General features: G+C 41.0%; 4 protein-coding genes across 7 annotated transcripts; 3 read left to right on the top strand and 1 right to left on the bottom strand.

The window, feature by feature from the left end:
• The first annotated feature begins 14821 nt into the window (after positions 1-14821).
• On the top strand, positions 14822-19615 carry LOC147152673 (keratin, type II cytoskeletal cochleal-like). The gene is made up of 9 exons (XM_086050596.1): positions 14822-15416; positions 16451-16659; positions 16744-16804; positions 16904-16999; positions 17165-17329; positions 17756-17881; positions 17980-18200; positions 18301-18353; positions 18774-19615. Exons 1-9 carry the CDS (start codon positions 14907-14909, stop codon positions 18995-18997), a joined length of 1665 nt encoding a protein of 554 aa, XP_085906722.1. The 5' UTR covers positions 14822-14906; the 3' UTR covers positions 18998-19615.
• A 5730-nt stretch (positions 19616-25345) lies between these two features.
• LOC147152674 (mitogen-activated protein kinase 12) lies at positions 25346-34801 on the bottom strand. Of its 3 annotated transcripts, none has more exons than XM_086050608.1 (12): positions 34640-34801; positions 33061-33190; positions 31305-31363; positions 30986-31097; positions 29498-29527; positions 29104-29151; positions 28877-28991; positions 28720-28795; positions 27106-27181; positions 26918-26996; positions 25943-26116; positions 25346-25848 (listed from the first exon to the last, which is right to left on the bottom strand). In XM_086050608.1, the coding sequence occupies exons 1-12, from the start codon at positions 34771-34773 to the stop codon at positions 25787-25789; spliced, it is 1095 nt and encodes a 364-aa protein (XP_085906734.1). In that variant the 5' UTR covers positions 34774-34801; the 3' UTR covers positions 25346-25786. The 3 variants fall into 3 exon arrangements, with proteins under 3 accessions (XP_085906734.1, XP_085906749.1, XP_085906742.1); XM_086050623.1 differs by lacking the exon at positions 25346-25848 and adding an exon at positions 26783-26820 and having other exon boundaries at positions 25950-26116; XM_086050616.1 differs by lacking the exon at positions 25346-25848 and having other exon boundaries at positions 25965-26820.
• Positions 34802-37385: 2584 nt separating this feature from the next.
• On the top strand, positions 37386-107144 carry LOC147152675 (plexin-B1-like). Its single transcript, XM_086050633.1, has 39 exons — positions 37386-37695; positions 71442-71507; positions 71646-72522; positions 72665-72907; positions 73877-74059; positions 77708-77836; positions 79359-79459; positions 79566-79698; positions 80503-80659; positions 81125-81233; positions 85108-85216; positions 86189-86944; positions 87808-87906; positions 88050-88172; positions 88614-88707; positions 88832-89001; positions 90287-90438; positions 90506-90611; positions 91020-91156; positions 91267-91440; positions 92028-92247; positions 92336-92578; positions 93306-93482; positions 94491-94639; positions 94731-94831; positions 94898-95115; positions 98012-98190; positions 98295-98361; positions 98588-98734; positions 98996-99170; positions 99380-99483; positions 99655-99739; positions 100172-100344; positions 100668-100828; positions 101039-101186; positions 101588-101652; positions 102700-102775; positions 102957-103031; positions 105421-107144. Exons 3-39 carry the CDS (start codon positions 71656-71658, stop codon positions 105523-105525), a joined length of 6510 nt encoding a protein of 2169 aa, XP_085906759.1. The 5' UTR covers positions 37386-37695; positions 71442-71507; positions 71646-71655; the 3' UTR covers positions 105526-107144.
• A 4859-nt stretch (positions 107145-112003) lies between these two features.
• LOC147152676 (SRSF protein kinase 3) lies at positions 112004-121296 on the top strand. 2 transcript variants are annotated; one of them, XM_086043498.1, is made up of 12 exons: positions 112004-112239; positions 113074-113168; positions 114648-114756; positions 115721-115808; positions 115906-115993; positions 116526-116632; positions 117089-117200; positions 117588-117664; positions 118257-118364; positions 119473-119542; positions 119647-119739; positions 120897-121296. In XM_086043498.1, exons 1-12 carry the CDS (start codon positions 112094-112096, stop codon positions 121079-121081), a joined length of 1278 nt encoding a protein of 425 aa, XP_085899624.1. In that variant the 5' UTR covers positions 112004-112093; the 3' UTR covers positions 121082-121296. The 2 variants fall into 2 exon arrangements, with proteins under 2 accessions (XP_085899624.1, XP_085899633.1); XM_086043507.1 differs by having other exon boundaries at positions 113098-113168.
• Positions 121297-121896: the final 600 nt, after the last annotated feature.

The raw sequence follows: 121896 nt of genomic DNA on the forward strand, positions 1-121896 counted from the left end.
GTTTTTTGGTCATGATAGGTGAAGGTGGGAACATACTGTAAATCGACAGCTTAGCCTTTCTCCTCAGTTTCTTCTTCACCACACCCGATACAGACTTCTGCACCACTGCAGACGTTGCACTGACCCGCCTGTTGATCTCTACCTCCATTCTTCCTTCAGTTGTGAACAAGACCCTGAGATACTTGAACTCCTCCATTTGGAGCAAGACACCAAAATCACATATACAATCAAACTCCCACCTTTCTGTCACACCTTTGTTCACTGGTCAGTACTTCATTCTCTCTAAGGTGCTTTCTGATTCGTCATAGACATCTCTCACTTGGCGCGTCCGCCTGTGTACACTAAGATTTATGCTAGCATTGACTCAATATATCCAGCGTTAGCCAAACTTGGGAGCTGTTGTGTCTGTGGATTGTGCTTTTCCTGTCCCTTTGACCCTCCGTCACTCTACTGCACTTATGAGCATTAATATCAGAGCTGGGCATCATCTATCCGTCTATAACTTCTGGGCGGTATTTCCGGCCGACCCACATGGTCGCGCTCTGTCCCTCATCAGCGACAGCCAATCGGCGTCGAGACATAATTTTCCTGTTAAATGCAGGCGTCGCACAAGCAGACACACGGTCAAATAAAGAAAAAAGTAAAAACAACAGACACACGCCCCGCGTGGTGATTGGTGAAATGAAAACAAAAAGGGGCACATGTCATTGCCATGCCATCTGTGGGACCGAAAGGTATGCAAAACAGTTTTATTTTTTTTATTTGTTTGGCTGCGTGTCAGGAGTGGGGCACTTGAGTGTGACGTGATACCAGTAAAGTCCATTCTCAAAGTCGTTTGGCTGACTAGGACCAACCGGCAGAGCTGGGCATTTTACTAAAAATTGACCGTCCGTTATTCGTCATCCGCCTGCACGGGTACCCTTCCGTCATCCATCATTCGCCTTTTGGGGGGAGGGGGGGGGGGGGGGGGGGCTGGGGGATATTACCTGCCTCCTATAGGCCGGTCCACTTCTGATTTTAAATGGGCTTCTGTCACCGATTCTGACTGCAAACTTCAATTGCCCAACCCAAACCCCCTCTGTGACTCTGCGGCATGGAAGCCTGTTCACAGACTGGTCCCTCACTCAAATCTGTCGCCCGAGCAACATCAACTCACTTGAGCTCTCGCCGCGCTCGCCACTGCCATCAAAGTCTCGCAACGAAAAATAGGCTAAAGACGGACTACAGACGAAAGACGGATGAAATCCATTTGCTTTCGACTATGCTTAGTCCATCTGTTCTTTTATTTTTCCGGTCATTCTTCAACCGTCAGCAAAACGGGCGCCCATCATAGGCGGATAGACGGACCGGTCTGTCACATAGAAGGAATGCACAGCTCTACCGACCGGGTGGGTCTGAGATATTGACAGGAACTCATAGATAGACTAAAGCACAGATGAATGACCACCTCTGATGAATATTATCATGAACATGTACTCATTGTATTCATTGTTATTCGTTGTGTTTTTGTAAAACTCAAACAGTGTTTCTGTAGCTTTAATTACAGCTCACAGGCTTAAAAGAGCATGTCAAATGAGGTAAGATTAAAAGAATGCGAATGAAGGAGATTTTCATTGTGTTCATTTCTGCTATGCTTGGAGGTGTGGTTTTACCTTGAGGTGGTTTGCATTCTTTAATGACAGTTCTGGCCCATTAATGGCCCCCAAAACCAAGCCCTACCTAAGGTCTTGAGGTAGAGTAAGTGGAAATCTGTAAATCAGTAACGCAAGAGAATTCTAAAGCATTCATAAGTAAAAAGTTAAGTATAAGTCTTCATGTTGAGGCAAGATCATATGTATTTAGGTGGGAACGAGTACCTTCTTTTTGGCTTCTGAATCACGTTTAGAAATCAGGCTCACAAGAGATTGTTTAACCAGGTGCTGTCCATTCCCTTGATATTACATGACAACTGAACCATATGATATTTACTATTGAGTTGGCATTTGGAGGCCGCTACCAAAATGAAGCCATCGATGAAAGCCAGCAATGGACCAAAAGGAAAAAAACTTCATTTCTAAGAGATAAGTAAAAACCAAGTTGTAGCCAAACAGCAGGTTTCCTCCATTCTTACAAAGAGGACAACTGAAGTGAATAATGGCAGCATCGCTTTCAAAATCTACAATCTGGAGTCACCTTTATGGATGTAATTACAGAGGGTTGACAACAACACACAAATGACAGGGAACATGCACAGGAAAATCAGAATCGGTATTGTGAAAATGCACTCACACACACACGCACACATACACACACATATAAAAGCTTGCAATGTTCTGGAATCACATTATTTGGACAGATTAAAAAGATGATGAAAAAAGAAATCTACAGAGAGGGAAAGGAACAGCTCACGATCCAACGCATACTACATCCCAGGCAAAGTAAGGCAGAAAGTGTTTTGGCATGGACATGTACGGCTCCAAATGGATTCTGTTCACTATTTATTTTCTGTTGCTGGTTTGGCTGTTGACAGAGGTATGAACAATTTCGAACTTCTAGGATAATACCCTAGTCACCCATCCATTAATTTTCTATCTTGAATCGCTGTTAACTTCGCAAGAGGTGTACAGCCTGGACTGGTCACCAGTCAATCAAAGGGTATGTACAAACAAACCATTCGCAATTATATTCACACCTATGGACAATTTAGATTGACTTGAGTCAAGAGAGTTGTCAATTAAGCCACCACACATATTTTTGGGATGAGGAAGTAAACCAGAGTGCCTGGAGAAAGCCCACAAATACAGGAGGAACATGGATATTCCACACAGGAATATTTATACGAAAATTCAAACGCAGATCTGCTGACCGTGAGGCAGACATTCTTACCTGACTTCACCATGCTGCTGTCTCTGCTCAAATTCATAGACGAAATAAATAAATAATATACATTTAAAAAAAGAGAGCTGAAGCAACTGCACTTCACACTGCAGATGAATAATGACCCAAACAAATGGTGAAGGCAACTCAAAACCTTTTGAGGGAAAGAAATGGAATATTGAGCCATGGCCCAATCAGTTGCTTTATCTCCATGCTCTTCACTCACCGAAGACTCAAGTAAAGGCAGTAAGATTCGCAAACAAGCAGCAACAGAATGTGGCTGCAGAATTTGAAGCCTTTAAACAGTGTCATTTGCAGATCAGCCACATAATAATTAAATGCACCCACTAGCCATTAAAGTTGTATTTTTGCCCTATATAAAAGGTGGTGACACAGTTTGAAGTATAACAAACCACTAATTTCAATGTAAAAACTCCCATCCTGAGCAGTACAATTCACAAGTAAAGAAATGAGCATGTAGTTTGTCTCCAGGGAAAGTAGCGGGCCGCAGTCAGCTTGCAGCTGCAATGAGTGTTATATAACAGCTGAGCTTGAAGCAAGTTGTCTCATGCAGCGGCACTAAGCAGGTAGAGGCACAGCACGACTGAACCAATAGCTTAATAAATAATCTCCCCTTCTAGTTTAAATTCACAAAGTTAGCGTGATTTATGTGTTGGCACAGCCTACTTGTCAGATTGCCTGAAGGTGCTGATATGCTATCTGCTACTCATTTTTACCGATTGTGCAACTTTGCTTGCAACGTGTTAAACCTCCATTACATACGCTGCATGCAATGAAAACTGCACTCTTGTCTGGTACACTTTTGTAGTTTCCAGCACCCTTTAAATATCACACAGATTATTCTTCAAATTCCCAACCAAAATAACAGGCGCAGCAATGAAGATAATCTGAATTTGCTATTATTTTATTGCATCGTGCCAACTTGCTGCTTGGCAAATTTGTGAGGCACAATCATGTTTGTTGCAAAGATCAGTATTTTAACCAGAAAATGGCATATTCTATTCATTCTGCTGCACCACATAGCAGTGGAAAAAAACACATAAAATTTGGGGTGTTCATTTTGCAAGATTTTCATTCAGTGCTTAGTGCATTAACCATGAAACCGTAAACTACTTTGACAACCAGTACTGCTGTCGCGGGTACAAGTGATGAGTTCTAACGGCCCATGACTGACAGGGGCCATAGAAAATAACATTTTCAGTCTGTAGCATTTCGGGGCTCAGTGTGATATTTTTTTCACTTCATGTCCATAAAATGAATTCTGAATGTCTTAGCCACCCATTCACGTTAGCGTATCTTTCTTTTTTTTTTCTTTTTTTCTATGTTGAAATAAAAGGAGCAAAGAAATAACTGAGCTAGGCTCATATTCTGCTCTGCATGTTCAGCTTTGCCACTTTGCTCTTGGCTACTGTGGTGAAGGGTGTGGTTGACAATGTTTGAGATGTCAAGAAAGGCTTTCTCATTGGCAATAGACTCACATTTGTACGTCACAGGCTGCAGTGCTACTGTTATTTGCGTTATCTCTGTATGTTTACCACTGCATTACAGTAAATAACCTTTGCTTTTGGCAACACTCAGGCTAGGTTCACACCGCAGGGAAATGCGACCCAGATCCGATTTTTTTTTGCCCTTATGTGACCTGTATCAGATTTTTTTCTGACAGTCTGAACGGCTCAATTCCGATTTTTTCAAATCCGACCTAGGTCGCTTTCAAGTGGTCCTAAATCAGATACATATCCGATTTTTTGCAATGCGGCAGCAGTCTGAATGGCCAGGTCGCATATATCCGACATTGACGTCATCTGGAGCCCAAAATGCGCCCCACACAGGGAAAGTGCTGGCAGCAGGGAGATTGAATCTTCAAAGTTGTTTTGAGTAACAGTATTGATTTACATTTAATCCCACTTGAAACATGAAGCATAAGGTGGACTTTTATAGTGATAGTAGTAATTTAGCCATGGTTCAGATCGATTCATTTTTTTCTGCACGGTTATGACGTGACGTCATCGTAAGTGATGTCTCATAATATCCCCCAAATACCGTATTTATTTCTACCTCCGACCTAATCGCTGCACTGTAGAAATGAACCGACACGCCGGACCACATTTACTTCAAAATATGTCATGAGTGATGTCTTTTCTTCTGCGCAAGCGGGTTACTTTGGCGACGCATGTGTTCATGCAGCAAACAAGACCGAGGTTGCATTTACAATGTATTATGAACACTTACACAAAAAAAATCTGATTTAAAAAAAAATCGGAATTGAGCAGAAGAACCCAAAGATCACTGTGGCTGAGCTCCAGAGAGAAAGTTCCACGGTCAAATATCAGTGCTTTATGGCAGAGTGGCCTGACGGAAGCCTCGCCCTCATACAGTTTGCTGAAAAACACATGACAGACTCCCAGACTATAAGAAATAATATTCTCTGGTCTAATGGGACCAAGATTGAACTTTTTGGTGTTGATTCTAAGTGGTATGTGTGGAGAAACCCAGGCACTGCTCATCACCTGCCCAATACAATCCCTACAGTGAAATGTTGTGGTGGGGGTATCATGTTGTGGGGGTGTTTTTCAGCTGCAGGAACAGGACGATTGTTGCAAGTGAAGGAAAGATGAATGCGGCCAAGTACAGAGATATCCTGGAGGAAAACCTCTTCCAGAGAGCTCAGGACTTCAGACTGGGCCGAAGGTTCACCTTTCAACGGGACAATGACGCAAAGCACACAGCTAAAATAACAAAGGAGTGGCTTCAGGACAACTCTGTGAACGTTCTTGACCGGCCCAGCCAGAGCACTGACCTAAACCCAATTGAGAAGCTCTGGAGAACACTTTTAAACCCTTTTCAACACCTTGTTGTGTAAAGCAAAAGTGTCATTACTTCTTCTGTTGTTACTGCCGCTTCTTCTTCGCTGCCTCCTTCTTCCCTCTTTCCTCTTCGTCTTAAAAGAAGAAGAAGCACAGTCGCCGGAAGTAATCATGGCTGAACTTTCTCTTTGCACAATAACATCGATATTCAGGTCCTTTGGATAAAATCCTTGATGTGCTGAGCATGTCGTGCTTATCGGGTGGCTCAGCACACTCCGCTCACGGCTTCTAAACACAGTCGTTTACTATCCACTTATCCGGCTTGACTCAGACTAAATCAATGGCACATTTGAATAACGGTATGAGTTTCCGAACAGAATACTGTTCCAAAGTGCTGATCGTTTGTTAGCGTTAACGGGACGAGTGTGAGGCTGCGATGATGTGCAGCCAATCAGCTCACGGGATGAATCCACTTATGGTCGATATCGCGCCGGGAGCCAATCAGGCACCTTGTGTGAATGCCCGCGAGTATGTTCTGCAATATGGCTGCCGATATTGCTGTTTTTTTCATATTGTTTTTATTTCTGTTTTTGAATCTGTTAACCCTTAAACATTTCAGGGATAGCAGACTCTTTTCACTAAATCTGCTTTGTGAAACGAACCCCCGGTTGATGAGCAGGTGGAACCCAAAAGCCTAAAGATCAATACATCCACCACAAGAAGACAATACATAAGACGAAACAAAACTAAATATATGACCCTGCATGAGGGACATTTCAGGGATAACATATTCTGAGTTTTCACTAAACCTGCTTTGTGAAACAGACACCTGGTCCTTTGTGTCTACTAATCAGTGTGCGTGTGCTCCTCATTGTCTCATCAGTTTGCTTGTATTTAGATCCCTGTTTTTTTTTTTTCAGTTCTTTTTGGTTCATTGTGTTAGTTGTCATGTACTCTTGTCACATTCTCAGTCCCTTTGTTTGTTATTTTGAATCTCAGATTTGTTTTGGACTTAGTGCCTTCTTTTTGTTGTTTTGAGAATAAATATTTTGGCATTCTCCTGGGTTCCCTGCATTTCGGTCTTAGCTGTCCAAACAAACCTTGGAGCATCACAGAATGAACCGACCAAAGTTGGATCCTGCAGAACCAGAGGTGTTGTACTGTGCTATTTAGCCCAGAGGCAAACAGCTTGACCAACAAAATCGATCCCTGAGCGCATTGACGGACACTCTCCACAGTCTGACTTCAAGCATGGAAATCCTGGCAACATGGGTGGACAATTTAGTTCCTGGTCTCTTTCCCACCTGGCAACGGCAACACACGTCCTGTGGCCTGTGCATTCCCTGCTCCTGTGGCCGCCACCGGCCCCTGTTACGGCGGCACACATCCTGCAGCCACCTCCCGTTCTGGCTCCGCGGTGAATCAGACCTCCATACATCTGTACATGGAGCTCAGGACAGACACCAGGCAGGTCAGTAAAATAGATTCAAAAGAGCGACGTCCCAAGGATGAATCCTGGTGGAACTGCAACTGGCTTCTCAAGATAACGGGACTTAACAGTGTTGACTATTACTCCCTGGTCTGTTTGATAACTGTGATCTACACCATTGTCTGGTATCTGTAGAAAAATTAAACTATGTCATCTTTGTTAAGAGAACCTGATGGTCACTGGTGTCAAATGACTTTTTCAGGTAAATGATTGTCAAAATTTCCAAAATAATCACATATGGCAGTTATACTCTCCTGGTGAAATCTTTCTAATTCAAGGTGTGGTTGCTGTTGAAATGTTCTTGTTTATAATGCAGTACTTACCAAAATGTAAGTCCTTTTTATGGATGGATGCCTGTTTTGGGCTTGTGCCACAAACACACCCAAAAGTCTTTGTTGAACATGATGATTTAGCTCATGTGTATGTGAAAGAGATTAATCTTCTTTGGGAACTAGTGCAGCTCTCATGATGACCACACCTTGATCATAGAGCCTGACTGTATTGACTGTTGCACCAAATAAGAGATACAACAGTGAAACTGTCATGATCTGTGTTTGTGTACTTTTGCATTGTTTTGAATAGATTGTTTACTGTCATGTTGTCCCTATGTGCCTTGTTCATCCATCCATCCATTATCTATACCGCTTCATGTCTCGTCTATTTGTTTGGTTTGGTCGCCAGCCGTTCTCTCAGCCCTGTTCCTTGTGTCTACCAATCAGCTTCCTCACCACTCACTCATCACAGAGGTTTTCCTTGTTGTGTTGTCAATTTGTTTGTCAGTTCCCTGTCTTCTTTCAGCTTATCAACTCATTGTTGCTGGCATGCCAAGTAAACCTAGTGTTATTATTTTTTGTGGTGGTGAGATCCCTGTGTTTTTTTGTTACTTTGACCTTTGACTTTAGGGACTTTGTTAATTTTCAAAGTGGTAATTTGTTAATTCCATGTGCTTTGTTTGATTTTTTTGTATGCCTTTACTTTGGAATACCACACCTTCCCTCTACCTGGGTCCGCCTTTTGCCTCAACTGTCTCCACACCACAAACTCGTGACAGACACCAATGATTAGGAATGAGGACACACATTTGGGCAACAATACATCAATAGAGTCACTGAAAACTTACATGAGGTAGATTGGGAACAACAACATGCTTTTTGAAAATGAAGATATCATGTCAACAAATCTGTATAAGACCTCACGAGTACTTCGAGTACTAGTTCAGCAAACACCAAAGCATTCACACTGCACATGATTTTTGCTTTGTTTTGTGTTTTTTTTGCAACACTTGAATGCCATTCAATGATGTAAGTTTATATTGTCAGTCTTATCATAGGACCTGAGCTTCAAATCTTAGCTCAGGTTTTCCTGTGTGTAATTTGCATGCTTTACCCATGCTGGCGCGGTGTTTTCCCTAGTACTGTGGCTTCCTTACATATTCTAAAAACAATGCATATTAGGTTCACTGATGACTATGTTTTCCAAATGTGCTAATGTGAGTGTGAGTGGTTGTTTGCAGAGCAGGCCATTCAGTCTACGTGAGGGACCAGTCCGTCTACGAGCCTATGACGGAAGTCAGAAGTCTATTTTTTCCGTCCATGTAATCAATTATTGTCTATTTTCGCGGTGAGGCTTCAATGGCCGTAGCAAGGCTCCCGTTTCCCGTTTGCCCTGGCCAAGGTCCTCAAAAGTACATAAAGGTCCCCTTTTAGGACCTTTGAGGACCTTGGCTGCGGCCTACGAGAAACAGAAGCCTCACCCCCGGGGAGGGTTGGCGCGGGGTGGCTATTTGGTAGGCTTTCATTTTGAAGTTGGTCTTTGTTGGCGGCCACAGTATGTGAGGACACAGGACTGTGTGTCTGACGTGCTCCTCTGTAGCATGGGGGCCCCGCAGGGAACTGCCTTGGCTCCCTTCCTGTTCACCCTCTACACCTTGGACTTCAACTATAGCACCCCTACCTGTCACCTGCAGAAGTTCTCTGTCGACTCTGCGATTGTCGCCCTCATCACAGGCGTAGATGATCGGGAGCACAGAGAACTTACTCAGGGTTTTGTGGACTGGTGCCAGCAGAACCGCCTCCTGATCAATGCGGGGAAATCCAAAGGAATGGTGGTGGATTTCGGTAGGCGCCAGCACTCTTCACCTGCACCAGTGAATATCCGGGGAACAGATGTTGAGAGAGTCTCAATTTACAAGTACCTGGGTGTTCATCTGAACAATAAACTGGACTGGAGCGACAACACAGACGCCCTCTATAGGAAGAGTGAGAGCAGACCCTTCCTACTCAGGAGACTGAGATCTTTTGGGGTTCAGGGGACACTTCTCAGGAACTTTTATGACTCGGTGGTTGCATCGGTCATTTTCCAGGGAGTGGTCACCTGGGCAGGCGGCGTTTCGGTCCGGGACAAGAAGCGGCTGGAAATACTGGTCAGGAGGGCCGGCTCTGTCATGGGCTGCTCCCTGGACTCTGTGGACTCGGTGGGGGACAGGGGGATGTTGGCCAAGCTGTCATCAATGCTGGACAACCCGGACCACCCCCTCCAGGGCACCCTAACAGCACTCCACAGCTCCTTCAGTGACAGACTGTTAAACCCTCACTGTGCAAAGGAGAGATTCCGCCGCTCCTTCTTGCCTGCTGCTGTCAGACTCTTTAACAAGAACATTGTGTAGTCTCTACAAACTGGCGGGCATGAGTGCAATTGTGCAGTCCTGCACTTGAGCTCATATCGTGCAATACCCAACATTCCCCACTACTGTAATACCGTGCAATACTCAACATTCCCCACTACTGTTAGTCTAGTTTTATTTTTATCCAATGCTGTTCCTTACATTTCACTACAGCACTGCAGAACTATCACTTAGCGTATTTTTTCCTCTGTACTATGTACAGGCTAAAATGAGTGTTCCTCATACTTTTTATGTAGATGTATGTTGGTGTGTATATACACATGTTACTGCGTATATTTACATAGGTTTGATCCTGAATGTTTGCCGTTAATGTTATACATTAATGGCTACATTATGCCGCCGTCCCTGTGTGACCTATATTTTTGCTGCTGTAACACTGAACATTTCCCCACTGTGGGATCAGTAAAGGCCTTCTTATCTTATCTTATCTTAAATTGACTGGCCTGACCACAGTCAATATGAGAATAAGATACCAACTTAAAGGATAAGAGAACCGCTGTTTCGAGTCGCGTGTCCATATTAGTTGGAAATATAAGTGTTCTGATGTGTAACGTGTCATTGATGAATATTTACTAACTTCCATCCATCCATTATCTGTACCGCTTCTCCTCACAAGGGTCGCGGGGCGTGCTGGAGCCTATCCCAGTTGTCTTTGGGCAGTAGGCGGGCGACACCCTGAATTGGTTGCCAGCCAATCGCAGGGCACACAAAGACAAACATCCGCACTCACAATCACACCTAGGGGCAATTTAGAGTATCCAATCAACTTACCATGCATGTTTTTGGAAATGTGGGAGGAAACCGGAGTGCCCGGAGAAGACCCACGCAGGCACGGGGAGAACATGCAAACTCCACACAGGGAGGCCGAACCCACGACCTCTGAACTGTGAGGCGGACGTGCTAACCAGTCGACCACCGTGCCGCCTATTTACTAACTTTTTTAGTAAATACAGTGAGTGGGAAGGGCCGACATACATCACATTCTCATAAATTTGCACTCTTGTGAGAATAAAAAGACCTAAAAATGGCTGTGAGTATGTTGTGATGTCTTAAATTTATTTTACTGAAGAACTTAGAACATAGATTTAAGTAAAACACATCAGATAAAGAAGACATGCACATTTAGAATATAACAGAAAGCTTGGACACATTGGGTATAGTTCTTTTAATATGTCCTTCTTTCATTCATCTGTGCCTGTTTCAAATCCACCACAACACAGTTGTGATGAAGTGCTTTGAAAAAGTAGTCATGACGCATATAAAGAAGGCAGTCTGCTTGTCATGATTGTCATTGACAGTGCAACAACATTCATCCATACAGCCCTCACACATCTTAAAAAAAAAAGAAAAAGACACTTGTATTCAAATGCCGTTAATGACCACAGCTGAGCATCCAACACCGTCATCGCAAGCAGACTGGCTGAGAAGCTGCTTGTGCTGGACCACCTCAATGACAGACCCCAGAAAGTCACAGAAAGCAGCGGGATACCAGGCACAAGGACAGCGAAGCGAGTACAATCCTCAGGCTATTCTTGTACACCTTCTTCACCCGTGACTCACCTCCCAGGATGCCACCGCCATCACCAAGTTTTCTGACAGCACATGTTTCACATGTCCATCCGAGGGAAAGGAAGAGAGAAACTAGTAAAATAAGAATTTAATTGCTCAGCGTTACCACCATTTTTTGTTTTGTTTTGTTTACTGAATACATGACAATAACCATCTTAACTCTTGAGTCAGTTATCAATGCAACTCATAGTAAAGCAGGAAAATATACAATTACACGAGGGAATCAGTTGACACTAAAATACTGAATCGGTTTGCGAACTTTATCAGCGCAAACTCCCGTCTACATGACAGTTCTCACAAAGAACATTAGCCAGCAAGCATTCCACCACATGTGCAGACAGGACTGACAGGACATGTCACTTATCATTGCAGCTATATGGAATCCACATTGTAAAAAAGTCAATATTGTCAATAGACATTGTGTCATTATCAAAGAAAAACAGAAGATATTCTTCATAGATGGTTTTTAAATGTATTTAACAATGAAATGTGCATGCCTGCTCTGTCATTGCACTGCTTTTGTATGTAAATGCATACCAAATCAACTTGGAACTGACAACTTTGAACAGGCCTTCTAAATATTGGAATGACATCCTAGCATGACTTTTATCAAAGCTGTGCATCTAAGAAACATATTAATTAGCTCATGTTGCAGGTGAGTGTAAAAGTGCAAATCTTTCAGATTCAGACAACTCTGTTGATCCCAATGCAGTGGATTTGCAGCTTTAACTGCACATTCAGCCTCAACAAAAACTTAATAAGACAAGTTCAATAAAACCACTGCCACACAAAAAATCAAAGTCATATGAAAGATTGAAATAACAGCAAAAATCTGAAAACACCATAACGATGATTTTGTTTAATTGTTTTTATTTTACTCCAGGGTTGGGTTCCCATTTCGGTCAGGGTTTTTTCAGTTTAGGGTACATAGCGCAAACTCTTGTTAAGTTGAAACACATAAGTTAAAACACGTCAAATATCCTGCATTTAAAATTGTTTTCAATTGTAGGACCAGTTAAAAGCGTACAAGACCTCAGCATACTATTATATCATATTATGAGAGCTGAGTTGAGCAAGGGTCAATGGATCTAGGCCAGAGTTCGGCAACCTTTAACACTCAAAGAGCTATTTCGACCCGGTTTCTACGGAAAAGAAAACACCGGGAGCCGCAAAGACTTTTTGACATCTGAAAAGAAGATATTAGTATATTCATCGCTAACTGCGTCTACAAAGTCCATATTAGAATTAAACGGACTTAACTCGTGACACACATTTGAGTGGGGTATTTTTGCAACAAAGCATCTAATCGATCCATATTAAACAAATAAACCTACGTAATCCAGCGAACCTTACTATTTTCATTTGTTATTGTCTAAAAAAAAGAAAAAAAAGAAAACAAAACACTACTAGACGGTAGCGGGGCAGCTATTACAACACACACGGCTTCCACATTCCGCATTGAGTCGCACACACCTCCGGCAGTGAAATCGTTTCATTTGCTATTTTCACTGCTTTAAATTGGCTAGAATTGCACAAAAATTACAGACAACGTTGGGACGGACCATTAGAATCTATTTGTGAAAAAATGAGTTTGACAATATTTGGACTTCCGAGGCTGGTTGGCACGTCCGCCTCACGGTGCAGGGGTCGTGGGTTCGGTCCCTCTAAATTGCCCCTTGGTGTGGTCGTGAGTGCAGATGTTTGTTTGTCTGTGTGTGCCCTGCGATTGGCTGGCAACCAATTCAGGGTGTACCCCGCCTACTGCCAAATGACAGCTGGGATAGGCTCCAGCACATCCGTGACCCTTGTATAGATAATGGATGGATGGATGGACTTGCGAGGTGATCGGCCGACAGCAACGATACACAGTTTTATTTTAAATTTCGAGATCACAATAATCGTACAATTTACAACTACAATCAAACAAATGAACAAACACAAATAAAATACTTTGTTCACATATTGTGCAGTTTTGGTGTCGCTGGCACGCAGCAGGTGTGTCACCTGGCAGCGTGTATGCCAGCTGCCTCTTGACGCATCAATTGCTATCAAACGTCTCTGGAGAAGTTAATGTTAATCACCGAAATTGCACAAGGTCTGAAGAAAGAAGTTAAAAACGTTGAAATGATACACGTTTTTGAGACAAATAACATACACTTGAATCGTTCACTTATAATTTATTTTCCCAAGCCACGCAGAGCTGAAACATAAGGATGAAAGAGACGCATGCGGCTCCGGAGCCGCGGGTTGCCTACCCCTGGTCCAAGCTTTGTGCATTGTGTTTTTTTTTCCTTTGACTTTTTATATATTTTCAAGTAACAGTGCAATGGAGGCAGAAAAGTTGCTAGTAACCATTGCATATGAGCATGTTACCATATCTATTTACACAATTACATCGTGTAAAAACTTTCAATGAGAGCATTTGGGATTTAAAAAGAGAAGCCATGGAAAGTCTTGTGGGGTGTGGTGTGGCTTGCCCTCCAGCAAATTTAAAGAGGCTCATTTGCAGAAGAGAGACTATGAAGACAACACCTCAGCCAGAGTGCATGTGATGAGTTTCAACAAGTAGAAACAGAACAGGAAATCTTCATTTTACCACTGGTGTTATGTTATGCGTAAAATTACATAATTTACAAACTACAAAAAAAATATTTGTAGTGACATGCTATTGAAATATATCTACTGGATTGCTAAAATTGAATAAAGTCAGGCTAGTAAATCCATCTATTTATTTATTTACTTATTTATTTATTCATTTATTTGAAAACAACGGCAACTGCTCTGCTTCCTGACTATACTGCTGAGGTGCCCTTAAGCAAGGCACGCTGTGCGGTATTGTCTACACACCCTTTTAGCAAATGGTTCTGTGTTGTTTGCAACACAAGAGTGAAGTGAAATATTCCCATATATACACACACACACACACACACACCCACGCACCCCCACCCCCTACTCACATACACAGTCATTAGAGTCTAAAATTAAATTATACAACCATCCATCCATCCATCCATCCATCCATCCATCCATCCATCCATCCATCCATCCATCCATCCATTTTCTATACCACTTACTCATTCAGGGTGGCTGGGAATGTGTATGATGACAATATACACATGCATGATTTTTAATTTTTGTAGGTACTGTACAATTGCAGGTTTCTTCATCCAGCTAGGTGTGGCAAGCCATCTCGTTTTACAGGGGTGGCACAGTTGTTTTATTGACAGACCAAATAATTCCATGGAAGCCCGCCTTCCTGCAGGTGCGCCCTCCATGTTCCATGTGATTGGAGCACAGTTAGGAGGTGCAGAGAAGGCGGAGCTCGGTTGGTACCTCCCTCACTGCCAAAGGCCCATAAAAACCCATCAGGGACAGCGGGCAGGTACTTAGAGGGACTTGACTCTCCTCTTAGTGGACTCCTCTGCGCTGCCAAACCTCTTTCTCTCTCTGCTCCCCTTTTTCTCTGTGACTCTTTTTCTTCAAAATGACCATGTCCATGCGTAGCACCAAAACTGTGAGGAGCAGCTACGGGGCTGGCGGAGGCGGTAGCAGCTACGGCGGTGGCAGCTACGGCGGTGGCAGCTTCGGCGGTGACTTTGGCATGTATGGTGGTGGTCTTGGTGGTGGCAAAGGTGGATTCACCTCAAGATCTGCAATTAGTTTTAGGTCAGTTCCAGTGGCATCATCAAGTTCCACTATTCTTAGGTCAAGCATGCGTGGCGGTGGTGGTGGCGGCGGCGGGGGAAGTTATGCCATTGGTGCTGGAGGCAGTGGAGGTTATGGCTTTGGTGCTGGGTTCGGTTTGGGGTCTGGCTTAGGTTACGGTGGTAGTGCTGGAACTTTGATGGTGCCGCCCATTACAAATGTCCAAGTCAACCAGAGCCTGCTGACGCCGGTGGACATTAGGATTGATCCCGACATCCAGCTGGTCCGTAACCAAGAGAAAGACCAGATCAAGGGTCTGAACAACCGCTTTGCCTGCTTCATTGAGAAGGTACGTGGCACTCTAATTTTTGAAGTTCATTTGGAGACAAAATCTCATAACTTAACATTGCTGAACAAAACTGAGCAATCATTTTCTGTTCCTCTGAAGTGTTGCCTCTTTGAATAATGACCAGAATGTGGATACTGCGTATAGTACGTATGATGTCTAAACATATGAACTAGCCCTAATTCCAAACTGTTTTCCTCAATGTACGAAGACGGCCACTTCCCATTTAATGTATCTCTGACAATAGCTGGCCCTCTGCCATCTGTCTCAACAGTGAGAGGCAGAAACACTATAGTGGTCATATCAAGTGTCCAATGCTTCTGAACTCAAGGGAGATCAGGTTATCAACGATTGGACTGAAGGCCCTCAGAGTGAAGGCGAACACCTGATCTATAACTACTAGAACATGTAAAAGTGAAGGTTCAAAATAATGTGCGTTGAACTTGTTGGATTTGTATAATGTAAATAATAATGCACCCATCTGCAAGAAATTGATACAGTATTATTTCAGGGTTCACTGTGGCTGAGGCCTAATCCAGCTAGTTTAGACTAGCGCAGGTGGCAGAAAATACCCGGACTGATCACTAATCAGAGGGAATTGATCAGTGATGTGAACCACTTCACCACCACAGTGCTCGAGATTTTTCAGGAATTCTCAAGGTTGACCACTCGATAATAGTGCGCTCCCTGCGGCCCAAAAAGCAGAAATGCAAGCTGTCTTGGAGGAGGGGCTAAATGGGGTGCGGAAGCCGAAATGGTGGGATGGGCTTCAACTTCCTCCAGGCACTTTACTTCAGCTTTCATTTTATGTTCTTGGTGGTCTGTGTGAGAGTGCCCCAAGGGGAATTTAAAATTCCAGCGACGACAATGTAATTACGTAAAAAGGCCCTGTTTGGAGTGGTGGTGGTGGTGGTGAGGAGATCTTCAAGGACGCACCTCAGACACCAGACAAGGAACTATCTGTACAACACCGTTTGCATGCCATAAAGAAATGCCAGCCCCTACCCTACTAAGAGTGGCCTTGAACTTTCTTTTAGGTGCGCTTCCTGGAGCAGCAGAACAAAATGCTGGAAACCAAGTGGAATCTTCTGCAAGAGCAGACCACTACCCGCTCCAATATCGACGCCATGTTCGAGGCCTACATTGGCAACCTGCGCAGACAGCTGGATGGACTTGGCAATGAGAAGATTAAACTGGAGTCAGAGCTGAAGAACATGCAGGGCCTGGTGGAGGACTTCAAGAACAAGTGTGTCTCCTTTATTCATGTCTTAACACGATTTGATTCCGCATCTTTTTTTTATATAACCTGTCCATGCTTCGACTGTTACAGATATGAGGATGAAATCAACAAGCGTGCTACAGTAGAGAATGAGTTTGTTCTCCTTAAGAAGGTGGATGAATCTTAACAATACATATGCAAATGGAAAATGTATATGTCAAAAACTTTTAAATGAAGTATCTCTATGTCTCTATCGTCGCCTCTTCTGCAGGATGTTGATGGTGCCTACATGAATAAGCTTGATCTTGAGGCAAAGGTTGATCTTCTTCAGGATGAGATTAACTTCCTCAGAGCTGTCTATGACGCAGTACGTAAAACAAACCCACTTCAGTTGTCTTAATGAGTCCTGGAAATACAAACTCATTTCCATTTGGTATGACAACAAGGAGAGATTCTGTCCTGGCTTGACATTTGACTTAATAGCAACTGACCTTCACCATCATAAATGTCAAATACATTTTGTATGTATCAGGAGCTGCGTGAACTCCAGAGCCAGATCAAGGACACTTCTGTTGTCGTGGAGATGGACAACAGCCGCAATCTGGACATGGATGCAATCATAGCAGAAGTGAAGAGTCAATACGAGGACATCGCCAACCAAAGCCGTCTAAGCACGGAGGCGTGGTATCAACAGAAGGTAGGCGGGGAACGCAAAGTCAAATGTAGACCTCTGCCAAGGCCAAGCAACAATGCTCAACGGTGGGCGACTCCTCCCTCCTAGTTGATGGATGTTATACTGTATGAAACGTTGCTTGGAATTGGAAGAGTAGATAGCATATGTGAACATGCTCTGTTCACAAGTACAAAAAATGTGCCAACCCAACCCAGCAGTAAATTTAAAGTTTTGGTTGATAACGTTCCACCCAATCCTGTAACAGGCAATAAGGAACATTATACAAAGTGGTTAACTGCCAAACAAATGCAGGAAATCCTGCATCCATATTTCATCTTTTAGTCCATGCCGCACCCATCTGTTTATATGCTGGTAAAACATTCAAATAATAACTCTGTGTCCAAAAACACCGTGTCAGTGACTGTGGGATTTCCACTCTTGTCCTTCCAGTATAAGGACATGGAGGCTTCTGCTGGCCAGTATGGAGACGACCTTCGAAGCACCAAGAACGAGATCGCAGAACTCAATCGTATGATTAGCCGCCTCCAGAATGAGATTGACGCAGTCAAGGCACAGGTATATCATTCAATTGAAGTTTACTTCTGCATGTAGTTACATTTGTATGTTTTCAAAACATCTTCTTGAACACATGGTGGCTATCTTTCCATTTGCAGCGGGCTGCCATAGAGAATCAGATCGCTGAGGCCGAGGAGCGTGGTGAACTGGCTGTAAAGGATGCCAAGGCCCGAATCAAGGATTTGGAGGACGCCCTACAAAGAGCCAAGCAGGACATGGCCCGCCAGATTCGAGAGTACCAGGAACTCATGAATCTCAAACTGACTCTTGACATTGAGATCGCCACCTACAGGAAACTGCTGGAGGGCGAGGAGGAGAGGTACTTGGACTAGCAGCTTTTCCCTCTTAAAATGCATGTACGGTACTGTAATCCATCATTGGTGAGCAGTTCCGGAGTTCACTCTTGAACTTCTTTGCAGGCTGGGCAATACAGATGCAACCATCCACATACAGACATCCAGCAGCGGCTCTGGTAAGTATTGACATTCAATTCCTTCATTTTCAAGAATCGCGCTGAAGCCAGAATTTTATACATGAGCTCTTACAAATAAAAATGAACATGCAGGTCATAATAGTTTTTGATAATGATAATGTCAACGATAATGCCCTGCCATATCCAGGAGTTTCATATATTTCCTAGTGCAGATTTTCCCCCCAATTTGCTTACTGTATATTTGATACAGATGATTGATACAATTGCTAAATTAAAAAAATATTAGAAAATTTGTTTTGTTCCCATTATCATTTTCTTCTCAATTTTCTTCTTTTGTGATTCATAATTTGATGTTGGAAGACAAGTTGGAATTTAAAAAGAAAGCGTTAAGTAGTTTTTCTTGTGTGTCATGCTACATGTACATTATTTCTGTCTCATTTGTCCCATTGCCATCACCAGGTGCCGGCTTAGGAGGTGGAATGGGAATGGGTGGAAGCATGGGCATGGGTTTAGGAATGGGTGGAGGCATGGCCGTTGGTTTAGGAATGGGTGGAGGCATGGGAGGAGGCTTTGGTGTGAGTGGAGGCTACGGCGGTATGACCCGCATGAGCGGCGGCGGCAGCGGCGGCAGCACCACCAGCACCATGGTGACATCAAGAACCAGCCTCAGCTCTCGCCGTTGACAGCAGTCCTCCTGAGCCCATTTTGTCTCCGCCTTCATCTCCTCCTTCATCAGGCCACTACTCAGAAAAAAAAAGTCCTTAGCTTCCACATATCAATGCTTTTATTGCTCTCTATGCTTCTATACTTCTTTGGTTTGAGCAGCACACAAACTCCATCAAAATTCCATCAAAATGTAAGCAGAGGCAGAGCCATTATTAATGAACCAACAAAAGTCAGAGAATACAAAGTCATTGTCCTTAATTGTGCTCGTGGCTGTCATTTAGTTGCTATGCATCCTCTCCTGTAGACAAGCACGTATTTGTAGTTGCATGACAGAGAATCCTTGCAAAGCAACTAATCAGTGCACGCTAACATGATAGGCACAAGAGGAAGTCCAGGTGTCTCATATTTTCAACGTGGTCCTATTTTCTGTAATCTTACATCACTTAGTGTGTATGAAGCAGCCACACACCAAACATCCCTTTGACACAATTTCTGGCCTCTAGCTGTCTGAGAGAGTAAGCCAGCAGACACATTTTGCATCACTTCCGCTTGACTCTGAATAAAAAACTTAAGAGTCTGCCTGGGACAACCAAGTTGTTCTCTACTAAGCCTGGAATAAAGATGAGTTAACCTAGTTTACAATGTCCCTTGTGTATTTTTGGATGAAGTTCCATGCCTGCTTTGTTACTGTTACGTAGTATTTTGAAATATAAAGCATAGAATAGCAGGAACTTTATAACTTTTAAACTTGAAGTGTGTTAATCAATAAACTACATTCCCCAAATACCTTGTAAATATGACCATGTGCTGAAAGAAGTATTTGGGCACTTTGTCCTTCATATAGATTGCTAATTGATATATGTAAACCGTAACTGGAAATAACATTTTCTTCCCCCTCTTTGGCTCGTCAGCAGCCTGAAAAGGTACCTGGAATCAACTTGCACTAGAAATTTTAGTTGCACTCAGTTTTTCACAATGAACATGAACAAACTTGCACACATGTCAAATACACTCATATACCGTATGCACAGATGAATAGATTACAGAGTGAAAGGGCTACGCATACAGTACTGACACACCTCAAAATGGCTCAAAGTTAAAACAGGCATACATGCATGTTTTAATCTTCTAAGTCTTATGAACTTTTTCGTGTGAAAAAAGGACTTCACCTCACCTCAATGCTCTTTTGTACAAAAAGTAGCATTTTGCATTTGCTAGCCATTGTGTCTAGGTTGTTACACCTGATGCAAGTCCGTGATGTGCAAGTCAATACCCCATGCTACATTTATAGCATTTAGCCTGCTTGCGAGTACATAGTATTTTGAATGTACTCGCAAATACGTTTGGACTTATTTGTAGGCTAAATGCTACAAACGTGGCGGCACGGTAGTCGACTGGTTAGCACGTCCGTCTCGCAGTTCAGAGGTCGTGGGGTCGATCCCAGCTCCGGCCTCCCTGTGTGGAGTTTGCATGTTCTACCCGTGCCTGCGTGGGTTTTCTCCGGGAGCTACGGTTTTCTCCCACATTCCAAAAACATGCATGGTAAGTTGATAAAACACTCTAAATTGCCCCTAGGTGTGGTTGTGAGTGCAGATGTTTGTTTGTCTGTGTGTGCCCTGCGATTGGCTGGCAACCAATTCGGGGTGTCCCCCGCTGACTGCCCGAAGACTGCTGGGATAGGCTCCAGCATGCCCGCGACCCTTGTGTGGATACGCGGTATAGATAATGTATGGATGGATGCTTACAAACGTAGCATTTTTTGACTTGCATGTGCGAGTAAAAAAAAAAGTGTTAACACTGACAAGTCAGATCATGTAAATCGCAATACAGGTTCATAAAAGATCAGTGTCGATGGAAATTTGCCATGCATGTTGACAGACTATATCCTCTTTGACGTACAAATGAGTATTTGTCACACATCACTTCAGGTCATTTGAGGTGAAAGAACCAGGTTTTTACTCCGGAATTTCTCATGCACAGATCCTTGTAATATAAGATACTGTTGTCAAGTCAAGTCAAATTTATTTATATAGCCATCAATCACAGAAACGTCTCAAAGGGCTTCACATACGCACAGTTGACAGATATTAATGACATCCCCTGATCTTAACCCCAACAAGGGCAAGGAAAAACTAAAAAAAAAAAACAACTGAACTCAGTCAAATCCTTTCAGATTGCACTATATCTGGCATCAATTGATAGAAATAAAATAAACAGTGCAAATGCAACCATGCAAAAGCCCTGTGGCAACAAACCATGCTTGTGGCAAAGAAAACCGTTCCACATCCAGTCCATGAAATAAAAGTCACGGTCTTAATCACTCCGAAAGAAATGACAAAATCCAGAACCAGCGGCATAGTTAGCACTTTCCGATTTTATTATTAATAGCAGACATTAAAAAAAGTCATTACGTTTACTTTTGTGACTGAAGTCCAATATACATGTGATTTTCATTCTTTTGTATTTTGTCTATTCACATGCAAGCAAAGTTTGGATTATTGGCTCTGTGAGTGACTCAGAATTTTATAAATACGTTTGATTTGGCACAACACAATATAACTCCATTTGTCCAAAACATACATGACACAACGCTGGTTTGTATTGTTTTCACAGTTTAAGTTTGTTTGAGTTGATCTAATGCTGCTCCCTAGTGGTTAAGTATAACTCCACCACTACTTCTCCCTTGGCCCAACTTGGTTTGCACAACAAAAAATATCGTTCATCTAATGGCCTTAGAATCGCATTTGTGTCATTTTCCACACCACTTATCCTGTACAGGGTCACGGGGAGGTGCTGGATCCTATCCGAGCTGACTATGGGCGAAAGGCGGACTACACCCTGAACTGGTCGCCAGCCAGTCGCAGGGCACACGCACAGACACAGTCACTGAGTGGGAACCGATCCCACGCTGCCCGCACACAACTCAGTACCACTACACCACCGGCTACCCTCAAATATATTAATCACAAAAACAAAAGTGCGACTGTGATCTCAAAAACAGATTATTATTATTATTATTATTATTATTATTATTATCATCCATCCATTCATTATCTATACCGCTTATCCTCACAAGGGTCGTTATTATTATTATTATTTTTATTATTATTAAATCAACTTTCAATCGTATGTGAATGTCTCTTGGTGTAGTGATACATTTTCCTCAAATTTGTATGTGGGTAGCGTGGGCCCAGTTCCCATTCACTGACGGTGTGAAGAGTGAATGGTTGTCTGTCTCTACTCTCTACAATATGTACTCTTGCGACTGACCGGCAACCAGTCCAGGGTGAAGTCCGCCTTTCCCCCTAGTAGGGATAGGCTCCAGCTCACCCGTGACCCTGAAAAGAATAAGCAGTATAGAAAATGGTGGATGGATATCTTTTGTTATCATTACAGTCAAAAAGCCTATAAATAATTACTTAGATAATGTATCTTAACACAATAATTGTATAAATAATGTATGGCCTTTTCAGATATATGGATAAATTCTGCATTACAATGTCTTAAAACCTATACTAAATATGTACAAGTATATACAGCTTATATACTAAAGAGGGCAGTGGTACCATTGTTTTTGATCAAAAGAAAAAAAAACATTTGACTACCGGTAATTAAGTCATTTGGAATTCTGACATTTGGTTGCAGTTTAGTAATTTCACTCAGTCAGGCAGCAAATGATTAGGACAATGGATTGCTGACTTTTATTCAACATCAACAACAAAGTCTGGCAATAAAGAGGAGCGGAAGATTGCAGCTGCTGCAGAATAATGCCAGGGGAGTCTGGAGTGGCCTGAAGACCATCTCAGGCCACAGATAACCCAACACCCGGACTGGGAGGGACCTGCAGTGGGCAAATGAGCTGAACCTCTTTTTCAATAGGTTCGATCAGATGCCTGCCCCCACTCAGTCTCTCCTGCTGCAGCCTCCACCTACTCCTCCTGCTGGGTGTGTCACCCCCTCCCCCCTTTTCTCCACAGTCTCCAGCTCCCAGCTACACCAGAGAGCCACCACTCCCTCCTGCCCAGCCTTGGCCTTCACAACATCTCAGGTGAAGAACCAGCTGAAGAAGATGAAGGCGAGGAAGGCAGCGGGTCCAAAAAAAATGCTGCGCGGACCAGCTGTGTGGAATTGTCCAGCACATGTTCAACCTGAGCCTGAAGCTGGGCAGAGTCCCGCAGCTGTGGAAAACATCCTGCCTGGTCCCGGTGCCAAAGACCCCCCACCCGAAGGAGCTCAACAGCTTCAGACCAGTGGCGCTGACGTCTCACCTGATGAAGACCCTGGAGAGACTGGTCCTCGTCCACCTGCGCCCCCTGGTGAGCTCCTCAATGGACCCACTCCAGTTCACATACCAGCCTGGCATCAGCGTGGATGATGCCATCATCTACCTCCTCCACACTTCACTCTCCCACCTGGAGAAGGCGGGGAGCACTGTGAGGATCATGTTCTTTGATTTCTCCAGTGCTTTCAACACCATCCAGCCCACCCTATTGGGAGACAAGCTGGAGCGGGCGGGGGTGGCCCACCACCTCACCACATGGATCCAGGACTACCTCACAAACCGGCCACAGTATGTGAGGACACAGGACTGTGTGTCTGACGTGCTCCTCTGTAGCATGGGGGCCCCGCAGGGAACTGCCTTGGCTCCCTTCCTGTTCACCCTCTACACCTCGGACTTCAACTATAGCACCCGTACCTGTCACCTGCAGAAGTTCTCTGACGACTCTGCGATTGTCGCCCTCATCACAGGCGTAGATGATCCGGAGTACAGAGATCTTACTCAGGGTTTTGTGGACTGGTGCCAGCAGAACCGCGTCCTGAACAATGCGGCGAAATCCAAAGAAATGGTGGTGGATTTCTGTAGGCGCCATCACTCTGCACCTGCACCAGTGAATATCCGGGGAACAGATGTTGAGAGAGTCTCAACTTAAAAGTACCTGGGTGTTCATCTGAACAATAAACTGGACTGGAGCGACAACACAGACGCCCTCTATAGGAGTCATAGCAGACTCTTCCTACTCAAGAGACTGAGGTCCTTTGGGGTTCAGGGGACACTCCTCAGGAACTTTTATGACTCTGTGGTTGCATCGGTCATTCCGCCGTTCCTTCTTGCCTGCTGCTGTCAGACTCTTTAACAACAACATTGTGTAGTCTCTACAAACTGGCGGACATGAGTGCAATTGTGCAGTCCTGCACCTGAGCTTATATCGTGCAATAATCAACATTCCCCACTACTGTTAGTCTAGTTTTATTTTTATCCAATGCTGTTCCTTACATTTCACTGCAGCACTGCAGCACTGTCACTTACTTAGAGTATTTTTCCTCTGTACTATGTACAGGAGGTCCGCTGATAGTGTAGTGGTACACACGCCTGAGTTGTGTGCGGGCAGCGTGGGATCGATTCCCGCTCAGTGACAGTGTCTATGTGTGCCCTGCGACTGGCTGGCGACCAGTTCGGGGTGTAGTCTGCCTTCGCCCATTGACGGCTGGGATAGGCTCCAGCAACTCCCCGCGACCCTATATAGGATAAGCGGTTTGGAAGATGACATGACATGACTATGTACAGGCTAAAATGAGTGTTCCTCATACTTTTTATGTAGATGTATGTTCGTGTGTATATACATGTGTATATACACAGGTTACTGAGTATATTTACATAGGTTTGATCCTGAATGTTTGCCGTTAATGTTATACATTAATGGCTACATTATGCTGCCGTCTCTGTGTGACCTATATCTTTGCTACTGTAACAATGAAAATTTCCCCACTGTGGGATCAATAAAGGCCTTCTTATCTTCTTATCTTATCTTAACATTGAAAGATAGATTTTTAAATACTAATATGCTCACATTTGTTTGATTCTTTATTTGTACGGTATTTATTTTAACAGCAAAAACAACATCATGTTCTTGTTTGGCCTATGCCACAGTGCTACCTAGACCATCGCATCTAAAAATACCTTACAGCAAAGGTAATACATTTAACAGTTCAACATCATATTTGTCAGAGCTGGACATTTTACTAAAAATTGAGCGTCCATTATTCGTCATCCGTCTGCAGCGTGGGTACCCTTCTGTCCGTCATTTGATTTTTTTCAGGAGAGAAAAAAATAGTACCTGTCTATAGGTCGGTCCGGCTCTAATTTTAAACTGCCGTCCATCGGCAAGTCCGACTAAAATTTTACTAGCGGGACGTCATTTGTCAGCAGCCTGTACACCCAGCTGTCATTTGTCAGTGCGTCATTTTTTCAAGCCCGACCGAACTGTAATTGTCCGTCCCATCAATCGGTCTGTCAGTTAGTCCTGCAGCAGTCCATCAGTCAGTCCATCAGCCCCCCCCCCCCCCCCCCCCAAAAAAAAACCACATAAAAATAACAGGCATCCATCAGTGACGAACTGAGAGGTGATGATTACTCTGACCGAAGAAAATCTACTTCCGTCAGTGCTTAGCCCATAATTTTTTAAAAGTGTCCCGTCATTCATCAATCGTCAGCAAAACGGGCGTCCGTCAGTGAGGGACTAACGGACTGGACCGTCAGTCTGACGGAATGCCCACCTCTGACTATACGGAGCAAGGTATGGCAGAATACATAATTTACAAATGCAATACACCACAACTTCCAAAGAGGAATTTTCTGGAGTGTCAACTCCTCCAACCTTCTACTGGTTTCTTGTGTCTAAAATTTGCTTACAACTCATAGAATAACAATCACACAGGCATAGTTAGTTCATCAACATTTAGCTTCTGGCAAGAATGTTCAAGGGATTATTCAAAATGAAACGCAAGGTTGGTGCTGATGCGTCTCCCTATATGGCTGTCTGACTGGGGTTGCCCGGGTCAAAAGTCATGATCTCCATGTGAATGAGACCTGAGAAGATGAAGAAAAAAAATAGCAAAACAAATAAGCCTCAGTACTGAAGAAGTCTCGTGCACCGTTAAAAGACTTCTTAAACAGTACTTACTCTTCCACTCCCCAATGGCGAGCTCCAGGCTCTCAAAGGAGTCGTCATAAGGCTGCGAGTCGGGCTCGCACTCCGGGTCATGGTATTCCACTAAGAAGGGATGCGAGAGTCCCTGTGTGGCTGTCAGCCTTGTCTCCGGATCCAGCATCAACATGCCTTCCAGTAGCAACACAGCTGCAGGCAGCAAGATGTAAGAAAGCTCTAAAATGATCGACTATTTACTATGTCAACATTAGTGATTTATTCATTCACAGTTGACTGAGTGCACCAATATGTATGATACTTATGATGTAATACCGCCTAATAACTGAAACTATATGAAATGTTAAACTAAAGGTTGGATCTTCAAAAAGTCTCGTATTTAGTAATAAAATACTTTTTTCCTCTGCAAAACTCTCACTCAAAAGTAGTGGATTAAACTAAAAAAGTATGTCCGCATGAAAACTTGGGTTGCCAAACTGTAAGACATTTTGAGCCAAAGACAATCATTTCCAGGTTCGAGCACAATATTAACACTACAATGGAGGAAATTTAAAAAATCTAAATAATAATCATTAGACCAGACTGATAGGGACTTAGTCACACTTGAATATAAAGTTAACAGAATAAAATTCCATCGATCCATCCATCCATCCATCCATGCATCCATCGCTTGTCCTCATTAGAGTCACTGGTGAGCTGGATCCTATCCTAGCTTTAGTGGGGTACACACACGACTTAATTCGGTTGAATAACGCAACTACCATCAAGAAGAAACAGAAACTAAATATCCAATTGTCTCACAGAGGGAGATAATACTGAAGTTTTCCTATCCACACACATTGGGGGAAAAAAAGTCACCTTGTCAGAGTTTTTCCAAAAAGCTGCTTTCCATTGACCTGATAAAGTTTGCATGTGAACAGAAAGTCAAACTTCATAAAATATATTATTTTTCCATATTTGTCCATAGTTTGGAGTTAAAGGAGATCAACCCACCATTTTCCTCCATGGACGGAAACACCTCTTTGAAGTTTTTCTTCTTTTGGGCAGGGAGACCTTGAACGTATGACTGAGCCTGGAAAAAAATTGCTCACATCTCATTATTTCAAGTTCTTGGTATATAAAATGTCCACTAACATGTGCCAGATATGAACTCCGGCATGCAGACCATATATAAAACCCACATCTTTACTCTGCATCTTCTGCACCAAGGTGGAGTCAGGTGTTCCAGTCAGGCGGAGGATCTTTTTCAGTTGATCAATACCCGAGCAAGCTGGTCAAAGAAATCTCAACTTGCTGTAAGCATAAATACATATACCGAAAGGTACATAGCAGCAGAATTAAATTAAAATGCATTTAAGACTCATTTTCACAGCATAACTGTATTGTATTTGAAATCTATAGCAACTGCTTGTAATAGCTGCACCACCATGCTTAGTCGAGGCCGTTGTTCTAAAGTAGATATGAAAAGTTTACACATCAATGTTCGGATGCCAGTTTCTGTCATATAGAACATGATGCCAAGATAAATAAATCCCACGCCTTTTTCACAATTAATGTGACCTAGAACCAGTATAAGCCCATGAAAAAATATTTTCAAATGCGTTGCTGTGTCTAACTTGGCATGTGGCTGTGTTCAGAATGAACCAATCAGCACAGCTGGGCATTCCGTTTATGTGACGGATCGGTCTGTCTATCCATCAATGACGGACGCCTGTTTTGCTGACGAATGTCGGGAAATGCTTTAAAATAGACGGACTAAGTATTGTTGGAAGACCATGTATTTAATCTGTCTTTCGTCTGTACTGTAGTCTGTCGTTAGTCTAGTCTTTTCGTGGTGAAGCTTCGATGGCCGCAGCGAGCGCGTCGAGGAACAACAGTGAGTGAGTTTTTGTTTCTAGGGGGACAGATTTGAGTGAAGGACCAGGCTGTGAACAGGCTTCCATGGAGCAATGAGTCACTTTTTCTGTTCCAATATCGGCCAGTGGTGGAATGGAAGCCCGTATATCGCGCATTTCACAACAGCTAGAGCTGTAACAAACCACTTTACGTATTACGATTCGATGAAACTAAGGTTGAACTTTTTGGCCATGATCGCAAAAGAAATGTTTGGTGCAAGCAGCATCATGCTTTGGGTTTGTTTTTTTCAGAAGGAACTCGGGCCTTAGTCCAAGTGGAGGGAGTTAAAAACAGTGCATCCCCAAATTTGTGAACTGATCTGAGAAAGCTGCGCTCAGGAGATATCTTCGCAGTCTGATAGACTTGGAGAGATATTGCAAAGTGCAAAGAATCTTGGGAAAATATAGACTCAACAAGAAGTGCCACATTAACATACCGAACAAGACTGAGTTTTATAATTTAAACCAAAGGTGCTTCAACAAAATATTAAATTGTGGATGTGCATATTTACGCAACCCGGTTAAGGTACTTTTTTGTCCCCTTAAAATATATTTTTTATTAGATTATCTTTTTATTATATTATACGTCGTATTGACAGTGAAAACAATTTTGACGTACCGTAATGTATCTTTTGCTGCCAATACTGGCGCCCTCCTGCGGCCATTCTAATATCGGAAAGTACTGTAAATTGAATACAAGGCTGACATGCTTACAATACTTTGAAAAAAAGTGGCATCAAACATCCCTACTTTTTATATCCACTGTATATCAAATCCATTTACTCTTTTACTGTATGTCACAAGAGACCCAAGGTGTTTAGGGTAAAATTACAAATTGGCACAAGAGTGTATGTTAATTTATGGTTTTGAAATAGATAATCAGAGCCTCCATGTTTAAGGATACTGTCGTGTCCAGGAAAGAGAACCTGGCCAGTGATCATCTCGGCCAGGATGCAGGCAGCTGACCAGACATCCACTGTGACAAGTGGAGACAAATATTTTTCTCCACTGAAATTGAAAGTGATCTATTTGAGAAATATTTGTTTCAAAAGCCTACCTGTCTGACTGTAGTGCATCCAGTTGAATATGATCTCTGGAGCTCGGTACCAGCGGGTCACCACATATCCAGTCATCTCAGTCTCTGTCTGCCTCGCAAGGCCAAAGTCCAATATCTGGTGAGATGAAAGAAAACATTTACCATGAAGGGCTTTAAAAAAACTGAACAAAAACATTGTGAATCATGTTGTAGGCTGTTCAGTTTTTATTCGTTTTACTCAAGTGTACCTTTAGCTCACAGTTCTCGTTCACAGCCAGGTTACCGGGCTTTAGGTCCTAGAAACAGAATCACAGTAACAAAAACAATAGCAAAGCACACAATATATGTTAAAGAAAAATCTTTTGCTGACATTTGAAGTCACTCTCTGGTCCACAAAGTTCAAACTAGTATAGTAAACTAGTATATCAGTATAGCCTCATGGCCCTCATCACTGAGTAAATATATCTACCACTAAACGTTATATAAACAGCTTCATCTTGTTTTATTTATCCCTAAGAAATATACATGATGTTTTAGCCTTATAGGGAAGACACACTGATTAGAGTTCTAGATTTTAGCGGTATACAGCATTAACCAGCAAATGTGCCACACAATGTATATGAGCATATTTTCCATACTAACCCGGTGGATGATGCCTGCAGAATGAATGTACTGAGAGAGGGAAACACAAAGGAAAGAAAATGATATTAAACCATTGTTTTTTTTTCCCTTTATATCCATTTTAACCCAAGGATGAGCATGTGTGTCAAATGTCCATCTTTGTAAGGCATATTTCTTTTATACTTCAAAATCATTCATGTTTTCATGATATTATTTTAAAAATATGTAGCCATTTTGTGTAGTTTAGTTAAGTTCAGGAAATACTATTACTAGAAAAATACTACTGGTAAAATTGGTAATTTTCCAGCCACTTTTGATCACAACAAGATAAGCACAAGGTACTAAATAAAAATACAATCACATTGGTGCAATCGAATAGGTTTGAGAATAGGCAGCTTTTCTGGAAAGGAGAGGAAATTCTGGCTTTGATATACTGTATATGACCCATTATTTCACAAGGGGGTGACCTGACTTGATCCTGAGATGGTGGTACAACACAGCGCTGATGCTTTTACTTGAGCATAATTTTTCTACTTCCTATTTTTTGTATTAAATGCTCAAAGTCAAGTTTAGTCTATTTGGAACTTATTGGTGGCGGCACAGTTGTCGACCGGTTAGCATGTCCGTCTCACAGTGCAGGGGTCGTGGGTTTGAATCCTGTGTGCAGTTTGCATATTCTCCCCATACCTGAGTGGGTTTTCTCCGGGTACTCCCATTTCCCCCCACATTTCCGGTTGATTGAACACTCTAAATTGTCCCTAGGTGTGATTGTGAGTGTGAATGTTTGTTTGTCTGTGTGTGCCCTGCGATTGGACGGCAACCAATTCAGGGTGTACCCCGCCTATTGCCCAAAGTCAGCTGGGATAGGCTCCAGCACCCCCGCGACCCTTGTGAGGAAAAACAGTATAGATAATGGATGGATGCATGGACGTTCCATGCACCTTTACTAGTTTAAAGACGGTATTCTGATTAATATTGCATTTGTGGAATATGAGTTAAGCAGCAAAACCCACCCCTTTTTAGCCATCTCAGGGGGCTGCCATTTTGTCACTTCTGTCGACTGAAAATGACATCACAGTTGCTCAGGGCTCAGGTAATGACCAATCACGGCTCACCTGTTTTCTGAAGCTAAGCCATGATTGATTGTTACCTGAACCGTGAGCCACGGTAATGTTATTTTCTGTTGAAAACAAGTGGCAAAATGGCCGCCCACTGAGATGGATGAAAATGGGTGGATTTTATTGCTTAACTCACATTTCACAAACACAATATCAATCAGAATGTGGCGTTTCGACTACTGGGGCTGCATAGAACAAATGAACATAAAGAAAAATGTCGACTGACTTCTACTTTAAAATGAATATAATAGCTGAAATTAGCATATTTACTATTCAAATACATGGACAAGAAAAGATGAGAGGCATTGAGTGCTGTAGAAAAAAGTACTGTAGTACTGCAGAAAAAAAACACACCTTAAACCTATTTTGTGCCTGAGAAGCACACACTTACCTTAAGTCCTCTTAGAAGCTGGTAGAACAGGTATGTGATAATGCGATCAGTTAATCTTCGCTTCTTCATGATGTGGCCCAGATCCTGTGCTACAAAGGGCATCACCATATAACTAGATGTTTGTAAAAAGAAAAGAAAAATCAGCGATGAAAACAACTATAGTTGATAAGCAACAGAACTTTAGGCGGCCAAAACAAACATGCATACACTTGCTCCTAACAATCATGCTTGAACCTCCCATACATCTATGCACACACTCTCAAAGGGTCTCGACAAGCTGCAACAACTATCAGAAGAATGTGGTTGCTCACTCACTCACAAGGTTTGGAATTTCTCCACAGAGGAATCAGGTGTGAATACGTCGAGGAGGCATATCACCTTTGGCGGCAAGCGTGGCGAAAGAAGGACAGCTGCTTAGATATTAAGCACATCTTCATACACACATTCATTAAACACTAATATAAATCACAGCATACACACACAACAAAACCATCTTAATTTGCTTTACACTTTCAGTTCTTATTCAAATCCAACTATCCATCCATTTTCTACACCAACTTATCCTGTTCAAGGATGTGGGGAGCTGATGTTAGGCGGGCTACACCATGGGACTGGTTGCCCGTCAACCACAGGACACTTGTAGGGACAGATGACCATTCACATCCGCATTGGCACTGTCACTAAGACGAAACTGAACCTACACCGTTTGCACCAAAATCCGGCGAGTGTACCACTACGTCATGAGTGACTTATATACAATATATATATATATACATTATACTGTAACACGCATGTCCAATTTTGTAATTTTATTTTAACGTAAATGGGATGTCTGTAATGCAGAAAATTTTCAAAATAAAAAAAATGGACATATGTGTTTTTGACATGGCAGCGACAATATATTTAATGCAATATAAGAAACCGCAATAAATGATTAAAAATGAAATAACATTTTAGATGAATTGTACTGCTTTCACACTGAGTTGGAATCAGTATCTACTGTTTCAGAAGGAAGCCTGCTATTTTGTCTGCGGTTGGGGGCAGTGGTCTGCTGCAGCAATCACAGGTTCCTGGCATGAACATTCAGCTGCAGAAAGTGTAAACTCTAGATGCAGTCAGTGTTGTATGGACGTTATATATTGGTGGGGTCACGACAAAGCACAGGCTTGGTGGTGGTTGGTGTTGAAACAAACCGAGCAATACATAAGTGCAGTCTCACTGTGCACATGGATGGAATTTTCTTTCTTTTGGTATTTTCCTAGAGCGCAGTCTGAAATGGGCGCCTCTGCTGTTGTGGGAGTGAACACAGCAAACTTGATTCCTGGCCAAACGAAGCGGCTCCCCTCATCCCTTTCAACTGAAACGCAGGTGAGACGCATAGTCTACATGGCGGAAGCATAATAGACAGGAGATAGTCAAAGTATGTTTATAAGGAACTGCAAGAAGATCTCCTCTTGCGGATGGCTTAATGTAAAGTTGGCCGCTGTGAAGTGGATACTTGGAGAACGCCTTCCGCCCTTGATCGTGTGTCTATGTGTGACCGATAGAGCTCTATGTGTTGTTCAAACGGTTCCTGTTTCATGCTCAACGAGCACGCAGAGTTCTTTTTTTTTTTTTTCATTTTTTGGGATATTCGCTCAATGACGATTGAAGTCATGCTCAAATCACGTTTTTGTTTTTCATTTGAAAACAATGACGCCCAAGGACAATTCCGAAGCAATCTCCTCTCGTTTTTAGCCTCCTTCCCGGATTAGCCGGAAAACTGTATACAGGAGAGCCTGTCGTCATAAGCAGAAATACCGCATGGAACGTGCGGGTTCTAACAACAAACAGCACTCCCATCTTGGCCTCAAGCTCGGATGAGATTATAGGCTTTTGTTGAATGGTCAACAAAGTTTGTTTGTCATCAAAATTGAATTTGCTTGAATGAAACAGATGAGGAAAATTGCAGTTTTTATGGATGCATCGAAACCTCAATCTCATCATTCAGCCTTGAGGGCTGTTCTTGTACTCAGGAATACACAGTTAATTCAATAAATGACTGAACTAAAAAAAACTAATAAGGGTAAACATACATTTTCATGCTCAATGTGGCGAAGCAGCCTGAGTTCCCGATAAGCCCGTTTGGCGTGGATGAGGGACTGAAAAGGACGATACAGCTTTTTAATGGCCACCTTCTCCTTGGTCCTCTGGTCGATGGCAGAGCTACCACAAACACATTACAGACAAGAGACTCTCACAACCATTACACTTTTCTCAACTTCATCTGATGAGAACTGTCATTGGCAAGATATGTCACATCAGTTACGCAGGATGCAGTTATATCCACGAGCAATCATATCCACTCACTCTCACACCAATGGACAATTTGTGTGTTCAATTAAAAGCAATTTTTAGAACAGTGTGGCTCACGTATTGACCACTTGACCGCTGGACAGTCACCACAAAATCACATACATTTGGTGTAAAAAAGAGTTATATCTAACATATATCCAAGATTTCTAGGTTTTGCAACACAATGAAATCTCGAGATACAAATGATTAGTTAATGAAATTATGTTTTAGGCAGGCACAACATGGGAATGATAAAAGTATATGGAGAATTAAAACTGAAGATTGAATGGTTGATAAACTTATCAGTGCAGTTGCACTGACAAACTGTTTTGTGTCCATTTCTGCTATTTGAGAAAGCGAGAAAAGAAGAAGTGTTATATGTTTCCGTCCGCAAAGTTGCATAGAATTTGCTGAACTGAAGTGTGTAATTCAGCACTTGATATAAAAATCTTGAATGGTTATATTTTTGATTATACAGTATATTTTTGAATGATCCAAAATGGCATAAATGAGTAACGTCTCCTTCTGCACAATACTCAGGACACTTCATTAGGTACACTTGCATTGTGGCTACTTTATTGAGCTGCATGAAAGGGGCAAAATATTAGAAATCAGGCAAAGAATCAAGCAGTGCAGTTGTACTATGGAGTAAACATATTGTTAAATGAATATGAATAAAGTACATTACTGTATATTGTGCAGGTGTGCCTAGTGTAGTAGCTGATAAGTGCAGTATTGAGGGAATAATGCAAGTTTGTAGGCCAGTGGTTTATCATTAGATATATGGTATCCCTGTGGGCTAAGTGCTTCAGTGCTGGTGGAAGAGATTCTTGCATATCAGTGGACCTGCACTGACTTGCTGGCTTGCCTGAGGCGCACAATAGCGCATCTGTTTGTAGAAGGCTGATAGCTGCGGGTGCAACAGTCCAGTGAGTGGAATGCACACTTCAAGCATATGCAGACTCTGCATTGACAAGACTCTGGGTTAAAGAGGCTTTAATAATGTCCGTTGTCCATTAATAAACTGGATGATCAATTGACATGTCTTTTTTGAGGCGGGAGGTGTTTGTGATGCTAGAGGACGAAAAATGTCATGTTGAATCTACTTGAATGATATGAGTACATCCCTCTCATAGTCTGCATCCATTAAAGTTTATTCTTCCTTCTTAAAGTCAGCAACATGATAAGCCTTGTCAGGTGCTAATTTACATGAATCATTGGTATATGCGTTTAAATTGAATAAAGTAGATAATGCCAAAGTAAATGTAGAAACTACTGAGATATGGATGATGTGCACTCACGTCTCCTGGTTCAACTCACCAAACTGTCCCGTAGGCACCAGAGCCAACTGCCCGCAGGGCCGTGTATCTTTTTGGGACTTCCCACGTCGTCCTCTGGATCTCCACTCTCTGGAAGCCTGGTCGAACTGGAGAGTCACTCAGTGGAGAGTCCATGGCTCAAATGTCCACTCCCAATAGTCAGGTTAGTACACAGTGTGTGAAAGTAACCAGACAGGTGAGAGAGTAGTAAAGGTTGGAGGGGCGAGGCCACGCCTCTCTGCTCAAACTAATCATGCCCTCTAGTGACACATAAAGCTTCTCTTTCTTGTTCTTCTGAAAATTTGATTGTAAAAAATAAACGTGTGCTGCATATTCAGAGGGAAAACAAAGAATAACAACAGCAGTATTGACAATTCTGAACTCATCTCATCCATCCATCAGACTCAATCAACTGTACAAAAGTGTCAGAAGTTACAAAAAAGTACATGGCCCTGAAACATAGGAAGACCAATCTTTGTCAATGTGTTTGAAATGGCAGAATGTCCTCCAAAAATGGATGTTATTTTTGAATTAATAGCCACCGCTTAGGAAATGCTGATTCCGAGAGTGATCAGGACTTACATGAAAGCAACAAGATCCAATGAACAAGATGTTCCAGGAGACCTGCCCCACCAGTGCCATCCCCTTACAAGTCATTTCCAGAGTCATGACCATCGCTTCCACCACCACTTGTGTCCTCTAGTCGGGCACATGTATCCAAGGTAAAATAATAATTTTTAAAAAAGAAGACTATTCTGTCACAAAAGAAGAGAAATACAGATTTGCATTTTTTTCCTTGGATTTTTTTTTCCTAGTCAATCTCGTCCGCCATCGTCACGCCCGCTGTCACCTCCAGTGCCAGCTCATGACCAATTTCCAGAGTCTATCTGGGATAGACAATCACACACACTCCCATTCACATCTGCTGACAGTTTTGCTTCATTGAACATACAATTGATGTCTCTGGAATGTGTGAAGAAGCCGGAGGACCTGGATAAAACCCACAAAAGCACAAGGAGACCATGTGAACTCCACATAGAAGCCGAGATGAGAGACAGGCATGCCATTCTCCCATCCCCATGCTGTTCTTATATTAAAGCGTGAGCACTATTTATAAGTGAGACTTTGTGGAAAAACCACAAGCCAACCTTAGACCACTTGAAAAAACAAATATGCATCCTATTGTGTGGCAGTTTTGTAATCTATCAAATTGCTAAAAATGAGTATTGACTTTTTAATCAATAGGGCACACCTACTGAGTTGTACACACAAGGAAGCAAACACGACATAAAATGTTTTTGAGGAAGCATTAGAGAAAGTATCTTCACAATGCCAATACTAACTGACAACTATTGATTTTCAGTGCCAAGGAAAAAAAAAGAATGAACTAGCATTTCACTTTCACTAAACGAAAATGACAATTTTTGGCCAGCAGAGGGGGATGTCAAGCAATTTTTAAAATGACAGCATACAAGAGGCTCTTTTTAGCAATCAGTTTAGAATTTATGTTAATTGGGAATTTACTGTTCGGGCTCCCACTTAATGCTAATTACCTTCAATAAGCAAAGCCTTTTTACTTTAACGATATATTAGTCACCAAACAATACAAGTGTTTGCTATCCTATCTTGGAGGAAAGTTATGACTTCTTTTTTTTTCCCAAAATGTCTTACTCTTTTCTATATGTATATGAATGACCACAGAAGCCCATGATGAGGATAAACTAGTCTTAACACAGAAAACTGAAACACTTGGTACGGGCAAGTCAATTGCACAAACAGATCCGGCCGAAACTGTCAAACCTAGTATATTTGCATTTATCATAAATTCAAATATGTTAAAATAAAATAATGATTATGTTTTTACGGAGCCAAACTCACATTAAATATAAGGCAATATTCACAACTGTACATACATATATATATATATATATATATATATATATATATATATATATATATAGAGAGAGAGAGAGAGAGAGAGAGAGAGAGAGAGAGAGAGAGAGAGAGAGAGAGAAATAGAGAGAGAGAGAGAGAGAGGGATAGATATAGATGACATACATATATATATGTATATCATGTATGATTGCCTTACAAAACAGATTGATGGAAAACTAGTTTTGAAATCAGAAGACGGTAAATAGTTTGTTCAACTGTTTTTGTAGATATATTGAAGTATTTGTTGATGTATTTTAACGGGGGGATTGGTAACAAATGCTTGCAATATCTCACATGTTGTGTTAACAGTGAAGACAATTTCAAAGAAACATAATGTCAAGTCAACATACCTGATTTGTCTTCGCGGGCAACATGAAATTATGTCGCAGGCTGGATCTGGCCCCTGGGCCTTGAGTTGATGCCCTTGCGTTAACCCAATCAGTGACAACACAAAGTACAATATGGCAAGCGATAGTTTTTGTACAGAGTATGATTTTAACCTACCGTAAGCTTTCTCATTACTGTGTAAGTGGTATACAGGTATAAAAGATTAACACTATAGATTATTTTAATCTTCAATGTAAAGTTTTTCTTCAACATGATTCAACAAGAGAAACACATCAAAATTAATAACCCATTTTTGAAAGTTCCCTGTTGTGTTGAATTATGTGTTTGCGTTTGATACGAATGTATATATTTTTTTAATGCAGCGTCACATTGTTTGGGCGACTTTATTTTGACAGCACGATATGTAGTTTCCTGTCCCGTCCCATCATATTGCGTGTGCCTTCACTCCACTTCATTCACCTCACTGAGGCTGGACAGTGGACACTCACACTACAGCAACCTGCCCGACGCAAACATTTGGCTTTCGTTTCTGAGTAAACGCACGCAATCTTACACACTTTTCGGACACTGGAGTTGTTTTCCTATAATTTAGCACTTCATACTCCCTCAAATAAATAAAAAACTGAGGCGACGATTGAAGCGTACCTAACCGAGAGAGCCACAACGTGTGTTGAGGTGGATCTACTTTACTGGTTGTGTCTCGAGGTGAGAAGTGAGCCGCTGCTTGTCTCTACATCCCGGACAGCCGAGTGACCTTCTTGGCCCAAACTACAGGTAAGTTCACCGCCTACCCTCCTTTTAAACAATATGGAGGGAGTTCAATAAGAAAGCAGTAACTTTAACATCGGTTTAATTTTCCAACTTTTGAATCGGGACTGCGTTTTTGTGTGGTTCTGTAGTGTTGTCTGCTACACTTGTTTGACACTTTTAATTTGATTCATTTGAGTATGCGTTTTCCGACAGGCCCCTCAAAACAAACGTCATTGTTATTGCATCTTTCGCATCGTGAGCTTGGCCATCTTGCGCACACCCAGCTACATATCCCAGGACTGACTCACTCTTTTGTCAGCTGACAAAGGAATGCATCAGGCGCGTGCACCAAATGCCAAATGCCTTATGCCTTATTCACCTGCTAACAGTGTCCGCTGCACACGTGCACAGCTGCGCCACCGACGACTCAGATGCAAACCCAGAAATCATAGTGGACTTGCTGGTCATTACAGTACCTGAAGTTTGAGTCTTTTTACCTTACAATCTGGAGAGTGTGTCTCTTGGATGAGTCATGTGACCGCCTGTTTAATTTGGCCCCTTCCAACAGGGGTGTGAATCACAATCATTGGAAAAGGCCATTAATGTTAGTTCCAATCAAAATACTTTAAATATTGTAAAACCAACTCCATCATTATCCATGCAGCCGCGGACAGAAACACTTGTAGAAACTCTCTTTTTGCACATCAGTTAACGGCACATATTAATTATGCATTTGTCGATTTTATGTTCATTGTAAGTATTTTGGACACTGGTGCCTATTCCAGCTGAATTTGGGCAAGAAGGGAGCTACACAATGGACTGTTGCCAGTCAGTGTCAGGGCACATACAGCAAACAACCATTCATAATCACATTAACACCTACAGATAGTTTAGAGCAGGGGTGTCAAGCTTGTCATGGGCCAAGGTTTGGTTTTAGGGTCATGATTAAGTCCACGTTGTGTACAGTAAGGGAAAAAATGCAAAAAACAACCTGATTGTCTTTCATATAAAGAGGTAAATATTTCATGATATTTAAAATGCGTTCTTTGTTTTATATTATATTTTCTTTTTATAAAAGTGAAACATTAATAGGTTCCCTTCTGTTTTGGAAAATGAACAATACACACAAATGCAACAATAACAGTTTGAACACTCTGAATTACTATGCTATAAAAACTCTACTAATAGCATTTGGTATTGCTTTGCCTCCATCTAAAGTGCCAGGGACTGGCTATTAAAGACTGCAGAAAATTGAATTTGTACCGTGTTAGTTAAAAAAAAAAACATAAAACAAAACATGGCCATGACATCAACTAGCCAGACGCTGAGCTGCTCTGTTTGTTTACGAACTAGGCACGTGACTAGAGTGTGTTGCACTTCTTTTCCCTTACCTAATATGTTCTGTGTGAGAACTCCAACCCATCACATAATTGCCTCTGCATTTGCTTATTGTAACGTTTATGGCTAATTTTGAACAGAACAGAAGGAACAATTGTATCAAGCTTACATGGACCAGCCACCGAAAAAATGACAGGGTTGGCCGAATGTGGCCCGTGGGCCTTTAATTTGATACCTAAGATTTTTCAATTAATCTAAAATGCATGTTTTTGGAATGTGAGAATAAGTCGTAGAAAACCCTTGCAAGCACAGGGAGAACATGCAAACTCCACAGAGGCCCAGAACCTCTCGACTGTGAGGCAGACTATAGCACCTAATCATACTTTTAACTAAAGAACTGAAATTTTCTTTAACAATGGGTACTGTAAAAGCATTTCAACGAAGCCGAAGGTGCTATCGAAGCATTGGCTTCAAATTTTACTTCGTAAACTGCACAATTCAAAGTTCAATGGTAAATTTAAACACCAAATTATGACTTCAATCAAATTGTAATCAGCAAAATGAGAGGTTTTACGCTCAATTATATTAAGATATCACGGTCCTTATTAAATGTTGTCAGACCTTGGTTTATTCATCCAAACTAAGTACAGACTGTATTCTTGATTCTTCGTGGAAAAACAGAGAGAACAAAATGAAATGAGTTGCAAGCCGTAAGACTGACAACTGTCAAAAATACAACGTATTAAAACTTATTTTCATCCATATTAAGGGAGACCTGACAGTACATGGAGGAGTGTAACAACATTCACATACACGGAACAACCTGTATCACTATTTGCTGGTGTATTCAAACTATGCATTGAGAAACAATGAGATCTATAGTCACACTGCTACGTTCCAACTGAGTAGCCATTTGAAACTGTGTAGTTGATGGGATGCTGTTGTCCCAGCTGTCCGGACGCGGCTGCAGGTGAAGCTTGTAATCCGTGCCTGTGAGCTTCTCGCTGAGAGGAGTGCTTTTATTGGCGCCACATGCACTGATGGATATGTGGGCGCAGCAGTGTAGTTTCAATTTTGAATGGTAAATCCTGGAATGTGTGTGCGGAATGGAGATATGTAACTCGTCAAGTAGTTTAACAAACAATAAGGTGATATGTTGCAATGTTCTGACAACATTTCAAAACACATATTTTTATTTGGCGGCTTCATCATTTAAAGGTCCCATGCCATCAAAATAGTTTTTCCCCATTGTTTTATGCATAACATGGCTCAAAATGAGTCTGTGACCTGGTGTAAGTTTGACATCTATGGCGTTTGTCATTTGCATGCAATAGCCTTTGAAAGATAGGAAAGGCCTGAAAAAACAAGCAGATTTGATTGCGGTGTCATCGTGATTGTGTGGTCACTTAGTATTCAAGTACTTGCCCACTTCGTGGTTGCTGCACGCCCACTCAACTCAGAAAAAATGCTGATGGCGACTGCCAATATGTAATCACTCTTTTGAGGAAATAAATATGGAATCGCCCTGTAAATTTCCCTTCCCAAAACCAACACCTGCATCAGATTTGCTTGTTAGTCTGCTGTTAAACAGGAGTAATCACACCTTGGAGAGCCGTTGCACCAAATGGACTGACATGAGTCATGCCTCTAACAGGAGCGATGTCAATTGAAACAAAGGAGAAGATTATCAACCTTAAAGAATGTATATCATCATGCAATTTTGAAAAACGTGTTGGATGTTCGCAGTCAGCTGCTGTTTCAATGTGAACATTCAACAGAGGTCAGTGTGTTGAGATGCACCCTACCACTATTGTACAATCTACTACCTCTACAAGTGGCACACAACCAAAAAGGTACTGAAAGTTGTATTTGTATGTATGTATTTATTTAGATGTGCCATCTCATTTTAGGGGTGGTCCAACAAGTTGTAACGTAGAAATGTGTTATTTAAGTTTTCCTTACAAAATATCAATTCAACTGAACCCTCCTCTCCTTTGGAATCAAATGTCTGTCCCTTGTGGTACAATTTGCCTCCAGTGTACAGTAATTAGATTGCAAAGGTGCCAGGACTAAGGCAACTCCAAAACAAGCAAGGATGCAAAAGCAGTGCTTTTTTTTTTCCGCACCAACCAAATATGTCGTTGCTTTATATGCAGTCAATAATGTGGTAATCCAAGTCATTTGGGGAGGCCGAAATATTTATGGAGTGGATTGTGTCTCCTTTCCAACCTTTGAAAAGATTCTTGTCCTGACATATGCCAACCCCAGAGTCTCTTCAGTCTGCCCTTTTCTCGGGTCCCTCATGCTCAGGGTGTTTCCAGCTTCCAGACATTCTTGGATAGCTGGCCATCTGCTAACCAAGGGTTGCTTCCAGAAGTGCTATATCACATTACCCACTCTTGACTTATTTAAAGGATATGAATAAAACTGTGCATGACTGCGGCATCGTCATGAGTGACTTTTGTGTGAATTGGATTCAGACCATGCCTGTCACGTTTGCAATTTCAGCTGCTTGGATGGCAACCAGATATTTCCACAAGAATATGACAATTTGCTCATCCTCCTTCTGTTCAGAACCGTTCACATTATTCCACAGTGCAGTTGTCAATAGGTGGCATGCAGGAAGTGGTTTGGTTACCATCTGGACCTCCAAACCCTTAGACACACGACACACACAGCAGTAGGTTGAAAGGCACTTAAACTGGCAGCTGGTCACTGAAAAGTGATGCTCCGCAGCTGAAACCACCATATTCTATGCTTTTCTATGAATCATAAAAGTAAACTGTGGAAGTATGAACACAGCAGTCAACCGGCTCTTGTAATTTATAGTTGCCAAGTCGGACCGGCTGCCTTTGAGCAATACCAGGACAATGAAGGATGAGGAATCCTAATGCTTTTGAAAAGAGATGCCATCTAAACCCTCCCTTGCATCTGTTCAATCTCAGGTGTCACTGAGGGGCATGCAAAATGTTTTTGTGCTTCATTTAGTCAGATGTTCTCTTTGTATAGTCAGCAAATACATCAGAAAGCTATGTTGATATCGGAATTCTGGTGGTCATGTTGAATTTGATCGATCTAACAAGCGTTGTAGGTTTTGTTTTGAGTCAATGTAGAGATATTATGCTTCACTATTTTAAGAGGGTAATTTCATTTGACCAAACAGATTGTTGTTGTATGCAAGTGAACGCCGTAAGCAAGTCAATACCTTTGCATCCCCACAGCCTTGGTAGCATCAGGGCATTTAGCTGTTGGGCTGACTGAAGTAGGAATATATCATGAAGGACAGCAGCAATACGCTTTTATTTTCAATGATCTGCACAAAAAAAAGAAAAACTTTCTTTGTCCATGGCTCTGTGTCAGCACGTTATTTGAACAAAGAAAGTGGTTCTTGTGTTGAAGGTCTGCGCTCATCAGACACGGGCACTTGACCCTTTTTTGCCGGTCCGTCCTCTGTCCTCTGTCCGCAACCTGGGTACCCTTCCGTATCCGTCCCTCCGTCCTTCCTTCGATCCCGTCTGTCCTTGTCCTTTTAAAGCGCATCTGTCCTTGCATTCCGTCGGTCCGCCTCCCCACCACCCAAAAAAAAAAAAATGTCCATGCAGTCATGAACATTTAAAGCTCATCCAATTTCCTATGCACATCCACTTAACACATTGTTTTAATTTTGAAAATTCTACAATAAATTACTACGGTAGCTATCTCATGACAGGTTTTACTAATTTCGTATTAAGGAAATTTAAATGACCATTTCTAAATGGGATAAGGGCTGTAATAATGATCCACCAAAGTTATGGCTTGATTCATTTTCTGAGCCACTGTCACACATGATTCACTCCACCCTTAGGGCAAATAGTCTGGGTTTACGATTTTTTTACGATCCATACGATTTTCAGATTTCTAGGCCTGTTTTAACTTTTTTTTTTTTTTTTTTTTTTTTTCAATAAACTAAAGATAATAATATTGTACATTTTTCTATCACTTTGGAGCCACAGAATGGGGTTTGGAATGGCCATGTAGCGGTTCTGCCATTACAAAGATGACAAGTTTGTGTCTTTAGAGTATAATGTTTTTTTTAATCTCTATTGTATCATTATAGCCCTAAGTGTAATTCAAATTAGTCATTCCTTTTGTTGGTGAGCGGCCATTTGTCTTCTCCTTTAACCAAGGCCAATGGCACTGGAAAAAGTCCTGATAAATAGCCATGTCCTGTTGAAACTTGAAGTTTGAATATGTCCAGTGTGAGAATGTGCATTTTAGATCTGGATATTAGAAATATTTTGGGCGTTAACCTACCAGCCCTTGCAGCAGCTGGTGGTCTTGCACGGTGCATTCTTCTCTTATGGGTGTTTGTGCTCCAGAGGGGTGTGGGAGTGAAGAATTTGCTTTTGCTGGAGCACTACCGGGGCCACAGGCATCACTGGTTAGATAAGGAAATCCTAAACTCATATTTTCTTCCACTGTCCGTACCACACAGGCAAATGCCGGCAAATAGTTGATTCAGATGTATACACATTACTGTATCCGCTCCCTTGATTGGATATGGGGCTTTAATTAAGCCCGTGAGGGTGTTTGGCTGACTCTCACATTGGCAGCCTAATGAATGCCTCTTTTCATGTGCAGCAAGCTTCCATCCACTGTACTTTCATGCAAATCCCCAATAACCCCTCATGCTGAGTGTACACAAAGGAGCACGGCGAAAATCACTCACAGATGTAACGTGCTCGGTTGCAGACGGTCATTTTTCGAAGTTTGTCAGCATTTCTTTAACGTTTGTGATCGTCATAAATTGTCTGTGTTATCTATTTTAAGATTTAAAATCATTTGCTTATCTGCGCTGCGCTGTAACCTCATTTTGGTAGAAAATCGTAGCATTCTTATTTCCAGAGGGACAAGAATGATAATAAATCCATAAATTGATTTTTAAGAATACGAAGACTTTGTTTTTGAAAATGGAGTAGTAGTACACTTACTCGGTCCGAAGAAGAGCAATGTGACATCTGCTGTGGGAAGTTGAGCTACATCCACGCCGACCTTCACTATTGCAACACCTCCAGATTTGATTTGTTAATTTTCCCCATTGGCGAGCAAGGAAATTATTCTCTTATCTGGATAACGTTCGAGCAACATCAACATTACTATGCCCTTGTAAAGTTTCAATAATCTCAAATATGCAGAATGTAAACGCTGGTTCTGTAAACAAAATAACTTTTAAATAATTTTTACTTCAGGACCATCTGGACAACTACAAGGAATATTCTCTAAGGTATTATTAATATAATGATATCAACAGTAGTGACCTGTTCGGTCTATGCAAAATCTTTGATGTTTCTGCCTGTCCGACCACTACGCCCTCGAATTTAGATGAGAATCAGTTTTACATTTGTTCAATCAAATTACTTAGCGATTTCATTTAATCAGCCAGATAAAACCCTGTTTCGATTTGAATCTAATGCAACATGAGAAAAGATTAAACCTTAGCAATGTAATCCACTTTTCAAAAATAATCTGTTTACATCAGGACAGAAGAAAGAGTAAGAGGAGGGTGTGGTTCTATTGTCAGGAAGCAGCCCTAAGGCCCAACACATGCTTTTGCCTTTCCACCAGTTTCTGTCCCTGTGCCCAACTCCCGAGAGATCCTCAGTTCAGCCAATAACCATAGACCTCTGAAACAAAACCCTCACAATTTTAACCCTCTCGATACACCAACTATAGTATATTCACCAAGAAGTGATGAACTAAATCAGCCATGGCTGACTGGTGCCTGGCAGGCTGCTCTTCACTGTTCGATCTGATGTTTCTTCAAATCAGAGAAGATATTCCAGATTCATTGCTATGGGAAATAGTGCTGCCTTGTTATGAAACACGTTTGTCACAATTAATTTTGCTTTGTCTGATGGTAATCCAGAACTGTATTTAACAATAAAGAACTGGATTGAACAGTAATTAAGAGCAATCAATCGTGGTCAGTGTCTGTACTTTAGCCCCTCCAGTCATTTCCCCATGCAAGCTCAGTTGCCAGAAGCCAGAAGCATAAACCTGCTTCTCCCCCTAAGCCTTTGGCCCTAATACCAACTGACAAACCCCAGGACAGTTGCTTTTGCAGAACTATGCCAGCGATCGGACTGACTCACAGCTGGGGAGTTCTGTTCAATCAAGAAGTACGTTCATTGCATTTTTATGACCTGGTGGTGGCGCAGGCAGTTGTCAGTCATATTTATTACGGCACATAAATGAAAATCCCGACAATAAATACATCTAAATGCTTTCTATCAAGCATCACCAGTAGTCATTGAGTGTAATCAATATCATTTGCACAAGTGTTAAGATAAAATCCTGGGAGTTGATTGATCAGGCAAAGCCAGTTCAACTGCTTCATTCTCCTGTCAGTATAGCCAATGGATTTCGGATTACGTGTTTGTACACCTACAAAGCAGGTCTTCAGGCCGTTGCTAAGTCTGCTCCTCTCAAAGCTGACGATGGGGTCTGCAGGTGCTTGCTATTGTGAGGCGGTTCATTTGATCCTTACGTTTATTAGCAGCAAAGAGGATTGCGAGCATCATCTAGGTGCAGTAAGATTGTTCAAATCTCTTTAAGATGCTCAGGAGAAAAGGATGAATAGGAATCTTCTCCCCTCAGGGCCACATGTGTCTTGGATCCTTGTTAAAAATAGTTCTTGGCGTTGAGTCTGGCGGGTAACTAATGTTAGTGTTATTGGAGCTCTGTATTTGGTTTTAGGGTGTTTTCGTGATAAACATTGCTCTTGTAAAACGGCTTGTTTGTTCTTGTGCTTCCTGTAAAAAATATGCTGAATAGATGGACAGTGTTTCCTCGACTGTTGGGGGTACATTTAATAGTGGCTGTTTATCAAATAAAGCAGTTGACAATTTCTAGTTTTTCCCTTCTTGAGAGGATTACCGTAATGTTTACATTGGAGAATCAGCTTACGCTGTACTTTTTTCACGCTGTGATGTTGGGGAAATAAAACCCTCCTAAGTCTCCCACTGATTAACAAAAAGCGGTGGGGAAAGCAATAAAGTTGACGATTAAACTATAAAACCTCCTGCCCGCCACCCAGTATGAAATCAACACACTCCTTTTTTTCCGGGTTTTGTGTTATCTCAGCCATTGCCTTGATTGAAAATTCCTGAAAAAGCCTTGAGGCTTCTTTGTCCGTGTGCTTTTGAACACAAAAATTCAATGCAACACTCATTTAAATTAAGTAGACGATGGAGAGACACATACATCAAGCAAGTGGCAGCTGTCTTAGTCCAATTTACTACCAGTGTACTACCAAATGAAAATCTTCAAGTAATGTGATTAATATGAATATTTTACACAAAGCACGCAGAAATCACAGAATCCAGCGCATGACTTCACTCACTGACTGTAACAAGGTTCTGTGTTTCACTCTTCATTTGGCTCAGGCATTTTTGCTTGGTTTGCATGTTCTACCTGCACTTGCAGGGATTCTTTCCCGGTACTCCGATTTCCTCCCACAAACCACAGGGATTGTAAATTGCGCCGAGGTGTGAATGTGCATGTGCCTGGTTCTCTGTCTTGCTACTGTATGTCAATCCTGCAAACATATAATGATCTATCCGAGATGATCTTACACATCGTAAAGAGAAGTAAATATTATCCTAATGCAATTTTTGCATTATTCGTGTTGCGGTCCACTTGCCCATAATCTGCAGTTCAACAGGACATACTTATCCCATTTAGTTTGAAATTTATATGGCAGGTTGGTATTGAACCTGAAAAGTGGCTTTAAATTACTACTTTTTCAGGCTCGTGGGATCTAACTACTTGTATATTCAGTCTGTAAGTGGCTGACTGTTTTATTAGATGGAGAGAAATGGGAGGCCGGCATACTTTTCCATAGTCAACAAATAGTTAAAGCCTAAAGGACTTTAGCCGATGGCAAGTGTAGCACAGGAAACTATTATTAATGTTTGCTGTATAAACAGTGAGTGACGAATGCCATTTAAAATGTTTGACTTAGAAATTCAAGTATCATGGCTCATTTCTATGAAGTGCAGCTACAATAATAAAATCATGTATGATTATTAACTTAAAGGCAACATTTTCAACATAATCAATCAAACCCATGGAATAAACTGTGATTTTCTACATTCAGTTGTATAAAATGTAAATAAAAACAGAATACAATGATTTGCAAATCCTTTTCAGCCTACATGAAATAGAATACACTACAAACAAGATCATTAATGTTCAAACTGATCAACTTTGTTTTTTTGTTTTTTGCAAATATTCACTCATTTCATGCCTGCTACATGGCAGTTGGTCAAACTGATCAACTTTGTTTGTTTTTTGCAAATATTCACTCATTTCATGACTGCAACATGTTCCAAAAAACCTGGAACAGGGGTATGTTTACCACTGTGTTACATCACTTTTTCGTAATAACACTTATGTTTTTGTTTTTTTTTACATGTAAATGTTTTCTATCACACTGAACTTTTTAAACTTACATTGATATCAAAACATAGGGAGTTGTGAGGTGCATTTTCCAACTAATGTGACACACATTGCGAAAGACACCTAAATCTTCAAGTCTTCATGATCTTCTCATTTCTAAACGGATGGTAGCGGCTCACTGTGTGTCTATCCCCAGGTGGGGTCCTCTGCCTTCCACCCGAATCAACACAAACGCATATTATTCTAATATCATGCTTTCACATGAAGGCGAGTGACAGAAGCTTGAAAAATATAGCAGAAGTTGTTTTTGTAGTGTGGTGTGTGTTTACACATGGTAGGGGGCAATTTAGCAGCTGGAGAAACAGTCTTGATTCAATTACTGCTCCATTAGAAGACCACTAAGGTCTTCACAAATCTACACAAATCTTGCATATTTGAATCCAAACAAAACCATTTGTATAGGGCCTGCAAAAAACATATAATTTTATTGAATCTGTTCTTTGATCATTTCAGTTGAGGAGAGTGAGGTGCATATACCGGACTGATTGAATTGTTGATAAAACAATAATTGCCGAAATATTCAATCACATCAACCCTGGTTGCTGAATTTTTTTGTGGTTTTCTTGAGTTTGCGTTGTGTGTAACATGGTTTTCTATATTAACTGTGGCTTCGCTACTTCATGACTGTCGTTGACTGACGTTGGCCCGAACGGACCAGTGCAAATTCCTTGAAAAAAAATGATGAAATCAACATATTGCTACTTTTTAACTCATTTACTACCAGACATTTTCAGACCCTCTTTTCCCCTAACGTTTGAAAAAATTTGAAAAAAATATAAATTCCTGGGATTGAATGGCTAGACTGTAAAAAGACAAATAAATACATCAATGGCAGTGAATGAGTTAAATATTTAATTTTTTTTTTAATTCATCATTTTTCTTTGATCTTTTAACTGTTGCACATATTTTGTCAGATGAAATTATATTCTTCCCTGATTAGACAACATATAAAGCCCAGAAAATGTCAAATGTTAAATATTCTGTTAGGTTTTAGACTGTGAAAAAAATTACATGCAAGAAAGTATCTAATATTTTCTTCAAGACTTAAATAATACAGTATCAGTATACTAAATGTAATAATCATTGAAACTTAACATATTACAGGTATAAAATATCATCATCCCCTATCAGGGCTGGGAAAAAATATCGTATCGCTATGTATCGCAATATTTTTTATGCTGATAGCAAGTATGCTAAAGTACCGATACTTTCGATATCTTATGTTATGTTTGAAGTACTGATACTTTTGATATCTTATGTTATGTTTTGCACGTTCTGTAACATACTTTTGGAACATTTGAGGTCCTTAAAGTTGAGCTTTGTGAATGGAGTTTATTGCACTCCTGTGTATCAGGAACAGTTACTAGTGCAGTTTATGCACTTTTTGATCGTGACACCTGAAAGCATGTCACATGGCACTTAAGTTGAAACTTTGGAAATGCATGTCTCAGTTTTTTTTAAATGTGTAATTTCATTATATTTAAGTATCGAAATACGTATCGGATCGCAACCCAAGTATCGGGATTCGCATCGGATTGGGACAAAAGTGTATCGTCACAGCTTTAATGGCTATACAGGGCAACTGTTGGTTTTGGCAGAGCCACCACATCATGGCTTGTGGTAACCCGAAAAAAGGCTTAATGTTGGACACTGTGTCATAAAATTGTGTGCCTGCTGGATTTAATTAATTCCTCTGTTTGTAATGCACTGGCAGTTGACCTGTAAAATGTAAGGATGGACTGTATCTGGTTATTTTACTGCATATTTTGATATCCATGTGTCGTTTTAACAATGTCTAAATAGGGTTGTTCATGAAGTCTGGAGAATAGATTGGAACAGGGACTAACATTCCGATTCTCCTGGAATGGTTTGCATTTAAAAAATTTACTTCCCCATTCTGGTGCCTTGTCCACTAGCCTAACGAAAAACCCTCAGGGGATTAAATATAAAAAAGCAAAGAATGTGTTGACTTCATCGTTGTGAAAAGGTATATTGTATTATATTGTTAACTTGTTTAACAGGTTGCATCTGCCTCACAGATCAGAGGTAGTGGGTTCAAAAACAGACTCTGTCTTTGCTGTGTGGAGTTTGCATGTTCTGCCTGCAGCTGAATGGGTTCTCTCTGCGTAGTCTACTCTGGTTTCCTTCCACATTCTGAAAATGTGAAATGAAAACATGACATTTTCAGTCAGTGTGAATGTGGCGTGAGATTGGCCAGCGACCAGTTCAGGGCATGCCGCACCTCTCGCCCAAAGTCAGCTCTGATAGGCTCCCGCTCACCCGCACCCCTTTTGAGGATACGTGGTAAAGAGAATCCATGGATGGGTCGAGGGCGCTAATCGAAACAAGAACTTTACCCTGAGAAATCCCTTGCAAATGGACTTGGAAATGGAGTTCTAATTTGCAGCAATAGACATGACATGTCCACAACGCAGCAGGCGCAATTCCCTGAATTGGCAGATATGATCATTTTCCTCAACAAGAACTGATTTTGAGTTCTTACTGTACCTGCCAAGTTGCTCTGATTGTTTCATAGTGTACACCAGTGCCCCGTTGTTCAAAACTCGGTTGGATAATGACTGGTAAAGAATTTAACCAGCAGTAAGGTGTTAACCAGTGGTTTAAATAACTAACAATTGAACAACTGGGTACAGGTTTACTTAGTCCAGATGTCGGCAACCCAAGCGGCTCTCCTTCTCCTGTGGCTCTGTGAGCATTTTGCTGCTTAGTTAGTATTCCACAATGCAATATTAATCAGAATATCAAGTCTAGACTAGTAGGGCTGCATAGAACATACCGTATTGTAAAGAAAGGTTTTGGGTTAACTTCAGCTTTAAATCAATCTTGCAAAATACTTAAAAATGTTAATACACGATTTGTGGGATTTTATTAGGGATGTGCGCGACTAGTCGTTTAACCGTCTACGATTTATTAAACGTTTTTTATTTTACTAGTCAGTTAAACGCGGCATTAAGTATCACGCATCTTGTTCCACACGCCTCTGTCTCGGCCTCTGTAAACATGCTGAGCACCAAGAGAGAGAATTGCTCCCTCCCCCCCTAAAAAATCCTATTTTTTTTGTGTAAGCGTTCATATTACATTAAAAATGCGACCTCTGTCTTGTCTGCTGTATGAACACATGCGTCGTCAAAGTGGCACGCCTGCGCAGAAGAAGAGACGACGTCACACCCGACGTTGCGTTTGCGGAAGTAAATGTGGTCCAGCGTGTCGGGGCATTCAAGCGATTAGGTAGCAGGTAGAAATAAATACAGTATTTGGGGCAAATTATGAGGCGAGGCTTTATTATCTCATTTCATGGAGACATCACTAACGATGACGTCACGTCACAACCGTGCGTAAAAAATCAATCTATCTGAGCCGTGGCTGAATTACTACGATCGCCATAAATGTCCACTTTATGCTTCACGTTTCAAGTGGGATTCAATTAAAGTAAAATATAAAGTCAATGGTGTTACTCAAAACAACTTTGCGATCCCCCTGCTGCCAGCACTTTCCCTCCGCCTGTGCGGAGCGCATCTTGGGCTCGTCAATGTCGTATACAGTATATGCGACCTGGCCGTTCAGACCGCGAACACGAATCCGATCCAGGACCACATATGAAAGCGACCCACGTCGCATTTGAAAAAATCGGAATTGAGCCGTTCTGACTGTCATAAAAAAATCAGATACAGGTCGCATATGCGCAAAAAAAATCTGATCTGGGTTGCATTTGCCTGCGGTGTGAACCTGGCCTTAGAGGAAAGATACACAGCTGAAAACTTGGCTGCTCTCCGGCGAAGTGTGATGGGTACATGGACACTACAAAATAAAGTCGTCGCCTATGTGCATGATAATGCAGCTAACATGGTGTTAGCGAATGAGACCCTGCTGGACTGGGAGTCGGTACCATTACTCATTACATTATTCATAATAAATGCCATGCGTAGCATTGGAAAATGTTTCAGAAATGTATTTCTCTTTCAATTGTTCACCTTTATTCAGTCAGTTGTTGTTGTTACATCAATATCATTTAAATTAACAAACTTTCTTGAATGTTTGGGCTAAAATAGCCCCTAAATACACACAACATTTGCATTTTAAACTTTGAATCCAATATGTATTACAATTCAAGTTTTCTTCCTTTATAGACTAGTCGACTAGTCGCAAATAAAATTTGAGACTAGTCGGCGGGCAAATTAGTCGAAATTCCCATCCCTAGATTTTATGATAGCAAATAATCTCAAAATAAACATTCGTAAAAAAAAAAAAAAAAATTACTCCTGTGTCCAATGTGCATTTGAAAAGACAAGAGTTGGGTCGAATATAACGCCAAGATTTTTTGTTGAATCACTTTGGGTAATAGTACATTTATCGAGCCTCAGAGTGGTGTTCTTAAATAGGTGCCGATGACGAACAGGGCCAATAATCAACATCTTGGTTTTATCAGAGTTAAAAAGCAAAACATTGAGAGACATCCATTGTTTAATATTGGCAAGCCACGCCTCGAAATTATAGCAATCAGCCGGGTTTGTTATCTCGAGCGGCATATATAATTGGGTATCGTCAGCATAACAATGAAAACTAATGTTATATTTACGTATAATATTACCAAGCGGAAGCATGTAGATTCTAAACAATAGGGGTCCTGGTACGGATCCCTGCGGGACTCCTCAAAACTCTGAAGTCGCATTGCCATGAATTACACGGTGCGTCCTTTCTGAGAGGTAAGAATTAAACCAAGAAAGTGCTGAGCCTGAGATACCAACACATCCTTCAAGGCGTTCTAATAGTATGTTATGATCGATGGTGTAAAAAGCAGCGCTAAGGTCAAGTAAGAGTAGTATTGAGTGTGTCGGAGACCACAGCTAGGAGAAGATCATTAGTCACTTTAGCAAGAGCCGTCTCAGTAAAGTGATGGGCTTTAAATCCTGACTGAAGAATTTCAAATCGATTATTAGCAGCCATATAGTCATTAAGCTGTTGCGTTACAACTTTTTTACAATTATTTGAAGTTGACACGTAATTGCTTGCTCAGCAGTGGACTCTTAACCACTCTGCAATGCATCCACATAAGGCAGGTGGGCATTCATTCTCTGTCAGCTCCCCCTGTTGTCGTGTTGTTTGCATTGGGCATCAATATACAATACCTTCGGGCACCACAGTACGATACAGAGTTCAGGAATTCAATTTTGTGTTCTGGAGTTTAATGATTTCATAAATGCAACAGAACACACTCATTTTTTGTCATAAAGATTAAAAACAGTATGGCGTCAGTGTGGATGATGCCATCATCTACCTCCTCCACACTTCACTCTCCCACCTGGAGAAGGCGGGGAGCACTGTGAGGATCATGTTCTTTGATTTCTCATGTGCTTTCAACACCATCCAGCCCACCCTATTGGGAGACAAGCTGGAGCGGGTGGGAGTGGCACACCAACTCACCACATGGATCCAGGTCTACCTCACAAACCGGCCACAGTATGTGAGGACACAGGACTGTGTGTCTGACGTGCTCCTCTTTAGCACGGGGGCCCCGCAGGGAACTGTCTTGGCTCCCTTCCTGTTCGCCCTCTACACCTCAGACTTCAACTACAGCACCCCTACCTGTCACCTGCAGAAGTTCTCTGACGACTCTGCGATTGTCGGCCTCATCACAGGCGGAGATGATCGCGAGTACAGAGAACTTACTCAGGGTTTTGTGGACTGGTGCCAGCAGAAACGCCTCCTGATCAATGTGGTGAAATGGTGGAGAAAGAAATTGTGGTGGATTTCTGTAGGCGCCATCACTCTGCACCTGCACCAGTGAATATCCGAGGAATAGATGTTGAGAGAGTCTCAATTTACAAGTACCTGGGTGTTCATCTGAACAATAAACTGGACTGGAGCGACAACACAGACTGGAGCGACAACACAGACACACCTCTATATAGGAGTCAGAGCAGAGTCTTCCTACTCAGGAGACTGAGGTCTTTTGGGGTTCAGGGGACACTCCTCAGGAACTTTTATGACTCAGTGGTTGCATCGGTCATTTTCCAGGGAGTGGTCACCTGGGCAGGCGGCGTCTCGGCCCGGGACAAGAAGCGGCTGGACAAACTGGTCAGGAGGGTCGGCTCTGTCCTGGGCTGCTCCCTGGACTCTGTGGACTCCGTGGGGGACAGGAGGATGTTGGCCAAGCTGTCATCAATGCTGGACAGCCCGGCCCACCCCATCCAGGGGACCCTAAGAGCACTCCACAGCTCCTTCAGTGACAGACTGTTAAACCCTCACTGTGCAAAGGAGAGATTCCGCCGCTCCTTCTTGCCTGCTGCTGTCAGACTCTTTAACAAGAACATTGTGTGGTCCATACAAACTGGCGGGAATGAGTGCAATTGTGCAGTCCTGCACCTGAGCTTATATCGTGCAATACTCAACATTTCCCACTACTGTTGGTCTAGTTTTATTTGTATCCAATGCTGTTCCTTACATTTCACTGCAGCACTGCAGCACTGTCACTTACTTAGAGTATTTTTCCTCTTGTACTATGTACAGGCTAAAATGAGTCTTCCTCATACTTTATATGTAGATGTATGTTGGTGTGTATATACACATAGGTTACTGCGTGTATTTACATATGTTTGACCCTGAATGTTTGCCGTTAATGTTATACATTAATGGCTACATTATGCCGCCGTCCCTGTATGACCTATATTTTTGCTGCTGTCCCCACTGTGAGATCAATAAAGGCCTTCTTATCTTAGCAAAAAAAAAACATATCTGCAGTGTTATCCCCACTTTAGATGTCGAAAGAGTTTTGCAGCTCTTGGTGTATTTCAGTTTTTAGTTTATTATTTTATTTTAGTCTCTGTTGCGGACTGCTAAATAAAAGAGACTTGTTTTGCCCTTTCCTCCTAAAAGAATCTAAATCTAGAATTGATTGGAGCCCAAATCTCTCAAATTCAGACGATACCCAAACATATGCCGACAGGTTCAAGATAGTACCCACTTAACAATTCAAATTAAAGTCTTTGCTTGTTCACTATAGCTAAGGGACTGCAACAATAACAATTGTATACAATAATAATGATTATGTATCCCCCTTGTATCCATCATGCTTTTGTTCTCTGGCTAAATGAAATTTCCTCTCCCCCTCATCTTACTGAGCCAAACCTTGACAGGCCATGTTTGTATGCCGCTCTCTCTCTCTCTCCTCCCTCTGTCCCTCCCAGCTGCCATTAGTTGCGTCTTTTCTTTTTCCAGGGTGCTCGGTTTGACCCCAGTTGCCCTTGACACTTGCATTTGTGTGGCGTCAGCCAATCAATAGAAACTACTATGGCCCAGTGTCAGATGTTGAGTCCGCTAATTGAAACGAACAACAAGCCACAGTAGACGACAATGAGCATTTTTAGGCGCATGTGTATGTCAGGGTGATGAATGTGCAGGATAAAAAAATTGCCACATTCACATGGTGATCACTAGTTGCAAGCCTTTGTTAGCAATGAAAAGCAACAACAAAAAAATCCCAGCAACCATTTAAAGGGGATATTACCTTGTGTTTAGCAGCATGTCCTTATCCTTATCTTCTTCTAAACAAAAGCATAAGATTGTACTTTAATACATTTTGTACATCTTCTCAATGTTTTGCACTGAGTAATTTACTAACAGTACATCGATTTATTTTTGTTAGGGATGTTCCGATCAGCTTTTATGACACCGCTACCGATACCGATCATGCATGAGTGAGATCTGCCGATACCGATACAGATTCAGATCACATGGAATATCTGTATACCTTTCCATTTATTTATGGTGACTGCTATTATGCAATATTGTCTGAAAATAAAGACAGCCATATTATTGCCGTAATTTTGACAAAAATCTATATATATTTTCAAAAGCATGAAGAAATACAAAACCGTTGCTGGCACAATACAACAATTACTCAGTCACAAAGGTCAAAATAATCAGCAGTCTCAAAATACTTAATTATGCAAAAAGTCAAATAAATAACACGACAGCCTAAACATTGCATGGTTCAGATTATAATCAAAGTATAAAAAATAGTCACATGCAGGCTTCACTTGAATAAACTATTCAATGAGTTCCTAAATTGAAACGACTCAGGAACTTTATTGTCTCGTGCATAGACAAACTATCTTGTGCATTTGTCAACGAGAAAAAAGTCACTGTTAATCTTTTTGTGAAATATAAAATGATATAGTGGGTCTGTTTCCCACAAGTGACCTACAGCTCCCTGTGGGCTGTGGCAATAATGCCACTTATACTGCGCTGTGTCCACACTTGCGTTGCTGAAGAATTGTAATTCTAATTTGTAATATGTTTCTGGCTGTATTGCCAGTCTATTTTGACTCCATAAAATTACATACCCTATATGCTACTGCATGTATGGTTAAAAGTCACTAAAAAGGTTTTATAACTTATAAAACTATAGTTTTATAACTATAACTGAGTGCACACAATACATATTTGCCTTCACATTTATTTGTTTTGAAGACGAGTGAAGACTCAAAATGGTGATCATAAAAGCTGAGAGCTCTTATTCAGATTGAATATACCAAATGCCTTTTCCATAGCACAGTTTCTTTGAAAAAGTAAAAAAGTGGAAATGTGACAAATTGTTGTCATTGGACAGTGACAATTTTATACTAGATTCCTGTGAGAATACTTTGACCAGTGTAAAATGCAGTTATATCGACTAAATTATTTCAGTAGCCATAAACGTTATTATTAACATCAGTGCTGAAGTTAAATGAGAAGACCAATATTGAAGTTTTTTGTTGCATTGAACACAAAGGGAAAGGCCTGGTTTCAAAGATAACATAATTAATCCTAAACATCACTCAGACTCTTCTCATTAATAATGCATCTCTGAGCATCAGGTCTGACATTGAGCATGCATCCAAGCCTTTATTCAAATATTCAGCATTCATGCCAAGCGATGGTCAGAGCCAGTTCTACTGCTTTCTCAAGTTTCTTGACATAATTATATTTACATGTTTTTCAACTTCTGCGGAAGCATTTGCATTCAGCAATCCATAAACAACATTGAGTTGTATTGAAATAATGATAAATAATACTTGCATAGCAGCAGCTTAACACAATTAATTCAATTAATTTTGTCGGACCGATAAAATGTGTTTATTTAATAAATGACACTTTAGAATTGTATGGTATGCACAGTTGGTGAGTTACCCCTCCACAAATCTTTTTTGTGCAACTATTGTGCAACACACAATGCAAAACAAAGTCATATTTTACCAATGTTTTGTCCTACTTATGCAGCTCTATGTGAAATGTCACACTATGAGCTATAGTAGACCTACAGTATTAAGAAATAATAGTAATAATAAAAAAAGTCATTTTTTTCCCGTTGAGCTTTACAGTTACCAAAATTTGTCACCTTTTACACTTTCAATTTTTCCTCTTCACTTTTTTTTTTTTTTTACTCTGTTTTAGTTAAATCCCCCAGGTATGATCAATCATTGATGATCCCAGGTGCCCTAATGCCTCATGGGACATTTTAATTTGCTAGCCAGTCCATATGTAGACTGCGCCACACTCAGTGTCTCATGCATGCACACACGCAAACACACACCCACACACACACACACACACACACACACACACACCCACCCACACACACACACACACACGCACCTTCTGCGTCCCAGCCCCTCCTTCCTTTTCAAGATCAGAGTTAAACCATATTGCTCTCCCAAATCTCCCTCTCGCCTTGGCTCTTTCTTATCTCTGCTCACCTGCTCTTCCCCCACTGGACGAGAGGAGCGGAGGCCTCATTTAAAAAAGCAACGGGGTTCCCTAAGCCATTAGCCATATTAGTGTTGGGTCCATGCCCATGCCCTTCCGAACAAAGACATCTTGATGCTTCGTGGAGCCGTTTGGTTGGAATTTGTCAGGCCTGACCGATTTGTAGTGCTGCAGCCTGTTGGAAACGTAGTCTGAAAATTCAGCTGTGTTTAATGCTTCCACGTCCATTATTATATAGTATAATGAAAAAAAAGTGCTTGATTTGCGGTTGCATGTGATTAAAATGTGTTAAACTCATATTTGTTTATTTTGGGGGAAAACACTTGAAAATTACATTGGTTGACCACATTTAATCATGTGCAACTAGGGATGTAACAATTCACTTCAGCCACGATTCAGTTTTCGATTTTCACTTCCTGATTTCCATTCAATTTAAAAAAAAAACAAAAAAAAAACAAAAAAAATGAATGACTCATTTTATATCCAAAAGATGTTTTTTATTTTAATATCTGCATTTGTCCTTGTTAAAAACAATAACTTTTTGTAACTTTACAAAAAAATTGAAAATTAACAAATAATTGTGACTGTTTCTCTATCTTTGTCTTGTTATAAGTGTTTTGTTATTGCCAGAACTGAAAAGAAATAAATGTACAATAGCTTTGAGTGTTGTCATTACAAATCCTTTCGTAATCAAAATTTGGATATCGATACTTTTATTCTTTTTATTGTTGCATATCGCCGCTGTCATGTGAAAAACACTTATCTCCATTTTTTTTATTTATTTTTATTTTTACATGAATGGTGTTTCCGCGTTACAGTCATCGCATTAATATGGAAATTAAAAAAGTTTCCAAAATTGGAGATAAGTGTTTCTCACAGGACAGCGATGATATTTTAAGCAGTTTAGATTGATTTTAAATCAATTTATAATTGATCATTACATCCCGATGTGCAACTGATGTACATGTTTGAATTAAATCCAAAGGATTATTTTTTTCAGTGATAGAGGCCAACTACAGCTGTCGGTAACACTGGTGGTGGCCATTCATTTTAAAGAGATGACGGGTAAATGAAAAGGGTGTTGTCCTTGTGATTAATGACATCTAGAATCCTCTGCCTGCTTTCTTGCTGGTGTTATCGGGTGCTTAACCCTTTGGCAACAACTCCTTTGTCTCCAGATCACAATCATACACCTCTGAGCTTTAACATAGCCAAGCTCCTCTCATCAATCATCTTTGATTTTTCTGCCAGCGATTCAGATAGTGTGGCAATGTGGAGTGTGAGTGTTGCTGCACCCTGCGTGCGCGTGTGTGTGTGTTGCACATTGAACAAGATGGAGAGAGCGCAGTCTATTAAGCATTTGACAATTGAAGACCTCCCACTCAAAAACAACCTGCTTAGATTGTCCTCCCTCTTCCAGCCCAAGGAAGCTGAGCAGGGTGGAAGCTGGCTTTTAAGGCGTGTCTCTGGGGGCGTTCTTTTACTTACTAATGAAGCTGTCTGTCACTCAGCCTGCTGACAGAAGGCCAGAATAACACACCCACCCGCATCCACCCCAAAATGCCACTCATTTGTCAATGGAAAAAGTAAGAGGAAATTGGATTCAGTCAAAGTCATTTATTAGAACATGCAAAGTGGCTTTCATCACTTAGCCCCTGTAATATTTGATGGTATAATGAAGACAAGCTTTGCTTTGTTCTCATTCCGGCATCCGCGTGCCTACGTTTATTTTCAACATTTCCATATTGCGCAATGGCGCCTTCATCACGTCATCGCTAGTGGACTAGTGTGCCAAAATACTACATCTCCTTTCTTTTAAAGAACTGAACTGTTGCAAATAATCACTGCTGCCAAACATCAAAGCAAGATTATGCAAATATATGCAATATATGTATTGTGGTTACGGGTGTAACTGTACGCTAAATCGCATTTCAGTTCGTTTTTTTTTAAACTTCGGTTCGGTATACAGTACAAAAGAAATGTTTTTTTTTTTTTTTTTTATATGTTTTGCGGAAAAAATGACAAGTAAATGGTACATTTTCAGAAAAAATAAGTAATAGCGAACCATTCAGGTGATTTTCTAAGAAATTACACCAGAATAAAAAATACACTAACAATAAAGATCTCTTAATTTTGTAAATTATTAAGACAATGAAATCTTTAAACACTCAGAAGCAATAGCCTATGACACACCTAAATATTCAAGTTAAACACAAGTTGTCATTACAGTACATATATACACACTTTTTGTGGTGGAAAAAAAATACATACGACAGCAACAATTATTGCTAACTATATTAAAACTATTTTTATAATGAAGAATACAGTAACTTTAAAACGTTTTTATGAAATTGTATGCACGTTTTAGGCATTGAAATCTTTTCATGTTCAACAGCATATTGTAACAAATTGGGTTAGCTGTGCTGTGGTCGGATTTGTGTGTTGCTGAGTTGTGATGTTTCCGAGGTTCATGAATGCACCATACGGCAAGCGAGTGGGGCAGCGGAGAAAGAAGAGCGCGAGCAGTTGTACTTGGATTCATAAAAACTTGATTATTAAACTACGTCTGACGGGCGTGTTCCTGGAAGAGGCTACGATATGATAAATCTCGCTGTTTAAGTTGAACGTTTTTGCTCCCTTGTCTAAGAAACATTCACAGTCGGGTGATGCCGTGCATGCTAGACGTGCTACAGTATCTGCAACAGATCCGCCAATCTCATGTACCAATGTCGGCACACAATTTTGGGACTCCTCCACGTACCTTTCCCCATCTGCGATTTTAACAGGAAAGCCAGAATGTTTCCAAACAGGAGACCGCAGTGGACACGGGGACCTTCGAGCTCTGGCTCTTTTCTGGCCACCACTCTCGTCTCCCGCACGCAACAGTCAGCGTCCGTGCGTAAGGTCGCGCTATTAAGTGGACCGAACCGAACGCAAGTGGACCGAACCGAACATGCCATACCGAAACGTATTCATGCGAACAGATCTGTGGCATTTACCTTGTGGTTCCAGTATGCTGAAATAGAAGGTGGACATTTCTTGTGTGACTCAGGCCATCTTGAAATGATGACTGACCTCAACTTTGAGAGTTGCCCATCTCGGTCTGTGGCAGTTCTGATTTCTGTCATTTTCTTGTCGCTTACTGGTGCATTGCTTACAACGGTGTGTATTTGTAAATCCATACCTTCACTTAGTGAACTCTCATCGCATTCGATCGGCTTCCGAGAAAGTGTATCTGCAACTGGTACCTGTTTCCCAGGGTTGTGTGTGAACACGATGTCGTATCGCTGAAGTTGCAGGATCATGCGTTGGAGTTGTGGGTGTATGCGACTGGTTTCTCTTCCTGGAGTAAAACGGCTCCCAACCCGCATTTGGATGCATCAACTTGCAGCTTTACCTTTTTCGTGTGGTCGAAGTAGGTAAGTACAGGGCCTGGATACTGCGTCAGAAGATCTTTCAGATGTTGAAAGGCTGTGTCGTGATTTGAGTTCCATGCAAACTCGTTGCTCTCTTTCAACAGCTGTCTGAGGGAGACTGTTGCTTCTGACAGTCTCGGGGCAAATCTGGAGAGGTAAGTGACCATGCCCAATATGGTCTCCAGTTCGGCTTTGTTGCGTGGGGGAGCCATTTCTTTGATGGCCTTAATCTTGCTGGGGTCAGGCCGGATGCCTTCCCGTGTCAGCTTGTGACCGAAATAGCTCACCTCTGTCACACAGATGATGCTTTTGTCCGCATTCAGCTTTATTCCTCTCTCTCTTGTTCTTTCCAATACGGCGCGCAGGTTTGCGTCATGCTCCTCCTTGGTGCGACCGTACACCAGGATATCGTCTACAATGGCTGCGACGCCTTGGAGCCCCTCATATGCTTCATCAACCCTCCTTTAGAACTCGTCCTGTGCAGATATGATTCCGAAGGGAAGTCGTTTGAATCTGTATCTGCCGAAAATTGTGTTGAAAGTAGTGAGCATGGATGATTCATGGCTTGGTTTAATGGTCCAATAGCCGGATCTGGCGTCCAGCACGCTAAAATATTGTGCTCCAGCGAGTCTCTGTGTGATATCATCCAGAGTCGGAAGTGGATAGTGTGGTCTTTGAGTGGCTTTGTTGAGGGGGCGAGGATCGAGGCACACCCTGAGTCTTCCAGTTTTTTCTACTGCCCCTAACGCATTCACCCACTTGGTTGGTTCTGTCACCTTTCGAATGATGTAATTTTTTTCCATTTCATCCAATTCATGTTTGAGCCTTCCACAAAGAGCTTATGGGATGCGTCGAGGTGGACACACTACTGGTGTGGCTGAAGGTTTGAGGTGGAGGACATATTCACCAGGAAACAGCCCAATTCCTTTGAACACATCTGCAAACTCTTCGGTGATGCTTGTGCTTGTTTCTGGCTGTGATTTAATTATGTGCACCAGCTTAACTATGTTTAAATCTAGACATGCTCTCTTGCCTAAAACAGCAGGTGCATTTTTAACATCAACGATGTCAAAGTCTAACATTATATTTTTTTCTTTGCATCTAGATGTTAGCCTGCAAGCTCCTTTGACTTCAAGTCTCTGTCCTCCGTATCCTGATATCTGACTGTCTGGTGAACCTATCACCACATCTCCGAATATGCTGTGAAATATGTCTGCTGGTATTACATTGTCCTGGGCACCTGTGTCAACTTTGAACTTCAATTTGTGCTTGGTTTTGCCTATTTCCACCTCTGCAAATGCCTGTTCTTTTGCTGTGTTTGCATAAATTTTTTTATACTGTCAATAAATAAGTCAGGCGGCAATTCTTCAGTGTAGTCGGACAGTGTGCACTTTTTTAGACTTAAAACTCGTCTGTTTTTGTTGTGTATTTGTCCTACACACACTAGCAAAATGGTAAAATTTCTTGCATTTATAGTATTGTCGTCCTTTTGCTGGACAGTCCTCTGTGCTGCTGTGTTCTCGTCCGCATTTACCACACTCTTTGCCAGCTCCACCGTCTGCTGCATTGGCCATTTTGCGTCCATGGCGCCTCTGTTCTGCTTTATTTGTGCGTCTGTTCACTACGTGCACGGACTGGCTAGCCGGGTTTGTAGCAGGGGAAATCATCATTTTAAGAGAGAGACGACGTCACTCCCGACGTTGTGTTTCGCGGAAGCAAATGTGGTCCAGCGTGTCGGGGCATTTATACAGTGAAGTGATTAGGTAGGAGGTAGAAATACAGTACAGTATTTGGGTGAAATGATGAGGAGAGGCATTTCTCATCACAAGGCGACGCTTTAATATCTAATTTTATGGAGACAACACTAACAATAACGTCACGTCATAACCGTGCGTAAAAAATGAATCAATCTGAGACGTGGCTGAATTACTACGATCGCCATAAATGTCCACTTCAAGTGGGATTAAATATAAATTCAATACTGTTACTCAAAACAACTTTGCAGATTCGATTTCCTGCTGCCAGCAGTTTCACTCTGCTTGCGCGGAGCACATTTTGGGCTTCGGGTGATGTCAATGTTGGATATATGCGACCTGGCCGTTCAGGATACGTATCCAATCTAGGACCACATGTGAAAGCGACCCAGGTCGTATTTGTAAAAAATGAATTAAGCCATTCAGACTGTCATAAAAATCTGATATAGGTTGCATATGGGCAAAAAAAATCCGATCTGGGTCTCATTTGCCTGCGGTTTGAACCTAGGCTCTGTGATTCACTGTCATCTTTTAATTTTTAAAGCCTTATATTTTTATGCCTTTTAAGCCCTTTATTACTGACCTTTTGGAAACACCAGTCAGCCTGAAACTTTTCAATTGTGATTGAATTGTTTATGTACAGTAGTTGCTTGTGTAGGTTCATTACTACCATAATTTAAAAACTACTCACTAGAATTTTATTATGCTCCTTTGAGGGGCATTGCAGAAGCTTAGAAAACCATTGAATTTATTTATTTATTTTTTATTTAGTTTTGAATTTATTTATTAACTCATTCAGTATCAGGCATTTTCAGACCTTCACTTACCCTAACGTTTGAAAAAAATGTAAAAAAATGTGAATAAGTTCCTGGAATTGGATGGCTGGACTGTGAAAATTTTGGGACTTTGGGATTGAATGAGTTAATCATAATGGAAACACTCTCAACCACAGAAGGTGGAGGATATGACCTATAGGGCACGGGCGTGCTGCCTCGGCAGTGGTCTGCACCTCACTGAGTGCCCCACGTCATACAGTATTTCTCGACTCCCCTAAATGTACCATTTTCATGATGCACTAGTGAAACCTTTTGTCATAAATATTCTGTTGATATTGTTTTAAGATGACAAAATGCTCATTCTTCCCTCAAAAGACAATCACACTGCAACCAGGATGTATGAACCAGTAGCTTCCCAGTGAGCCTTTGATGGCTCTAATGTGCTATCAACAGTGAAATCTGAATTAGGAACACCGGTCACTGGTGCTTTTTGAGGGATCCAGCAGGTTTATGTCTGCATGGGTGCCCTGGCCTTATATGAAACATTGTCTGGGATGAAACATCGCTGTCTTGTATGCCAGTAAAGTGAAGGATGTTCTTGTTCATTTCATGGGCAAAACATTTGACTTCCGCTTGATAGTCCAATATTCAAAATGTAAAAGACGTTAAGAACTAAGCTTTCCAGTGACCATCCTTGCATGATCTAATGCAAACGTTTCAGGAATGACACACAAACAATTCCCACATTATTATTTTATTCCTTCCCAGACTGAAAGAGTAGACAGTCTGGTGGGAGACCAACTGTCCTTTCATCAGACTTCCAGTGGGGTTAAAAGTTCAGCCTACCGCTCTCAGATATGCTCAAAGCCCAGATTGGCACTCCTCAATTATAAATAAATAAAGAAAATCAGAGTGAAGTAAAATGCCCCCGACAGCACATAACAGTTTAATGAGTTGTTTCTATGTTGTTTTATCTACTATGCTATCAAACCAAATTGATTTTGTCTTATTGAATCAGGTAACAATAATGAAACATTGTCTTGACACAATAAATAATTCATCAATAATTCAGCTTGTTGGTTTAAGCATCGTTGGGTTTTTTTCATCACAAACTACCTAAACGAGTTCCACTACAAATGGAGACGTGTAGTGCTAGTGCATTCAGCATTGTTCATTACTACTACTACTAATAATCTGCAAATCTTGATAATTTATTTTTAATCACTGTAATTAGAATGGGCATTTTTCATGCCATACGGCAAACACTAGGAAAAGGAAGTAGGTCAGAATGTATTAATGTGGACAGTTTAGTGCAGCTCTGTCATGACTCCAGGCTAACTTTTTACTCGGAGCTTAGTGGCCTCTAACGTAAAAATGTGAGTGTGCACATCGTAAATGTATCGCAAAGCAAATATTCACATTTTCATTCATTTTCACCATACAGTGGTACCTCTACTTACAAAATTAATTGGTTCTGGAAGAAATTTCTTAAGTAGAAAATTTTGTAAGTAGAGACGTGTTTTCCATGTAAATGCCCGAATACGTTCCAAACCCCCAATATTCAGACATAAATGTTTTATAAAGCTTGAAAATACATCATAGCTCGGTGGAAATGATGTGCACTAAGTGCACAATTTTATTAATTTGATTTATATGGACACATTTATTTGCATTATGCGACAGAGACAACTTGGAGAGTTGTGTGTATGTGGGGGGGGGGGGGGGGGTTGACTTATACTCCAGTGAGACTCATATGTGTTTTTTTCTTCTGTATTATGCATTTTATGGCTGGTGCGACTTGCACTGTCTCAAATTTAGGGGCAGCTTCGAGCCCTGTTTATACTGTGGTAGTTCATTCTTATTTCCATTCATCCAATTTCTATACAATATACCGGGGGTGTCAAACCCATTTTTGTCACCAGCCACATTGTATTCATGATTTCCCTCAGGGCGTGTTACGGCTATGAAACCATCTAAATGTTCAATTAAATCATATTACATTTACAAAACAAATGGTTGGATAACTAATTTGAAATCAGGAGTAAAAAAATAATTGGCACTTTTGTCAAATTTGATTACAGGTACTTGAAAAAGGGGTTTGGTAAACCCCGCAAAATACATTATCTCACCATTATTAAAAGTAAAGACATTTAGGGGCGGCAGTAGCTCATTGTGTAAGGATTTGGGCTTTGGAGTTGGAAGACGTGGGGTCAAGGCCTACTATGGACAAAAACTGTATGTACTGGTATGTAGTAAAAAAAAAAAAATAGGTAACTACTTGTTGGAGAGATACTTTAATGTGCTAGCTACTGGTGCCCTTAAGCAAGGCATCATCCCCACCACTCCAGCCAAGTGGTGGACCACTCTTTGACTTCTTTTGCTCTGTGTGGTGTGCAACACAAAATATACATAAGAATATGAGTTGAATTTCCTCTTGTGGGACACCAATGTGTGGTTCGCGGCCCAGTACTGGTCACCACAGACCTTTACATACCCCCCAGCCCGTCCCCATCACATGACCCACGTGGTCCCGGTCCGTCCCTCGTCTGCGACAGACAATCATGTCAAGAACATCATTTTCACGTCACACGCAGGCGCCGCACAAGCAGACACGCCGCCAAATAAAAAAATTATTACAAAAAAATAACAGACACACACGAACAGCGTGGTGATCTGTGACATCAAAACAATTTGGGGCACATGTCATTGCATCTGCGGCACCTAAAGGTAACACTGTTTTATTGATTGAATTTTTCTTTATTTCTGCATGTGATGTGGTACCGTTAAAGTCCGTTCTCGAAACAATTTGGCTGACTCAAACCGACCGTGCGGGCCTGAAATATAGATGAGAACTCACAGACAGATTAAAGCTCTGATGAATGCCCACCTCTGGACATTTCATTAAGGAGAGCACACCAGGTGTCTTTGAGTCCATTCTCTTTCATAACAAGTATGAACCTGAACAAGTTTGGATCTTTTATGATTTTGTTTGTGTGTTTTGGTGTGGCAGTTTTGTACTGATAGTCATCAATCGAGGCAACAGAGAACCCATGCCTGGTTAAACATCGAGAAAATGCTTGGTATCTTGATAGACGCTTAAGATAGCACCCGTGGTGAACAGAGGCAGAGAAGGGTCAAGGATTTAGTGAGGGCAGAACTATAGACGGATGAAGGACTGGTTCCACTTAACATGTTAAGTTAAAGGTTTGCTAGGGGCCATGTGCTCTCAAACCTGTACATGACTAAAACAAAAATCATGGCCTCAAATTGTCCTCTAGTAAGTTTCTGTGGCTATAGATGCAAGATTCGTTGAGCTCTTTCAAGAGCCCCCGAGACTGCTTTTCATAACTATAGAATTGATTTAAGCTCGGCAGAAAGCAGACCCTGCCATATTAGCAATAATGCTCTGGTTCTGTGTCACTTGCCTTGTGGCTGGATATGGGACCTTTTTTCATTGTAGCGCCTGGAATTCAATAAAGCAGCAGAAAACCAGGCTCGATGTTTCCCAGAGCCCAACCATAAAATTATCTGACCGAATAACGTTGTAAAAACAAGTTAAGTAGCATCCTTGCCTTTGGGGACACGTGTATTGGTTGACCGCAGACAGTGTGACAAGCTGATTAAAATGCCCACAGACCAGGAAAGCGAAACGTCCACTCTGCATTTGCTCAACCCAGTCTGGTTGTCACGACAACGGAGGGTGACAAAGGGCTCCCTCAGACGATTGAGTGCAGTGAAAGGAGAGGTGGGCGCGTGTGTGTGTGCGTGCATGTGAGATGGAGAGAGAGTGAGAGAGTGACATGGAGCGATGTTAGCTGTACAAGCGGTAGGTGGTAATGTATGCAGACCATGCACAAACAAATGAGTAGGAAAGCACGCCTTCTTAGAATTATGCGACACAATGACCCCGCCATCGTGTCCTCGATGACGTCATACTTTATCTGAGCATATGGCCAAACTTTTGGAGCTTTCTTTGTTTAGAGCAACGGAATACAAAGGGTTTCCACGCTTCTGCTACATCAAGGTTTGTGCACTCATTTCTGTTACCGCACCAAAGTCCCCTCACTGGTTGTTAACACGTATTCAGCAGTCGTCTTAGCTTTAAGACACCCTCCCCTGTACCCCCAATATAGTAGAGATCATGCCAGTAGTTTGATTTGCAAAGCAGCACTAACTGCTGCGAATAGAATGAACGACATGGCAAGCCTTCAAAACAACCCCATCCATTAAGCATGTTCTAAACCAGGACCATTTGGCTCTCAAAGCTGTCCACTTGTCCAATAAAAAAAGTTAAAGTTAGGTCTCAGCTGCTGTTGTCAATCTGCCCCAAGCGTCCCCCTTGTTGCCCTTACATTAATCACATCCGTCTTTCAGGTTGGAGTATGTTCACCTGACAGCTTGCGGAAACCGAAAAAGTGATAATGTATTTCTATGGCAACGTGTAGTTATCTATTTCCTTGCCTCATAAGGGCTCATAATGTCTTGATCCTTTCTCAGTTAAGTGCTTTCTGCCTGCCATCCCTCTCATCAACATTTTGCTTGAGTGGTCCATCTCCTATTTACCAGGGAAAAGGAATACAGTAATAACAATAGACAATAGAACCAATAGAAAGAGATTTCAGGTTCAAGAAGTGAATACACTGCATTGGTATGTATGTATGAGTATCGTTTGTTCTCTAACCAAGCTCATAACTCAAATTTCTAGCAAAAAAAAAAATCCCCATTGAAATGAACTAAATGCCATTAATCCACCCCCCCAAAAAACAAGAAAAATATCAGTTGTAAAATATAATTCGAAGAACATAATTTGAAAACCATGTAAAAGTATCATAGAATAAAATGATACCACAAAATAATGTTTATTTTTAAATATGTTAGACATGTTTGAAGATAATTGCTGAAAATGTGAAAAGACTGAAAACAATGTACCTGTAGTACTGAATAGTAGAGACATCGGGCCCTGTTTTGGTAGACTGGCGCTCAGCGTGAAAACGGGTGTAACTCCGTGTAGCGTGTTTGGGGAGGTGTTGCACCTGTTTGGGTGTGCTTCAGTACCAAGCAGCTAGGCTTAACACCTGCTTTTCCCTAGGAGGGTGTCTTGGGTGAAAGGATCCTGCTATAAATCGGCTTCAGTTAGTGTGTGTGTTTGTGTGCACTTGAAAAAGTGTTTGTGTCTGAGCACTTATGTGGATTGGCGTGTCAGCTCGCTTTCCAAGGGAAGTGGCTTTTATACTGTGTCCGCTCGGGCCGACTTCTCGGCCAGAGACCAGTGAAAGGGACACTATTCCCTCCAGCGTCAGCACACAGAGAGCCCCTTCAGCCCACCGGAGGGGCGGAGAGAGAGACCCTTCTGTATCTACATGTGAACTGAGGACAGAGAGATGACCATTGACAGTGAAAGTGACGGAAATGGTGGCATGGCTACATTTGCCTTTCATAATGTTAGCAGTTTCACTCATCTAACCCCCCCTCACAAATGCAAAAAGGCACTTTGTTGTCCCCATATGAAGCTCTAAGTCGGAATGATAGTAAAATGAGATGAAGCTGCCGCTCTTGAGTGTTGTTGAACTGCTAGTTTATTGGAGTTTTTAAACGTGTTGAAAGCACCATGCTAGTTCCTTATGGATGAAACTGAAAACTGGTCATACACTATTGCAGCATTTCTCAACATTTATTGAGCCTACGCACATGTTCCACGTCGGAAAAAAATTCACAGCACACCACTTAGCAAAACGTTTCACAAAAAGTATTAACTGTTTAAAAAAAGTACAGATTAAAATTATCTCAGGATTTGCAGGTGAAAGATGAATTGGTAACAGGGAGGGGAGTACACAGTATGTTTTTCTTTAGGTTGTCTTTTAGACCAAAAAAAAAAAAAAAACCTGCCTGCACTGGCAGATCCACCATACCATCACAATGAACACACACGTGTGACCCATAGAAGCATTGACCGGCTTTCTAGCACACACCAAATAATTGTATGAATATTTGTTGAATTCCTGAATCAGACCACCTCAGCTGTGCATTCGCATAGGAGCAAAAATAACCTTGGGGTGCTGCTTCTACTCATCAACCAGGGCAGCTCCAGCCTTGCCAGTTTTCATAGCTCTCAGCTATATTTTAAATTTTGGGGAAGATCATGTCATGACAGGCTGAACCAGTGTGTCTGCAAATGTACAACAGATCCCAAAGAGACATGGAAAACCTCATCCTGCTTTTATCTTTTAAGTTAATACCGACTGTTTTTACAGCCTTATACTGTGTCTGTTTTGTATCTTCTCACTAAGTGCCTGCTTTTGCTGATCCCAACGACACATGTTGCTTGAATGTACCCTGTGAATTGGATGCACACATGCTACTGTACATGTGCAGAGTTTTGGGCCCAAACCCAACCCAAGCCACCAGAGCACAACAAACCATGGCTCCAGTCCCAAAGTTTCCCGCTGCACTGCTACTGCTGACCCCCACATATTTTATGGGGTCGTAGTCATTGAGTGGGCTGTCACGGCTCATTAGGGGCTTTAGTGATGAACTTGCACAGTAGAGTCTCTCACTCATTTATGAAAGTGAACAGAAGAATGGACATTAGAATTGGTTGGCGAAGAGATCACAGACAAACATGTGATTATAGAAGTCCATAGAAACATTTGCTGTAATTTACAAGCATACAGTAGCTAAGGTAGTACATGAACCAAACTAAATTAATCCATATCTCTACAATTACTGAACACCACAGAGAATACTAATGTTCCCATCATGAAACAATTGATAAACGTTGGTAATAATTGCTAGAGAGAAACGTCACACTCTCTAAGAGGCGCTTCCTGTTACTTTAGTTGTGACTTCAACTTTGAAGTCAATTGTAATGAGAAATCGTTTACTTTCCTACTCCTTAGGGCCATGATCCATCCTAGAATGACTTGGCGTGCTTCATCCAATAAAAAAAGCGGGAACACACACTAACACACGCACAACACACACACCCACTACACACACACACACACACAGACACAAATCCCAAGAGCAACATCCCAAACTAAAATTCCACTCCATCTTTTCACATAGCCCACAGCTCTAGTAGGCTTTCCCTCCATGTTCCTAGTAGTTCCACACCACAGACTCCTCACATGGTAGCTCACGAGGAACTATCAGAGCTGGTCGGCAAAAGGAAGTTCCCAGGGTGATGGGGTCATTTGTGAGCTATAAATAAATTGACCACTGTGTGTTTGCTGGTCAAAGAGCAGGTGAAGACGCCAGCATGGTGGGAACCTTTCCCATCCACATTCTGTTTCAGTGACTACTTAACGACACTGTATTCTAAATGAGAATATTTATTGGAAGCTTTAAAGCAAGAAATTTGCTTTTTCGGTTTTCATAATCTCAAAAGTGCTAAAGCCCTGTTGAAGATTCTGTAATGCACCGCTTCTCGTCCATACAGCATATTTAGCCAACAGTATTACAGAAGGAATGGGGGTTTATACTTATATTTATTCAGCTCATGAATAAGTTAAGATCCTGAGACATATGCACCCCCCCTAACCAGACATGCAGCGCAACACTTGCAGCTGCTCCTGGATGGCCTCCGGTCATGTACCCATCTAGACACTCTTTTATCTCCTTCCTTTTCGACCCTCCTCTGCTTTGTCCTTATTGTTGTCCCAGTGAGTAGGGAAGAGTTAGGTGAGATACTGAAGATAGGCACATGTCTCTTATCTTGCCAATCAAGTCGCATTGCAAAGTCATTGTATATAATGGTGTACAAATGAGATTTATGTGATACAAAATACTACTGTCATTGTTGCGTATCAATATATAAATAGCACTTGTTAGCAATGAACATTAATGTAAATGGTCCTTGTAATATCTGTCTGTTTAAAAGGTTGGGTAAAACTGTATTCATTCATTCCTTTGACCTTTTCTCTGAGAGGTCAGTGGAATGGCTGAGGAACCCACTTAATAATTAAAGAGATTTTAGTACAAATGGGAATGCTCTGTGTCTAACTAAGTACTCTCTCAGAGGTGTTGAGTGATGGCTCTTGAGATGGGAAATGAGTTGTTTTGAATCCTCAAAATAGGAACAATGCACATCGTCAAAACTGTGTGAGTAATCTGAAAGTAGATGACGTCTTTATCTCTTTAGGAAGGCTTAAGTCTCATTTGTCTCATTTTAATGTCTGAACCAGATGGTTAATTTTTTAAAAATGTATTTTTCATCTTGACAGGTGGCGGAAAAGAAATGGGATATGATTAGGCGGTGGGAGTCTTCGTCTTAACAAAGAACATAGATGGTAAGACATTTTCAAATGAAGACTGTTAACTAACAACTGCTAACAGATCTCCACCTGAATAAGTAAAGAAGTCTTAGCATAAACACAACAATTACTTAAAAAAATACGTGTGTAACCCTGCTGCTTTTCCCTCCTCAGAATATCTGCCATGCTACATGGGAAGACTCAGAACTCCTCCCTACTCTTGTTTTTCATCATCGTCTTCATCGTTGCCTTGGTCCATGGTCACTCTTACCCAAGTTTTTCCCGTGATGACACAGAATTCCAGCACCTGGTGCTCCATCCAGACCCATCCATAGGGAAAGTCTATGTGGGGGCCAGGGACCGCCTGTTTCAGCTGGATGGATTAGATGGACTTCGGTTGGAACAAGAGGAGAAAACTGGTCCTGTGAGTGACAGCAAAGACTGCATCCCTCCTGTCACAGAATCCAACTGTCCCCAGGCCAGGAAAACCAGTAACCACAACAAATTACTGCTGGTGGATCCGAAAGGATTGGAATTGATCACCTGCGGCAGTGTATACCAAGGGACCTGCCAAAAACGGAGCCTCACGTCAATCAGTGAGGTTCTTTTCTCCACCGAGAGGCCTATGGACACTCAGTACGTGGCAGCCAATGATCCGTTGGTTTCAACCGTGGGGCTTGTGGTGGGGCTTCGGGGTGGGGAAAGGTCTGTGATGTATGTGGGTAGGGGCTACACCGCCAGCCAGCCACCAATTTCCACCCGCCACCTTTCGTCAGAGCCGATTTTTTCCTATGAGGAGACGGCTAAACTCGCTGTAGCTGGCCGTCTCTCGGAGTATGACCACCATTTTGTGACCACATTCACACGGCGAACATATGTGTACTTCTTGTTTTATCGCCGAGACATAAAGTCGTCATCAAGGGAATATCAGACCTATGCGGCTAGGGTTTGCCTTGATGACACCGCTTACTATTCCTATGTGGAAGTTCCTCTTGTTTGTCAATCACCATCCTCTCCTTCAAGAGTTTACAACCTTCTCCAAGCAGCCCAGGTACATTTATTATTTCTCCTTCAAACGTGTTACCTTAGAAATGCATACTTGTTGCTTCGGCCTTCAGCTCAAGATTGTACTACTGCTACGGCACTGTTTGAATTTCTTGGATTTTTGTCCCTCTTCGCCATATTTGTAACAGGTTGGTCAAGGTACAGACAGGGAGGGTGAGGACTTGTTGGGAGTCTTCTCCACCCGTGTCAGCTCCACTAACCAAAATCCCTTGGATGGCTCAGCTTTGTGCATCTTCCCTTTGGAAACACTTGACAGACGCATTGACTCCATTCGAGACCTATGTTACACCCAAGACGGGATGCTGGAGGATGGAAGAGAGGTGGCCTACATAGAGTATGAGGTCAAGTCCAGCTGCGCCAACTTACTCAGGGTATGCACACAGTACATCGAAATTTCATAAAACACGATTCAAGTCTCTAATCCTGCTCTACTGAAAAATTCCACTCCAAACAGTTTCCTTGTCCTTGTATCGGCTTGTACACTAGCTAATAACTTGAGGCAGACAATCACCCACCATAAATAATTTCCTGCTGTTTACCTGAAGTAGATTGACTCAGTTGGTTTCAGTGGTCAGAGAAAGAGTAAACATCGTAAAAGGCCACCCAAGCAATAAAGTGTACTAGCATTAGTGGGATTAAATTGCATCATGGCATGCAGTGAAGTGATTTTTAGGCAAGTCTTGTAATTAGGCCACGGGACTAAAGCCCAGATGCCCCAGAAGTAGCTTTGGCAAGCTGCAAGACTCTAGTTCAGCCCCTCTGCTGTCCACAGATGCTTACATCTTGGCAGCCCTCAGAATCATTGAATGGGATCATTAGAGATCAGTAAACCGAGGCAACGTGGAATGAGTGGTGCAGCAATGTATTGAGCTCTAGCAAGGAGGAACAAGGTCACCAACATGAGGACAAAAGACGAGGGCTAGCAGAAACATGGCCACAGAAAAAACTGAAGAAATGTATAATTCGATGCTAAATGTAATTTCATGATAAAGGATAGATGATATTAAAATGTGTTATTTTCCACAAGTAAACATGAAGCAAAGTTGAAAACATTAGCCATTTCTTGCTTTTCCCTCAATTTGCATAGTTTTGAGACTTTACACACACTTTGCTCTTTGCTGTATTCCTGTCCCAATGACTGAAGAAAATTAAGTCTCTGGAACACCAACAGGAAGTCATGAGTGACCATAGATTAGATTAGAAGACATCCACAACAGGGTCTTCAGAACATGAATGTGTTTGGTGACAGTTGGAGATAAATTAAATTCCATCTAATGTTTTTCTTTAGTGAAGGACAAATCAGCTTGGCATACTCAACCATAGTCATATGTATGTTGTAGAACACCCTTCAAGCATATCCCTGTGGCTCCGATCACACCCCGAGTCCAATGGCGAGCAGAGTGCCGCTAGTAGCCAAGGCTGTGTGGCAAACCTTTTCTACCCACCTCACTGCTGTGGCTGTCAGTGTGAGGTACGACCACAGCATTGCTTTCCTGGGAGATTCCAAAGGGACGCTTCACAAGGTAGCTCATCACATTCACCACCCAGTACTTACCTACCTAAGGTTTGTGTGCATCCTCCTGTCAAATTTTTTCTTTTGAACTCAAACTGTTTCTTATGAGGTCATAGAATTATTGCAAGGATGTTTCCACTAAATATTTAAAATAGAAGTTGTATAAAGTGTTGGAATGCCCACGGCAGCATGTCCAGCTCCTTAGAATGTCTGTGCTTCACTTTTCAGAAAATGGAGCACACTTTTGCGCCTGTTAAAACATGAGTAACAAATTTCAGATATTGTATACACCTTGAAGATTCCAGTCATTCCGTCCTACACAGTACTCGAGCATACGCAGACAAGCATAGCTCCATAATCCTGTGTCCAGTCCATTTGGTTTTTATTACGTGCACTTTATTATGTGATTGTTGGCCACTTGTAAGTGATGCATTTTTGAGGTAATACTATAAGACAGAAATGTATTTTTCTTTATTTTGGAAGACTGTTGTCCAGAAATATTATTCCAAGTATAAGCCACCACTGCGTATTTTGTAACTGCCAACTCAGCGGCTGAGTATCACCACCTGTAGAGCACCATTGACATCCATCTGATAAGGACTCTTAAAACTGATGAATAAAGACAGGTTGAATTTGATAAAATCTTCATGAGTACTTCTAAACCACCAAACAATAAAGAGCAACTCTCACTGCCATTATGTGTTGAGTGCATCCTCGTAATGGGGATTCTGCTCACAGTGATCATGTGCCTCCGGATGGAGAAAAGGAAAAAAAATGTCTCCTAATCTCATAGACATGAGGTAATATGAGAGTTTGAAGGCTGGGGAATCACTTGAAACCAGAGGTGTCTTCCTGTGCTTATATTGGATTTTTCAGTGTGCTAATCACATTCATAGCCACTTCAGTGGTGATCCTGCACAAACTTAATTGGGTTTAGGTTTGAGATGCATGTTATGCAAGATGCTTTATTTTACTTTATTTATTTTAACATTTACTCTACTTTATTGTACATTACTTTTAATTTTTACACTTAAATGTTTTAGTGCGTTTCTGCCAATCAAATCACTGTTGTCTTATGTAAACCTCAAGTACACATAATGGCAATTTGAACTTTTTTTTTTTTTTTACACGCTGAGGTTCTATGGGCCTGATTTACTCACGGTTTGCATGTGCAAAAAGCCACGCATGTGATTGCGCACAGAACCTGATGTGGAATCTGATCTACTACCTGGACACAACCATTTCCTCTGCCATAAATGCTACATAGACATGCATTTCATTTAGCAAGTTTTGGGAGGATTACTGTATATGCAAATTGATTAATTATGTAATTTATCAAACCAGAGATGAATTGCGCAGTCTTATTTTGAGTCTTTAAACAGCATGTCAAGGTTTGGCACCGGGTCATGAAATGTTTTAGCCAGAGATGGTCACTTGGCCTTTTTTTGCCGGTCCGTCCTCTGTCCCCCGTCCGCGACCTGGGTGTCCTTCCGTCTTTGTCCCACCGTCCTTATTCATGAAAATAAACATCCTCCGACCCTGTCCGTCCTCGTCCTTTAAAAGCACTTCAATCCTTACCCTTGCCATGCTCGCTGATGCAGGGGCATTGATGACGTCTCACGCAGTGTCCCAATTTTGCAAATTTGTAACCTGTGCTCTCGAACCCTATGTGCACTTCGACTACACCGTAGGGTGCCAAGTGTAGGTATTGGGATTGGGCCTATGCCTGTGCAATGTTACTGCCGGGAACGCACGTGAAAAGTGTTGTGCAGGCAGTTAATCAAGGCGGCTCCGTGGTATCACAGAAGAGAACAGTGGTCTTGCTTTTTAAAAGAACCCAACCCAACACAAGACGTAAATTGATCCTTGACCTGGTTAGTGACAAATAGAGGGACGGTCGAAGACCCACTTCCGTCCTTGCTTAGTCCGTCCTTTTTAAAGACTTCTCGTCCTCCGTCCGTGCGAAATGGGCATCCATCCAAGACGTTTGAAGGAATGCCCATCTCTGGTTTTAGCCAATGTGGCTAAGCGGTATAAAAATCTCCTTGCTGCTACATTTGAGTGTAGTGAGCCACGAAAGCTTGTGAAAGTGTTTGATTACCCTTCTTTTTCACACACATTAAGCAAAAACATAGTGTCACACATTACACAGAACACATGACACAGAACACATGAAACATCACGAGCGCTACATGGCATATTCAATCAGTCTCTGAAAGTAGAACTATAATCTCTGACAGGGCTCAAAAACATTTTTGCAGTCCCTTCTTTAACAATTCATACTTCTACTTTCGTTGTGTCAAAACCAGGGGAAGTTGATGTGAAGGTTTGTGCCCATATTAAATACTTAGTCCACCGTGCCATCCTTCGTTTTTCTTTTTGTTTTCAACCCGGGAGGGGGTAATTCAAAGTATTTTACACAACTCCGGGGCAATATACGTAGTTGTTTCTTAGTGCACAAAACCGACACAATATTTGCATTTTCATCCAATCTAGGATTGCAAAATCAATGCTAACTTGCTAAAGCCTTGTAGCATGCCACCGCCGGCAGATGTAAACAATAATCATTGGTTTGAATGTGATTATAAAGTAATCAATTGTGTGCGTCACTTGTCGCATGGAGGATTGGGAGATGACAGTACAATTTGCATACGGAAACTTCTTTTTTTTTTTTTTTTGCTTGCATGGTTGCATATGGACATTTGTTTCGTAGCCAGGTTCCCCCAGTGCAATTTTGATAGAAATTATCCGCTTACCAAAGTGGCGAGCGTGGGAAATATTTACTTTGCCACTCCTCAAATCACCTCATCATTGCCGCGGTGGCGAACAGGGAGCGCGCACCCTGCATGTCTGAAAGGCAGATACACATCAGCACGCAAAGCGTTTCCAGTTTATCACAGTAAAAATGAGGCTCTTTAAGAACTTTTCTGCTCCTTTCAACTCTGCGTTACTGTGCGTCTGGGTCAGTGCAAAAACTGACAGTTAGTGCTGGCCTGTCCGTGAGCAGTATTACGGGTGTGCTGTCCCAAGTTTTAAATTCATTATTACAGAGAATGGGTACATTCTCGTACATCCAATTCACACTCATGCGGGGAGAGTTAACTAAAACTAAACATGTCTTTTTTGCGGTTGCTGTCTTCCCAAAATTGTCAGAGCAATCAATGAAGTTATTGTAACTCCATATTAGTTATGTCATATTTTTAGAATACGTTTATTTGCCTCTTCAAATAACACTTTCAATACTATCACTCCAAACTCATTTTGCATTTGCAGTGCTCTCCCAATTTTTACATAGTGAAAAACATTAATACTACCTAAAGTGCAAAACTCTTTTAATAATGCAGTCTCCACCACATTTTGTGCCTGTTACTAACAGCGCATGTAGTCTATTCGCATGACTGAATATGCAATTTTGCACCAGCTATTTGACTTGGGAAAATCAGGCCCTGTGTGTTCTTCTTGTACTTTACTTACTTGTACTTTTGCGGTGTGGCTCAACAACCAATTAAAACATCTCAACTGTTAGTCAATGCACTGCCACAATAGAAACACTGTACCTCATAATAAGTGTCTTTGTCACTGTGAGATTGATGTTCTATCCACTATCTACTATGTGCATTATATGAAGTGTTTGCATTACTCTGATGGTCTTTCTCAGGTATATCTTGGCCAAGATAGCCAAGTGGAGGTGTATGCCAATGTGACTATCCAGCCCAACTCCCCCATTAACCGTGACCTCTTACTGGACCAGAAAGGTGCACACATCTACGTCATGACCAAAGCTTCTGTAAGTCATGTAAAAGGGTAGATACACATATTGTTCAGCAAATCGTCTTTCACATCTTTCCTGTTACCTTTCATCAAGGAGGTATGGATAAGTCTATCGTTTTTAGCTTGTGAGCCTGACTTTCTACCCTGCCATGACACATCTCATCATCACACGTTTGCAACATGAGCATAAACAAATTGGAATTCTTTTACTTGCGCCATGTATTGTAAATCTAGCTCAATTTTCACCTGGATCTGGTTAATATTTGGCTGTAAATTCATTTTGTATGCATTTTTTTCCCTTGGATTCAGAGGACATTGATTTTGCAGGTGACAAATTCTTGGCTCTCTTGCAGTGCTCTTGTTTGAAATAGTTTAACAGCTGTAGCCTTTGCAGGGTGGCGGCCTGTCCATTCAAGCGCACACCCTGATGTCTCCATGCACAAGACTGAACATAGGCCGTCACTTGTTGATTTCTTTTTTTTTTTTTTTTTTTTGGCACAGTTTTCCTCGCTTTGATACTTCCGCAAGCTGTGCCTCCCGTACAAAAAATAAATGGCACAAAGGATTACAAGGCAAAGAGCATAATAGCAAAATGAGAGCAGCTGGCAGTCGAGGCCAAAGGGCATCTACCTTCTGTATTGGACACAACAGTCAGCAGGAGGCGTGGGGTCAGACATGACAATAGTATTGATCAGAGAAAGTGGGCTCATTTGTGAAGGCACACTCCCTACAGAGTGTCTGTGTGGGAAGCTATGGGATGCAGATGCGTGGGAAACTGCTGCTCATGAGTTGGTTTATCTGACTTTACGTCAAAAGGATCACAGAAAATATTAATGCTTGAATTAATGAAGAGGTTTTTTACAGCCACAGCCTTTTGCTGTAGTACACACAATGGCTTGATAGTTTGGTCAGCATGAGGAGGATTTGTCAAGATGTTGGGGCTGCGTATTGTTTATGGATCGTCCACATGCTACTGAGGTCCCGGGCAGTTTAGAGAGCGAACTATAAAAATGGACAAATGGTGTTTTGGCACATTTTATGGCGTACTACACGATACTTACACGATTTGCTACTGGGTTGTTCAATCCACAGAAGCACGATCAGTTCAAGTTATAACATGTCAAAATGATATTCACCCAAATTGGTGCATTATTAAATAATTGAAAATAATATAATAACCTCCAACAGTTTTTTTTTTTTTTTTTTATTGTTTAGTACGTAATGTTATGGAACATGTTGATGGCATGCAAACTACATAAACTAATAAAACGTTTCTTAAAATCTTAAATCTTAAAAATTGCTTTGCATGTAATGTTTTAATAAACATTTTAGCACAGTTAATTGTCATATACTTTAAGTATTGAAATGAAGTAATTCAAGTAAATGTTAATAGTAAAAGAAAAGATAAAACGGCAGTTACCTTGAAAATGTATTTTTGTTTTTCCAGTGATTTAGACCGGGTCCACTCTTTAAATTTGAGGTCCTGGATGAATGTAACTGGAATAGACCTTGTTGAAAAGGATACTTTTGACCTTCAGGTAGAGAAGCGACCTGTGGCAGAATGTGGAGCTCACCTGGATTGCCTGTCTTGTCTGTCTGCCAATGACCCATACTGTGGCTGGTGTGTCCTGGAGGGGCGGTGAGTCTGCGTGCAAGTTTGTTTGTGCAAATCTGAGCTACACTGAAGTTATTTTCTCTTGTTCTTTCCTTGCATTTTGCGCTTACAACTTACATTGGTACTTCAGGTGTGGACAACGTTGGGAATGCCGGCGAGGGTCAGTCAAGGGTCAGTGGTTGTGGAGTTTCAACCGCACACAGCAGTGCCTCAGCATCCAGCATCTCAGCCTATACAACATCAGCCGCGGGGAGAAAACAAATGTAATTTGGTGGGAGAGGAAGTAACATCTTCTAATGGGAGCCCTAAATATACCGTCATTAGAAAACATCCAACCTTAGTCTGCTGTGACTGTATGTTTTTTTTGTTCTTAATGCTCAACCAGGTTTCATCTGAGCTTTAAACAATTGTTTTTAGGGACAATTTCCTTTTGTTTTTGTCCAGAGGGGGGAATAAACTACAATAAAATTTCAAAGTGAATTATTATTTAAAATTGTAATTATCATTACTACTGTTTTCAGCGTATTTGAGAGTTATAGCTGTCTTTGGGCTTTTCCTATCCAATATTTTTCCACCTACAAAGAAGACTAGATGACAGATGGAAACTTAATCCAGTATAGCTACTCTGTATGCAGAGAATGCAGGGGAAAAAGTCATATCTTAATCTCATTGTAGTCATTCAATAGTGTGATAATATTGATAACCATGATAATTCACTGCCCAGCGATTGGCTGGCAACCAATTCAGGGCGTCCCCCGCCTACTGCCCAAAGACAGCTGGGATAGGCTCCAGCACGCCCCGCGACCCTTGTGAGGAGAAGCGGTACAGATAATGGATATAATGGATGGATGGATGATAATTCACCAATAGTATTCACTATAATCAATATGACATTTCCATTCTGTTTCATCTGTAATTGCTAGTGATTTTGAATACAGGATGCATAAATGAAACAACAGCTGGAGTCATAAAACCTAACCCAGAAAACGAGACAATATAGCAATGTTTTCAAGGTTGATTTACAGTAAAAAAATCTTTTTGATGATTATTATTTTACTCTCCCACAGATAACGGTGTCAGTCGAAGGACTCCCTAGTTTAGGAGAAGGAGAGGCCTACTCTTGCTTCTTCCAGGATACAGAAAGTCCTGCCTTGTTCACAAACACTGGTGTTATATGCCCCACCCCTGATGCCAGTAGTCTACCCTCCATTGGGCATGGAGACGGTGAGCCTTAGGTTTTGTCCACATGCATATGGCTATATTTTATAAGCACATTTCACTACCCCCTAACACTGAGCTACAAAAATCTCAGTTTAGAATAGTCTTAGAAAAAAAATTGAAAACAAACATGGAAGGCTTTGAAATGCGTGCCATAGCAACAAGTGCTGCTTTTAGCAGTGACCTATTTCCAGACAAGGTGGATCTATGAGTTTGAAGTTACTCATAAGTACAGTAAAACAAAATAGCCAATGATTTAAAGGATGTTTTGAAAATCCCCTTACAAAAAAAAAACACAGGTGCAAAATGCAGAGAAAATTTATTTTTTCAAATGCATCTTCCTTTGAGCATTATCTCGCTATATTTTTCCAACGTATATCTGTACACATAATTATAGCAGATGTGAATAAAATACACTACTATATGAATGTATGGTAATCATTGTAATCAAGCTGTTTGGTTGTCATCCAGAGTTTGTGATGGTGATATTTTCCCTACGCTTCCTCAACGTAACGGTAGCAGAAACGGAATTCACCTTGTATGACTGTAGCCTTGTGCAGAAGCTCTCTGAACGGAGGCCGTGAGTATACACGCACGTGCGCGCACACCCGCACGCACACACGTACTGCATGTGTCACCAGAACATAATTACATTTGATACATCATGTGCTTTCTTGCCTGAGTGAGACTGCTTTATTCAGCAGTAAGCACAATAACAAATTCATGAGACAATGCTTTCGATGATACATTTGTTTTTGAATTTCTGTGTTATTGGTGCTATTCTGCTCTTTGGATTTTTTTTTTTTGTGATATGCTTACGGATGTTATATAGAGTATATTTTCTAATACAGTAATTACAACCATTAACTGGTACAAACCGTATGTTGCTGTATATGTGTTAAGGAGATATTTTTATGTGTATGTATGTATGTATGTATGTGTGTGTATGTATGTATGTATGTATGTATATATAATAGGGATGTGACAGCATCTCGTAGCACGAGATCTCGCGGGATTAGAACGTCCCCGAGATCTATTTTCTTTTGACGGTGTTTTGGAGTCAGGGTGAATATAGCAGATGTCCTAAAAGGAGCTGTCACCGAATGGGAACTTCCGAGGCCAAATCACGGAGTCGCTGTTGTGACCGACAACGCTCGCAACATGGATGTGGCGATACGTGAGGCTGGCTTTGAGCCACACATTAAGTGCTTATCGTGCAGGCAATGAAAGCAACGCTAGTGCAGCTGGTCCAAAGTTGGCCGCGTATCATGTTTGTTTAGACGTGTCAAGCATATAGTTTCTTTTTTTCACCAATGCTCAACAGCAGCAGCACTGTTGACGTCTAAATAAAGACAGCTTGAGCTGCCCGCGCACACACTAATTATGGACGTAATCACGCGCTAGAACAACTCTTTGGACATGATGGCTCGCGATCTAAAGCAGCGGAGTGCCATATCTGCAGCTCTGAGGAGCCCAGAACTACGACGAGTTGCAGAAATCTTGACACAGACGCAGTGACATTCCTCTTGTTGTAGATCGACTGAGAAACAAGTTGAACTCTACAATACAATACAATTTTATTTATATAGCGCATTTCATAACAGCTAGAGCTGTAACAAAGCACTTTAAAAACAAAACAATAAGAGGCAGTGATACATCCATTAATAAATATATCAGTAAATATTAACAAATATATAAAATATAAATAAAAATATAAATAAATAAAGCCAATAAATTAACATAAAACACTATATACAATTGATTTACTGCCCCACGAGCTCTGTTGGTTTTTGTCAAAGTATTCAGTAAGAGGAAAGATCTCAGCTTTAGCTGTTATTGCAGCAATATTTGAGAGCATGTAAAGAAAGTGCCTCCTCTCTGCATTTGCACTTTGGAGCTATATGATTAATTTTCTTGCAGTCTGTTCGATAAAAAACATTTTGAAAACTGAAAAAATTACATTAGGTATTTTTTTATATTCGAAATTTAGCAAAAATCTCGTCTCGTCTCATGCTCGCGGACTCAATCTTGTGAAACATCTCGTCTCGTGGGATTTTTGTCTCGTCCCATCCCTAATATATATGTATGTATGTATGTATATATATGTATTTATGTATACATGTATATGGGCCATTCTACTGAATTGGTTCAAATTCAGAGTTGCAAAATGTGTGACATTTGTATTTTATTTCAGAAAAACGTTTATTGTATTCATGCTGCACCATATCTAAGGGGCAGAAATATAGTAAAAGTACAGTTAATTTTCAAATAGTATTTTCTAGCTTTTCCCAAATATCTTGCCTGTCCCTAAAATGTGTCACTACCGAAACACACAAATACAGAAGAATAAAAATAATTCTACTCGCCGATTCATATTTTTTTCCATTCCCCCCTCTACAGAGTATTTTTATAAATTAATATACATGGTTTTGACATCAAAATCAATCTAAATGAATTTTTAGCGGAATTTAATAATAGTTTTTCTGAAATAAATCAAAATGTATATGCTATTTTTCATTGTAAAATGTAGAAAGTTGATCATATTGACTTAAAGTCATCATTAATTAAAACAAAAATACCCTTAAACAATCATTATCAAAAATTGTTGGTTGATAATTACTGTTGTTCCAATGCTATTTTTTGGCCCCGATACCGATTCCAATACCCAGCTGTGCGGTATCGGCCGATGCCGATACTGTACCGATACCAGACTTTTGAGAAAAAAAAAAGAAAAAGATATATGTGAGCATTTTTTTCTTGTAATTCTAAAGAACTGCATGCTCACTTGGATGTAAAACCATTGCTATCATGGCTTGGTCAGACTTAAAAACCTTTGTGAAACAGGAAAAAAAAAGAAATAATATACACGAGGTATCTTTGAGAGAGATTGTGTCGGATTAATTACAAAAGCTATAGAACATTATTATAAAAGTTTGTTTTGAGGATTAGTGACCCATCGCGAAAACATCTGCTCCCAAAGCCACTTTCAAAACCAAAAACAAGCAGTAGTTCAACTCCAAAATCCAAAATTGAGCAGGGTTTGTCGTTGCGGTCCATTCCCCTTGTTCATGCTCGCTGCCGCCGCCGCAAGCTCTTGGTGCTTGTTCACATGTTTCGTCCTCAAATGTTTTATCAGGTTTGACGTATTGAACCTGGCCACATTAGTTCCATAGCATTAAAATCAAAAGTGCTCATTTTATTGCCGAAATGAGGTGTTCGGTAGTGACGGTCCTAAAAACCACATGCTGATTTTCAGACTTTGGATGGCACATAACTTAATAATGCTGTCAACTAATTACTCGCCATGTGGCCAGTGATAAACATGAAGGTAATGTCTCTTACTGGTGAAATTTCTGCGGATGTGGATAAAACCAAGCCCTGCTTACAGATAAATACTGTTTGGGTTTCGGTAGTGACATGAAAAGTTGGGACAGGTTTTTTTACATAAAAACTTCTAATTTGAAAAAAAATCTACAAAATCAATGTAAATCTTTCACAATACATTTAAAAGCAACCAAAACGTCCTATTAAAGTAAAGTATTTTGTAAATAGGCAAAAATCTTCGACATTTATTTTCATGAATTGAAATATAGGAGTTAGAGATTGGGACAGCCACCTCCCAATAGGAAGTGACATAGAAAAGATGACTTTTTATACATTCAGTTCAATAGTATCTCAATTAATGCCTCGTGGTAAAATAGATCATAAGAAGATATGACTAAATATGCAACGTCTGAACACTTCATTGTTTTTTAAAATTCGATTTTCATTGTGGGACAGCAATTTCAACCAATTCGGTAGAATGGCTCATACATACATACGTATGTATGTATATGTATGTGTTTTGTATGTGTGTATATATGTATGTGTGTATATATGTATGTGTGTATATATGTATGTGTGTATATATGTATGTGTATATATATGTATATGTATATATATATGTATATGTATATATATATGTATATATATATGTGTATATATATGTATATGTATATGTATATATATGTATATATGTATATGTATATGTATATATATGTATATGTGTATATATATGTATATGTGTATATGTATATGTGTATATATATGTATATGTGTATATATATGTATATGTATATGTGTATATATATATATGTATATGTGTATATATATATATGTATATGTGTATATATATATATGTATATATGTATATATATATATGTATATATGTATATATATATATATATATATATATGTATATTTGTCCCCCGCCCACTGCCCAAAGACAGCTAGGATAGGCTCCAGCACGCCCCGTGACCCTTGTGAGGATAAGCGGTATAGATAATGGATGGATGGATGGATGGATGGAGATATATATATATATATATATATATATATATATATATATATATATATATATATATATATATATATATATATATATATATAAATAATTTTTTTTTTTTTTTTACCAGATGCCAAGGGTGTGTTAGCAGTCGCTGGGGGTGTAACTGGTGTATCCATGAGCATGTCTGCACACACAGACATACCTGCAGCCAAGGAGTCACCATCTACAATCAAAATGTGAGTCAACATTTATAGCAAGTATAACCTTCTTGCATCACGCCATGTTTGCCATGTTTGTGTGCCTTGTCTTATTTGCTTCGCCTGTGTACATTTCCCATTTCCAGTCTTGTTTTAAGAGCTGGGCATTTTACTACATGTTGAGCATCCGTCAGCAGCCTGGGTACCATTCCGTCGTCTGTCATTCGCCTTTTTTTTTCCGGGGGGATATAGTACCCGTCTATAGGCCAGTCAGCCTCCAATTTTAAACGAGCTGACGTCGGCAATTCTGACTAAACTTTCACGAGCACCCCCCGGCCGGACTAAATGCGTCTCCTTTTAGGACCCTGAAGCTGCAAGCTTTGGCCGCGGCCAATGGGAAATAAAGCCTCTGTGATAGGGATTGTGGTATTGCCCTCCCCCTCTTGTAATGGTATGCCCCAGCAGCAGGGGGCAGGGGGTGGTAGGGTTGACCTGAAGTCAGAATGAGGAAATACATGCACGGTTGAACGCACACTACTGTCTCGTGTCTCTCTATACACAAACAGCCTTGCCTCGCAAAAAATAGACGAATATTTGAACAGAAAGAGTGACTCACTGCGCCATGGAAACTGTTCACAGCCCTGGTCAATCACTCAAATCTGTCCCCCAGGCAACTACAACTCACTATTGTTCCTTGCCGCGCTTGGCACGGCCATCGGACCCCCGCCGCGGAAATACACTGACTGACTACAGATGAATTCCGGATTAAAAAAAGGGGCTTCCCCGACTATTTTAAAATTGTACCCGTTATTTGTCAACCATCAGCAAAACAGGCGTCCGTCAGTGACGGATGGACAGACCGGTCAGTCACAGAGGCGGAACGGCCAGCTCTGCTTGTTTTGTTATTATTTTGGAGTCTTCATTCTTCTTGTTTATCCTAATTTTGTCCTCCCCTGCCTTTTTTTTTCTTGCCCTTTCCTGCTTGTTTGTTTGCGCTTCTCCATCAACAAGTTCAAACCGCCGACATCCACCATTCCACCACCCACCAGCAAACAGACCACTTTAACTGTGACGACTGCTACAACAACAACAGTGATAGCGACGCAGCTGCCGCCTACCATGACACCTGCTACGACGGCTGCAGCTGCCACCACAGCGACAACCCCTACCGCTCTTAACAGCGAGTCCACATCACGCCATGCCATGGACACCACACCCCAATTCATCGGGACCTTCAGCCAGGCCACCAGTCTGCATTCAGATGCCAGCATCACAGACAGCTTTATGTTTGACATGCTCACACCTTCGGATGGAAATGTGGCCGCAACTAGACATTTCTCAGAGGATGAGACTGTTGGTTGGCTGATAGGCACTGGCGAGAACGCTGGCAACACATCTCACACAACATTACCTAGCAGTACATTTGGACCCATAGTCTCTGAAGTGGTCCTTGTAGAACCCTCCAATGAGGCAGCAGGCTCTTCCTCCAGTATAAGCTCAACCACGTCCGGTGAAGTTGCTACTTTGCCAGATCATGCTGGCAATGACTTGACTGAGGAAATCCCAGTAGTAAGCTCTGATAAAAGTGACACTTCTCCATGGGAGTGGGAGAGTCCTGAGGCTGGTGTAGATGGGGACAGAGTCCCCTATTTTCGGACAGGTGCAAATGAAAACCTCACCTTTACACAATCACCTGGCATGGTGTTTGAGCCCAATTCGGAGTCTGATGAAAATTACCAGGCAGATTCCTCTCTTTCTTACTTAATGGTGAGTTCAGAAGCTGTAGCTCAGGGGTATACAACTCCAGTCCTTAACGTCCTACAGTGTAGCTTATAAGACTGGTAAACCACTATTTTTTTTAAAAATTGAAACAATTTGTTCTATTGGAAAGTAAAAGAAAAGGAAATAACTGAGTTGACATACACCAATCACGTATTGCTGATGCAAATCTTTACTAATATCTGTTGTTGGTCAATTGGGCCATGTCCACAGAAACATGAGTGAAACACTCATACAGTAACACTCCTCACAAAACGTTAAGGATATACATCTTTGCTTGGAATACTCTATAATAACCTTTACAATTGAACTTAATGTGACATTCTGTAAAGAATGACAGTTTCACATTTTAAGTTTCAGTAGATTTTGCCCAACTTGCAGTTCTTTAATTGCAAAATTTCCAACTGTTTTTTAATATTATTTTTAAGGAAGTCCAGTCTGTAAAGTACTGAATCACCATTCAAAAGTTTAGAGAAGATCAAATTAAATTCATCTGGGAAGGTGAAAGGACATTTTAGGCTCATCCTGAAATTTCACTTCAAAGCCAAATATCTCAAACGTTTTGTGAGTAGTCTATTTTAGCTTTACATCCCCATGCAAACTGCATTTCAGGTCAATGAAAAGTGACCTTTTGATGCAATCGGGCCAAAACTCCCATTTCAGTATCATCATCTCATCAACTTAAATAGTCTCACAATAAGAAGTATAAACACAACATATTCCTATGCATGTGCTTGACAACCTGTATCTTTATAGGAACACATTTTTTGTTTGATTGAGTATTCTTTAAATATTATTTTTTATGTTATTTTCTTGCCTAGGCATGTGTTTCACATTTTCATTTTTTCCAGGACTGTCCTTGTGTGGAGAAAGTTCAGGATTCCTCCTTCCTTCCTGTCAATGTAGAAAGGAAAATTACCCTGGTGGGACAACATCTCAACCTGTTTCAGGTAGTTTAACAGTACAGCTTTTTTTATTGTTTCGCATAAGCAGGTTGTTTTAAGTACGTATATTAAGTAAACCTGTTTTTTATTGATATGTCCCTCTCGAAGTTTACAATAAAAGTGTTTCTTAAAACATTGTTTACATTTAGGATGAAAATCTGGACTACGAGTGCGTGCTGGACGTTGAGAATCGGTCAGTGGTGGTCGAAGCTTCCGTGGAACCGGATGCCAAACAGCCTTCGGTCTTTTTGATAACCTGCAAACCACATCAGGTCAGAATATTTTATTTTCCAAAGGCAATCTGTTCCTAATTTGTCTGAACCTGTTTTGGTTTGTTATATACAGTGCATACTTGAAACCTACATTTCACATAGATACGTTTTTGAACTGGCCCTTTTCTTTTTATGGCTCTTTAAGCTTCATTTGTAAAAATCCAATTTGTCTTGAAGTATAATTTGGTAATTGTTAGAATTCAGTTTTTTTTTTGGCTGAACAGAGTATAGCAAAGGAGTCACTCAAACATCAATAAGACAGCAGAAATATTTTGTTTTCAAAAATCAGTAAACTGCACTTCCTTATCACTATACTGTTGTGTTTGCATCAATTTTACCCATTATCGGTCTTAACCAGACAGATAACGTACGCACCTTGTTCCTGACTTTGAGTTTGTATGCCTAATAGCATGCTATGTTGCTTTACTGCTTATTTTTCAGTTTGCTTATTCTGCTTTGCTGGAGGAATACCCAGCCATGATCAACGTGAGAAGGAAAGATAACTTTCTCATTGACAGTGCAGATGACCTTTTCGGTGGGGGCCTAATTCTTTATTTGCTATCAAACACATTGCCAACCCTCCACGCAGAATCTCCTGTATAGTAACATAACAATGACCTTTTTTCCTCACTGGCCTCCCTTTCTCTCCCCTGCTTCAGTGACACTGTACAACTGTTCCGTGGGGAGATCCGACTGCAGTCGATGTCGTACCGCCGACCCAAAGTACGGCTGCGTCTGGTGCGGGAGTCCCGCTAGCTCCCACTGCGTCTACCATGGGTCCTGTACCGATGATGTCAAACACACCTGTCCGGCACCTGTCATTCATTTCGTAAGGCTTGGGTTATCCTATTTGGACTTTTAGGGGCAGTTTGAAGACAAATAATACAAACGTCAACAATAATAATCATGCATATAAACAGGTGTTTGCTTGCATTAAGGTGTTGCTGCTGAAATTTTTCCTTGTTGCCTTGCTACAGGCACACATTTATGTGGATTGTATTTAAGGTTTTACTGAGGGTGTTGGGGTCCGAAATTTGAGCATAAACCCTGTTTATTTTTAATTGATTGATTGATTATTATATTAGTGCTATTTAGTCATTTTTGCGGCCTTCCTTCTCATTTGTGACACTTTTTCTCTCGTAAACTGATTTACAGGGTATACTGCTTTTATATTTTACTGGTAGTCCTTAAGGGTGGCACGGTGATCGACTGGTTAGCACGTCCGCCTCACAGTTCAGAGGTCGTGGGTTCGATCCCGGCTCCGGCCTCCCTGTGTGGAGTTTGCATGTTCTCCCCGTGCCTGCGTGGGTTTTCTCCGGGTACTCCGGCTTCCTCCCACATTCCAAAAACATGCACGGTAAGTTGATTGGACACTCTAAATTGCCCCTAGGTGTGATTGTGAGCGCGGATGTTTGTCTCTGTGTGCCCTGCGATTGGCTGGCAACCAATTCAGGGTGTCCCCCGCCTACTGCCCGAAGACAGCTGGGATAGGCTCCAGCACGCCCCGCGCCCCTGGGGGGATAAGCGGTATCGGCAATGGATGGATGATTGGAAGGATGGTAGTCCTTCTGTACCCAAGAAGTAGCTCTAAGTTTCAAAAGGTTTGGTACCCCGGCTGTAGAATGGGTGTTCCAAAAATGTACTCATTATTTCACTGCCCATTACTCGTGTGACTTTTTATTTTATTTTATTCAGACTGTTTTCCTTGTGCGCCTTTAAATTATCTTAACTGTGTTGTTGTTATAGTTAACTTTTTTGACTTGTTTCATGTAGATAAACCCTTAAATCAAAATGAGTGAGTAAATTCTGGGGGGGGGCACCTTGTATATGATAAGTGACTACCCACTGAGAGACAATCAAGATTAAGACACATAAAACAGGAAAAAGTCATCCATCAACTTGACCACTCACCCAGAATCATAAACCCATGTTCTATCAATCTCATCATCTCTCTTCCGTATACTCAGCTTGACACCTGGGAGGTCTTATTATATTATATTATATTACATTACATTACATTACATTATAAAGATGAGGCTGGTGTAACTGTGTGTGAAATGTGACCTTGTGTAAATCAGAAAGCTTTCAAATGAGTCTTTTGCCTTGTGTTTCAGTTGGATCCTGTGTCTGGCCCTGTGGAGGGAGGAACCTTGGTGACTATTTCAGGCTCCAATCTTGGCCAGAGGGCTGAAGACATCCTCAACTCTGTCACTCTTGCTGAGGTTCCCTGCAGTGTCATCAATAGCAGATATGAGATATCCTCACGGTAAGTAATGTATGCCAAAACATGAAACGGCTTGTGCACGTTTGCTTATTATGCCTGTGTCATGTAGGATAGTGTGTGAGACTACAAGGAGCCGGGGAGAGAAGAGTGGACAGGCCTCTGTCAAAGTAAGGGGGGGAGGACTCGGAGTGTCTGTTCAGACCTTCAGATTTCAGGTAAATACATTTTTTGTTCAAATAAACTTGAAATGAATTTTTTAACTGTGTGTTTGTGCTACTACTTCAGTATATTTTGTTTTTATGGAAGTTTTTTTTATTTCGTTTTTAACACAAGGTGTCACTTAGAATTACACCTCATGAGCAATCTGCTTTTCAATCAAGCAGCTCATCCCCTCAGATGCTGAAACAGGAAAAGGATGCCAGCTTCTAATTAATTGGCACAAAGTGATAAGCATATTAATGGCTATGGGCTGTGAAGCAACCCTCCAGTGTTTCCCAAAACCCCGCGTTGACTCTTTTATCTTGACAATAAATCACCCTCCAGGCTGCATGTTAGTGGATTATTGAAACATTTATTCTCTTCCTGCATTCTTCTCATGCTGTATTTTTATTCCTCATTTCTAGGATCCCATACTGAGCGGTCTCTCCCCCCAGAGAGGGCCTAAAGCAGGAGGCTCGTCTGTCACCATCAAAGGTCGTAGCCTCAAGACGGGCCACCCAAGTGATGTCAGTGTTCTCATTGGAGGAATACCATGTATGGTGTAAGTGGCAGACCATCATTATTAATGTACCTGTACTACCGTTTTTATTTTTGATGTACTGTACACTACTTTTTGTTTGACAGAGTGCTTGTTCAAATGTCTTTGTTCAGGATAAGCATAGAGGAGGATCAGATCTGCTGTCTGACCAGAGGCAGTAACAGAACAGGCGAACATAGCATCATGGTGCGCTTTGGAGGGGCTGAACGCCATCTACAGGGCATTGTTTATCACTACACGTCCAACCCCAACATTTCGTGGGCTGCACCATCCAAAAGCTTTCTCAGGTGCTTCTCACTTAAAAAATATAAAAATAAATAAATAAATAAAAAGACAAGACATTTAGAATTGTTTTGAATTCTGTTGTTTGGTTTTTGTTAATATAAGTAGTGCACACAGCATTTTGTAAAATATGTACAGTATTTGAAACCTAAACTGTTTGAAATTAGTTTTAAATTATTTACACCTAATTTATGTCCATGGTCAAATGTTTTTTCATTGCATTATGAGTAATAATTGTTCATGTTTCAATTCTCTACTGAAAAGCAGAGTTTTCCAATATTAAGTAATAATAATAATTAGTATTATATTTTTATCACAGTATTATTGTTATTATTCCTTTCCTTCAATCCTGTCATCATATCCAAGGATAATGATACGATAAAGCTCCATCATAAGTTGTCATGATTTTCTCAACTTTTATTTAGGTGAAGTTTGACTTTTTTTTTTTTTTTTAATTTGAATGCAGGGATGTCAGCCATCATAAATATATTTAAAACAAATCTACATCAAAACAACCAGTCTGTGAACCTCGCTGGATTGCATGAAACTGAGCTCAAACTGTACCTAATTTGCCTTTGCTTTTTCCTTGCAGTGGAGGCAGAATCATCAGAGTGTCTGGTCAAAACCTGGATGTAGTTCAGGACCCAAAAATTCGGGTCACCCTCAGCCCGCCTGATTTTCTTCCTCCCAGGAGGAGGCGGAGCACTAGTCGATTGATAGAAGGGCAAGATCAGCAGATGCCACTCAAGCGACAGCGGAGGATCATCCCAGAGGCTGACTGCTCTCAGGGCGTACTTTGCCATGTCAAGCAGGTTTGCAAAGTGGCAAAAATCCTCCTTCTTTTTCCTACAAATATGTATTTATTGTATTGTTTCTTCATTCTTTCCACCCCTACTCCAGTATGAGTCTCGCTGTACAGTGAACAGCTCATCCCTCATTTTGTGCCCGACGCCGGCTGTGGGACCAGATGCCAGGAGAGCTAGGGTCAAAGTTCATTTCCTGCTGGACAGTCTTCATTTTGACTTTAACACTGTGGGCAATGAAGCGTTCAGCTATGAACCCAACCCAAAGCTGTACATGCTGAACCGCAATGACCCCGACAAACCTTACCACCACAAACCTGGCAGCATCATCTCTGTTGAGGTGTGTAGTGATGGACAAGATTTACAGTCTGTCAATTAAGCTGAGGTAATGTTAAGACATCTGCCTCACAGTGCTGAGGTTTGCAGTTTGAATCGCTGCCTCTGGTGTGGCCATTGCATATTTTGTTCTCATCGTGCTTGCTTGGGTCTTCTCCATGTATTCCAATTTTATACTACATTTCCAAAAGCGTGCATATTAGGTTCACTGAAGATTCTAAATTGTCCGCACTTGTGAATGTGAGTTGGAACATACATATGTACATTTTGTTCTGTCTATATGTGCCCCGCAAATGACTGGTGACAAGTCCAGGGTTTACCCTGCTTCTCGCCTGAAGTCAGCAGGCATAGGCTCTAGAAAATTCATGATTTATTTATGATCATTTTCATTTTATTATTTTGCTTAATTATGTCCTATTTAATTGAGTTAACATATTTCCAGTGGAAAGTTTTATTTATCTGAAATTCAAATGTCATACATCTCATACATGTCTAAAATTCTGAAACACCTGGTGTTCAGAAAAAAAAAAATCTTTGTAAATGAAGGTATAATACGCGACTAAAGTATATGAAGAAGTTTGGTAGATATCCCCCTTTTAAAACATTATTTATCAAGCATGTGTTAAAATAAGGTTTAATTTGTTCAAGTTTATTTTGCTGATTACGGTGAGATAAAACTGAGCTTTTTTTGTAGCTTTGCAGGCATATTTTTCACAATCATTTTCCCTTAGGGAGAGAATTTGGACCTGGCCATCTACAAACATGAGGTCCAGGCCCGTATCGGGGATGGCGTATGTTCAGTGAAGACCCTGACCCATAACCATTTGTACTGTGAACCACCAGCTAAGCAGCCATCAGTAACCACTAGCCAGAAAAAGGAGATTGTGGACAGTCTGCCTGAGTTCACCGTGAGTAAACAAGTAACAATAATTATATATTACAGATCTTATTATTATTATCATTATTATTATTGTTGTTATTATTTTTATTCTTCTTCATAGTCTTCTTTTATTATTCTTTTTATTCTTCTTCATAGTCTTCTTCTTCTTATTATTATTATTATTATTATTATTATCATTATCATCGTATTTTCTGGACTATAAGCCACGACATTTTTCCTAGGTTTTGAACCATGCTGCTTATTTAAAGGTGCGACTATTCTGTAGATTTTTCTTCCACCGCTAGGGGCGCTCTAACCAGAATTACAATACAAAACAACACCATTAACAGGATGTGACTGCAGTTGGAGGAATTGAACAGGCGAGGGCGGTATGCACTAGGTTATGCATTATGTGGTATGCGGTAGTAGAGCGATAAAAGGTGGACGTTAACTGACAAACTGAAGTGGCAGCGGGCAGTGAAATGAAGAGAAGTACTGTTTATTTTCTCTTGTTCTGTTCCGTTTTAATCAGCAAAGTTGCTGCCGTGTCAAAAGGCGCTGTTAGGAAAGAATCTGTTCAGATACATATGTGAACATTTACAGTTCAAAATCGTTCTGTAAATGCAATAAATATCCAATTTTTCAACATAGATAGGTGCGGCTTGTAAAAAGGTGCATCTTATATATAGTTTTTTTCTTTTTAAAAAAGTAGAGTCTTATATAAAGGCGTGGTTTATAGTACAGAAAATACAGTATTATTATTATTATATTAAAATCTGATATCCTAAAACAAGAACAGCTTAGGAATCAGTACATTAAAATGATTTCGAAAGGTTTACTTACATCTCCGATTAAAACATTTATTAAAATATCTTTGACCAGTGTAATTTCACTTGTCGACACTATGGAGCCACTCACACTAGACATACCATACCATGCCATGCTTACACATGCTTGGCCCCTAAAGTCCACATCAACTGGCCCTGTGTGAATGGGCCGTAAGACTTACCATTCTTTCTGTCCTTGTGTCTTCCAGGTGAAAATGGGCAACATGAACTTCTCCTTGGGTAGGGTTCAGTATGACAGCAATGCCCTGTCTATATTCCCCCTGGAGGCCCAAGTGGGAGTAGGAGTGGGAGCCTCAATAGTGGTTCTCATTGTTCTCATGATAGTCCTCATTTACAGGTAAAAATTAAGTAGGATATTGTTTACAGTTTCCGTTATAAGATGTCCATGCTTTTCTTTGTGTCATCATTGTGTATTTGTTGATTGCCAGGAAGAAGAGCAAACAGGCCATGAGGGACTATAAAAAGGTCCAGATCCAGTTGGAGAATCTGGAGACCAGTGTGCGAGACCGCTGCAAGAAGGAGTTCACAGGTATGGATTCTTACATTCCCCTGTTGTTTCAAAATGTCCCATTTTTTTTTCTTTTACTCCCATCAGACTTGATGACTGAGATGATGGACATGTCCAGTGATTTGGTGGGATCGGGTATCCCCTTCCTGGAATACAAGGCATATGCAGAGCGCATTTTCTTTCCGGGCCACCAGGAGTCACCCCTGAGACAAGATTTGGATGTCCCGGAAAGCCGTAGGCAGACTGTTGAACAAGGGCTTGTACAGCTGTCCAATCTGCTCAACAGTAAACTGTTTCTCACCAAGGTCAGCATCAACAGTCCTGTATTCGTCTTTCTTTCTTGTCTTTCTTGTTAGTTTGTTGCGTCTATATATGTTTGTGGGGTGCGTGCGTGTGTGTGAACGTGTATAAGTGTATATGCATCTTATTGCTGAGGGCTCTCATAGGGAAACAAACATGTAAGAGACTTCCGGTAAGAATTTGCTATTTTTACAGTGGCTTTCGTTTCACAGAGCGGTTTAATAGAAAGTTTTTTTCCGCCCCTTTTCGACGTGATTATAAGCCAGCATTGCATTGAAAAACATCTTGCACGGCTTGGGAACTTGTTGCTAGAGATGAGATCTTAAGCCCGAGCCCGAGTCCAAGCCCAACCCGGCCCACCCAAAATGTCAATTATTACGTTCGGGTGGGGTCGGGTCGGGCTTCTTTCTCGCTGACTTAAAAAAAATATATATATATATTTATATAAGGCACTGTGGCGTAACGGTATGGATGTACACACACACACAAATATCAATAAACAAACCTTTCCAGCATTATTTAATTGTGTAAATGCATTTCTAATGATCATAAAAATATTTAGATTATTTTAACAAATCTTGCGGGGTTTTTTTCTGCCAACTCGAAGAAATTAAAGTAAATGACAAATGGGCTGCTGCATTTTGCCAACGAAATGAAGCATACACTATCACACCTGATAGAAGAGACACACAAATATAAAAGGTATAAATGTCTATTGAATATTGAGAATTTGTTACAAAAGACAGGCTTTAATTTGTTATCATTATGCACAAGCATTGTCACAAATGTGATCACAGAAATCGCAACCAGTCCCTTTTTCCGGAGCAGTGCTCTTTCCGGGTCTGACTGACGCCTCCCCTCCCTTTTCTCCTCATCCTCACAAATAAAATATACAATTTCGGGTTTGCTTTCGGCTCGGGTATGCAAATCAAGTTAATTGGTCGGCCTGGGCCGGGTCTGGCTGGAATATTTTTTAGGCCTGATCTTACCTCTACTTGTTGCCCTGTTCGCGGTTATACAAACAAGCAGCAGAAATTAAATCTGTGACTACTAGAGCAATGTTATGAACTGGCTCCCCGAACGAGGGTGAGAGAATGTTGTTGTGGTAAATGCTAGTTTCCAGTGCCTTCCTGGGAATGATGATCACAGAAAAAAAAAATGTCTGAGAGTTTTCATTTGAAACGACCACCACCTCAACGTTATACCTGTGCTCCTTTACATTTTGTGGAGAAAAAGCACGGCGCCGCAACACACGCATTGAACTTTGTGCTAATGTGCTTGCTGCTTGCATTGCAACAAGCCATCGGATAAGGTTGGTTGCCAAGTGCCACAGGAATATCAGGTATTGCTTTTGTGTGTGTGGGGGGGGGCGGAGGATACCACACTTAAGTATTAGACACCTTCTAAAATAATTTGACGGATCACCACAATATTTTGAATTTTAAGGACAGTAAAGCGGTTTTGTCATTGAACTGTAGTGAGTGCCTATGGAGAGGAAGATGTTATGCTCATCAAATCCTAAATATTAGAGCAACTCTTCTAATATTTGCAGTGGTTGAAGATGACACAAGTAAGATGCTAACTTTAAATTTTGATTGCAGTTTTATGATATTGAGCGATGTGAAGCTTGTTTACATGAAGCGTCTCGGTCATGCGGTTGCCATGCAGTGGGAATTAGGAGGTTTGGCTGCCTCCTACGTCTGCTTGAAGCTAAATACGATGGTGTCCAACCTCTGAACAAAATGTGACCAACTTTATTGCTGTGTGGGTACTTGTATGCGTCAGAGATTTTGAGATTGCTCATTGCCTCACGTCTGAAGCGACAGAGTTCGGAAAATACCGTATTGGCCCAAAGACGGCGTTTTTTGCATTGTAATAAGACTGAAAAAGTGGGGGTAGTCTTATATTCGGCGTCTGGACATTATACCCATTCACGACGCTTGATGGCGCCAGATATCATTGAAGTGATTGCTGAACTTGACTGCGCAGGCCAAAGCAACCCCTGTCACGTGAGGATGACGTGCTATGTAGGAGCCAGAGGATGGGAATTAAGGACAGCGACACTGAACACAGCGAGGCAAATAATTGTTTGTGAGGAGTAATGTTCTGTCATGATAGATGTCAGCTACTCTCAAGTTAAACCAGTTTACATGATTTTATTGCAATGTTTTTTCCTTATTCAGATTTGTTTCAAGACGACAGTTAGTTAGACTTCACTTTGATGGTTAATGCAGTTATTGCAATTTTGTTGTTTGATCACAATAGATTGGTTTATTTACATTTCAAAAACCAGAAGCCATTCATTTACGAATGTGATTGCACTTTAGTTTACATATTTATATGTTGATATATTAAGATTTGAATGAGGCAAAATAACATGCCTTTTCTCTCAAATATATTGTTATAATCATTTGTTTCAGATGTACTGTAATTATTTTCTGTATAAAAATTAATTTGGTGTTCAAAAAAACGTTTTTCAAACTTGAGTCTTGAAAAAGAGGGGGTTGTCTTATAATCAGGGCCCTCTTATATTCGGGCCAATACGGTAGTTAATCATGTGACTACCTTGTCGCTCGCTTCTTTTTTTACGTCATCCTCCTACGCTTCATTAGCAGGAATGTTTTCTCTTCCAAGCTGCAACAACTGCCGTTCACACGTTGTTAAAGTCTGTAACTGTCATAGGAAGTGGACTCGCACAATCACTTTCCACGGATGTAAATAAAACGCCGGTTTTGCTATACAGGAAGTCGCACACTATTCCACGCAAAGGCGTAGAAATAAGGTGGATATACAATACATCTTGATTTATATACTGCTATACGGTCTATATTATCAATTTTCCCCTAGTTGTGGGTGGGTCTGAAATATCGTTAATAATTCCTCTTTGTCTTGTTCTTGCAGTTTATTCACACACTAGAGGCTCAGCAAACATTTTCCCCAAGGGACCGGGCCTATGTGGCCTCTCTGCTGACTGTGGCCCTCCATGGTAAATTGGAGTATTTCACAGACATCCTGAAGACTCTACTTAATGACCTGGTGGAACAGTATGTGGCGAAAAACCCAAAGCTGATGCTTAGAAGGTCAGAAGGGCAGCAATGTTGTCCATTTGTTTGTCAATAGTAGGTTGTAGAATCATTATTATTCTGCTTATTTTTGCATACTATGTACTTCTTTTTTTTCCTAGAACTGAATCTGTGGTTGAGAAGCTCTTGACAAACTGGATGTCCATTTGCCTGTTCAACTTCCTGCGGGTACGTAGCATGTCGACTGCTCAATTCAAACATTTTGTTTGCTTTTACTTTTGAGCGCACGGAATACAGCTTGGTACCATTGTCTGTCATATTCACTGGATGGGTAGTCACGGCTCTCTATAAGTCGTAAATACATTCCATTCAGTACAATCACCGAATGAATCTTGAATTAATACTATTGTGTTCTGACATTGTTGACCGACCGTCCATAATTATTCCTGGGCAGGAATCAGCAGGGGAGTCCTTCTACATGCTGTTCCGGGCAATAAAGCACCAGGTGGACAAGGGACCTGTGGATGCTGTGACAGGAAAAGCCAAATACACTTTGAATGACAACCGGCTTCTGCGAGAGGATGTCGAGTACCGCAGCTTGGTCAGAGCACATTCTTAATGTATAATTACTGTGCAATGTTCCTTTTTGTGCGCGGGGAATATCATGTTCCAGTTTGATTAAGAATTGTTGCACTATGTATCGACAGAGGCGAGATGTCATGACTATGGGTCTGTTTTGATATTTGGCTCAAGATATTCATATCAGTGTATTTATCACCATTTGAAATATTGTACATGATGCTCATTCATGGATGTTTTTTTCATCCTCAGTAATGCTGAAAATTCTATTCTGTCAATGCAGACCCTAAATGTTGTCATGCCAGCTGCTGCTGCCAGTGGAGCAGTTTGTACTCAAACAGTGCCCGCCAAGGTCCTGGACTGTGACACCATCACCCAAGTCAAGGAGAAACTTTTGGACCAAACTTGGAAGGGGACATCTGTCTCCCGGAGGCCACATGCTGACTCCTTACACCTTGGTGAGTCTTGTGTGCAGACTTTGCCCAATAGCATAGTTGCCTTAAGTCCTATTTCAGAAAATAAGGAAAGAAATCATTTTTAGCAAGCACCTTGGTATTTTTTGCACACACTTGAGGGTAGTGCCTCAGTGACGAGTGGAAATTGTTTTTATTTACACAAGTGCTCATAAGAACAGCCTAATATAATGTGATGGCTATTTTGCATCCAGAGTGGCGCTCGGGTGTGGCGGGTCACCTAATTCTGTCAGATGAGGACCTGACGTCAGTCGTGCAGGGCTTGTGGAAGCGCCTCAATACATTGCAACACTACAAGGTCAGTCTCAGTCATGCATACATACTGAAAATGTACGTCAGCCCAGCTTGAGCCTACAGAATAAAACTACTGGAAATAGAGTAATAAATAAACATGATGATGCTGTTTTTAGCTTTTCTTGTATATGCTATGTGCTGAGAATTGTGCGGTTTTCTCCCTGCGGTGGTGCAGGTCCCTGATGGAGCCACTGTCGCCCTCATCCCGAGAAGCACTAAAAATCACCTCCATGACAGCCATGATTACATGCCTGGAGAGAGTGAGTTTGTTTCCACACAGAAACAGTAGTACACAAAATACACACGCAGGATGCAGCCAGCTAAGAAAATAAGATGAATAGTAAGTAACCACACGAGGTCGCTGTTTGACTGTATAAATAATTTATGTTAAACGCACTGTAGTTCTACATGGTGACAGGATAAAATTGGCAATAGCAGATATCTGTCCACCTATACTTTCTGGATGTGACTTTTGACACGTGAGTAAACTGTTAAACATTAAAGTAATAAATAATTGCAATTACTTTTTGTAAATCAATGACGTCTGTTATAGAAGCTATTTAAATGCAATTTGCTCACGCACGTTTGATCTTTGTGAATTGTCCCATAACATTTTAAGTACAGTATTTAATACTCTAATAATAATCACCCCCAAAACACACGTTTTTTTTTTTTCCCTGGACTCCCATCAGAGACTCCTATGCTGGATGACGGTGAGGAAGGAGGCGTTAAACTGTGGCATTTGGTTAAAGCCAACGAGGAGTCCGAGCTGCCCAAACACAGAAGGGGCAGCGTGAGGGAGAAGGGCGGTGAGCGGGCCAAGGCCATCCCTGAAATTTACCTCACGCGACTTCTCTCCATGAAGGTAACAGAGTGAACTCTCACTAATGAAGAGCATCCCAGAGCTCACTATTCAAGTTTATCAACTCTATGTGAAAGTGTGATGCACTGCAGTTATTTTTAATCCAGATTCGGGCACCTTATCTGTAAAAGTTATTGCCTTGCATTTTTGTTGACCTGAGGCTTAAGTAGTGCTTCGGTTACAATTAATGTGTAGGTAAAAAATTTAGATCAGTGCTATTTTGAGTCCACGCATGACAGTTTTGTACTGTTGCAGACTGACATATTTGGATTCATACTGTGTTTTTTTTTTTTCTCATCTATTTGTCTTGCTTGACTCTTTGTCAGGGCACACTGCAGAAGTTTGTGGATGATTTATTCACGGCCATCCTCAGCACCAGTCGTCCCGTCCCTCTGGCTGTCAAATACTTTTTTGACTTGTTGGATGAGCAGGCCCTGCAGCACAATATCAGCGACCCAGAGACTATCCATATCTGGAAAACCAACAGGTAATGGCCATCTTAAAAAAATGCACTAATGCAATTATAACACTGACAAAAAGGTGTATAAGTGTGTAGTAACGTTGAAGAAGTCAATCAAACCAAAAAGGACTTATCTCTTTTCCTACTGTATACAGTTACAGAACTGGTTTGTTTATGGTTCTCATCCTTAGTTTTTCTTTCGATACAGCTGATGCGTGTGATTGTCTCACCAAACAGCTTGCCGCTGCGATTTTGGATCAACATCCTGAAGAATCCGCAGTTCATCTTCAACGTGCAGACCTCAGACCACGTGGATGCTGTGCTGTTTGTCATCGCTCAGACTTTTATGGACTCTTGCACAATTGCTGACCACAAACTGGGACGGGTGAGCTAATCACAGTCAGGCAATATAAAACAGCTGTAGCCAGAATTCTAAAAGCACCACACCAGTTATGTCACTGCAATGACTGCATATTTGCCGGCCAGATTATTAGGCACACTTGGGCAGTCTGATGAGAGCCATTACAAGATATGCATTGATTTTCGGTTCGTTGTATTTTCCAGCATTGGATAGAGCAGGTATACCTAGAACAAAAATCTGTGAGTGCGCTGCTCTAACTCTACATTGCTTGCCCATGAAACTTGATAAACCATTCGATGTTCATTATTGTACATAAGAATACAATTTTGATTCTTATTGATCGTATAAAAGGTCTGTCAGTAGCCTTGTGTTACCTACCTGAATGCATATTCAGGACACAATTTCAATTTGTCTTCCTTTCGCAGGACTCCCCAATCAACAAGTTGCTCTACGCCAGAGACATCCCGCGCTACAAACAGATGGTGGAGAGGTAGGATGTGTTGGGCAGGCAGTCAGCCCACTGACCTGGAGCACTCTGCAATGGAGGAGAGGGAGGCCGGGGACAATCTGTCAGGGCCAGACAGTTGGTAGACAAGGCCTGCGAGGCTTCCGTGCTTGAATGCTCCCGAAGCAGACTCGCCACACTCACTGCTGTCTGCTGCACATTACACTGGTGATGGGTTGAAGCTTCATTAGACAAGAGGTTTTTTTTTCTTTTATGTAACAAACATGTCTACTTTATTTGCCTTGTTAAGTTATTATTATAGCAAGGGTGGCTCTTGCAGAAAACAGTGGCATTCTTTTTTTTCTTTTTTTTTTTTTAAACACACTTTTGAAGCACTGCAAAACCGCCTTACTCTATGGGAGTTGTATATAAACCATTTCCTTGGATTTATGCAGTTTACTTTAAAATATGTATTATGAAATTAGAATTGTGGCTCTAAGAATGCCTTCAATAAATTTGGGGAAGGCACTCAAATTTGGGGAAAGGCTCATTCACCTTCCTATCATAGTCTAGTTAAGGGTGTGAACAGCATGCTCCATCTGTGCTGCTTCATGTTATTTGATGTACAATAGAAGAGTCAGCGTAAATGTACTGTATATTCAGGCTAAGGGATGAAAGGGATCTATATGTGCCCAGCGATTGACTGTCCAGGGTGTACCGTACCTCGTGTCCAGCTCATCTCAGAGCTGGGAACACCTTTCTGAGAACAAGTGGTGTAGAAAATGCAACCTCAGAATAGTAGTTGGTAGAAATGATGAAAGAAAAAACATGTTCAAAAAAAGAGGGCACATTGCCCAATGTTTCTCAGGTAAATAAACTAACTTTATTTGAAAATACCCTATACAACTTGAACAAACCTCTAATCCATCACATTCCATATGATTGTCAAAATTATTTTTAATTAATAAACAAAAAAATAATATATTGTCATATCCATCAGGCACATTTGATACACTTGAAATTTTCTTTCTTCATGTATACAATAATTTCCTAGTTGTAATTTTTACATTCGCCTCCTATCGATTTCTCCAGGTACTACGCCGACATCCGTCAGACCATCTCAGCCAGTGACCAGGAGATGAACTCAGCTCTGGCAGAGCTCTCCCGTGTATGTTACCTTCCATGTCTTGCCATGTTGGAAAATGTTGTCCTTGCTTAGGACGTGTGAATCATTCATAGCCTTTTCCTTTTGAGATGGCTGTTGAGTTTAAAATAAATTATGAATGGAAACCAATGCGGCGCTTTCACCCGCCCGATGGTTCATCTCTCTTTTCACCCGTCTAACGCAGAACTATGCTGGAGAGGTCAACTTCCTGGTGGCTTTGCATGAGCTGTACAAGTACATCAACAAGTACTATGATCAAGTAAGTGTCACAAAATCATCCAGTCTGACAATTCATGTGTAGATGATAACATTCGCCCGAGCATGCGTATTTCCAGTGAAAAATATGGTAAATGTAATGTTTGCTGTACATTGTACATTTTAACGACACTTTCATGCTAACATGAAAATAAGTTGATTCCTTTCTTTTTTCCTTACTTAAATATGTAGCTGTGGCTGCAGCATTCAGCTTGTTGAAAAATGTTTTCTCTTGTGCTAACAATTGCTGACCAGTGGATACAGTGTATGGGATGGCACACGAGTGCATCAAGACCAATTTATATACAGCAGCCTAGAACAGCATTTAAATAGCTTTAGTTTTTAATTTTACATGTATTTATTTGCCCCCAGAATATTAAAAATTGCAATGAAACATATTGTCATATATCAGTGGCGCCACACAAGATTTGTATGTGTAAAAAATGTTTACACCACTATTTTACTGAGCATCCAGGACAGAGATTGTAGCTCTGCATTTTGATGATGTACACTTCTATAGATGAGAGCAATTTCTCCTCTTTGCCGTTTTCGTTAAACTCAAAAACAGTAAAACGTGTAGCGAGCTGGACCCTAGTTTGGGATTAAGTTACTTTTTAACCTTTTTTTTCTTTATAAAATGGAAATCAACCCAACCTTATTTTTTTCAAGAATATGTTGTATGCACGCCCACTAGTTGAAACAAGGCATTCTGATAAATATTGCGTTTGTGGAATAAATTAATCCACCCGTTTTTAGCCATCTCCGGGAGCGGCCATTTTGTCACTTCTGTCGACTGACAATGACATCACAACTGCTCAGGGCTCAGATAAAGACCAGTCACGGCTCTCCTGTTTTCTGAAGCTGAGCCATGATTGGTCGTTATCTGAACCCTGAGCAACTTCTTCAGTCGACAGAAATGACAAAATGGCCGCTGCCTGAGATGGCTAAAAACGGGTGGACTTTTCTGTTTAACTCATATTTCACACACGCAATATTAGTCAGAATGCCCTGTTTCAACTAGTGGGCCTGCTCGGTACATATTCTTTAAAAAAAATGTGTTTGGGTAGATTTCCACTTTAATGACGCTTTAGCTTAATTGTCTTGGCTTGCTCAATTTCTGTTTAAACTCTGAATTTTTGCTGTACTCCCCTTAGAATTTTAGTTTCCATTACAAACTTCATGCACCATTCAAGTAGTGTCTTGATGGTCCGACATCCACTGTTTTTTCCTTTTACCGTATATATGTTTTTTAATTGCTTGAGGTTTCCCAAGGTCACATCAGTGAACGTTCTGTGTTCGAAACCCGCAAGGCCACATACCCATGTGTCAGTTGATACGTCAGCACAGAGATTTTAAAGTGATTGTTTTGATTTGAGGAGAAAAGCAAAAAGAAAATTTAAAAAAAGGAAAACTGCCACACAGTGACTCTTTGTCAGTTTGCAATCCAGCCAGAGGCGGGGACCTTGGCGGTCTGATCTCCGGCTGCAGAAGATCGCTCTATGGGCGTGGAATGTCACCTCGCTGGCAGGGAATCAAATGGTGTGCCATTTTGAGAAATTCGCTTTCACACATGGCATTGGCTCTGGTACCAGTTCTCAAGAGGGGATGGAGTTTCTTTTACTTTGGAGTTTCCCAAGGTGAGAGGCCCAGAGCAGGTGTGGGCGCACTTATTGACCCCTGACTTGGCGCCTGTACATTTGGGCTCACCCTGGTGGATGAGGTGGTGGCTCCCTCCACCTTTGGTTGGGGGGGGGTGCATCCTGACTGTTGTTTGTGCCTATGCACAAAACAACGGTTCATAGTACCCACCCTTTTTGAAGTCTTTGGAGGAGGTGCTGGAGAACACTCCCGCTGGGGACTTCAATGCCTATGTGGGAAATGACAGTGAGACCTGGAGGAGCGAGATTGGGAGGAACAACATTTCCCTGCACCTCTCCGGGACGAGAATGAGATCCTTCCCTAAGTGGAGGAGTTCAACTTTCTTGCAGTCTTGTTCACAAGTGAGGATCAGGATGGGATCGGTGAATGGGTGCAGTGGAGTGGCTGGGGAGAGGGAAGTCTGGGCTTCCCCGCCAAAGCTGCTGCCCTTGCGACCCAACCCAGATAAGCAGAAGAAGTTGGATAGATGGATATTAAAGACTATGTGAAACATGTGAAGTCATTTGAGTCTTACTAAAGCTCTGTGTCCTAACTCACACATTTATCTAGTCAGTCCCTCACAAAGTGGGCATTTAACCTTGTTTACCTTGGTTTGGAATAATAATAATAATAATTGTCATTTAACATCATAAAAGAAACATCAATGCAATGATTGTAATTAATAATGCAACTCTCATGACAGTGCTGTAGCCTATATTTATTTTCATTTGACCATTTCTATCCAATCCGATTAGATCGTCACAGCCCTGGAGGAGGACTGCACAGCTCAGAAGATGCAGCTTGGATACAGGCTGCAACAGATTGCTGCCGCCGTCGAGAACAAAGTCACAGATCTATGACCCAACTTCCAGATATGTTTTCCCTTTTAACCACAAAGACTTTGAAGGGAAATTATCCCACCTCTTGGAAAGTAGAACAATTTTATATTCAAACATAAGTGGGGGCAATGTGGAGCATTTGAGAAAGGGAATCAATGAGGAAGGATGTTTGCTTTCCTTGGTGGATCTTGAGGAAAAACCACACAGAACATTCCTAAAATGTACAAAGTACATGCATTAATCCTCTGAAGACATGAGAGATGAAGAAAAGGGCGAAAATGTGCAAGAGTACTTGACTTGAAACGACTATCCCAATTGTTATAAATGTCTTAAAAAAAAAAAATCTGTCAACCGTTGATAGAAAGCGGCCTGGACGTATTTGCTTCTAGTTTCCTTCAGTTGTTCTTTCAAGTCTTACGCAATTCAATGTGGACCCACTTACCAGCAGTTCTTATTGGATGCACTGTACTCTTATTATTGTCACAATTTCCGTGGACAGTATAACTCGCTGAAACACCAAATAACTCAACCAAATCATTTTTAAAGGTTTTATGAAAACCTTATACTGTAACTTTTCACTCAAAAACAGATCCGTCCAACATATAACATGTTAAATTCAATATTTGGGCCTCTCCTACTCGGTACAAACAACTCGGAAATCGGTACAAACAAGATACAATGCATCCTTACAAAAGTCACAAAATAATTTCCATTATTGAGGCTCATAAACAAGATCATTGACTCTTTGTTTTGTTGTCAAGAATGGTGGCTTTTTTCTCTTGCTGTTTTTTTTTTTATTTTTATTTTATTTTTTTACTAACAGGAGGAGGAGTTCATCAAAACATCATTGATGTAGTCTTAAAAAACATTCTGAATAAGTTTTGATTGTGCAGTTCATATATTTGTGATTAGGTCGACAGGGACGACAGAGAAGAGCTTATGTTGTTGCTGTTAGCATCCTGACATTAGCATTTAGCTCCTCCGTGCCAAAGTGCAGGCTCGCCGTGCCGTTACAGAAGCTTTGATCCAACCAGTTTTGTTCATGATTATTTTGGTGATTTGTCATGTAGTCATCAACTTCTTTGCAACATTCATCCAGTGTTTCTCTCCAAACTAAACCATATTAAGAAAAATGTGTGTAAAACCTGTCTCAAAACAGCTGACCCCTTATGTGGCTTATTTTAACATCTTATTCTTAGGTTCATGAAGGTACCTTTGTTCCTCTGTGAATTATTTTGTGTTGAGTTTTTTAATTTATTGTTTATTTATTTAATAGCTTATGACAGTAAACATTTCAGATTTTGTCGCAAAGAGATGCACTTCCAAGTTAACCGTATTTTATTTTTATATTTACATAACAAAAAATAGCCATCTTTATTTTAGACCTTTGGTTTTAAGATGTGAGCTCTTGCTGTGACTTCAACAAAAAAAGAATCAATTTTCACTTTTCTTTTTTTTTATTATTTTTTTTTAATTTTTTTAATTTGGTACTGATTATTTTTGCAAGCCCTTCACCTTGTACATACACATTAGTGTTGCTTGTAGCTCAAAGTCGCTCCTGTAGATGCACACTCTCCCCAAGTAATCCTGACCTAACAACGGCTGAATGTGTCGCAATAAACTGTTTCCGGTTCTAACAATGGTTTGTCTTATTATAACCCGTTGGGATACATCAGATTAATACTGTAATTGTCTTGGTGCCACCTTGTGAGCAGAATACATGCCAGTTTTATTTGGGATGTGTTTACATTCTTGTTCCTAATATGAGTTGATATCATAACACAAGACAATTAACAATGTCCCGCTGCACAGCGCATTCATTGGTAAAAGTATTTTTTTTCCCTGCGTTATAATTAGTTAAGCAGAGCTGGGCATTCTGTCTATGTGACGGACCGTTCCGTCTATCCGCCTATGACGGACGCCCATTTTGCTGACGGATGACAAATGACGAGTACATTTTTAAAATAGACGGAGTAAGCATAGTCGGAAGCCCATGCATTTAATCCGTCTTTTATCTGTAGTCCGCCTTTAGTCTATTTTTCTCTGCAAGGCTTCGATGGCCGTGGCGAGGAATAATAGTGAGTTGTTGTTGCTTGGGGGACAGATTTGATTCAGGGACCAGGCTGTGAACAGGCTACACTGTGAACAGGCAGTCACTGTGAGTCGCTCTTTCTGTTCCAATATCGGACAGCGGGGTGGGGGTGTTTGCAATTGAAGTTTGCGGGCGGAATCGCTGACGGAAGCGTGCTTAAAATCATAGGCGGGTGCTGTTTTTTTTAGCCCCCAATATCCCGCCACCCCCAACCCCGGAAAAAAAGCGAATGACAGACAACGGAATGGTACCCATGCTGCAGCAGACAGATGACGGATAACGGATGCTCAATTTTTAGTAAAATACCCAGCTGTGCTCCTTTCACTATTTGTCTTTAATTTGTCATCATCAGCAGAGGTTGAAATAAGGAACAAGCCTATTCTGACAAAGTAATAAATAGAGCATACTCTATCTATTTTCAAATGTAGGGAGTAACAGTAAAAAGCTGTCAGAAAAATACAGGTACTCAAAGTACCCAAGTACAGATACCTGAAAAATCTACTTTAAAGGGATACTTTACTAATTTTGCAGTTTTCAGCACTAAAAAGTTAATATTTTTGTTTATAATGAAATTGATACCTTCATTATTTTTCATGTACAACTTTAACACCTTTAAACACGCATTTTGGCACTCACTGTCGACTGCAAATGACATCACATGTTGAGGGTTCAGGTAACAACTAATCACGGCTCACCTGACGTTCACAAGCTACGCTCTCTCTCTCTCGCTCTCTCTCTTTCTATCTCACTCTTTCTCTCCTCCCTCTCCATCTGCAAGTATTCAGTATGAGGGTGGAGTCGGACACCTACATTGCGTGTCATTAAGAATAAAAAATAATACAAACCGCGTCACATTAAAAGCTTCTGGGTTTAAAGTTTGGGGGAAAAGTCACGTCTTATCTGAAAAATACGGTATTACTTGAATAAGCAAGTTAACCCCCCAAAAATATTTGCATTGATGTGTTCTATGCGCCTTCACCAGTCTAACCATGGCATTCTGATCAATATTGTGTTGGTGGAATATGAGTTAAGCAGCAAAATACAACCATTCTTAAACATCCCAGGACGCAGCCATTTTGTCACTTCTGTTGACTGAAAATGAAATCATAGTTGTTCACGGTTTTCAGTTTTTATTGCATTTCGCAGTAAAAATAATTATTGCAAAATAACGCAATGTTATTTTAGAAGAACGACCGTCTTCCACTTCCGGGTGATAGCTTTCAGTGTACGGCGGAGCTGGCGTAACCCGTCAGGTTTGGATTGATTTTTACAAGGACATACGTGGCATGATAAGGCACCCATTAGGGATGTGCACGACTAGTCGTTTAACCGTTTAACCGTCTACGATTTATTAAACGTTTAGTATTTTACTAGTTGGTTAAACGCTGCATTAGTATCACACAAATTGTTCCTCACGCCTCTGCCTCAGCCTCTGTAAACAAGCTGAGCACCAAGAGAGAGAATTGCTCTCCTGTATTTCTACTGTAAATGTATTTCTCTTTCAGTTGTTCACTTTTATTCAGTCCGTTGTTGTTACATCATTAGAATTTCAGTTAACAAACTGTCCTGAATATTTGGGCTGAAATAGCCCCTACTGTAAATACACAAAACATTTGCATTTTAAACTTTGAATTCAATGTATTAAATTTCAAGTTGTCTTGCTTATAGACTAGTCGACTAGTCGCAAATAAAATTTGAGACTAGTCGGCGGGCAAATTAGTCGAAAATCCCATCCCTAGTACCCATTGTTAACAATTAGTTAACAAAACAAAATTACTATCCACTTTCTTCCTCGTCAGTGGAATGGGCGTCTACTAGAGGGCAGACTATGCCTCTGAGAACAATACTGCAGGAGGGAACGCACATGAAAAAGAGCAGAGGACAGTGTTGTAGAGGCTTAGTCATGGTTGCTCCGTGGTATTGCGGAAGAGAACAGTGGTCTTTTATTTTAAAAGAACACAACACGTCAGCTGGTACTTGACCCGGTTCGGGACGAATAGAGGGATGGATGAAATCCATTTCCGTCCTTGCTTAGTCCGTCCTTTCTAAAAGACTTCTCGTCCATTCGTCCGTCCACAAAATGAGCGTCCGTCCTAGACTACTAGTGTACTAGTCTACTTGTGTACTGGAAAAAATGAGGAAATCCAGGAAGTGGGATGGGATACATTGTTAGCACACAAACATACAATCTGGTTCCCTGAATCACTATTGTGCTGCCAAACCCTACGATATCTACCAGTCATGTGTGCATCTGTTTATATTGACACCAACCAGAAGGATCAGTTTATGTGCGTCTTAAATTAGCCGTGTCATTGTAAATGCAGGTCACATTTCTGTCCCGATTCTGAAAGAGGGTCATTTTAAAGGTCAACAAACGTGTGTGTGCGCTTGTTTGCATTTATAGTGCAGCAAAACACAATCTGTTCTTTTATCTGAGCTGTCCAAAGAGCTACACAGACACCACAGTTCATCCATCCATCCATTATCTGTACCGCTTATCCTCACAAGGGTCGCGGGGCGTGCTGGAGCCTATCCCAGCTGTCTTTGGGCAGGAGGCAGGGGACACCCTGAATTGGTTGCCAGCCAATCGCAGGGCACGCAGAGACAAACATCCGCACTCACAATCACACCTAGGGGTAATTTAGATAGTCCAATCAACTTACCATGCATGTTTTTGGAATGTGGGAGGAAACCGGAGTACCCGGAGAAAACCCACGCAGGCACGGGGAGAACATGCAAACTCCACACAGGGAGGCCGGAGCCGGGATCGAACCCACGACCTCTGAACTGTGAGGCGGACGTGCTAACCAGTCGACCACCGTGCCGCCCACCACAGTTCAGTGTGCAAGTATTTGTGTACGCGTGGATTTACGTTCCTGGGTTATGTCAACAGCCTCTCAACAGCCCCCCTTGAAGAAGCGGTTTGGGTTGTTACTGAGGGGCTAGCTCATGGCAGTTCTGTTTGTGGCTCATGGGTGAAGTTCATACAGGTTTTTCTGGCTGTGGTGGCAATGCTAGTGTAACACTATGTCGTTTGTTTATGTGCCATTTTAGATATATCTATGCATCCAATAAGACTGCAGCTCCGCATAGCCTTTGGCTTTGGCGTAAAAGCGGTTCTTTCTGATCTATGGTGAGAATACTACAAGGGCCTGTGTGTCCACATAGTGCGTCACGGACTAAACAGCTGTGCAAAAGAAGGGACGCCAGACGCTCCTGTACATTCCAATGGTCCTCCAACGGTCTCTCTTGTTTACGCGCACACACACCTACACAAACGCGCACACGCACTTAGACACACTGTTGTTAAATACAGCTACGTGACAGCAGGCACTCCTGAAAAGATGTGGATATTTTGAAATTAAGGTAACATCACACTCCCTTTTATGCAAGTCTAGGCTCTTGCTGGATTCTTTTTTGGACATTGAACATGTGACTACATTAACAGTGAAACTTTCATCCATCCATCCATTCGACAAAGTATGTACTAGGTATCCTTACTAGGGTTTCACTTGTGCTGGAGACTATCCAAGTTGGCCGGGCACCATTTGGTATTAATTGGTGGACCTCCAATCCCAGGGCAAGACAAACGGCCATTCACACTTAACATTCACACCTATAGGGACAATTTAGAACAGGGATGGGCAACTGGCGGCACGCGACACACTCTCCAAGTGGCCCCTTGATTAAAAAAAATAGTAATTAAAAAAAATAAAATAAAAAAGAATACATATATGTATGTGTGTGTGTTTTTTAACAAATCCAAACATTTCTTGAAAAAGTGTTATAAAAATTCAAGATACCTCATAAAAAACTGAGGAAATGGGGTGGAAATCCCAGAAAAAAATCCAAAAGAAAAAAGAAAAAAATCTTCGATCTGCGGAGTCATTCATCTGGTTAGTAAGTGTGTGGTCCTATGTGTCCCCGCCAGTAGCACTGGAAGAAAAAAACTCCAGCATTTAAGTTGCCCATTCCTGATTTAGAGTCTTCAATTAACCTACCTTGCACGTTTTTGAAATGTGCAAGGAAACCGGAGTACCCGACGATTCACGCAGGCACGGGGAGAACTGGGACAATCTCAGAACTGTGAGACATATGTGCTAAAGTGTCATGTAGCGTGCTGCCTAGCCTGCCTTACAGTTAAACTTGGTAAGTAATTTATCAGAGAATGACAAATGAGTCCCAATGACAACATTGTAACAGTACAGGAGATGGATTTCATGTGTCTGGATACATTTATACACAACTTTCTGTTATTCTATTTTTGGTGTGTTGGAGGACGGGAATAGCGCTCTCATGCCAGGCTCCTGTGACCCGTATGACCTCAAGGTCATGCTAGCTATCAGACATTAAAAAAAAAAAGCAGCAGCAGCTGTTACTCCTTGCACTCTTTTCAGTCCGGCTGGACTGACCGAGACCGTAAGAGAAATACAGCACACCAGTGAATGTATTCCAGTAGTGGATTTGAGAGCAGGACCAGAAAGGGTTTCAATTTCCATGCATAGCCGCTTATCACTACTAGTACTTAACCCGTTGCGATTGCAGCGTCATTTGCACTTCTCGGACCGCTGTTGTTTCTTCAGTTCGGACACAATGGAGAGGAGTCGCCGCTCGCGCTACGCTGCCCCTCTTCAAAGTCTCACGTGAGTTGCCAACCATGGTAGTCGTGCGTGTGTGTTTAAGATTTTATATGCAGGCTTCATGCAGATTTGCCTTGTTGCTTTTGAGTTAACCCTCCTCCTTTTAACAATTAACATTTCTTTGAAAAAAATCAATGAGTAATTCCACTGCAATTTCATAAAATTAAGAACTACACAGAAGAAGAATGACATTATTATTTTAGGCAGTTAACGACCAGACATTTAATGCTCTGTAAATCCAATTTTGGATGTGCTTTTTCTGGCTCATTATTGTCTTGTAGCCACCGTTACAGGCGCAGCTAGTTGTCAGGTTGCAAGGTGCTACCAAATGCTCAACATCTGAGTTGTAAATAGTGTGACTTCCGTATGTCAGTTTTTAGCAGCCAGTGCAGCGGTCCAAGTTTCCATGAAGAGATGTAGTCTGAACTTTGTTAAAATTAGTTCTTTCGCCCTCAGGGACCTGAGAGCAACTCGAGCCCAGCCCTAAATATGCGCCATGTCAGCACAATATGCAATGTGTTTGCATTTTGTCGCTCTGTCAATCAACAGGATTAAAAAATCAAAATGTTGCTTGACAGCTAACTCTGATCCAGGTTGCTTTGGATGGATGAGCTGGAAAGGAGGCATTTGGACACATTTTCCTCAGTTTTCAGTCAGTAATACATTTAAAATGTATCTTAATGAAAAAAAAATGCAAGGATATACAGTAGGCACTTGTGGTGTGGCTCGAAATTAGGATTGTTTGGCCTTGGTGGAGGTATGCTGAGTATAACCGTAGTTGTTGTTGTCTTCACATTTTTGTGTGTGTGTGTGCGTGGGTGTGCGTGCGCATGTCAGGAGTAAATCTGGGTTATCTCTTAGTGCCGAGGCCCTTGGATGCTTCAAGCAGCTGGGGCTCAAGGATGCTGAGAACCCAAGAGAATACTGTTATGGTATGACAACATTCCTTAACTCCCCCCATTGTGCACATGCAGTAATGTAATAAATGCAAAGTACTAATAATACACTTAACAGGTTTTCACATCAGGCTAACAGTGTACCGCTACATTAAATTAAACATATCAATTACTTCAATTTTGTGGCTCATTGTAGATGATTGACGGAATCTCTTACAGTTTCGTAGCGATATGTATTTTTATATTTTTCATCAAGATAATCAATCAGTCATAGTATTTTACAGTTACAAGAAAATGCATGTGAACACTTTGGAATTACTTGGATTCCTGCTTAAAGTTGGTCATAACATGTGATCTCATCTTCATTGAAGTTCAGCCAATAGACAAACAGATTCTTAAGCTTATATTGCATGCACAAACAATCATGTAGAAGTTATCATGTTTTGATTGGACACGCCATGTAAACATCACAGCGAAGGGCGGAAAAAGTATGTGCACCCGTCGGCTTCTGACTTCTCTTCTTAATGAGGTGATGACAAATCTGAGTGTTAGCTCAAGACAAAGAAGTCTAATGAAATTAAAAATATCTTTTAATAAATCTACATGAACTAAAATATTAAACAGGAATGGATGTCACTGGATTACAGGTAGAGGTTTGCAAAACAGTGCCCTCCCACAGCTTTACTGGCAAACTAATTTTGTGGACAAATGAAAGAATGGAATTTTGCGTGTTATTCCCAAACAACACAACACAATGCTATGAGTGGGGAAAAAAAGGGCACTGCACACCACCATCAAAACCTCGACCTAACTGTGAAGTAAGGTGGAGGAGGCGTCATGGCTTGAAACTGCTTTGCGCCCTCAGGCCCTGGACCGGTTGCTTTCACCAATTGGAAAGTTAATGTTCACGTTTATCAAGACATTTTGAAACGTATCTTAAGAACATCCGCCTGCCAATTGAAGCTTAACGTAAGACAGGTGATGCAACCAAACAGCGAACCAAAGATGAAATACGATCAACAACTTATTGGATTCAGAACAGAAAAAATACACCTTCCTGATATCAGCCCTATTGAGATGCTGTGACATGACCCCAAGAGACTGATTTACACCAGACATCACAATAATGTTTTTTTAAATAGTTTTGTTAAGATGAGTGGTCAAAAATTCCTCCTGAACACGTCTGATCTCCAATAAAGATCCAATTTCTGTTGAAATTGCTTTAGTATCCTACTACAGCACCATGTTTACTGTAGTCAGGTTCTTTACACTGTGACTGATCGTTTACCGGTCTTCATATACTCCACCTCTCACCCAAAGCCCACTGGGATACGCTTCAGCTCACCCACAATCTCAATGAAGACAAGCTAAATACAAAATGGATGAATGAACGGATGACTCATTACCTGCAGTGTTATTCATAGCAAGAGATGAGATGCAATACCAGCAATAGACTGAGGATGTTGTACACATAATTTAACCCCCAGATTCGTTTTCCCGGTCTTATTTCCTCAGGTGGCTATCACCCAGTGCAGATAGGTGACACGTTCAACAAAAGATACAAGGTGCTCTCCAAGCTTGGCTGGGGTTACTTTGCCACTGTGTGGCTCTGCGAGGATCTCAGGTAGATCAAAACCTTTGCACTGATATTGCGTTTCCAGCAAATTACTAGTCATGCGTAGTTTGTCAAAAGATCTTTTAATTGGTGAGATCATGAACCAACACAAAAATCGTGAAATAATGTAAAAAAAATAAAATGAAAAAAAGTGAAACATATTATGCTGTAGGGTAAGTATGGTTAGGGTTATATCAGTATAGTAAGTACAGTTACAGTGGTTACTAACTAGTTTCTGACTACTCAGTACAATACTTTACTGTACCAGTGTTTCCCAATGGGGTGTATGCGTACCCCTAAGGCACAGGTGTCAAACTCCAATGCACTATCCTGCATGTTTCAGATGTTTCTCTCCTCCAACTCACCTGATTCAAATGATCAGGATCGTTATCAGGCTAATGTTTAAGAGAAAAAAAAAAATGAGAGGAGGGCTCATAAATCTTAAGGATTAACTACATTTAATGTCTGCACAATATGAGGAGAATTTAGTAGGAAATTGTACAAAAATGTTTTCAATACATTACCTTAGATTTGACATTTTTGTGCTTACAAGCGCTGCATGTCGGCATACTCCCCCAAAACCCATCCACCAGACAGTAAGAGGGGTGTGCAGCTCCCATTAGCTCAGTACTATCAATATCTGCAAACAGAAAGCTAGCAAAGTCAGAATTAAGATGATTAGAGCTGTTTTTTCTCTTAACATTCTAACCATGGACAATACATACCATTGTAAGTTGTATTTTGTTTTATTTTTTTTCCCAAGGCTTATAAGTATTCTATCTTGGTGTTTTATTTACCGGTACATATTTTGCAAGAAAATGTGGATCCTCTAGCTTAAAAGCTTGACGCGATAGAGAAAAACCGAGATCAGTTTTGGATTCGGCCCCCAAAACTTTGTTAAAAACAGCTGTCAGACCAAACTCTACAAAAAGTGTGTCCCCCACTGTAATCATAATAATTGTGCTGTTTTTAGATTGAGTCGGCATGTTGCGGTGAAAGTTCTGAAGAGCGGTGCTGGTTTCGCTCAAGCGGGACAGGATGAACTTACTCTCCTACGTTGTGTCAGTCCAACCGGTTTCCTCCTCCAACTTCTCCTTTGTCTCTCATTGTTTTGACTTTTCCCACCCCCTTTTCCTCTCCACACCGTCTTGTCCGTAGATCGCTGGTCCCGCTAGCCGTCATCCACACAGTCAAAGGATCGTTTGTCTGCTGGATGAGTTCAAGCTGGTTGGAGACAATGGCGTTCGTATCCTCACAGACCAGCTTGAGCAATTAGTTGTGATTGCTAGCACAGCCCGTGATTTTGTTATCTCCGTTGAAAGTGTTCTCATTTGCAATCACATTACTTAAAGGGGTGTTTAACACTGAATAGCCACTCCCACCACACACTGGTACTGTTGCCTGGCTCAATACCCTGTTCTGTCCCCGTCACTTCCTAGCAGTTAGTTGGTTAGTTAGTGGGTTAGTAAGAAATGAGATGAGATGAGATGTGTGTTGCAGATCAGTGTTATTTCTTATTAAAACTGAATGAAATTGTGTTACAGTTAAGAATGTTAAATTTGTTCATTAAAATATTGCCTGGACAATTAATAAGTGTTTTAGCCTGCAACAGATCATTTCCATTTCATCCATCAAGGGAAAAATTGCTTCCTAACCAGAAATCTGAATACTTGGCTGGTAAAGACGCATTTCAGAACAGATGTTGAATACAGGTGTTTCACATCGGACGTTTGACTGCACTACTGGTTATCGAGAGGACCTTAATGAGAGCTGGTCAGACACGTGTCTGGTACTGGAGCTGCTCGGACCAGACCTGAGAAGCTTGCAGATGCACGCTGGGAATACACGACTGTTGCAGCCATATGTCAAACAGATACTCACCCAGGTACATTTTTAATAACAGTTCTAATTATCATGGGATACACTTTCTTATTCCTTGCCGGTTAGCTGGGAGAAAACATGCAGTTACAATAACTGTTAAGTAACTTAAAAATAGAGTAAAGAATCAGGCCTGCAAGCAAAAGGAAGTGAAAATGCTCACACTTGGCCCAGTTTTGGTTGTTAAAAATCGGTCTACATTGTCTCACCAAACGTCTGCATTTCTTAATTAGAAGTGGATGAATTTATTTTTCTCAGCCAAAACAAATGAATGTGTATAGTACTCTATATACCCTTTAAACACTTCACATACAATTCATCTTCATACACATAAACTTTATCAGTGACGAGCCATAAGTAAGGTACCAAACAAGTATGGTGGAAGTACTTTTTTTTTTAATATGTTTAAAAAAAGGACAACATTAATAATAATAATACTAATTCATATTATTTGTTATTTTAGGTTCTGCAGGGTTTGGATTACCTTCACACTCAGTGTAAAATCATTCACACAGACATCAAGCCAGAGAACATCCTGCTGTGTCCAAAAAAGAAGTCCCACGCCGGACCAGTGGGTAACGGCACTGTGTCCACTGTACCAAATGGAAATAAGGCTGAGTCCACAGGCACAGTTTGTTTATTTTCTCGCTACAGATGCTGAGTGATGTTCAAAAATGAATTCTCAGAGTGACACAGTTGAAGGAACTATATTAAAATATTAATTTCAGATTCAGTGGCCTTTATTCTACTGTAGGCTTTTATAAATACATTTTGGACCATTTTTGCATGAAATGATGCTTGGGCGGCAGAGTGAACACATTTATACAATGTATCATTTTTAAATCAACATTGTGTAGGTACCATTTCACAAATGTTCTCTGTTTGCATGTCATTATTTCTTACAATTGATTAAATGATTAAATTATTAAAATTATTCATGTTTACCTGTCATTTTCTTCTAGGAGAAGACGATCTGATTCCCTGTGTGTTAAATTATGCTACAGTGAAGATTGCTGACTTAGGAAGTTCTTGCTGGGTGGTCAGTCACTTCTATTGCGTTGATTTGCTCTAATTGTATTTAATTCGAATCCCTAAAGAAGTAACATGTAATAATTGACAAAAAAAAAAGGGAAGAAAAAAGAGAAATGTGAAAATGCACAGTATCCGTCTAAATATGTACATGGATATCCTGAGTCAAATCAAGAAATATTGATGGTGGCTAGGGGGGGAAAAAAAAGAGTACCGATGGAATCAGCATAGAGAGAAGGTGGATTTTAACAAAAGAAGTAAATGTGAAGTGGTGAGTGGATCAGTCGAACTCCCACCATGTTGACAGAAGAGCCGCTTTAGTGCATGTTTACCAGAGCCTCATTTGCATACTGTGTGGTGCTGTAGTATTAATAAGATTATCCATGTAATGCGTTTGTTAATTAAAGTAGAGGTAAGAAACAATTAGATGGTTTTTTTCCTCCATGGATTTGCTACAATTGTAATTTTTGACACTCTGATAAATATAAACAGATAGTGGTAAATATAATTTAAGACTTTTAGAGAGAAGTTTTACACATTTTGTGAGTCCTTGTACATATTTTCATGAATCTTTTTACCCTCTTTTTTTTTTTTTTGAGCAGTACAAACATTTCTGTGAGGAGATCCAAACTCGTCAGTATCGTTCACTGGAAGTCTTACTAGGGTCCGAGTACGGCCCCCCAGCAGACATCTGGAGCGTCGCCTGCATGGTGAGAACACAATTATGTTTTTTTTTTTTGTGTCACTAAGTGAAATTTCCACGGGAGATATTAAATCTCACCACATAAAAAAAAATATTGACCTTATTTGTTTTCCTTGTATACATTCCTTTTTGTTCATGTTTTAATTTGTGAAGTAACACAGTTACAGTACGTTCGTGTAGTTAGAAAATAGTCAATTAGAACACAATCAATAAACTGTCCATGCAGTTTTTGACAGCCTCTTAGGGCTCTATTTTCATGGCCAGCGTAAATCCTGCGCGACGTGTGGCAAAACTCTTTGCAGAGGTGGGTTGGCCCTGATCTCGGCAATTTTACAGATGAGTGCAGGCGGACAGAACTGCCAGAGGGAGGGCTGCGCTTCTGTGGGAGTGGTCGCATTCCACTTCAGTCATCGGCAATCAAAGTGGCTCCTTCTATTCCCTCTAAATGCGCCGCACTAGTGGCAGACATGGCAGATTCACATTTGCGCTGTGGAGGTGGCGCTTGGGAACGCCCCCTACCACAGATTGTTTGTGCCCCACCACACGGTGTTCACCACATTACATTCTTTCAGGACAACAAAATAAATAAAGATATTGACATTAAAACAAAAATATTTCTAAATCTATGTCTATCTATTTTCAGATGAGCAGGATGAATAGTATACGGTTAATGATGAGTAAAGTTGTTTGGCTGTGTTACCCATCAAGGATTTGTTAAAGGTAGCTCCTCTTCAACCTCTTCAAAACAATAAATAGGACCAAGGTGGGGAACCGCATTCTTCCTCCCCAAGATGGTCATCAATGCGCGGAGTTTGCATGAATGCTTCTTTGTCTATATTTGCCTTGCAATTGTCTGGCAACCAGCTCAGGATGCCCCCCGCCTCTCAACCAAAGTCAGCTGGGATAGACTCTCCAGCCTGCTTGCGGTCAGAATGAGGACAAGCGGTAAATAAAATGGAAGAACGTGATTTAAGTTTGTGTGGGAGGTCCACTGATCAACATGTTGGATACCTCATCATTTTTGTTGGGGAGAGCTCTGAAGGTTATTTTTGAATGAATACAGTACTCACTAGGACACACTACTCATGATGCAATTTTCTCTTGTATTTACTCAGGCCTTTGAGTTACTCACAGGAGAGTCTCTGTTTGAACCCAAAGCAGGCGCCTCCTACTCTCTGGAGGAAGGTACGTGTCTATTACAGCTAATGAGCGACACTAGATTAAATGGGATTCTAGCGAGCATCCGCCGTATGCGTAAATAACGCAATCTGTATAATGTATATGCTCAGATCACATTGCTCAGATCATGGAGCTGCTTGGTAAAATCCCACCAGCCGTCGCCATGTCTGGCAAATACTCTGCAGAGTACTTCAGCCACAGCGGTAAGAGTGCATTTGTTTCTGTGACATTTAATCTCATACAGAACATTTCTTTGAAGTTGAAGGATTGTATTGACTAGTGGTAATTTGTATGTTCTCCATGGGTTTGCCAGCATCCTCCCACACTCCAAAAACATGCATGTTAGGTTACATGTGAATGTGAGCATGTGAAATCACGCAATGTTTTTATTTTGAAAGATGTGCTTTTATTTTATGTGCACACATGTGGATGTCAGTACAAGCGGTGTCGCAAGAACGACAACCTGCGTCTGTAGTGGTGCCAACTTAGCAACATTTACGCTATATTTAGCAAATTTTCCAATGCCTCCAGCAGCTATTTTTCCAAAAAGAGACTGGCAAAAATGACAGCAGTTATCCTATAGTTTCCAACATTCTTATTTCCTGCACGGTGGAGGGAAGAGGGCCAAGAGAATTTGGCCTGATAAAACTGCACACAAATCTACGGTTTCATATGCTGTACTGTACATTTTGGGTGTATTATAAGTCATCGCTGTATCATTACACATCACTGTCAATAATTTTATACATCCCACTTATCTACCCCTCTTTGTGAGTCATAAGTATGGTGAATATGAGTTGGTGTTTGGTGCATAACATTTTTAAGTGTAAAGATGTCATTTTAATGAGCATTAATAATTTTGTTTAACATTTTCTTTTGTAATCATAACAATGCATACCATATCTACACACATATCAATTTAACGAAAAAAGTGAATTCTCTTTTTCTAAATGCATGATAATATAAGGTTTAAATGTTGGCTTAGCCCTCGGCCTGCGTTCTAGTTTCTCGCCCCTTTTCAAAATTAATTGCTCACCCCTGCACTATTATATATATATATTTTTTCTTTCCCTGAAAAATGACAACTTGTCGTCCGGTCAAAAATCTTTTTTTTTTTCTCTCACAAATTTTACATTGTTGTCTGGCGAGAATACATTTTCAGTCTAACAAAAGACTGCCTTTATCTTCAATTATAATTTAAGTCACTTAAAATCAAAACCTTGTACAAAGGAAGTACTGTACTACTGTAAATACTGTAAATTCCACATTGTGTCCTTTAAGTATGAATGTGTGCAATCAACACAGATGGAAGAATAACAATAAGACTGTATCATTAGTGTCAATATTTGTCGTTAACCAGGCGACCTGCGACGTGCTGGACCAGTGCGAATCTGGAGGCTGTATGATGTTCTGGTGGAGAAATACCACTTCCTCTTGGACGAGGCTGCCAATTTCTCTGACTTCTTACTTGACATGTTGGACTATTACCCAAAGAGGAGGGCCACTGCAGCACAGAGCCTCCTTCACCCTTGGCTGACCTCCTGATATAACACGCAGGAAAGACCATCCAGTGCCTCAATGGCGGATTTACAATGGTGACTTTAGACCTTTAGACTTTAGACAACTTTAAAGGTACATATATTTTACTCACACCCTGTCATAAACAACTGGAGGATGCTCGCTGGGATACAGCGTGGCCGAGCATTTGAAGTGTTTTACTTTTGAGATATTTTTGGAGTCCACAAATACAGATTATTTTACATGTCAATGAAATCCATCCATCCATTTTCTTATCTCATTTTCTCACCACTTATTCTGTTCAGGGTTACAGAGGTGCTTCACCCTATCCCAGCTGACACTGAAAGTGGTATCATCAGACTTAATCATTGTCGGACAGCTTTATTCTTGTTGTAGTTGTTTCATATTTATCAATTATTAACAAAACATCTCCATGCCTTTCATCCTATCCAGCTGTATGCTCGGCATGGCAAAAGAGGTCTTTCTTTGAAGACCACCTTGTAACCACACTCAGTCATGAGTCGCTGACACTTCCTGGGCCAGGAGGTGGGCTTCATGGGCCTGCTCGGAAATAGGTGAGACGTGGCCATGATTACAAAGGAGAAGGGAAACTTGATGAGAACCAGCCACCATGACAGCATGGCCCCCGAATCAGGCTTGATTATATGAGTGGAATCAATTAATAAGAGCAGAAGTGAATGATGTAGGCTACTCACGCAAAGCAGTAGGAGCCAAAGTTGTGGCAGTAACACTTGTCACAGCCTCTCTTGAACGAATCCCCGGGCTTGTAGTACTTGTCCTTGTATGAACACAGACCTGAAAACCAAACAAAGTACCAACAT

This window comes from Filicampus tigris, chromosome 1 (genome assembly GCF_054856515.1).
Source record: "Filicampus tigris isolate MCC_2025a chromosome 1, RoL_Ftig_1.0, whole genome shotgun sequence".
Classification (NCBI taxonomy): domain Eukaryota; kingdom Metazoa; phylum Chordata; class Actinopteri; order Syngnathiformes; family Syngnathidae; genus Filicampus; species Filicampus tigris.

What these genes read in the sequence shown, in the direction of transcription:
- LOC147152676 (XM_086043498.1), top strand. Translation starts at nt 112,094, where the DNA reads ATGCATAGCCGCTTATCACTACTAGTACTTAACCCGTTGCGATTGCAG. An exon ending in CCCAAGAGAATACTGTTATG is followed by an intron (nt 113,169 to 114,647) that starts GTATGACAACAT and finishes TTATTTCCTCAG; the next exon opens with GTGGCTATCACCCAGTGCAG. An exon ending in TCTGGAGCGTCGCCTGCATG is followed by an intron (nt 118,365 to 119,472) that starts GTGAGAACACAA and finishes GTATTTACTCAG; the next exon opens with GCCTTTGAGTTACTCACAGG.
- LOC147152673 (XM_086050596.1), top strand. Translation starts at nt 14,907, where the DNA reads ATGACCATGTCCATGCGTAGCACCAAAACTGTGAGGAGCAGCTACGGG. An exon ending in TTGCCTGCTTCATTGAGAAG is followed by an intron (nt 15,417 to 16,450) that starts GTACGTGGCACT and finishes ACTTTCTTTTAG; the next exon opens with GTGCGCTTCCTGGAGCAGCA. An exon ending in AGGCGTGGTATCAACAGAAG is followed by an intron (nt 17,330 to 17,755) that starts GTAGGCGGGGAA and finishes TTGTCCTTCCAG; the next exon opens with TATAAGGACATGGAGGCTTC.
- LOC147152674 (XM_086050608.1), bottom strand. Translation starts at nt 34,773, where the DNA reads ATGGACTCTCCACTGAGTGACTCTCCAGTTCGACCAGGCTTCCAGAGA. An exon ending in TCCGTCCATGGAGGAAAATG is followed by an intron (nt 26,117 to 26,917) that starts GTGGGTTGATCT and finishes TGCTGCCTGCAG; the next exon opens with CTGTGTTGCTACTGGAAGGC. An exon ending in CGCCATTGGGGAGTGGAAGA is followed by an intron (nt 25,849 to 25,942) that starts GTAAGTACTGTT and finishes TCATCTTCTCAG; the next exon opens with GTCTCATTCACATGGAGATC.
- LOC147152675 (XM_086050633.1), top strand. Translation starts at nt 71,656, where the DNA reads ATGCTACATGGGAAGACTCAGAACTCCTCCCTACTCTTGTTTTTCATC. An exon ending in CGGCACCTGTCATTCATTTC is followed by an intron (nt 89,002 to 90,286) that starts GTAAGGCTTGGG and finishes CTTGTGTTTCAG; the next exon opens with TTGGATCCTGTGTCTGGCCC. An exon ending in TGATTACATGCCTGGAGAGA is followed by an intron (nt 99,740 to 100,171) that starts GTGAGTTTGTTT and finishes GACTCCCATCAG; the next exon opens with AGACTCCTATGCTGGATGAC.